The sequence below is a fragment of the Patiria miniata genome, unplaced genomic scaffold (genome assembly GCF_015706575.1).
Source record: "Patiria miniata isolate m_02_andy unplaced genomic scaffold, ASM1570657v1 HiC_scaffold_7, whole genome shotgun sequence".
NCBI lineage: Eukaryota > Metazoa > Echinodermata > Asteroidea > Valvatida > Asterinidae > Patiria > Patiria miniata.
In genome coordinates, this window is record NW_024037074.1 from 43,007,574 (window position 1) to 43,124,907 (window position 117,334).

Genomic DNA, 117,334 nt, shown 5'->3' on the forward strand with positions numbered 1-117,334 from the left:
AGATTTGGGACATTTTGTTCTCAAACTATTCATCTGGTGACTTGATGCGATTTACATACAAATAAGCTAATGTTTAGGATTCATGACCACATGCGAGTGCAGCAGACGACTGTTTCAAGTCATAATTTCATACAGGGCACTACGGATAGAGTGGACGATTTTCCGTCTAAAAGTGCGCAACAAGTCCACAGACGAGATATGATTATTTGCAAAAAGGGCCGGGGGTGTCTAAACATCATTTTGATCATACACAGATGGAAAACCGTTGGACAGTGCATGCATGGACCGTTTTGAAAGTAAAGCGAAAAATCTTTATTTAATGATTATTGATTGAGCGCCTGAACATGATGTGTTTGATTTGGCTAAGAAAATTCAGAAAATACTGGGCTGAGGTTGTGATGCCAGTACACTTGTTAGTACATAAATATATGACACCAAACATCTCAAAACACTTTGATCAAAAAGAAAAAAATGTCTATGAGGTTGATGAGAAACAGATGTAGTTCTGTACATGAGCTTTCCATGTACATCAAATATTTTCCATACGTTACATATTTTCCATACGTACGTACATGTACGTACAGTAACTTTATACAGCTAAATTGAGAAGATCCTGATCGAGGTATGAAAATTGATTGAGACATCTGCTTGTACAGTCAAGAGTGAAATGAACTACTCCAGAAATGAATACGTGAGTCCCGACAAAAACGATTCTTTGGATGGAACAGACGGCGCGTTGTCATTACTTTTAAAAAAAAGGATCTCAATGGCATGGTCCCCCCCCCCCGCCCCCCCCCCCCCCCAGCTTAAGGCTTTGATCTGGGGGCACGTTTGTAGAGTTAATATACTTGTCACACTGCCTATATTTCTTTTCTCTAAAGACCAGAATTCAGCTAAATTTTCACATTTTAATCCCAATTCATTTGTCTTCATTAAGGATTTTTGAGTATGCATTAATTTTTTTTGGACAATTTATATGGTATTTATGTCGTATGCTGTGATCAGTCGTATCTCGCATTAAAGTCTCATACGTGATGTGAACAGATTTTCTGACGAGTAACGGACGCAAAAGAAAACGTGACGCTCTCCATACGACTGTTTTCTTATGATGAAAAATTAGTAGCGAAAGAGTAAATAAAAGCACTTTTCCACTCCTTTGATGAAATTAGAGTTTCAGTATGTTAAATGGTGATATTTCCTTAGCGTGATAGCATTAAAATTAATTCTGTTGCAATTTGTTCTGGTCAGGCTCTGTTTTGTTCTAAATTGACCGGACTATTACATGTATGTACTTTTCAAGTTACTGAATTTTAAACACAAACACGGTTTTAGTCTTCTGTCCACAGATCACAAAAAAGGTATGCCTAGTGTTCTGACAGCAAAACAAAAACAATTCACATACATCCCTATGTGAATTGTTTTCGTTTTGCTGAAAGAACACTGAACTTTTCGGTGATCCGTGGACAGAAGTTTAAAACAGGTTTGTGTTGAAAATTCCGTAAGTTGAAAAGTAGGGGCCTACATGAGTGATTTGAATGATTTTCATACTAAAAGAAAGTTTATTAATTGGGCTTTCATATATTATCCTATATTTTGAAAGTGCTACAAAAGTATGCAGAACTTCATTTAATTATTGGTCCTGTCATTTGTGTTCCTTTCTTTTTTTACTCTCCCTGCACATAACAACTGATGAAAGCTGGTGTACAAATGAATAGATGAACATGTACCAGTAGATGTTTTCATTGGATGATGTACATTGTATACAATTGTATACATTTGTACAATTGTAATCCCACCCACGCATACAGGCCTGTGTATTCCACATATGCAAAGAAATAAAAACAAAAGTAAAGCTTGCCCATGGGTGAGATTTGTCAGGATTTTTAAGGATTTCAGGATTTTCTTTGAGGGTTTCCTTTATTTCATGATGTTCCCTTTTGACATCTGAAACTTCCTTTTACATGTGTGTATTACTGTTAGGTGTTTACTTTACCTAAAAAAAAGTAGAACAAATAAACAAAATGGGTATTTTTAGGGGTGCCTTGTAGTCAAATACAAACAAATATCATGGACCCTACGTTGCTGGGCCCTCGGCAACCCTCGAACCCTCTGCCGATTCAACCATTTCGTGACTTTTTCATTTTCCCCCAATCTAATCAACTGGTAGTATTGTGAAGTACATGTGTAGAGTTGAGATACAGCATCTTACATGTACGGTATAAGACCATCTGTCTGCCTAATAGACGGTAGACTTTGGAATTTAACAAGCAAGAGTGGCCTATTTCCTTTACACATGATAGTTGTCGAAAACACTTGTTTTGTGTCCTAGATCCATAGGTCAAGTACTGTTTGAGTTGTGCGATCTATCATATCGGAGCCTAATCGCTTTCACTTCTGAAATATAAGACATATAGGTGGGTAGTGCTTGCTTGAAGAACGGAAAATTCCTTCCAAAGAAAGCTTACAGGGACAAATAGATACAAGCATTTGTTCACCAGCCACCCGGGCTCCTGAAACAGACTCTGAACTAGCTCACGGGCATTAATTTTCACTAGTCTACAGGTTTTTCTTTTATGTCAAATGTGTATCCTGAGGCAATCTTGTCAGTGTTTAGTTAATAAAATTAGACACGAATGGATACAGGTTTGCTTTCTGAATGTAATGATTCATTTCTTCCTGTCCTTTCATCTTTGCCGTAGCCCAATAGTTTGACTGCTGAGCCCGCCGCTGTTTTGACTAGCATTTGGCTAGCGGGCTACCGCTAAAGTCAACCCTGATTGTGTGTCCTATCACCATTGCTGCATTTTCATGTGTTTTCAGCCATGGTTAATGAGGCAAGGCTGATTGCATTTTCAAACTGATTTCCATGGCAACTGTGCGGCATGGAAAGACATCAATGTTGCCATGGTGTCAGTCGTACATGTGTAATAATTTGTCCTATCCTGTTTCTTTCGTGAAGTTTCCCTGTAGACATTGCAGTATAGACATTGCAAAGGATGTTCTTTGTTATGGATATTTAGTAACGCTAACGGTGAATTTGTCATAGTTTGGCGATTTTTTTTTTTACAATTAGAGTTGTTAATTAACTTGCCATTTTGAAGTCCAACCTGTGTCATGCATGTATGCAAATTGCCCTTGATTTTTGCACAAGTGCTAAATAGTCACTTATGCAAGGTTCCAAAATATCATGCATCATTAACCCTGCTATGCAGACATATGGTCTGTGCAAAGTAGTTACCAATTCCCAGCCTACATAAAGCAGGATTGACTGGCTGTGACTGTTTATGTAACTCGATACAGCTTTGCTTTGGCTGTTAGATACATGTAAGTCAGCTGTGCCCACAACTTGCCTGCTTCGTCTGTTCATTGTCTGTTGGCTGAGTTTGACTAGTCACTGTATTTGCTTGACAAATGATCTGACTGCTGGTGACTAGCCTGTGTTAAAAGTATAGCAGGGGAAGTGCATGGGTATTTTGACTGTCTGTGACTGTTTAAATAGCAGGAGGGTTAACACTTAAATAAGAAGAAGTGGCTCTTCTCTTTTTCTTCATTTTGGTACGTATGTACATGTATGGTACTTTGAACGGTTAAAAACCTTGATTCATTCATTGGCAGTCTGTATACTGGTACTAGCCATTAATGGTACATGTAATTTATATATTTTTTGTCAAAATATACACTTTTTCGTTCATGTCATTAAATAAAGTAAAATTTGGATGGGTAAAATGGAAGGATATTAGCGTCGTTTTTATACAGCTCGTTTTTTGGGGCAGCTCATACTGTTTTCTGCCAATGAGAGAACAAGTCAGTGTCACACTGCAGGCACAGATTCGGCCGTGGGAGTGGGGGGGGGCATGTGCCCCCCATTAAAATGAGTCCACAAAAAATACAAAACTGGGGAAGGGGGGGAAGGGGGGAGATGAGAGAAAAGGAGGGAAGGAGGAGGGCAACCTCCTTACAAAAATACCGGCGCCGATATTAAACATCAGCCTGCAAACATTGCGTACTGGCGTATGATACAGCAAGCTCGACAAGCTTCGAAATAAACCGCAATCCCACCATATGTACCCCGTATGTACGTAACCCTGCATATACCGTTATTAAATGCGATTCATACGAACGCATAGCGGGCCCGGATCCCAAGCTGTAAGACATTCGCGCTCCGCGCTTGCATTAGTTCTCTGGGCGGCGCGGATGCCCCTACGCATCCTTGCAACAGATTACAAACTAAGTCAATACAATTCTTTTTCAAAAATAAAATGCAAGAAAATATGCAGATGAAAATACATGGTTCTCAACTGAAGTAAAGAAGAAACTTAACATTTGTAAAAGCAAGAGTATATTTTAAACCAATGAAAAAATCCTTATAATATTAAAACATTTTGCTAAAAATATCTGAGGGGGAAAGGGCCAGGAATCACCTCAGATTGCACCACAGAGCATCTAGAATCCAAAATTTCCCGGGGCCCTGAAGCAGGCCCTGGATCCCACGCCATAAGAGATTCGTGCACAGCGCTCGCATTAGTCCTCGGGGTGTTTTGCTCAAAATAATTCAGGGGGAAAGGGACCAGGAATCGCCTCAGATTGCACCACAGAGCATCTGGAATCAATCCCATGCCATAAGAGATTCATGCCCCGCGCTCATTAGTCCTCGGGGCAGATGCTGCTACGCATCCTTGCAACAGTTTACAAACTAAGTCTATACATGGAGCTAGGAACAATTCCTTTTCAAAAATAAAATGCACTAAAACAATCTATGGTTATCAACTGAAGAACAGAAGAAACTTAAAAGGCTTGCAAAAGCAAGAGTATATTTTAAACCAATGAAAATAATCCTTATAATCTTGAAACATTTTGCTCAAATAACTCAGGGCTAGGGGGAAAGGGGCCAGGAATCGCCTCAGATTGCACCACAGAGCATCTGGAATTAAAAAATCCCCGGGCCCCCCTAACAGTCCTGAATCCTCCAATTTTAATATGATTTTGCATACCCCCTAGGGAGTTAAGGTTAAGTGGGCCCCGGAGCCCACACCGTAAGAGATCCGCGCTTGCATTAGTCCTCGGAGCAAATGCCCCAACACGTCGTCCTTTTTTTTTTCAAAATAAAATGCAAGAAAATATGAAGACGAAATTACATGGTTTTGAACTTTGAAGTACACAATAACTTAAAGTTTGTAAAAGCAAGAGTATATTTTGTAAAATCCTTATAATCTTAAAAAGGTTTGCTCAAATAATTCAGGGGGAAAGAGACCAGGAATCGCCTCAGATTGCACCGCATCTAGAATTGAAAATTTCCCGGGCCCCTTCATTAAGCGGGCCCCGCGGGCCTGCACCGTAAAGGGCTTCGCGCTCGCATTAGTTCTCTCAGCAAATTACCCAGTGGTGTGCCCCCCCCCCCTATAAAAATCTTGGATCCGTGCCTGATGAAGTGTCTCCATGGACAGCTTGATGTTGCTGCAAGCAAGAGACCTCGGAGATTAACAGAGAAATCTGACACCTCTGATATTGTCTTCATGCAAGAGTTCCCTTGATTTCACTGTTTGGAGGCTGTGTCCTTATTTCCAATGGCAATTATTTGACCATGTGTGTCACACCCCCCCCCCCCCCCCCCCCAAAGAAAGGGGGCAAGGTAAACATGATGTAAAACTTCTTTTTTTTTTAAGTTTCAACCACGAATATTGCAAAAGTTCAGTGCCTCTGCTCTTTATAGAACAGAGGCACTGAAGAATTTCTACTGCTGATTGTTGTAAACACACCATGCGCATGTGGTTACAACAAAAAAACTGATAAAAAAGGCCCACAAGTGTAAAAAAGTGAGTACATGTAGGTGTTGTGTCTGATGTTTAACAAGCTGCAGACTGAGTTAGCGGACATTAATCAGCACAGAGATTGATTTGGTTTAACCTGCGTAAATACTTGTTAGACGACTTTCTTCGGACTTAAGGTCATTTTTATACAGGTCTGTGCCTCGCTGTCACACAACCAAATGTTCTCAATTATACAAATAGCCAAATTTATAATAAAAATGAAAGAGAAACAACTTCAGTTGCACATACACCCCTTTCATTGAAAAGGGTGTATGTGCAGTGTGTCTTAAAAAAAGAAAACTACATAATATGCAAGTACATGATTGATCAGTGATTTTTTACACTACAGGGTGAGTCTAAAAAAAGCAGAATGCAAACCCCACAAATTTGATTTCATATTTAAAAAAGTAGGTAGCACCAAAAATAATAATGACTGGAAAGCCAATTTCATAAGCTACTTTTAGATGAAAAAATTACTGAAATTGCTCAATCCGTTTAAAGAATATCGCCCTTTAAACACAATGACCCTAAAACCTCTTTCTTCCAAAAATGCGATTTCAAGACAATTGTCTTCAAACAGCACCAGTGATAAAACCACAGTTTAAAAGTTAAAAATATTCAACAAAATCCTTTGTAGGCCTGTCTTTTAAAAAAAGTGGATTTTATAAATCATATTGTTCGTCTAACCAGGGTTGTTAATAAAGATATTGTGTACTACGTACTACAGTTGTTGACAGTTGTTGAAACAAGTGTTCTGTGTCATTTTCTTTGTTGTTCCAAACAGTCAGAATACACAATAAATTGCTTTTGTTTTTTTGGACGGAACAGGTTTCAGGGTCATTGCGTTTAAATGGTGATATTCTTTGTACGAATTGAGCAATTATAGTAATTTTTTCATCTGAAAGAAGCTTATGAAATTGGCTTTCCAGTCATTATTATTTTTGGTGCTACTCATTTTTTGTAAAATATGAAACATTTTTGGGGGTTTGGGTTCTGCTTTTTTTGACTCACCCTGTAGATATGTTTTGATGGTTTACATCAGTGACACTATAAACACACACATGTGATGGGTAATCTAGTTTCGTTATTTTGTGTGGTTCTAATGAGAAGAACCCATGGAAAATCAATATTTTCTTCTGCCTGTCAGGAGACTGATATATTCCAACTGGATGAAGGCTGAAGATTGAAGAAGAGTTTTGGGTTTACACAGGTTTCTCTGATTTTTCACCTCAGTAGAAAAATAACCCACAATAAAATTGTTTAGAGAGTGTCTTGAGATGTGACTGATTTTCGGATTGTGATTTTCGGATTGCAGCAAATGTTAAAATTCTTTTATAAAATCCTGATCTTGATCTCTCTCTTACTGATGAATTGATGATGACAAGTGACTTAGTGGGGAGTAGTTGTACGGTGCTTTTAATGGATGTGTGAAGACAGACCAAGTCTGTTGACAAAGCCCCTGTTACAGAACTGACAGTAGACAGACAGTAGACAGACAGTAGACAGATGCCTGGCGCATAGCCAGTTCAACTGTCTCAGCTCCTCTCCTGATAAAAGCCCTCCACTCTGTGTGATTTAGTGCTGTTGCTTCCCACTTGTCCAATGGTATCTTGGCTGTCTTAAGATGACACTTAAGGACATCCTTATACCGCAGTTTTGGGCCGCCAACTCACTGCTTTGCTTATGATCAAATGAAAAGCAAAAGGATCCTGGGAGGATAAATACTGAGGGCGGGTTTGGAGCTTTGCCCCTCCCACATAGTGGCACAGAAATAAACTTTAAATTTTAACTCAAAAGTTAACTTTGTTGAGAAACTTATTGTGAAAAGCTGTCATGTGTCACTGACCCATTTGTAAACATTAAGAACCTTAGTTATGGAACTAATTGGTTTGAGAATGATCAACTTGTATCAATGTTTATCGTTTTTGTAACTTATAGGTTATGGCCACATTTCTCCAACTAGTTCGGGTGGACAGTCATTCTGCATCATCTACGCGTTGATCGGTATCCCACTCTTTGGTATTCTAATGGCCGCCATCTCAGAGAAACTCAAGAAGCAGGCGTCTCGTTTGGAGAAGAGATTGGGTGAACGCTGTCTGGAACACCCAAAGGTGAGCAATAATGGAGGAAAACAGAAAATGTTAAAAGGAAACAAAAAAGTGAATGAACCCTCCTATTCAGGTTCTATAGTTTTGAACCCTAGGCTGATACCGGTATGTCATCAAAACATTGAAAGTTTCAGCTACAATGTACCCTACATAGATTTCATTAGCTCCTTCCTATTTTCCTAACTGTTTTCCCGAGTAGGAATTTGTTTTCCCCAAAAACTGTTTGCCATTCCACAGATTTGCAAGTTTGCTAATGTTGCTAGCATCGTGACTTAGGGTGTGCTCCCTGGCTACATGGCATGGGTTTATGGCTTCTGACTAGCGCCCCTTGAACAAAGACATTGAGAAAATGGGGAACTGCCAACATACGGCCGGATAGCTCAGTTGGTAGAGCACACGAACAGCAATCCTGAGGTTGCAGGTCCAGTCAAATTTTTCGTTCCATTTTAAATTAAAAAAATAATCGAAGTTACTGGAAGAAATCAAAGGGTAAGTAGCTTCCCATGTGGAAAAATGGCTGAGCTGCGTAAGTAATAGTCAAAATGAAATGATGGATTACACGAACCAAACACAAAATATCATCTTTACCCCGAGGCAAGATGTCATCCAAAGTACAGCCACCGTTACATGTATATCCCGCACATCGGAAACGCTCCTTGCATTGAAAAATTCATTAAAGTAAAATCACATACATGTAGCGGAGAGCCAGTCCGATTTCTCATTCAAACTGATTTTCAAACCAGATCAGTTACAAAAGATGAATCATACGTGTTTCAATTTTAGAAAGGTTGAAAACATTTCATACATGTAAATTGTAATCTGAAACGGTCTTTTTTTTCAGTGATGAGTTTTGCAGGGGAACTCATTTAGCAAAGATACTTTTAGGCAAAATTGGAAATATTTCTTTCAAGGTTTTTTTCTTGTGTACATGTAGTAGCATGCTTGTCTGTAATAATTATATACATGTACATGTATTCTGTAAAATAAGTTACACAGACAAAATAAAACACAATTTTATTGACAAAAAATAAATAATACAAAAATGCACTAGAGCACAAAACAGCTCAGAAGGAAATAAATACATGTAGAATCAATAAAGGACCAAGAAACCAAAAACGGTCATACAGTATACATTTTTTTTATACAGCACAGTATAAATCTGGCATCCATTTGCATTATGAACACAAAAGAGAACAATTTGAAGCAGTTGCAGGATGCAGGTTGATCAAATTAAGTGTACATGTAAGTGACAATGAAAGACTGATTTAAGTCCCTTTCAATGTACAGAAGGGAGTTAAGCACAGCAGAATCATGGGATGGTAAAGTCCAAGCAGTCTTAAGGGTGCTCTGCATCTGCATTCATAATATGATTTGATAAAACAAGACAAACAAGCCTAGTAAAGCTGGTCAAGGGCTCAGAAAATTCCATTCAGTTGATGCAGATCCTGAGACTACACCGGCCTTTGTAAACTAATCATCAAAAAGCTGTTGGGGGCTGAGGGTGGAAGGGTGTTGAGTGGAACGTCAGTTGACAGAGGGGTGCGTTCGAGCGTGTTACTCTTGCTACTCCTGAGTGCAGGAAAATGTTGCGTGCGCATTACTCTCGGTGCAGGAGCATACTCCAGGTATGATGGAGAGCATACTCTTGCTAACCCGCGGGTCGTACTTCTGCCGTTCGGGCGCTCAGGAGTATACTCGTGTTAACACGAGTAGCATGCTCGAACGCACCCTAGGTGTCACTGTTTGTAATGCAATCTTGTATGAATATGATTGTACATATTAGGCCAGGCAAACAATTTTTTTAATTGTGACCTACATTTATAATTGGAGTATACTCGTGTTAACACGAGTAGCATGCTCGAATGCACCCTAGGTGTCACTGTTATGCAATCTTGTATGAATATGATTGTACATATTAGGCCAGGTAAACAATTTTTTTGATTGTGACCTACATTTATAATTTAGGCTGTACATGAAATGCACGCTGTAGGCTACGTCCATTATACTTGCGCTTTTATTTACTGTTAATGTAAATTTAACCTTGATTTAAAAGTTTTGCCTATAAAAATAGGTGTTTTACAGGTTTGTTTACTTGGCTAAATCCTGCATGCATCACACGAATACTGTGTTCCTCTCTGCACCAGTCTACAACCAGTAAATGTCACCTGTGAAAGTCAGGCAGTTAGTCAGTCAATCAGTGAGATAGGTACTAAACGTTCAAAGAAAACAATAGGCCTCTTGGACCATCAACAATGACATTTGAGGGTTGGCAGTGATCACACATTCAAATGATATCCAAATCTTCTGTGTCCATTTTTCTTCTCCAGATCAAGTCGGCTGTTTATGCTCTGACACTCCTGGCGATCGTCTTATTGTTCTTCATGATTATTCCCGCTGCTGTCTTTTCATCCATTGAGAAATGGACATTCTCGGAATCCTTCTACTACGCCTTTATCACCTTGTCAACCATCGGATTTGGTGACTTTGTGATAGGTAAATATAGTCTCATAAAAAATAAAATTAACAAAAGATTTGAATAAGACTATTTTAGTGCTGTTTATAAATCTCCTTTCCCCCATAAAACTATGATTTTTGGGGGGAAAATCAACAAGGTGAGATTACGACCATAATGTGCTTGTCTTTTGAAATTATGAATAAGATGGTCATCACAGAAAGCAGGAGATTGTGGGTTCGAGTCCCACCCGAGTGATTTTTTCCAACTTTCACTCGGGAGGTAACACACTGAGTATACAGTGTATATACGTTGGTGAACGGCAAAACCTAAGTTGATTTACACACATGTACATCACCCCGACGCAAAATTCCATCTTACAAATAGTTAATGCGGTACCCGCTGCTATGTACATTAGATTCGAACCAGCCAACCGATCCCGTTAGCTTGGTGGTCGAGTGGTTAGACGTCTGCACTAGAAAGCAGGAGGTCATGGGTTCGAGTCCCACCCCAGTGCTTTTTTCAGACTTTCACTCGGGAGGTTACACACTGAGTATACAGTGTATATACGTCGGTGAACGGCAAAAGCTAATTTAATTTGATTTTTTGAAATTGTTGGTTGTGAATACTCTTGTATCAAATTTTTACAAACATTTACTGGAATATTGATGCTGTCATTTCTTTTGAAATGGATTTCAGTTTTTGGCCTGATGTGATGATTTGTGAATGTAAGATTGAAAGCTGAAGAAACGAGGATTCCTTGCAAACTTTAAAGTTGTTACTTGTAATGGTTTTGTTTCGTGAAAATGTCTGACAGAAAAATAGAATCATGAATGATTATCAATGAAAAAGAAATATTCACGAACAGGAAAATAAATTTTTCTCTCACCGTCCATAGGTTCTGTCATCTGTCCTTGTACATAATTCAAATTACTCTTCAAGTTACGGAATTTTGAACACAAACAGCGTTTTCAACTTCTGTCTACGGATCACCAAAGGTGTGTGTTTTTTAGGAAAACGAAAACAATTCATATGCATCCCTATGTGAATTGTTTTCGTTTTGCTGAAAGACCAGTTACCTTTTTTATCGGTGGACAGAACTTAAAAACGGTGGTTGTGTTTAAAATCCGTAACTTGAAAAATACATGAGTGATTTTAAATATTCTTGTACTAAAAGAAAGCTTATTGATTGGGCTTTCATATCCTAGATTGTGAAAGTGCTGCATTCAGAAGTTCATTTAAAACGGTCCTGACATTTGGGTTTCCTTTGTTTTTTTACTCACCCTGTATTTGTATCAAATCTACCCATGCTCCTCATACCTTTCATCTGTCTTACTATTATTTCATCACCTTGGCCCCCCCCCCTGTCTCTTCTGTTTCAGTCTTGTCTACCCCTGAAGGCCATATGGACATTCTCCCACCCAATTGATTATCATGTTCTGTTCTGTTTTCCTGTCTTTCAAGGAACCAACCCAGATATTGATTACCACGTCCTGTACAAATGGTGCACCTACTGCTGGATCATCATCGGCCTTGCTGTCCTGGCCTTGATTATTGCTTACATCTCTGAGGCTCTCTCTGACACAGCTGACAAAATCCAGCATAGACATGACGAACAAGTCCAGAAGAGCAATGGGGAAGGGGCGGAGTCAGAGGGCGCGGAGGGCGGGAAGGAAGACGGGAAGAGCAGAGAGAAGCAGACTGGATGGGCGGAGGATGGAAATAGCGACGAGATGAAGGAGCTGCAAGGGATGAGTGGAGACAAAGTGTAAATGGTGGAGTTAGAGTTCAGTCAGGCCCTTTTAAATGCAAAGAATTAAAGGGAAGATACAACATTTGCAAACATCAAAAAACGAAATGATCACATTATCACGAAATACCTTACTGGATTGTTAGGGAATGACAGTGTAAAACATCCTGTGCAATCAAGGCTCCCAGTGTGCTGACATTTTCAACAACAAAAAAATAACATATTGCTCCGTTCCATCTTAAGTCGGGTCAGGGAACTTGACTACAAGAACATGATTGGTTTTCTTGGTTTTTCCAGGATCCACAAGCCCAAAACGTGCAAAAAGTCAGCTTAACAATATTTGCTATAACATACTAATCCTCCAAATCCATTTATTTCTGAAAATTGCAGCAAAAGCTAATGTTGTACATTCCTTTAAAAACAACACAATGTCAGATTTTCAGTGTTATAGGAAAAGGATCAAACTCACAGGTCCTCCATAGGTTCTTATGCCGAAGTAGTTTCACATAGGTCAGAATATTATCAAATGTTGTACTGCCACATTCTCAAATGCTGCCATGTTCTTGTATATAAATGTACAAGATTTTAAACACGTTAAAAACACGCATACTGGAATTTGTATCCTTGTGGAGACATTCCTTTGTTCTTGTGTACTAAAGTTTTCGAGTTTGAAAGTGTAGTTTAATGCTCTTATTTTAACCAGAATTAATTTCCTTGGCTGAAACTTGGACTTAATATCCCTTTTCTAAAACTCTTCCATTTGCGACAGATCAACATAGCTTGGAAATTCCAAATTTTTAGTAAAAACCATATACGTGAAAACCTTGTGGAGACGTATTCATCTATAAAAATTGCCCTGTGGAGACGTATACAATCTTTTGTTCCCTATTGTACACACGTCTCCAGAGGGTACCGTGTATATGATCGTCAGGGAAGGTTTTGTTGAACATTTTTGTTGAGGGAAAATGAAGCCTTATTGAAAGATAATTTGGTTCAATCATGAGTCTCCCAAAGAAATGCTTTCAAAATACTTCACATGGTGTGAATATGCTCACAAAGTCTAATAAGTCTTAGAATAGCCAAGATTAACTTGTTGTTTTCAAGAGAGTGTTTGGTACTTTTAAGGGCTTGATGCGATAATGCTGATAATTAATCGCAGTCGTCTCAGTCATGACATTAAGTGGTGCAGCGAAAGAGTTTAAGTAAAACTGAACAAATTAAGACATTCCGTCTTCATAGTCAGGTCACAGGACCAATAAGGTTATCAAAACATTTACAGGGTCAAATTCACAGGGTCATGTTTTTAAAAACCATTTAGTAGCTTTTTTCTATTTTTTTTCTAATCACACCAATTTCAACATTCCTTATACATGTAAATTGCTATTAAAGCTACATGTATACATGTAAATTGTATTTCAAGAAAACTAATTGAACAATAAATCCTTGTTTTTGCTAGATTATCTTTAGTGAATTCCATAGTAACTGTTATATTTTTCCAATCTCAGCATTACTCTTGTTGAACAAAGGGATTGAAATTAAAAACAGAACTTAGTTTCTTATTTTCTGTAAACTACAGAGCCACTGCAATTTCAATGCCTTGGCATTGGATGACAGCGATCCTGGCTTTGCTAGATACTGGTTATCAGGCAAAACAGACTGATCTTTAGGGGATTTACTACTAAGAATGTATACATTGTTAAGCAGGTTTCATGAATCTGACTTGTTAAACTGTTATGTGATATCCCCACCTACACAGCCTCCAGGGTATTGCCCCCCCCCCCATCTTGACTGTGTTGATGGTCTACCTTACTGTAGTCAGAGGCCTAGTTTACCCCCTTCCCCTTATTTATCCCCACCCTTATCCAACGCGTAATACCGGGCTTAGGGTGGGGGCATTTTAGATGAGTACAGTAATCTTGGTCTTCAGACTGCAAAATCCTGTTTTCCTGATGTATTATTCAGCAGAATTCGATAGTGTACTCCGTCGGAGTACTTGATTCCTAGCAGGGTCTAGGCCCAATTCAAGCGGGCAACTTGGCACACAAATACTCTGTCAAAATATGTCAAACACAATGTTCCCTAATATAACCTCAGACCAATCTTTCAGTGTGTAGGCCTACATTTGTAACTGTCTCAAGCTCCAACCATTCTCACTGTGAAATCCTCAGTCAGCCCCAGGCATATGCAAAGCCAGGTGTTTGGTTTTTGGCAGATTTGGGTATCAGGGCTGATGGATAGAAAAAATTGCCAAATTTTAATAAGTCTCTCCATCATAAGAGCCAGACTTCCTGGCGATTTCCAGAGACGTGTGACCATTAATCAACAATAACCATTCAAGCCTGTCTTTATGTAGTCACACCGATCTGATCAATACAACTAATATAGGTCGCAGACCGCATCATCGATTTGTACATAAGCAAGCCATGTAACTGTTAGTGCATGCCTGTTTCCTGGTTATTAAACACGCTCGATTGCAAACATTTGTTGCAAACATTTGATCAGCTTTCAAGCAAACATTAACATTTGTTATAGCTGAGCCAGCCTCCAAACTATAGTATCTTCACAGATGGTGGAACTTAGCATACTTTGAAGTATGAATGACCAAACCAGATTCAGATTCAGAATTTATCAGTTTTGTATGTTAAAAACAGACATGAATTTTCCGTCCTGGTGTAAAAGCAATAAATTTGATGGGGAATCAAAAATGTATGTTCTACTTAATGTGATTTTCCCTGAGAGGGGGTCAAATGGAATTTTAACTTAATTTTTTTTATCAGGGTATATAATGTAAACGTTAGTACTGGGTGTTGAACCAAACCAACATATTGTTATTTCACAGTGTTATGTTCCATACTTTCTGAAAGCTTGTTTAGTGTTTCACATGCCTACTTGGGTGGGACTTGAACCCACGACCTTCTAGAAACTAGTGCAGATGCCAACCTTGTGCAAATGTAGGTTTAGGTTATTGACCATTCCAAATCATGCGCACTTCATAATTGCATCACATGCTCTTGGGGGGGGGGTAGTATTATTTACTATTTTTTCCATAATCCATTTGTATTTTCAAGATGGATATATAGATATTTGAGCTTGGGAAATAATGTTTGGAGAAAATCTGTACAGCCTTTGTAAACAATGATTTTAGAGGCCTTTCAGAGTATATAACAAAACTTTAGTTTTAAAGAGTAGGTACTTCATGTATGTGATTTTTATAATCACGGCCCTAAATTTTGTAGAGTTGATATTTTTATCAGTGAGTATTTTCATAAATGAAATAAAAATGTAGTGTTTAAAATTGAGCTTTTATTCACAATTTTTAAGATGTGATTTTTGTAAATATAGTACTGTACTATTAACTCATTTGAAAATTGAGTATTTCCTGGTCATGCATGACTTCTCAATGCTGATTTGTTCAAGTGATTCCAGCAGAACATTCCTTTGTGACCTCTGGGGCCCAGAAAAGGCTCTCCAAGAAAACAATGTGACTCTCATTTTCAAAAGAAAAATCATGACCAATTACCCTTTACAGGCAGATAACGGTACGTGTCTAGGCGAAGTGCAGTTTCAATTTGTGTTTTGTTTGAACGGGGCAACATTTATTTGTAACCTACTAATAGGGTCGGTAATGTTTGTGCCATATTTAAAACGTACAATGAATGTTATTAGGGACTGGTTTGCAGTCTTTGTCCTCTTTCTTGGTCATAAAAAGGGAAAAAAACCACGAAGATAATTTATGATGTACATGTATGTTAATAATCCAATACACCAGTTTCTGTTAAAGTGATTATAAAAGTGATATGAGACGAGGGTTGTATAATGTCTGTGGTACATCTTTCGATTCTTTTGAGAGTTTTTTTTTTCTCTTTTAGAAATGGTCGATTCAGACAGTACAGCTGCAAACCTCTCCCAATCACTCATCTTGGGTTTATTCAAGACAGCTTGCCCCAAGTCTTTTAAATGACTTTTTTCCAATTGTAAAAGAGGGCATTAATTTAACTTTGGAGTAATACAGTATTAAAGGCTATGAGCAATAACAATGGTGACTTGGAAAGAGTATCCTTGGAAAGAGTATCCCGACGCCACTTTGTGGGTTGTGTACAAAGTCTTTGGAGAGTCAGGTAGATTTTCAAACTATTTTATAACAAAATGGGAAATGTTTCTCAGTCCCAGATTCATATATTTTCAACATTTTTGCAGTGACTCACCTCCATTGAGATGATATATGATGAAAAATTAGTGGCATCAGGATGCAGTATTCTTTCCGTGTCCTTGGTTACTCTTTGCATTTATAATGAACAATATATAAAAAAAAAAAAAATGGGGTTTTTTGGCGGTATACAAAAGTTAGCCTGACTGCCTCTGGACTTACACTATCACAAGCTTTGTAACTAGTACGCTTGCGATAGTGTACGGATAGAGGCAGTGGGGCTATACAAAAGGCTGATTTTCTTGAAATTCGCACAACATGGATCAAACAACTAGAAATATCATTTGAAGCAAGATACGCGCGAGAGAGAACCCACCTGTTTTGTGTTGATCATTGGGTGCCGGGAATCTCGGGAATTCTTTTTTTAGATATTTAGGGCGATGTGTAGATATAAAAGTAGTCTGGGTGTGTATAGTGTAAAGTGACACTGTGGTATCCCTCCGTCTCAAATTATGTGCAGAAAAAGTATTGTATATTAAAATATATATATAGGCCTAATTACTGGAGAATTTGAACAAAAACATTGATTATTATGCTATTTTGTTCAGGCTTTATAGTACTACAACAAATGGTACTGAACCACATGTGCCTTAATAAGCAATCATATTGAGATATATTTAATCACAATTTTTAGGGGGTTATGTACAGTTAAAGTGTAATATTATGGCGGTTACTCTCACACTTGTTTACATGGTTTGATAAAGTCTAATATTTCCGCCGGTACTTTTTAAATAATTGAAAAAATTTGTCTGTGTTTGATTTTTGGGACAAAATTGCTGTGGTTTATACCATTCATATTTTGTATGAAAATGAGAAAATAACAAAATAGTTTTTAGTGTAAGAATATTGTGGCATTTGATGGAAGTTTGAATAAATTCTACAACACGTGTGTTCGTTTGTTTTGTAATCTTGTGTTTGTTGTCTCAGTTTTTCGGAACATTTTACGTTTTTGTTTGATGAAAGTGACATAACCCGCCTTAATTTTTCGAGAAAAAAAATTGTTTTCCCTCGGAAAATTGGAATTGACTTGAACGAGGTCCTTTGTAGTACTCCGACCCACGCAGGAGTAATTACCGTCGTCTTTGCCTACTAGGAATTCACCGGGGTTGGGGATGGAATATGGCGAATGAGAAATAATTACATCCCCAGAGAGAAAAATATACATCTCCTAATGCGAGCTCTCCCCACGGACGACTGCTTTGTCGTCAAAGGATAACATCTTGGGATCTGAAGATTCATCTGATAGACATTCCAGGCCCAATTCAGCAATTACATTCAATGAGAGACCTGGAAAATGGAATAAAAAATGGATTAGACTCCCCACCCCCCCCCCCCTAAAAAAATAAAACTTCAAGGGTCGAGAAATTGTCAGTTGCATAAAGCATTGACTCTTGAATTGCTGATTCCCAGTTTTAGAAATTTCTCCATAATATCGTGAATTTCATTTCCATTGATTCCCGGTGAAAGTAATGAATTTAAATGAAGGTAATTTTCGTCCGGGATCTCTCTATGCATTATGATGGTTCAATTTTAATTGCCAGGACGCAAACCTGAGAGTCTGTGACGCCTGTCGTGCGTTTGGCAATTCCTATACGCGAAAATTTGGGCTTCGGAAATCTGCGACGATATTCTGGGGAAGTAAAAACACACGCCTTTATACATGTATAACAAAAATAGATTCTGTCAATTTGACATTTTTTTTCTCATCAACGGCGGATCGGGGGGGGGGGCAACGGTACCTATACCACCATATTTTGCTATAAGAAATTGGTTAAAGTGGTCAGAAATCACCTCAGCTCGCACGAAAAAGCATCTAGAATCCAAAAAAAAAAAAATCCGGGCCCCGTTTAAGGGCTCCGAACCCCACGCCGTAAATTTTTTAATCAACTTTTTGGGGGAACAATATATTTCTTTTTGCCCCCCACCAATAAAAATTATATTCTGGATCCTCCTTTGTTTCACTTTGACATCCTCAATGACAGTTGATAAAGAAAAAAATATTTACAAAATGTTATTCGAAGAAGGTATGTACAGGTAGTTAAATTTACAAAAGCACAAGAATTAAATGTAAGCAGTAAATAATGTTGCATAAAGAAAAAAGGTGAAGCAATGCTCTTATACCTTTCCTGGGACGGGACAAGACTTGAACAACACCACACGGACAAAGATGGGACAAGAGATTTAAGAGTGAGACTTATTGGTGCAATGTGACATGTAATTAGTATAAAAAATGAACAAATTTGAAACAGTAAGTAAATTAAATTCTTAAACATTAGTTTTGATGATCGATTTTTTTTCCTCAATTTTATTTTGGCAAATGAAACTACAATACCACTAGCTTTTAAACCATGATATAATGTTGAGCACGGGCGTTGCGAGGATTTCTTCTGGAGGGGGCCACAAAAAAGAATTTCCCCAAAGAAAATCCCTTTAGGCTTATTTTCCAGCATTTTCCCTACTTATCTTTTTTCGAGGATGGGCAGGGACATTCCTCCCCCCCCCCCTTCACCCACCCACCTCATTAAATTAACAACAATATGAAAAAAAGGAGTAAAAAAAAGGGGGGGAGGTGCGAAATCATGTTTTCACGCTTCTTTTTCTTTTCTTCTCCTTTTTTTTTTCTCGTCCGGGGAGGGGAGGGGAACGCCCTCTTATCCCCCTCCTCGCTACGCCCAAGATGTTGAGTTCATTCCAGTATATGACACCACATGACACCAGGTTGAAATGGTCTGCTTCTAAAAAGGGAAGTTCTATTTTGTCTCGCAAATAGATCACCTTCAAAAGAACTACGTGTATGAATGAACAGAGGTAAATGAGAGTATTATGCTTAATAACAAACTCCCTATAGGGGGTGTTCAAAATCGTATTCAAATTGGAGGATTCAGGACTGTATGGAGATATATTTGTGGGAGTATGTTGTGAGCATATTTGACCAACCCAGTGGTAAAGGTAGAGATCATTCAGTTTCAAAATATGAAGTATTAGATGAAAATAACAAGAAACGAACCTAAAAGAAAATTAAAAACAAATATTTCAAACTATAAGTCGTTTACAAATACCGCCAAAATGTTTCAACTATTCATATATGAGTGATTTGACGCACAAATACTAACAGATAACGAACCGGCAAAAATATCGAGGTCGTCACGACATAAAGGGATATTCTTATACATATTCTTCCGCCTGAATGACAAGTTTATTAAAATGCTGCACAATGGTACAACACGTTATGCTATAATCTTATCAAAAACAACTTCCCGACTATGCTTGGGTTAGAGAAGTTAAATAAAAATGTGAACATGAATTAAACATTTTACTAGTACTCCTTCGCCGTTTGATTTGAAGATAAAACAAATCAAGTATTTTTATATATTTAATCTTAACTTATAGAGAACACTACAAATCCTTTGATTTACATTAAGAAACAGGCTTCCTACCTGATCTTCCTGATAGTTTTCGATAAAGAGACAGTTCTCTTGAATATCTCAAAAGAAGACGTTATCAGAAGAGGAGCCAGTCTTCTTATCAAGATGTTATAAAATACTGACATATAAAGGTTAAACGAATAAAAGCGCAGGTGCAAATAACTGACTGCATGGCTAAACTACAAATGTAAATTGAAAACCTAAGATGTGAAGCGTCTGATATAATCAGATCAGTTCGCACGAACAGCGAATTAAGTGGGTTACGCAAAATGCAGCCTGATTTTTGCATGGTCTTATGACATTTGACCTATCGAGGCTACGAGCTGTCTCTTCCCATTCTTTCTATTATCTCTGGAGAAAGCAAAACAGTTGCCAAGGTAACCGAAGACTTCGTCACTAAAGACGGAGCATCAAATGCTTTGCGACTTCCATTTACAAATTTGAAGACCAGTACAAGAAGCTAATACGGACCTTTTCAGAAAGTAATCTTCAATTTGGGAAGACAAATGCAGACTTTAGTTTTTTTCCCGTCGGATTAACAACCATCTATCAAAACTATCACCCAGTATTCGGCCCCTCATAATCATCGGTGACCTAATTTGGTAGACATTAATTTCATTTTAACAAATCGTGCGTCGTATAAAAGTGTCACTGTGACAGACATGAATCCTAGGGCAGGTTACCTAGGTTATTAGGTGGCTTCGGGAAGGAGGGGGGCATTAATTTGCTAGGTTGACATGTTGGGAGTGTTTCATCTTTCTGCCATCTTTGCCCAAGCAATGCTAAACTATTTCTCGTTCTCACATGCTAAACTAAAAGCATAATGTGCGATAAAAAAAACGTGACGCGCAGTATTCAAATTCAATAAAATTGTGTAATAATTTACCAAGTAAACATGACCTGGACTTCAGTTCCGTCAATAAACAAATTGGATGAGAATCAAATGGAAAATGCTGACAAGGAGGCGGCAGTCGGCACCCTTCTCACACCGGGACTGTGTGATGAAACGACGGCCGGATGAGAATTTACTTGTCAATTTGTTAACCAATTTTCAGGTGATAATTGACCTGTCGTATGCCGCGGCACGGAATGGACGTGAAAGTGGCACCGACCATAAATCAGGGAGCAGAATGCAATGCAATCAGAGTCGTGACACTTGTCTTGATAGGAAGATGGAATATACCTCCATGGTACTATGGTTATGGTAGGAAACAGTTCAACCTGCGGTATGTTTTTCTGACGGACATGCGCCGGTGCAGATAGAGCGGTACAGAAATGAGGATAGCACTCTCTAATTAAATGTAAATTTTGATTCCTATCCCGACCATTTTTTTCCCTGTTAATTGATATCGACCGAGTCAATGTGTGGCCCATCAGACCCAACTAAGAGCACGTACTTGCCCTCATTAATAATAACTTGGTATTAGATCATTTGCGTAACTTTGTGTGCAGGAAGGCGCATAGGAGGTACCCCGTCCCCCCCCCCCACCCTCCCCCAAGGAATTTGGAAAATTGTAAAGAGTTAATTTTGTGTTGCTTGCCTGCACTAATATGCTACTTATTGGGGTGTGTGCATGGGATTTTCCTCCCACTACACTACAGGAGTGGATTTACTCTCCTCCTGCCCCCCCCCCCCCCCGGCCTCCCAGCAAAAAAATGAAATCCCCTTCGTGGGCCTCTCTGCATTCGCCCGTTCTGTGGCCCTTCCCAAAATAGCTTCAAAATCGTTCGTCTCTACTGCACTGATGTAATTCGCTCATTCGTTGCGTATACATTTCTGTATGCAAAACGATTTGTTGGCGGATCTGCGCGTCAAGGCAAATTCACGCATCATTAACTCGGTGTCTACGTCTCGCGTCACTTCCTACGGCTAAAAGACACCTTGTGCATCAAAGATTTTGTTGAAAACATAAATATACAAGGGTACAGCCGGCCGTCACGCTGTGCCGCTTTCTCGCACGGCAGTTACATCTCTATCGAAAGTCACGCCTCATGAACGCGAGTCAATTCACTACCGGGGCCTTTTCCTTGGCATTCCACCTTCCCTTCACATTGGCTTACTTGCTTTGGGAGCTAATGCATGCATCTCGTCCATCAACGTTTTGAAATTTTAATAATTTCTTGAATTCTTCTGTTGTCGAGTTACAGAACACATAGAGATAGTTGTCAGCTAATGACCCGCGGCGATAATGCGATATACATGACATAACTAAATTGTACATCGCCGATTATTTTCTACATAAAAGATATTCCATTATTAAGACCCCTAAGCACCTGTGTCCGCGGCTTTCACGGACAAAGTGGTTGCAGTTAAACCGTCCCATCGATGATTGATAGGCCAATAATATAAGACGAATGACAAGCTTTTATAGCTCCAGCTCCTGGCAAATGCAGGCGAGTTGTCCATAGGTATCATCAAATGACGCAAAACAGGTAAATTGCCGTTGCCATGGTTTTTAAGCCAGCAGCGATAAGGCAAGCATTAAACAAAATAATGATAGTCTGGAACGTGCTACATACTTTTAGCAGCAACGTTGTCATTTACTCACACACTGCCCCGTTTGCCTGAATGGGGAATAAATGTATGTTTATTAAAAATAAAAATGTCCTTAAAAAATAACTCACATAATCAGTGGAAACTTTCAACCTTCGGTCTATGTGAATGGAGCATAAGAAAATGGAACAAAGAAGACATGTTTGCCGTGTTGCTAATAATCTGTAGGCCCCCTCCATTCTGCCGGCGAAACCCCACCCACCACTGAAGCCCATTTCTATCTGTTTCGCTTTCGATCATGCCACAATTTGGCCACAGTAGTTATTTGCTCAGCGTTTTGTGCATGCACTTGGTCTTTGAGTTGTGCATGGCGCTGCCTACGAACAATTTCCTTCCCTGACAAAGTACGGCTCTCATACATTACTGTTGTAGCATCCAATCTCCCTGTCAGCTACATCATAGGCCCTATGTCATTCCTATTTTCAAGTTACAGCTTGAAAAAAATAGGGTTTTTTTTCAATTGCTATTTTCCTTCCAAAGGTTATTCAGTTTTGAATGAGACAATCGAAAGAAAAAAATCCACCGACGTTTAATTATTGAATTATTTCTTCACAAAATTCGAATTGCTAGCTGCCAGACAATAAATCGGCTCGCAGGCGGGTTCATTGTTTTGTGCGCAGAATGAAATTCCCTTTTCAGAGAGGGTTGCAGATGCCAAAATCGTTAAAACATACAAACTGAAATTTCCTGAAGAGAAACAAAATCCATTTTGTGAAGAGCACGGTGTATCAACTCGTTCTTTATCGCTATCTGGTTCGTACCTCTGCCATGCTGGTTGTGTGACAAATGGTGACTACGACATCGACACCCCATGTTCCGACAACCTGAAGATAAGATTGTGTAACTCCCGGTGAGAGTTAGGGTAAGGTTTAGGGTTAGGGTTATAGATAGGGATAAGAATATGTGCAGTCAGAACATAGGGGTGTCGGAATATAGAGGTGTAACCGTGACAAGTGATGGCACGTGTGGTGTCGGTGAAGGTTTGCAAAATGTGAACTTGACAATAAGTGTAGGCCTATACCTGGCCAATGCATACAGTGTAGTCAAAAGAGAAACAGGGCTTGGCGTTTAAAAACTAAACCCGATAGGCCTATTCGAATTATTTTGACTGAATAATTGACTCACTCACTGTTGGGACAAAAGTCGGTTGTAACATTTATTTCTTCTTTATCTACTAAGTATTGTTTCATTCGTTTCCTTATTCGGTTGGATAAAACAAATGGAGCGGGAATCGAACCCCTGGCCTTGGATTGAAATGAATAAGTTATTGTTGATTGTGTTTGGCTGGCGGATCTGCGTGGGGGGTTGGGGAGGGCTCTAAACCCCACTTAACCCCAACCCGTAGCGAGAACGTATTTCACTACAGCACCATCCCACTTTTCCTAATTTTGTCTCAACATTCATTACTTCCTGAAGGCTTGTCTGATACTTGTAGGCCAAGAATCGATTTTCCCAAAAGAACCATCTTTCCTCGACATACACAATGTTCTAATAACAATCAAAATATTACATAAAACACCATATGCCGTACTAAGTATGCAACGTCATTTAAAAATCCATGGTTACCACGGAGATGCCAAATGTGCTGCTCTCAGCTCAATCAACTTCTGAATTCGTATCTTATAACAATCTCCCCCAGCAACGTGAAGCACCAGCACTCAAAATCGATTGACTTTATGCTGGTCTTATTGTTTCCCATTGCGTTGAAGAGAGTGCATGTTTGTTCAGCGTCGACAGACAAGACAGGTATTTTATTCCTGGACACATCATTTAAGATTACAAAATATGGCGGGATGCTCATATCGTATTGTCAATAGATGACGCTGCGTGATGGGGTGTTGCTAGGCAACATGACTGCATCAAGTGTTGTCTCATCATTTAATAAGGAGTTCTTCTTATAAGACATCGACAAGAAGAAGTGAAGACCTTGACAAGTTGATGGTATTCAGGTGACAGGTGTTTTTTTAATTGATTTTTTTTTAATCAGGAAACGGCAAGTGTTTTAAGTTTTAATTTAAAAAGGGCCCTCTGTTGACGGTTTGCAGTTATACTTGACATTTGTAGCAAAATTAGCAAAAATGCATAATCTTTGACAGGAACTCCTGGTGCAAATAATCTCAATAAGCACTTCAGATGGGCTCATCTCTTTTTATACTATTACTGCACGCACAACAGTCTCTTTTCACTTAAATTATCTGGGTTCTTTTTCAGTTGAACAAACTAAAAAATCTAAATTGTTAGATAGCCAAATTTTACTACTTACTGGTGTTTTTTTTTTGAAATATTAAGCGCAAAACTTGGCTTCATTCAAAGTTTGATCAAAATAGACATTGTTTAGGTGGTCTGGGTGTCGACCCCCAAAAACATTTCACCCTCCTTACAGATTATTGCCAATTAAATTTCGAACTGTTGCAAAAGGTTCCGAATAAGAACCCTGAAATTGCAATCACGCCTTCCCTCACGTGAACATGTTCCGACATAATTTCTGTTCACCCCTAACTACCCTAAATCTGTAAAAATCCAACAAGATGTTTTTTTATTTTCATGGATTCAAGACCGTACAGCCAGGCACTTGGGGCTCGTCTCAACCATATCCAGGACGAGTTCCGGACAAGTTGCAGACATGCATCGGGTATAAGTTGCAGGATTCTGAACAACTTCCCCGCAATCTTCCTGCAATGAAGTTACCAGTATTGGTGAGTCAAGCAGTTGCTGTCTTCCGGACAGAGCAAATGATTCTACCCGCAACTTCTCCGGAACTCTTTGGGTTTGATTTTGTGGGACTTCGGAGGATTCAGGCAGTTTCCATTAAGTAAGGTTCATATATTGTTGATGTACCCTAACGTGGCGCGGCCCCCAACGTGGCGCACTTTGATTTTTCGCCGGTAGCACCTAGCTAGAGCAAAAGTTTTAACTGAAATTTCACAGAAAGTAAAATTTCATTAAGTTCTAAACACTCCCGTTCATAAATCGCGAGTTTATTTACCCCCTTACAAAGTTAGAAGAAAAATTTATTTTGGCGTGATTTTCCGATAAGTGCAAAGTGAACCCTTTGAAAATGCCCCGAAAAATAAGAAAATAATTTTCTGACAAACATCTGGCTGGGTACGTAAGTAGAGATAATAATGATTTATCCGAATTTATCAAGTTAACAGAAATTCTTAAATTCTGTTTTAGCCTCTGAAGAACTTGCTAAGTTCGCAACGTCAGGCCACATTAATTTTAAGAAATTCTTAAATGTTAATTTGGAATTTTCCGAGATTTATTTAAGTGCGCCACGCCGCCACGTTAGGGAAAACTCCGCGAATTTGTGCCCAATTTCCGGACGCCACCGTTTTTGAATTTCGGATTAAATTTTATGAAACCGAAATTGTTCACAGAGGTTTATCAAGGTTTGCTAAAGCAAGCATTGATAAGGTAAAAGTACCAGTATTTCACTGCATGAATTTGAGGTTTGTCAACAAAGAGGTTTGGCAACACAACACGAGGAAAGTCGGGTAAGCTTCGAAGTGAGCCACGTTAAAGGGAATATACATCATTTGCTTTTGCTGTAATTTTCAGAAATGGATGGGATTGGGGGGTTGGAAATATAAAGCAAATATAGTTACACTGACTTTTTGGAGGTTTGGGGTTCGAAAATGCTATAAAAACCAAGAAAAACGATCATTTTCCTGTAGTCTGGTTCCCTGACTCCATATAAGAAGAAACAGAGCAGTTTACATACATTGGGGAATTGTAAGGTCAGGGAACCAGTCTAGCTGGCTTGTACCCGTTCATAGGTTTGTAATCGATTGCAAACAAGTGCGATGGTCAATTGGGGCCAGTATTTGAAAAAAAGCCAGTTATTTCCAACGCTGATCGGCCGATCAGCGTTGGAAATTGATACAAAAATACCACTTTTCTTGAAAATGACAGTATACCAGGTGCCATAATTTTACAGGATGCTTTAGACTGTCATTTACCAACATCCTATTAAGGTATTTCGCAAAAACTTGGTAGTTTTATTTTTCGATGTTTGCAAATGTTGTATATTCCCTTTAAGGAACACGACTACCAGTATATAAAAAGCCGCAAAATATTGTTCCCACCAAGCAGGGTAGAATACAGGGAAACTTTTCCTTCTTTCACAGAGAGGATTACAACAACAAAAATTGATAGATATATCACCAAACCCTTGAACTCCGACATGAAATTAACATTAACAGTAGCACCATGACAAATTGTCCACCATGTTCTTGGCAATAGTCTTCTCTGTATTACAATGTAATCATTGATATTTATTGCACTAATCTGAGCCCTGCTCCAAAATGCTACTTATTCAAAGCTACAATCTGGTGATCATTTCTGTTTACAGAATATTACTCGGAGCAAACATACTTAAGGGCGAGTTCAGATTTTTGTCTTTTAAAACAGAAAAGCCTGCACTGCTTCATTATTTTCTTTTGACATAAATGTTACCATTTTACTATCAGAATGCAACACATAACATCACTATGTGTTACCCCTGACCACCGGGATTATAATCATTAATGGGACCATCTCAGTTGACTTAACCTTTTCATTCTCACAACTAGAATATCAGATACTGAATCCCGGATATCAGAGCTTTTGCAAACTTTTAAATTTAATAACAGAATTTTAATTTTGTGCAAAGCTTGAGCAGAATGGAAAAAGGGCCTCCAAAAATAAAATCAGAATCATACATTCGATTATACGAGTTGGCAATATTTATCTTACTTTCAAAGCTATCAATCAGATTGAATAAAAGGTGTATTTTTAAATGCGTGCACGGAAAACAAACCTGTAAAAGTAATAAACAGACAAAATAATAATCATGATAAATTTTTTAAAACAAAATGCTTTACTTTGAATACATAATCTACACGTAGCTGCTATTTCAGGGTTGGGGAAGGGGCAACTAAAATAATTACAATTTAAGGTAAATCAAAAATCTCAGTCATTTACTTGTAGCAATTTTATTTATTCACAGTTTTTTTAATAAATCCTAGTTTTGTATCTTGTTACTTGAAAAAAGGGGGTAAAATGTTTGATATGATCACTTTATAATGGGAATGGAATAAAGCTGCAAGAAGTTAGAGGGAAGTGTCGGAAGTTCTACAAATTACATTTTATCTACACCAATCGACAGCTTTAAGTAGAAACAGTGTTCGTAAAAACCCATCTTTTGACGAGAAATCCAAAAGAAGATACATCTTTCTCTTTTCTTGAGAAATGCATAAGACTTGGTCGCTACAGTTATTTACACAAGCTAATGCAAAATTGAGTTCACATTTTCTGTAGTTTTCCACGTCAGATTTTGTATTGTTATTCTTGTGTGTGTGCATAAAATCAGTTTATTGAAGTACCTAATGCTTTCATGGTCCTTGCATTGGTCTGGAGCTGGGCCTAGTCTGTGGTGTGACTGGCGTCCCCTGTTGACCAAAATAAAATTGACAACAAAAAATGGTTTGAAATGCACTGGTAATGATCACAAGCCTGTGGTGATCACATGATCGTCGCACAGTAGTCACATGATCATCACATGATAGTCACATGATAAGGATCACAAGGATGACAAAAATCACGTATGGGGATTACTTGATTATCACATGAGGATCACAATTTTATCAACACATTAATACATGATGACACACAAAAAAATCATTTCAATTGACTAATTTACATAATGGGCCGGATTTAGCCCATTCATTGGCATTATGAGGTTCTCCTATATGATAGCACTGCTCAGCTCACAAGTTACAGTCCGTTGGTAAGTCAGTCGGTGAATCAGTCAGTAAGTCAGAGTTTGAAATGAAGAATAAACAAAGAATGATAATAGTTATTGGTTACAACTGACCTCTAATGGCGTTGATGTTCTGTGTGATCCTGATGGAGTACCAAACGACGGACCACTCGGTGGGAACCCTCCTGGGGGCGGGGCTCCAGCAGGAGGGGGGAAGGGACCACGACTGCCTGGTCTTATACCTGAGTGAGAAAAGAATCACAAACTGGGAACTGAGAAAACAGGCAGCAAGCAGAAGAATTTGTTGAGTAACTACATTGTTTTTCTTCATTCGAAAATTGCTTAGAGGACTACATACTGAAATCTCAAATCTAGAGTCATTTCTTTAATACTAAACTGAACGTCTTTCTTACAAGAGAAATAGTGACCTTACTGACAATTTTATGGAAATATGGATATTTTAAGATGCTAGAAAATTTAATGGGTAACCTTTCCGAAGAGGAAGCAAAATGGTTCACATATGCTCCTTTAAAATGAGCTTATTGATCATGCAGAATTTGTTTTCTTGTATATGCTTTAGTTAATCAATTAACATCATGAATGTTTAATTCATATTTAATTAGAAAGTGTTTAATAAATAGAATCTTTTGGAAGGGAAACAACAGAATGATGTAACCAAAAACAAATTCTGAAAATACAATGACAAAAGTCCTAAATTTAAGTGCTGAACATGAAAGAAAAGAAAAGTTTACCTGGATTTCTTGGGCCTGGTGAAGGTCCATGTGGACCCATAGGTGGAGGGGGTCTATCCATGGGCGGTGGCCCCATGTCATTTGGATAGGGCCCCGGACCATGCATAGGTCCAGGTGGCGGTGGGCCACGGGGACCAAAGTCCATTCCAGGGGGTGGGGGTCCGTACCCCCTGAAATCACGGTCATCCATGGGTGGGGGGCCAAAATCACGGTCATCCATTGGAGGTCCTCGACGGTCGAAGTCATCTGGATGAGGGGGGAAGTCTCTCGGAGCAAAGGGGTGTCGTAGAGGGGGTGGGGGTCCACCAAAAGGGGGCGGGCCATGAGGATCAAAATCCATATCTGGTGGTGGTGGCCCATGGGGGTCAAATCGGAAATCTGGAGGCGGGCCAGGACTCATGTCTCTCATATCGTGAGGGTCGTAGTCCATATCTGGCATTGGGGGACCGCGGGAGTGACGACCATGTGGGGGCGCTCTACCCATCGGTGGGAAGTCCATGTCTCTACGCATGTCGGGTGGTGGCGGCGGTCTATCATCAGGGAATGGTGGGTGTGGTCCAGAATCCCTGCCAGATCTGGAGGTGCGTCGGTAGGGGTCCATGTTGCCGTCCAATGGGGGTGAGGAGGGGTGGTCAGCAGGGTAGCTGGGTCGACGTGGGGATAGGGGCCTGCCGGGGTCAAGGTGGGGTGGTGAAGGGGTGTCTGCTAGAAGACTATTCCTGCTAGGTGCACCTAAAGAATTAAAGATTAAATCAAATGTTACGATAAATGTCTGAGATAAATGATGGTTAGGGGCAAGGTTACAGCAGACATAATGTGCTTACTGTATGAATATATCATGGCCTGGATGTGCTGTTACTATCAGCATGAAGATTTCTGTTGTTTATTAATTTGAACAAATTCTGCCTCTAAATTTTATCGGGCTCTTTCGGCTGAGCTGACTGGTTACAGACTCTGTAAAACTTGCACAAGTTCAAGGAGCAGAAAACCCTGTGCTTAGCGGTACCATGAGATGGGTAATTTCTTCTAGGAGCAGAAAGATGTCTGGAATTAAGCCTGCAGAGTTGCTAGGCTTCAGAGTAAAAGTAGGTAAAGATGAAAATCTTTGTTTGCTGTGAAAGATGAACAATTCGTGTCAATATAAACAGCAACTGTCAAAGCTCAATGTTGGATGATGGAGTGGAATAAAAAGAAATCTGCACAATGAGTTAGGAGTTCAGCAATTAATGGGTTCTTAAAAAAAAAACAAATAAATAATAGGCTGCTGCATGATGCTTACTAATATGGGTACATTTTTTGACATTAGGTAAACCTTGTGGCAACAACCGTACCGAGTGTTCAGGTTGAGTCTGGGCTTAGAGAAAGAGGTAGAGTTTAACAGATTGTGAGAATATTGCTTGTTATTAGTGTGAGGATTAAATGCCTGTCACATACCGGTGCCTTGCTTTAAGGGCTGTGGGCTCCCCTCACCTGTCACATAAAGACAATTAGTGGAAAATAAACACCCATTGAAAAAAAAAAGGAAATTGTAAACAAAAGGTAACATTACAGTTGGACATTAGACATTCAACGACCATTTTCTATATTTTTGCAAACAAAAATGCATGTGCACAGTCAATTATTTTCAGCTCAAAATCGACTGGGTTTTTGGAGGTTTGGTTTATGGAGGTTTGATGGTTTGTAAGTAATTTCAACCTCTGAAAGTCATTTCAAAGAGAAAAGTCATCAATGTTTTTTTAAATGCCAAACTGAAAAAGAACATGTTATATGTCAATGTTTTACTCAAATGTGTTTTCAAATGAAGAAAAAACAATAAGCAGAAAAATGAGTAAAACCAAAATAGAACCAGCTGGCTTATAATGAAAATGTTAGCACTGCATTTGTGAATGTTGCCGTTAAAGAAGAGAATGTTTCGGAGGTCAGGTCATTGAGAGGTGGGAGATGGAGTCAGACTTACGTCCAGATGGGGATGGTTTGTATAAGGGAGCTGTTTCAGTTTTAGCTCGTCGACCCTCAAGCTCCGTCAATCTAAATCAAGAAAAATCAAGAATATCTTACTTATTTTACTTTATATCTAACAAATGTCTACTCTAAGAAAATGGGATTATTTTTTTAATTTTCCCACATCATCACATTTTTTTCGAAAGTCGCTTTTTTACACAAATTTCTAGGATGGCAAAGAGACTGAATACCTGAAACACACTTAATGAAACTGGACAGTTTTTTTTAATAACCAGTCTTTTTCTTCCTTAAACACATTTTCTACAGTTTTCGGGGGCTCAGTGCCCAGTAAAGAATGGATTAAACTGAAGAGTTTCCAAATTGTAGGGCTAGGTGTCATACTATGCAGCAGTGGTATATAGTGTTAATCATCAAAAATAAAAGTGTGTCAGAGAAAAATGGACTGTCAACATTTGGAGACAAACCTGTGTCTCAGATTGGCGGCTTCTCTCTTTGCCTCCTGAAGTTCCCTCTCCGCAGACCGGGCAGAAATCTGTCAACAATCAAACAAACAAATATTGACTTCCGAATCATGGTCAATTTGTAGGGTTAGGGTAAGGATTAGAAACCCTATTTCTCCAACTCAAAAAAACTCCCTCCAAAAGTTTGGTCCCTTCATGAGAATTTCTCAATTTTTCTGAAGCAGAAACGAAATCTCAGATACTGTGAGTTTCATTAGTACGCTTTTGAAGAAAAAGCTAAGAGAAATTGCAACATTATACTGTAAATAATTTGGCTGCTATGGTCCAATGGTTACGGTGTTTGACTCGTGTGCCGAGGTACATGGGTTCGAATCCTGACCGTGGGAACATGGTGCTTGTGCTCTAGAGCAAGGCACTTTACCATTATTGCTGTGTGTTGCGTAATGCACGTTAAAGAACCCAGTAACACTTATCGCTATTAAAGAGATGGGGTTTGCCCCGGTGTTTCTGGCAGTGGCTGCAATATGCGCCGCAGCACCTTGTAAACCCTTATAAGGTGCTACATAATGGGTCTCATATTTCTCATGTACTTCATTTACCTGTCTTTAATAACAGACATAATTTCCAGCGCCTTGAGTACCTAATTGTTGGTAGATACGTGCGCTATATAAGACTCCGGTATTAAATAAATCAAGATAATTCAAATTTCAGCATCAATGTGATCTGTGTTGTAAATGACAAGGACTTACCCAGCTGTCATGTGCTTTCTTCTCATGAGCTGCAACCTGAGGCAAAACATTAATAATGGGTCAAGTTAAAACACAGGCAAACAGAATTGCCATTTTAGGGTTTTTTTTCCCCAAGTGAACAATGAACTTCATACAAAGTTTGCATATTCACATATCTCAAGAGACCTTACTTTACTTCATTTCAACAAATATCTCTACATGGTCAGAAGTAGCCAAGAATAAAGAAACGTAGAGTTTTCCATAAATAATGCTTTCATTTTCCAGCTTACTTGATTTCTGAAATTCCTCTCAGCTTTTTCCAGTTCCTCTTTCAGATCTCTGATCTGAGTCCTGCAAGTAAAAGGAAATATACCAACAACATTTAAAACTTATCACAAAACTAAGGTAATTGACTGCCACTATTACATGAATTTAGTATGATTAGTACAAATAATCAATTTTATGAAAGATCTATGAATGAGGACGGTTTATATAAACTTGGTCCAAGGCATCATGACCATAAAGTTCATGAAAATACATTTTTGCATTTTAATTTTGGTCATGAATGGCCAACCAACATCTGGGCTGCACAAGTACATACAGCACTGACTGGTACCCACCTGTAGTTGGTAACCTCAACTTCTGCTGATGCTGCTTTACCATCGGCAGTCTCTAGCTTGGAATCACTCTGTAGCCTCAGAGCCTCTTCACGGCCAAGTTTCCTGCAAAAATTAAAATAAGTAATTCAAATTGTGACTGAATAACATATCTCCCTAGTCAAATGCATGTAACAGAAACTGCAAACTACTTTTCACCTGAAGCATCTAAATTGTTCAAATTTATGGGGCCTGAATCCTAGCAGATTCTTCCTCAATTCAAAAGCCAACGGAAGCAAGGCACCTGCACTACTAAGCACAAGGTCACACATGTAGATTCGAGTCCCACCACTGTAAACTTGTGTACTTGTGTTTTTTTTCTCCAGGCTACAGTGCTTGTAAAATTACGTCATCAAAATACACATCACAACAGCAAACTTTCATAAGAGCTTTAAAGAAATTTATTGAAAATGTCTTAAGATAAGCCTTTACTCTTGTAATAAAGTACTAACAGGCACCATTCTAATTCCGAAACTACATCTAAACAGACATCTTGACCAACAGAGAGACTCACCTCTGTAAATCCACCTCTTTATTCTTGAAGTATTCCGTCATGACGTCTAGCTTCGTCTGTGCCTCACTCAAGCTGCTCTTTGCCTGCTTGTAGTTAGACTGGGCTGTGTCTACGTCTTGTTGGAGGGAACCAATCTTGGCTGTGGACACGAGATGAAGACAAAATACATGAGATAAGACAAAACATACAAAGCATAATACTTGGCATCACCACAAAAGAACAGCCGGTCACTCTGTCCACTTCAATGTCCAACAGTGTCCAACACAGCACATTCCTCATGCAAACATGCAGTGTTCCCAAGCAGTTTTTTCCTAAAAGAATTGTGCCATTTCAAACTAAGGAAGCACATGCAGATGGGCAATTCCATTGTAATGTAATATCCAAGACGGAGCCTTTAGGAGCTCAGTGAATAAACCTGAAAATATGCTTTCAAATCTTATACATCCATCATCTAGTAATGGTCAAGGAGATTACAGACTAGGAGTTTTGGATCATTTCTCTGAATCATTAATTAGATATCACAGCTCTGTCACGGACATTACACTTCTGTTCGTAACGTTGGAATGTCCCACATGCAAACATTGGGAGCAGCATGTTTCTTCAATATGAGAAAGAAATATGCATTCCCAGTGGAACGTTCTAAGCCTTCGGAGTTTAAAGATGCTCCGTGGAAGCACTGAAACAGAATCTTGTTAAATCCAAACAGCTTTTGACATCTCCCACTCACCTTCCAGTTCTCGTCTCCCTTTGACTTCTTCCTCATACTTGGCCTCGACTTCATTCTTTTCACTTTCCACAAGAGACAACTTGGCACTCACCTACACAGAAAGAACCAGATAATGTAAATGTAGAACTTACACAAGATTAATGAGTATTCAAAAAACAAGTAATAACTGCAATTGGCCTTATTCACCAGTCGGCCATGTTGAATTGAAAGTGAGGTAAAATCTTCATTTTTGGAACTGGTGAAGAGAAATGAAAGCAAGTACATTATTAAATAATTCAAGTTGGCTTATATGAATTATTTAAATTTATAATGAAATATTCCCTGATGTTTCAAGCCTGAATTAAAAAAAATGAAAGTAAAATAGGGCTGCATAAATAATCTGGTGCCACCCCATTCAACAGTTAACAATTTATGAAATGCATTCAGGGAACAAGACAAAAATGGCTACCTCGTGAATAAGGTCCGTTATACATAAATATGTTTGTCTCCCATAAGCAGGTGACTGTCATGAAAAAAAAACCAGGATTCCCAAGCACATAGGTGTTTAGCATTCTTCCAAAGATGCAAAGAATTCTTTACCGACATATCTTTACACTATAACGTTACAAAGTCCTGAACTTGACATGCAAATTGAATGATGGACAAAAATCATTCCAAGTCATACTTGGTGAAACTTACTCTTGTTACATCCATGAGTTGCTGTACCCTGGCTTCATTATCAACTTCTGTTGAAAAAAAAAGAAGAAAACGACATTTATAATAGCTGAGAAACACATTCTTTTTAATAGATAAAAATTCTGCATTTTCGAATATTCTCTTTGCAAAATGTCATTGAAATTTGACGTCTGACCTGTGTCATCCTCCTCCGTGCTCTGTAGTCCTTTCAGCTGTAGTAGACAGTCTTTCAAGACCTGAAATGAAAACAAAACAATGAAATCTATTCATATCAGAATATCAGCATTAAGTTAAATTCAATCATTCACCAACATATAACTCTCACTCCCTAGGGGGTATGCAAAATCGTATTGAAATTGGAGGATTCAGGACTGTTAGGGATAGCTATAGAACATAAATTAATTAATACGCTTTTGGACTAATGCATGTGGTTTTGGAAGACATCCAGGAACAAATCATGACTACCAAAATCCTGTGACTTGTTTTCAATAAGTGATGAGCAAATTCCATATTGTTATAAAAACAAATCTCAACTGTTATATTCCACAGAAACTGGCCTGATATGCCATATTGGTTTGGCACATACTCCAGTTTACTTAGTCATTCATACCTCAATTTCATTGTCTTTGAATGTCACTGATTCTTCGAGGTCCTTTTTCTCATTGTGAAGAAGCTCCACTTGCTCATTCATCTCCGAAACCCTGAGAATGACAAGCAACAATCACAGCAGTTATAATCACAAGTGACAATCAATCTTACAAATTTGTGGCCTTTTTCAATATTCCAGAATCATGTCATGCCTATCATTCATCTTCTGAGTTCTATTTGGCTGGTTTGAATCCTACCGGGGGCACTATAAAATTGGGCCCTGTGGTGGCCCACTCTATAAATCCAACAATAACAATGAATGGAGTCTATACCCTAACTCCCAATGACTGCTATGAATAAGGATGTTGTCCACTGGAGGTATTGTATATTCAACCCCATCCCCCCCTCCCCCTCCCCGCGCCAAACACCATACATGCAGTGCAGAAAGATTGCAAGCCACTTTCAAATGTTCTGTAGCAAATCTACCGACTAAATTTCCCAAACTGACAATACGATATCATATAGCTCATTATTAATCATTTTTATGGAGGTATTAGTCTCGTGCCAACCTTGCCATCTTTGTGTGGACCTGAAAACAAACCAGGTCCACACGATGCAGGTTGTGTGAACCTTCTGTGGACTAAGCCAGGTCCACACAAGGTTTCCCCCTCTCAGGTTAGAGGCATTTTGGGGTTAGGATTATCCATCGCAAAGTGAGGAAGAACACTCAAGAGAATTCATGATACAACATTGGGTTGAAAGTGTGTTCACAGTGAAAGTAAAATGATTTTTTCTCCACTTTTTCTTAACTACACGAAGAAAAAGGAATGTACCACACTAGGTGTGCAAGGTAGGCCTGGTTGAGTTTGTATCTGCATTCAATAGGGGACGTTGACTAACAGAGGACAATAGGGTCCCCAATTCCAGAGAGGTCCCTAATTTGGATTCGTGTACAAAACATACGGGAGGTCTTCCTAAAAAGTTTGAGTACAAACAAAAGAGGGACAATAGGGGGTCCCCGATTGCAGGCAAATACACACTTGTGCGCGTTTGTTTATAGTGTAAATCGAAGACTAACACGTGCAACATCATCAGTGAATCGAGGACAGGAACCAAATAGAAAACATGTACAAAACCAATGAGAGCTGTTGCTAAAAAGTACAAACAAAGGAAAAGGGAAGAGGAACAAAAGAAAATCCTTGATTTACACCATAAACAAACACGCATGCGTGTGTGTGTGTCACACTGAGCCTGCATACTTTGTCACATTATTACACATCACTGGTCAATAAAGATACAGAGTAGTGGGGACAGACTACACATAACGCTAGAGATTCCATGTATGTACATGTACCTCTCATTCCAGCCCGTTACTTCTTCCGTCAGTTGTTCCTTTGCTGATGTCAACAGCTGATTCTGTTCAGACAATGACTGGACCTTGTGTTGTAACGCAGACATGTTATTGCTGCTGAAGTGCAAGCTATCCTTAAGCTGTTGGAATGAAGGAAGCATTCGTTTTTTAGGAATGTGGTACACGAAAGGTAGTCTATTTCATTTGAGCAGATTCGCTGATTAATTATGCAAGACAACCGCATCTTGACCGCTAGATTTTGACCAATTGAAACATGCTACCTCAAAGGTTTCCAAATTATTACAGCTTGTACAGGGAAAGGAAAGCCACAGAAGGGGCTTAAAACAAAGTCTCCATGTATTCCATGAATAGAGGAATAATAGCAGCCGCGCATGCGCGTGCGTCATGTCAAGCTTGCATCCAATCACGGATTTGCCCAATACAAACAGAAATTTCAAAAAATGTGTCACTTAACACATCTTTGGAAATTACCTTTTATTGTTTTCTTCAAAATGACAGTATGCCAGAAGGAGTACCGTAATTTCCTGCGGATAAGACGCGTCTTATCTGACTTTTTAGACCACAAAAACATCGCTGCGCCTTATCTACAGGTGCGCCTTATCTGGTGTCGCTTGAGTTTTTCTTTGTGTGAAGAATTCTTTCAATGCCGCAATCAATAATGCAGTCAACCAAGGCTCAACTCTCCAGACATTGTGACCGTATTTTCATTCCAACAATGCCGCGATGTGTTGATCCCCCATGATCGTGCTTTCATTCCAACAATGCCGCAATGCGTTGATCCCCCTTAGTGTTCGTGCTTTCGTTCCAACAATGCCGTCATACAAACGTTTTTCTTTGTGGCCGTTTTTTCATTCAGAAAATGCTGCAATCAGAATTACTTAAACGTTTGGAAATCGCATTCACTCAAGTTCTATTGTGTGAACGTTGAGGGTGTTTATTGTACAGGATATCTTCGAAGTCTGCTTTAGACTTTAGCCGTGTCCGCACTGGACTCTTTTTTTGGAAGGTTTTACCGAGACGATGGTAAAATGAGAAATGGTCAAATGTGACCACTGTCCGCACTTGGACTTTCGACACGGGAAAATTTACCCAGGCCGCGTGGGAGAAGTAACCGAGCTGTCACAGTGTCAGTATAATGACTCACCGTACACAGAAAACAAATTGCCGATCACATTTTCAGCCGCCGATACGCACAGTAATATTACACACGCCATTTGCATGCACAACATAATCGTTTACACGATATTATTTCATCTTGACACGCTAAATCTTGACGAAAAGGCCGATAATTCTGACGCATTTGTGATGCACGTCGTCGAAGCCATGCCGCTGTGCGATGTTCCGTGCGGCAGCAGTGCCATCAGTATTCGTTGGTTCCCATCGCATGCTTACAGAATCGAAGCTATGATGTGGGCCAGGAACCAGTGACTACGGCCTACGTACGGTACCAGACCATGATGTTCCGTGCATGTTCCGTGCAATTTGGATCGTAGAAAATAACATACATCGGTGGAGAAAGAGAATTTCCGCAAATTAATTCTCAGAACGTGATCTCTCTTCTCTGTGTATGTATTTGTCCGTTGAAATATATATTTTAACGAGATTTTACCGCTCGGACTTGATGATACACCGCAGCGTGTTTCTACAAAATGTTCGGCCACTGCACGTGCAGGTTCGCGCGGTCTCTGTATGCATAACAGGGCGCTCGGGCCGGATGTACGCTTTCCTGAGCCGCTTTTACCGACTCGCACTGTCCGCACTGGACTTATCGTCTCGGGAAAAGTGCTTCATGGCTCTACATGTGACCAGCCATTGTGGTTACGGTTTAATTCATCCTCCGAATAGTGTGATCGTTCTAAGGCAACACAATGGCCCCTTTGTGGCGATGTACCGACACCGGGTGACGCCTGGTGTTCTTCTGTGTGCGGTCAAACATGCGTCTTATGCGGCGGTGCGCCTTATCTGTTGGCGTTTGAATTTTTTGTGTGTGATTTTAGGGACCTGCGCCTTATCCGCCGCGCGCCTTATCCGCAGGAAATTACGGTAATTTCACAGGGAGTTAAGTGTCGTTACTATCGACAGACCAAGTAAGTATTCTAACAATAATTTTGTCGGTTACTGTTTAGATACCTGCTAACGATCCAATCTACATTATAACCCTCCTATGCAAACATACATTCTGTGCCAAGTAGCCCTTTCAGTCAAAATCAATCAAGTGACTGTTTTCAACAGTTGAGAATCTCCAGCCTACAAAGCATGAATGACTGGCTGGGACTGCTTAAGTAACTTGATACAGCTATACTTTGACTCCCGGTGAGTGATAAAACAGCTGTGACCACAACTTGCCTGCTTTGTCTGTTGACCCAGTTTGACTAGCCACAGTGCTTGCTTGACATATGATCTGACTGCTGGTGACTAGCCTTTGTTAAAAGTATAGCACGGGAAGTAGAAGTGAATTTTGACTGTTTGTGACTGTTAAGGAGACTACTACTTACATCTAGCACCTGTTGTTGTAAGGCAGCTATCGTCTGATTGGCTGTGCTAACCTGTTCCTCGTACAGATCCACCTGTCAATGATGCATAGGTACAAAGGAAGATAATTGTAAATTAATTAATTATTTGGAGTAATTTTTCTTAAAGAGAAATGTTGTTAAGGAGGCATTTGTGTACAGTGTACAGCTGCACTCAATGAAATATTTTAAGGGGACCATAAAATTGTCTCTCCAGAAAATCAAGGACTGACAAATATGGAGAAATAAATACTAAATAATTTTTTTTTACGAACAAAAACGGTTGTTCCATACAACAAAACACCACGGTAAAAATACAAAAAGGATTTTTTTTTCTTTGAGGGGTAGGGAATTGAATTGGTTTACCCTCTTTGGGTTTTCTCTAAGCACCCTGTTAAAGGTAATACACAACATTTGTAAACATAAAAAAACAAAAAAAACTACCAAATTATTATGAAATACACATGTACCTTACTAGACTGCAAATGAATAATAGTCTCAAGCATCCTGTGAAATCATGGCAGCTGGTGTGCTTGCATTTTCAAAAAAGTGGAATTTTGTATCAATTTCCAATGATGGTCAGCCGACCACCGTTGGAAACAACATGACTTTTTTTACAACTACTACCCCCAATTCACCAAATTTATTTAGTCCACATTTTGTTTGCAATCGGTTATGCATTTTTTTCTAGATTTTCCAAGCATCTATGAACATAAAACTTTAAAAAAGTCAGTGTAACAATTTGCTATAAAGTACGAACCCCCAAATCCATCCATTTCTGAATAAGACAGCAAAAGCAAAATGTTGTATATTACCATTAAATTGAACAGAATTCAATGACAGAAAAGTGTAAAACAAAAAGGAAAAAAAACACCGTTTTGTGTTCATGCTCCGAGTGACAGAATTTGGTAGAATGTGTTCACTGTTGAACATCGTAGGCTTTAGCATGTTAAGGCAGACAGGCCATGTCTACTTACCTGTTCTTGAGTTGATTTCAGCTTGCTTTCTTGTTGGGTGACTATTGATTGTTTGGTCTTCAACTCTTTCTGCAGTTTTCGCTCCTTGTCTTTCAAGTCAGTGCAGGATTGCTGAAATTCAATGGCAATTTTAGTCTTGATAAATTTAAACATGACTAATTGATGTTGCATTTTTTTCCCGCTGAGGACTTGGGACGATAGGTTACCTTCGATAACCATAACCCTAAGGACTTGAGCCAAGTCCTTCCTTCGTGTACAAACCTCGCTGGGACATGTCAAGATATGTTATGGTGTCTAACAAGTCGTTCATTAGAAATCTGAGCATCTCACATGTGTACCGTTATGGAGTTGGAGATTTCAATAGATACAAGTGAGAATAATAGTAGGGAAGAAAGGTAGACAATAGTGGCACCCAATAACTACCTGTACCATATATCAAGATGGGTGTGGTCAGAGTTATTCACAACTTGATCAATGAGATGTCCTGACACCACTTTATCACCTGTTGCTTGCTTGACACCTGTCAAGCAAGCAACAGGTGATAAAGTGGGAGATAGGTGGCAAAGTCACCTTGTCAAAAACCCAAACCTACCATCATGTCATTTTTTTCCTGTGAGGTCTTGTCAATGCTCTGTTTCAGCTCGTAAAACTGCCGATTCTGAGATTGGAACTACAGGAAATAGGCAAAAATGAGACAAAAAGAACAAAAATTAATTCCAAATTACTGAAACTTTCAGTCCTATTCTAAGACTTACATAGTATACATGTAACAAACATACTGGATTCACTCAACTCAAACAGTTGAGATTCAAGAACAACTCCTAAATTAAGACAAATTTTGTTATACATTGTTCTGCTTTATTTATTACAAATTTAGGGGGCAGTGCCTCCCAGGGCTTCGCCACCTAGTGCCCCCGCTCAGATTTTGGGGAAGGCAAAAATGGGCTTTCTGTCATAAAAGCCTTAGCGGCATACTAAGTACCCCCCCCCCCCCTGCAAATTTGACTGAAGTTATGTGGTCTGGAAAACATCTCTGGGCATCAGAACATTCAACTCTAAGAAATACCATTTCTATTTCTAACAAATTTTTCAAGAAATAAAAAGTACATGTTAAATACAAAAAGCAGGTCTTAGTAGCAACAGCTATATTTAGTGTATAATTATATTTACTCATATAACAATATTTAATCTCAGTTTGTACCGTGGAGGAAAATCCCTATTCTGGACAAAGATCTTTGAACAATTTAAGTCAACTGAGATGAATTTTCTTTTCAGGTGGGGCCGATAGGATGAAATTTGACATATGCTGAAAGAGATCTAAGGATTTGTAGAGTTTATTTTTGGATAGTTTCAAAAGATAGAACAGTGCAGCTACATACCTGACTCGTGGTCATATCCAACGTGTCTAAGATGTCTGCTTTCTGACCATGGAGAGCTTCTATCTCATCCAGCATGGACGCATTAAATGCTGCATTGACAAGAGGATAACAGTTATGATATACGTATACTGACAACACTCATCAATCAAGAGGAGTGGGGCAAAACAGTCAGCTTAAAACTCTGTGCCCTGGGTCAATCCAAAACGTAAGATGACATGGGTGGTCTGGGTTTCATTCTTTGCTAAATTTTCCAAGTGATTACAAGAAACATTGTAATATAAGCTTGAAATGTTCAAGTATTTAAACTTAATATATGTTATTTGGTGATTTTGTATGCTAATCTGTCTGAATTATGTACTTACTTTTGGCTAACTATTTAGCCCTAGCTATTTTGCCCTTTACAGATTCATATCAAATATTCAAGTAATTCTATTGTATGTTTATTCTTCTCAATGACTGTACAGAAATGAATCAAGTGTCAAATTTCTGGGGTTACCCCAAACCATTGATTTTAAAACTGCTTGATCTTTAAGTTTCAGCGGTAAATTAATTACCATACATGTAGTTTCATTTGACACCAGTTTTGCTTATATCAAATGGCACTATTTATTTTGTTGTTTTTTAATTTCAACTGAACTCACCTTTTGGGTTTCTGCAGCTGCATATCTGTGAATTCAATGATATCAATATAAATTTGATGAATAACTACATGCTTTAAGTAATTACATAAGACTGTACACTGTTTTCACTTGAAGCTATCAACTCCTAACCTATTTCCAAAAGTTACATAGAGCATGTTAAAAAAATGTTGATGGGACTTTATTGATAAAAATATGAATTTAGAACTCCATTGTGGCAGTCAATAGCCTCTGACAGCGGTAACAAGGAAAAAATATGTTACCAATGCAAATATAAAGCCCTATACAACTGGTAATGTACATGTAATTAAAAATTACTCAAAAACACAATTTCATTTCAGGTTTGACTGCAATACCTAAAGTCAAATGCTTAATCAGTTTATCTGATAAACTGAACACGAAAACACTGTCACTGCAATGAAATTAAGACATTTCTTATTTTTTTCACAACTTAGGGTTTGATACTTACACAAACACAGAGGAGGAATGAGAAGACAGCACAGCTGATGAGTTCAACAATGATGACAATGGGCCAAGGAATGCCCAAGAAATCAGCTCCATGGAGAGCGACTTGAACATCATCTGGTAACTGAGAGAAACAACAGAAAGAAATACTGGGATCAAGGTCCAAATTCATTGCTGGATTTCTGCACTTATGACCACCATTCTGTGCTTATAGCACTAGCACAAATATTCTGCCCTGATCTTGTAAGCATGGAATCTTTTTTTTTTGGGGGGGGGGGGGGAGGGTCGTCGCAGCAGTCTTTCCTGCAACATACCATTTGGACGAGTGGTTGGAGTGATGTGTTGACCGCTAGCAGTAGTGGTTTCATCATGTTGAATCCGGCTGTAGACCAATCATCATACGTTGCATTCATGGTATCAGAAAGCGTCTCATCGTCTTCTAGTCCCAACGGCACCTGCTGAGGTTAGAAAATGAAAACACAGTCAAAATGCAGGGTTCCTACAGAAATCTTCAAATGACATTCCATGACTTTTCAAGGATAACATTAGGGCTCTCCATGACTACACTGTTTTAGCATAAATAGGAGGTTATTTACAATACACTGGCCAGTCATCACAGTGAAAGTAAAGGCTTGACATAAGACCACTGAGCACCACAAAAGCACCACAATCACAATGGTGCATTGAACTGAAAGCTGCCACAGTGACATATAACATAAGATAAGATAAGATAAGATTGAACTTTATTATCCCTCAGGAGGGAAATTAACATAACATCTCCCATGTATGTGGGGCAAAATGTCTGAAATTGGCACAGATGTCATTCCTTTGGAAGTCTGAAATCTCACAATCTTTTGTGTGATTTTTAGACATTTCATCGAAAATGACACTTCACACATTTTTGGTTTGTAGTGAAAATACTTCACTATTTCATTTGGCAAAACAAAATTCTAATGAAAACTGCTGTTCATTGGCATTGAATCAAGACATGCTACCGGTATATATGCATGTATGTACAATTGTACACTGCACGTACGAATGAAGGGTGAACAGAAACAATATTAGACACTTGGAGTTCCACAAATAAATTGTATCATGACTATAATCACTGCAATTTCTAACTCACATTTCTTCATAACATTTACAGAAAATCCAAATTACAACGAAAACTCCATTAGAAATACCTGCAATACCTCGCCCATGTCTTTGCAACTGCTGATCAGCACTGCATACCCCGGTACATGTACATGTACATGTACAAACCATAGGAGGATGATAAAAACAGGTCAACTTGTCCAGATGCATGCCTTTGTACATGTATAATGGCAAAACAGGAAGATAGGTTTCCCCATATGGTTTGCCAACATTAACATATACGTCATATGCAGTGTGTCCATGGTCCAACTTACATTAAATTTCCATGAATGGAGGGTGCATCCATTTCTTTGAAGGGGTGTCTGTATTTTTCTCTTCAGTTAAAAACACATCCAGGAGCATACACTGATATTTTTACAAACCTTATATTATGCATTAATTCCTATAACCTTGAATTATCTATTTGAACTGAAAGAGCAACAAGGTTGTATGCAGAAAACAGGTGTGGCTACGCAACAGGTGTTACGACAAATAGCCTGACACCTCATAACAATTCCCAATTCTAACCCCAAGGTTGCACAACTTTCTCTCCAAATTATTTCTGTCAGCCTTATTTTTTTTCCCTACAGTGTATGCCTTATTTTTCTTTTATCTACAATGTAAATGTACATTGTGCCATCCACAAAAGGACCCTAGTCCTACTATTTGCTTTGGGTGTTCACATTTTTGAGCAGAGAGAGTCAATATTTTGATCCTCCCAGGAATTCTCCATGGATGCTCATTTTACACAGAGAGTTGTTTCCTCCCGATATTTATCAGTTATGAGGCGTAGTCACTCATTTCAAAGTCTTAACATGAAAGAGACATGTACATGTACAACAATATTTCGTGTGCTCCAAAAAAGACAAGACATACACATGTTTTAGCCTACAGTTTTTGTTTGTTTGATGGATACTTTCTAAAATCCCATCAGGTGAAAGGATCGAATGGATTCATGAATTTTTGGCCAAGACTACATGTACATGTATATACTTTACATGAGGCCTTATCCTCCATTAGGCCCTACACCGTAACATTTAGACCAATCACCAACTAAAAACAGCAACAAAAAAACACCTCCTCCCAAAAACGTGTTGCACAATGTGTAATTTAACGAAACACTTGAGCTTTTAAAATAAAAATAAAACAAAATAAGAATGGGGGGGGGGGGGGGATAACAGATAGTCAATCCCAAACAGGGAAAAAAGCAAATGGACTGGGATTTTTTCCAGCAGCTAAATATTTGAAAAATAAGAATGAAGATTAACACATTTTGCAGCTCTACGATGTTTAAAAACTATGCACTTGAATGACGTGGAAGAAAATAATTGAAGAAATCTGTGATAAAGGGGGAAGCAATTTTTAAAAATACTGCAAGTTAAACTTGCGTGATAACCCAGATATGCTGGCAGTATTTACCTTTGACCTCAAGCCATCTTGAGTCCCCCTATCAAAAGATTATTGCACCAAGTTTGGTTGTCTGACTTTTCATATGACAGCACATTTCAGTTGACCTGAACCAAAAACAATGATGACCTCATATGACCCCTAGATGACCTTTGACATCAAACATCTCAAGTCATCTGAAGTCCCCCTACCCAAAGATTATTGTCACCAAGTTTGGTGGAGATTGAAGTCTGACTTTTCAGATGTATGTGTGTATGACAGCACTAAATAGTTAACTTAAAGGGAATGTACATGTACATGTACATGTACATCATTGGCTATTGCGGCAATTTTCAGAAATGAACTATTTGAGGGGTTAGTATAATAGATCAAATATTGTTACACCGACATGTTTGAAGTTTTGTGTTTGAAAATGCTGGAAAAACCAAGAAAAACAAAAATGCTCAAGTAGTCTGGTTCCCTGACTTAGTAAAGATAAAATGGCTCAATTTATACCGGTAGATGCCGGAAAATTGTAAGGTAAGGGAACCAGTCTAGCTGGCCTGCACCCGTCCATGAACATGTAACCAATAGCAAACATTTTGAATGAAAAACAATTGCAAATTTGGAGCAGTAGTTGAAAAAAAGTTAGGTTTTTCCAACGGTGGTCGGCCGACCACCGTTGGAAATGTATACAGAAATACCATTTTCTTGAAAATGACTTCACACCAGGTGTCATAATTTTACAGGATGCTTTAGATTGTCATTTATCAACATCCTAGTAAGGTATTTCGTAAAAACTTGGTAGTTTTGTTTTTCGCTGTTTGCAAAGGTGGTACATTGTATATTCCCTTTAACCAAAATGGAACACACAGACACACAGAAGGAATACTCTATCGCAACATTCCCCTTTCTTGGTTTAAAAGCCTAAAAGCCAGGGGGATACAAAGAAGCCAATCATTTTCCCCTTTCATTATCCAAAGTATAAAATTACAAAGAAAGTATATCTTACCCTTCTGTTGAATCTGTTGGGAACTTCTCTGACATCCTCATCACCAGGAACTGCAACCTCAATCTCAGGATGTACATTGGAGTTACCACCTTCAAATACCATCCCTGCGCTGGATGGTTTATGGCCCTGTTGATCAACATTAATGGCGGGTTGTGAGTCCTCTTGATTGGATGCCATAGGAGGTGGTGGTGTGCTAGCTGCTGGTTGTTCTACAGGAGTTGGTGCTGTATCCTCCAAGTTGTGTATCCGTTCTAGGTTTGGGTCGATGGGTGATGGTGGCTCTAGTGCATCATGGGATACACTTGGCTCGGTGGTCGTCTCATGTGACACATGGTCAATGTCTTGAATTCCATTCTCATCACTTCCAGTACTATCCATCAGATCAAAATCATTCAGCAATTCTTTAATATCTGGGTCAAACTGAACTGTTCTGGATGACTCTTGTGGAGGAAACTCATTGTTGTTGACATCAAATTGCTCACTTTCTGGATTAGTTCCCTCAGATTTGTGGTTATCCTCTCTATTCCCAAGTCCAATTGCTTCATCTTTTGTTTCTTTTGACTCTACCCCTGATGGACCTTTGTGACTGATATCCAATACTTTCTTTTCCGGATATTTATCTTGACCAGCTTCTTCGGGCACAGCATCAAAATCTATTTCAGTTCTTGGTTCTTCTGCCACCTCAAATTCACCCTGTTCCTGATCCAGTACCCCAAGATTTGGCTTGGTATTTAGATTTGGTTCACGTGGTAATTCTTCTGAATCATGGTCCGTTCCTTCACCTTTGGAAGCTTCATCTTGACCTCTCTGTTTAAAGATTTCCTGGTATGAAAGAACTGGTTCCCAATTCAGTTCTCTGTCATCCTGAATTTCAGGTTCTTTCTCCTCACCTTCTGGCTTGGCAACTTGAGGATTATTATCCTCCTTTTCTTGTATCTCTTTCACTTTTCTCTCTTCCTCCTCCCGGATATGACGTATAGCTAATTCATCTACACTTTCATCAGTTGGACCTCCATCTTGTCGCAATAGGTTTGCCGGATCATAATGCTCTGTCACTGGAGGTTCGACCTCTACTTTGGGTTCTTCCTTGAAATTATCACCTTCTCCGTCACTTGTTGGATCTCCGTCTTGTCGTAGCAGCTTCGCTGGATCATTTGCATCTTCGACGGGCGTTTCTACTTTTAACTCCGGCTCCTCTAAATGACCATCCAAGCCTTCTACTGGTTCTCCATCTTGTTGCAAGAACTCTGCTGGATCACTGACTACTTGTCCTGGTGATTCTACTCTTATTTCTGGTTCTTCCTTGAAATCGTCTTCTGAACCAGCACCTACAGGCCCTTCCTCAGCTTGAAGCACCTTTACTGGATCTGCGTCATCCTTGTTTGGTATTTCTTTCTGATCACTCTCTCCATCTTGCAAGACGTCATCTGATGACGCTTCTTCCTTCAGCATTTCTCTTCCAGACTCAAAGTGATCTTGCTCAAGAGTGTCGGCATCTGATATTGTATCACCACTTTCTTGGTTTCCTTCTTGTGTTTCGTCGTCCGACTGCTCTTGTTTCTCAGCTTCTAGCTGCTCCCGCAATTTGAACTGGTAGTCATCCTTCATCAGACCTATCCTCCTATCTTGAGATTCCAGGTACTTATTGAGCTCTGCCAGGGCTGCGTCATGGTCATTCTTGAAATGAGGAAGCTCTATCATCCTTTCAAAGAACTCCTTGACTTTTTCGGGGTTCAAGTCAGGAGCTGAAGGGAGGACTATATCTCCTTTTGCTGCTGGATTCTCGGCTTTTGCTTGATCAACAGGTTCATTTGTTTTTTCAGCGTCTTCGTCTTCGTCTTCTTTATCAGCCGTGTTGTTATCTCCAGTTGCTTTTTGTTTCTCTTTTTCGTTGCTCATCACTCCCTTCCTCATAATACCTTTGACAACATCGGTCATTGAAGGTGCATCCTTGGTATTCTTCCTTGACTTCATATAATTTTCAGCCTCTTGGAGGAATTTTTGATGTTGATCTGCTATGTCACTGTGTTGCAAGATATTGCCCTGGCCAGGCTGAACCAATCGCCAATTCTCCCCAGCCTGCTCCTGGTTTCTGTTCGGGTCTGCTTGGCCGGTGGACCGTGTTGGGTTGAGGCTGGCGCCAGGCGTACTGCTCGTGGGGTCTGGTTCCCTGTCTTGTAACTGTGTAGGTGGAGGGGTGGGGGTGGGCATGATGGTTGGAGCCGTTTCTTGGGAAGATGGGGTAGGCTCTAGATCTGAGGCGTGGAGAGTAGTTCCATCGATGACTTGGATATCTTGATTTGCATCCTGTTCATTTTTACGCTCCTTGCTGGATTGCTGTTCTGATTCTTCATGTGTTGTTTCAGGGTTTTTGTCGATTTCATGGAGATCACCATCTGCAAGTTACAGTTTAATAACTGGTTTTACTGTATCAACAATGATGACAGTATTACACCACTTTCTTTAAAAGTCTGTTATTTTGTTATTTTTGATATTTGTTTATTGGTCATAACATTTCTTTGTTTTTTTCCCCTGTCTGCATGTGTTCATGGCCTCTCTGTAAAAGACTTTGCTTTAAAATGTCAGTGACAAAATGAAGAAAAAGCCTATCTTCAGGAATCAAAAATGTCTATTTTCAAGATTGACTTTCAATATTTGCACATCTGAATTATTAACAAATTTAATAATATAATATCGGAGTCTTATATAGCGCACGTATCTACCAACAATTAGGTACTCAAGGCGCTGGAAATTATGTCTATTATTAAAGAAAGGTAAATAAAGTTTATGAGAAATATGAGACCCATTATGTAGCACCTTATAATGGTATACAAGGTGCTGCGGCGCACATTGCAGCCACTGCCAGAAACACCGGGGCAAACCCCTTCTCTTAGCGATAAGTGTTACTGGGTTCTTTAACGTGCATTACACAACACACGGGACCTACGGCTTCACGTCCCATCCGAAGGACGAAGCAATAATGGTAAAATGCCTTGCTCTAGAGCACAAGCACCATGTTCCCACAGTCAGGATTCGAACCCATGTACCAATGCACACAAGTCGAACACCGTAACCATTGGACCACAGCACCCTACAACATGTTTGTCATTCCTACCTGACTTGGTGTGTTCACTGCTTGGTGGCTGTTGTTGCTCTGTTTGACCTGTTAAAGAATTGAAAGAGAGAAAGTTCAATATCATACTTAAAACTCCACAGGTGAAATTACATGTTGAATAAAAAACAATCATCTTTCTTTTTGTGATACTTTTGTACCTAAAATTCAGTGGGATCAACAACGGACCTTGTGATATTTTCAAATATTGGGAATTATTTGTATATCTGGAGTCAACTTTGACAAAATAAATATTGACTCATTTGTTAAATTAACTTGTTAATTAGATCAAAATCATGCAAATAAATGTCATGCAAGGCTTAAGACTGTAAGTGACAATATAAAATAGAGTACCAATGGAATATTTGTGATTCTCAGATGAGCCGATGCATATTCAAGGAATTGTCAAGTACACAAACTTCTTATGCACAGAACAAAAATTGGCTGCACCAAAACTAGTTCCTGCCCAGCAAGATCCTGAGGTAGACCTGTACACAGCTTAAAGGCCAGTTCATACTTCATGCCAATTCCATAATGAAGTGAATTTGTCAGGGAAACGACGAACATGACAATGAAACTTAAATTGTTGACGTCAAGAAATTCGCTCAGGACTCTTTTGCTTTTGTGTGAATTATGAACCCAACCTAAGGGATTTCATCTGATAACTGCTTTAGCAGTAATTTTAATAACAGGGCAAGATACACGTCTCATGTGGTAATTTGTCATGTTGAACTATACTGTGTCAATGGCTAAGTGTTGGTTCATTTTATTTCATTTTTATTTCAGATTCTCTGTTTTGTGTTTAATAACTGACGTACCAAATGCAGCTACATATAGAGTAGCTAAAGTTTCCTAATGAAGAAACCTCCCCTCCGGGAGAAAAAAAAAAATTAGTTCAAGGCAGCATGCAGATTAATACAGAAATGCAAATTCATGCACTAAGGTAAGTTCATGCAAATTTAGAGATGCATAGTTGTTAGAATATTAGCCACTGTTACACAGTACATTGCTTTATGTAGAAAAACCTGCCAGTAAAGTAACATTCAAGTTTTAAGATATCACAGACAACAAAATGCAACAAGATGTCCAAAATGGAATCCCATTTCCACAAAGCACAAGGGAGCATTATATGAATAGTTTTCAGGGGAAAAAAGGACAGAAAAAATATCACCAAGTCTTGAATCATCATGTACATCGTTAATTAACCTTAGACAGCTCTTCTGACATTCTTATGTACATCTGTTCAGCATTCAAAGTAAAATTCTACAAAAGCGAAGTGGCTATACCGAGACAGAAGGGCAGAAATATCGAAGAGAGTAGTAATGATAAGTTGTCTTTAACCTTAATAAAATGATAATAGATGATACCTAAATACATTGTTTTGAAAAATAATATTGAAAAACCTTTAAAAACATTGAAGACATTTCCACTATTTCAGCTACCGCCACCATTCCTTATTCTACATCTCACATGCCAACTAAGCAACTATAGGATTGCATACAACATCAACACATCAAACAACCTTGATTTTGTTCTGTTCCAGATGCTCTGACATCGCTTGCCAGACCCTGTGATATTGGGGTAAATACCTCACCCAGGGGTTTGTGGGAGAGACCCAGGTCAACGGGAGGGTCAACTTGAGGGCAAAGGTCATTCGGAAGTGGGAGAGAGTAGTCCAAGAAAGGGGTGGGTTTTGGATTCAGGCAAATGCGTGACGTGGAGGATACACTTGGGGAAGTCGGGATTGGTTTTGAGGTAACAGTGGCTGTTGAGGTCTCCTGAATCTTTGCCCTGGCAGCTGAGCCGAACGTTCTTGGTCTCTGATGGTTGATTCTAGCTTTACACATCTTTCCATGTCCAGGGTCACTTCTGTAAGCCTCTGGACAGTAGGCAGCTTCACATTTTTGTTGACTCTTTTGAGATCCGGAAGTCATGGGGGGCCTGGTACCATTTCGTGTTTGGTTGTGATGAAGTCTTTGCTCCAGTTTGCGATCGATGTAGATCTGATTTCTGAAGGCGCTGCCATCAAGCATCATGGCAACAGGGTGTCTAGTTACCTTCTTACTAACATGAAAACTTCCCGGAATCATGGTAGGAGCAGAAATTGGGTCCTCAAGAATCTGTGGATTCATTTGCTCTTCAGGTTGGTTTGATGATGCATTGCAGAGTGGCAACTTCTTGGGCAGGAACTGAAGAAAGGGTGATGGATTTCTTGATGAATTTCTCAGCAGCCTGGAAGTTGGATGTCCATATTCTGCACTGATCTCGCGCGGATAAGAAGTGCTTCTAAAAGTATCATTCACAATTTCTGACGTTTGAAGTTTAGCTTTACATGTCCTGTCCATACGCTTCATTGCATTCTGTTTCACCATTTGGATGAATGGGAGCATTGAAAATCTGCCCTTCACGTGTTCTGATTCGCAGGTCTTGTTTGAAGTTGACTTTGTAGAAAAAGATATTTCCTTGAACTTGGCCGGACATAATTTTAGTTTTGATAACTTCTCTGCAACCAGCAAAAATGGATACAGCCTTTGGAGCCTACCCTTTCTTCCATCATCAATGAAAAACACTTTTGTTGACACTTCAGTAGTGCTACGTTTTGGTCGACTTTTGCACGTCTTGGAAGCATTCACAAGGAACAGGAACCTTTCAGTATGATAGCATTTTTCCTTCTGTCCACCTTTTGGGCTGTCAGTCTTGGATTTTGAAGACAGAACACTGGTTGGTAACAAGGGCTTCATTACAGCATGCAAATACTTCAAGAATGGATAGACCTGCTGAAGCCAACATTTTGAAGGAATGTGCCGTCTCACACTGGATTCAGTGGACAGATTCTGAAATGTCTTGATATAACATCTTTGAATCTTTGACCCCAGGAAGGGGTATCTTTCACGCAGTTCACACTTTGAGTTTTTTACTGAGATCTTTCTGAATGGATGCGTTTCATCCAACAAAAACTGGTTGTCACTGCGAGATGTTGTATAAACCGCCCCTGCTCTAAAGATGCTCTTCTGGACTTTCATGAAAGAGTATCTGCTACTCAGTCTACATTTGGAAGTCTTTCCCTGCATTCTGTTTCCACCAGATTTTCTAGTGACTAAGGAATCCTTTGTTCCAGAACTTGTTGATGGGAGATTTCCTTTCACTCTACTCAAGCAAGTCTTTAGATTCAAGAAGGGATATCCCCTATCCAGCATGCACTTGGAGATTTTTGTAGAGGTTACCGTCTCAAGCACTGTGTCTTTGATGGCAAACTTACATATCCCAGTCCTCCGTTTGTACAAGAATGGATACCTCTTAGAGACCTTACATTTCAGTGCTCTTCTTGAAGATCTGGATGTAAGTGATGTCTCAGCCTTTTCAGTCAATTGCTCTGCCTTACAAGAGCGGTGTGTGACCAGGAAAGGATATTTTCTTGATTTGCAGAATTTATTTCTTCTGGATGGGCTCATCTCAGCTTTTGAGTTATCCATGCACTGGTGATTCCTTTTCAAGTTTCCTATGACCAATTTTAGGAACGGATACCGTCTGTCAAGTCTGCATGTTGAGGCTTTGATTGTATCCTTGCTTACTGGAGAGAAATTCAGTCCTGATTTTCCCGCAGTCCTAACAACACAAGTTGGTCGTTGACTCAGCAGAAATGGATTGACATCAGCTGGGCATTTAGACCGCAGTGAGACTTTGTCTTTAACGACTTTGGAAGCATTGCCCTCAATCCATGCTGTGGATGAAGCATCTCTTGAAATCAGAAATAGAAAAGTGTGACGTAATCTGCATTTCCTTTTCAGCTTCTTGGTCTGTTGAGTTTTGGAGGAGCTTTTACTCTTACAGGAAGGGTATTCTGCTTTCCAAAACTGGTATGCCGTTGCCCTGCACTTAGCAGCTGAAGTCTGCAGATGCTTTTTGGTACCGGTATGGAAATCTGCATAACTGATGTGTACTTCACATGTAGGCATTTCAGATGCTTGTTTCCACTGAGTTATGAAGGAGAAGTGCTGATGATGTCTGCACCGCTTTGGCCTTCTTAAGACGTTCTCAACTTCCGTTGCATTTCTGATTCGATGAGCTTGCCTAGCCACACAGGTTGCTGGTTTTAGTGACTTTATGTTGCCCAACAGCCAACTATGGTAATCTTCCATTTGACATTTCTTGTCTTTTTTCATGGTGAAGTTTGCTGAGATCCTCTCTGGCAGGCACTGAAGCATTTCTGGTTTGTTCATATTCAACAGCCACGGATAGTAATCTGGGAGTTTGCACTCACTACCTTTGATGATAACTGATGAATGGTCTGAGTACTCTCTCACAGCACAACACTGCCGAGATGTTCTAAGACTCCTGAGCCATGTGTGGTAATCATGTAGCAGACACTTGCTGCCTTTCCTCCTTGCTGGCTGTATGGCAGACATTTTGAGTAGGCACTGTTGAACTGACCATCTGCTCGTGTTTGGCAGCCATTGATGATAATCATGTAGTTGGCACTTTCTTATTCCACTTCCAGTTGGTGTCTGGTATTCTTTTTCAGAGTGACACTGCTGAAAACTCCTCAAGTTTCTGAGCCACTTGTAGTGATCCTGCAAGACACACTTTCTGACTTTGCCCTTTCTGACTTTGAGTTTTTTGAGCAAGCACTGCTGAATTCGTTGTATTTTGATGTGAGACAACCATCCATAGTGATCACGTAGTTGGCACTTTCTAACTCTGCTTGTAGTTGGTGGCAACTGAACATCTGGTGCAGCATAGCATTGTTGGTGCCTTTGCAAACTTCTCAAGTTTCTAAGCCATTTGTAGTAATCTTGCATTACACATTTCCTGCCCTTTCTCACAGTTCGCTGTTTGTAGAATTTTTCCAGCAAACACTGCCGCACTGGTTGAATGTCGACATGAGCCAACCATCCATAGTAATCACGTAGTTGACACTTTCTAACTCTTCTTGTACATGTAGTTGGTGGCAACATAACATCTTGAGCAGCATAGCATTGTTGGTGCCTTTGCAAACTCCTCAAATTTCTAAGCCACTTGTAGTAATCTTGCAATACACATTTTCTGCCTTCTTTTTTCAAAGTTTGCTGTGTAGACAATTTTTCCGGCCAGCAGTGCTGCGTGGGTTGTGTTTTTATGTGAATCAGCCATCCATAGTGATCAGATAGTTTGCACTTTCTTTCTCTGCTTGTAGTTGGTGGCAACCATACATCGGGTGCAGCATAACATTGCTGGTACCTTCGCAAACTCCTCAAGTTTCTGAGCCATTTGTAGTAATCTTGCATTACACATTTCCTACCCATTCTCACAGTTAGCTGTCTGTAGAATTTTTCCAGCGAGCACTGTCCCATCGGTTGTGTTTTGATGTGAGACAACCATCCATAGTGATCACGTAGTTGGCACCTTCTTTCTCTGCTTGTAGTTGGTGGCAACAGAACATCCTGTGCAGCATAGCATTGCTGGTACCTTCGCAAACTCCTCAAGTTTCTCAGCCATTTGTAGTAATCTTGCATTACACATTCCCCACCCTTCTTCACGGTTTGCTGGTTGTAGAATTTTTCCAGCAGGCACTGCCGCACTGGTTGTATTTTGATGTGAGACAACCATCTATAGTGATCATGTAGTTGGCACTTTCTTACTCTGCTTGTAGTTCGTGGCAACAGAACATCTGGTGCAGCATCACATCGCTGATACTTGCACAAACTCCTCAAGTTTCTAAGCCATTTGTAGTAATCATGCAATAAACACTTTCTGCCTTCTTTTTTCACAGTTTGCTGTGTGGGCAATTTTTCCGGCAAGCAGTGCTGCTTGGGTTGTGTTTTTATGTGAGCCAGCCATCCATAGTGATCACGTAGTTGGCACTTTCTTTCTCTGCTTGTAGTTGGTGGAAACAGAACACCTGATGCAGCATAGCATTGCTGGTACCTTCGCAAACTCCTCAAGTTTTTCAGCCATTTGTAGTAATCTTGCAGAACACATTTCCCGCCCTTTCTCGCAGTTTGCTGTTTGTAGAATTTTTCCAGCAGGCACTGCCGCACTAGTTGTATTTTGATGTGAGACAACCATCCATAGTGATCACGTAGTTGGCACTTTCTTTCTCTGCTTGTAGTTGGTGGAAACAGAACATCCGATGTAGCATGGCATTGCTGGTACCTTCGTAAACTCCCCAAGTTTCTCAGCCATTTGTAGTAATCTTGCATTACACATTCCCCACCCTTCTTCACGGTTTGCTGGTTGTAGAATTTTTCCAGCAGGCACTGCCGCACTGGTTGTATTTTGATGTGAGACAACCATCTATAGTGATCATGTAGTTGGCACTTTCTTACTCTGCTTGTAGTTCGTGGCAACAGAACATCTGGTGCAGCATCACATCGCTGATACTTGCACAAACTCCTCAAGTTTCTAAGCCATTTGTAGTAATCATGCAATAAACACTTTCTGCCTTCTTTTTTCACAGTTTGCATTGTGGGAAATTTTTCCGGCAAGCAGTGCTGCATGGGTTGTGTTTTTATGTGAGCCAGCCATCCATAGTGATCACGTAGTTGGCACTTTCTTTCTCTGCTTGTAGTTGGTGGAAACAGAACACCCGATGCAGCACAGCATTGCTGGTACCTTCGCAGACTCCTCAAGTTTCTCAGCCATTTGTAGTAATCTTGCAGAACACATTTCCCGCCCTTTCTCGCAGTTTGCTGTTTGTAGAATTTTTCCAGCAGGCACTGCCGCACTGGTTGTATTTTGATGTGAGACAACCATCCATAGTGATCACGTAGTTGGCACTTTCTTTCTCTGCTTGTAGTTGGTGGAAACAGAACATCCGATGCAGCACAGCATTGCTGGTACCTTCGCAAACTCCTCAAGTTTCTCAGCCATTTGTAGTAATCTTGCAGAACACATTTCCCGCCCTTTCTCGCAGTTTGCTGTTTGTAGCATTTTTCCAGCAAGCACTGCCGCACTGGTTGTATTTTGATATGAGACAACCATCCATAGTGATCACATAGTTGGCACTTTCTTACTCTGCTTGTAGTTGGTGGAAACAGAACATCCGATGCAGCACAGCATTGCTGGTACCTTCGCAAACTCCTCAAGTTTCTAAGCCACTTGTAGTAATCTTGTAATAAACACTTTCTGCTTTCTTTTTTCACAGTTTGCAGTGTGGGCAATTTTTCCGGCAAGCACCGCTGCATGGGTTGAGTTTTAATGTGAGCCAGCCATCCATAGTAATCGCGTAGTTGGCACTTTCTTTCTCTGCTTGTAGTTGGTGGTAACAGATCAGCCGATGCAGCATAGCATAGTTGGTGCCTTTGCAAACTTCTCAAGTTTCTGATCCACTTGTAGTAATCTTGCATTACACATTTCCCGCCCTTTCTCACAGTTTGCTGTTTGTAGCATTTTTCCAGCAAGAACTGCCGCACTGGTTGTATTTTGATATGAGACAACCATCCATAGTGATCACATAGTTGGCACTTTCTTACTCTGCTTGTAGTTGGCGGCAGGGAAACAAATTGTGCAGGAAAACATTGCCGATATTTCTTTAAGTTTTTGAGCCAAGAGTAGCGATGTTGCAGTTGACACTTTCTCCTGTGCGGTACAGTCAGAGTTGTGATCGATTTCTTGGCCCTGCATTTCGGCAAGGAGAGTCTAGTCAGGGGGAACAACCAGTGGTGGTAGGATTGAAGTCTGCACTTTCCAAGTCTGCCTTTCAACAGTGGATGGGGATGTTCTTTAACCAAATGCTTTTGACAGTAACCATCTGATCTCCGTAGCCATGTGTGGTAATCTTGCACCAGACACCTGCCTGTCTGCAGATTAAGTTGAGAGTTGGTTTTCTTTAGTGAACACTTTGGTAATTTTTGACTGTTAGAGGGTTGCAGCCAATAATGGTAGTCGTGTGGCAGGCACTGTCTTTTACTCCTAGATCCAGGTGGTTTGGGATTCTCTTTCACAGACCGATCTTTCAGAGGTATGAGGCAGGTTCCCCTGTTAGTAGTTGCAAACGGCCAACGATATCGCATCCTGAGGTTGCACTTTTGACTCTTGACTCTTCTAAGCTTTCTTTTTTTACTTTCTGCCAATCCCAGCTTATTCTCTTGATCTGCTGTTGGACACCAGTTTTGAGTCCGTCTCTTGGCATTAAACCTCAACCAATCGTAGTAATCACAAGGCCGACACTTCTGTCTTGTTTTTCTCGATGTAGTGGAAGTTCTTCTATTACACATGGGGTTGGAATGTTTCAGCCAGTATCCATTTAGCCATTGGTGACGTACCGGTACACGAAGGTAGCATTTCCTGTTTTTGGCTTTGGTAAGTTCCAACGGACCATCCTCTGCATGTGATACAATGTATGCATTAGTATGATTTTGACCCAAACTGAGAAAATGAAAATGTGCTTTCATTTGACACAATCTTTTCTCCTTAACATCCGATTGATATTTGTTTGAGCTGTTGACAACAGAGGATACTACAGGACATTCTTGCTGTTCCTTGCTGAAGTAGAGAAAGGAGTAGCGTTCTTCTAAGACGCAGATTGACCTCTCATTCTTGTCAGTTAGAGTGATGTTAGACAGACACACATGACTCATGCTGAACAACTTCAGGAATGGGTAATAATCACTCACAAAACACAAGCCGCTAGTACTAACACTTTTAACACCCAGTACTGGTCTCAACAAACATGCATCAAGAGCATGCAACGATCTCAGGAAATCGTAACGTTCTGTCAGTTTACATTGCTCGATGCTCTGGGTTGCGGTCAAATCTTTTGGGGTATGCTCCGTCTCAAGAAAATAATGATTTGAGTCAGAAATGGGGGCATATGTGAATGGTTTTACTGAGTAAGGTGCTCTGCCTATGTGCAATGGCACATAGTTGTTTCCAAGATCTTTATCTTCATTAGTTTTGTTATTGTTATTCAAAACTTTATCTTCATCAAAACACTTATTCATACTTTCAAACTCAAATACGTCCACGAGTACATGGGATAGAGTCAATGATTGTAAGGATCCAGTAGGACCTGATGCATCATCAGCTAACGCAACCTCTCTGTCTTTGTCTTCAACCTCCTTGTGACCTTTGACCCGTGTGTCCTCATCCTCACACTTTGCAATCTTGTCATCAACATCAGCAAACCGTTCTTCAGTGTTGGAGAGAGCATCATTTCCCATGCACTGACTTAAGCTAATTCCGATGAGAATCAAGAAATCTTGAAGAGGGTTCTGCGAAGGATGGCATCTCATCAAGGATGTTGATTCTGTCCTGCCCAGTACCTGCTCTTCGGACTCTTCTGCATCAACCTTTGAGTAACCATCAACCAAAATGTGGCAAGTTTCATTGGAGTAAAGGTCGTCTCCAAAACACTTCTCAAACTTTGGAGATGTCTGAACAACTGAGATCAGTGAACTCTGTAGCCAACTTTGAAGTGGACAAATATTGGATATTTTGTTCTCTTCATCAACTGTGGAATCATCCAATGTCGGACACTGGCCGAAATCAGAATGTCTTTCCCTTGCCAGCCAGAAAGGGTGTCTGTCACTTTGATCTCTATCGAGCCAACCAACATTGTCAACTGCGTTAAGTAGTCTGGCGCCTTGCTGATCTTGCCATGCAGTTGGCACTGTATGGGTTTGTGCTTCCATTCCACTTTGGTCAAGCAATAGTGGACCTGTTTTAGTTTGTAGTTAATAAACACAAAACAAAATTAAACATCCTTATTAGAACACATGGATTTACAAGTAAGATCAAATAATGTCCTAGTTCAAATTATGATGTCATTTACTGGTACATGTACCGCTAGATATCTTTATGTCATCTTGCCATTTTGATATTAAAAAAATCAGTGATGGGCAAATACCCCGGTACGTGTAACTTATCATTCAATACAATAAAAACAGACCAATGAATTGAACCAATACCTGTTTCAGAGGGGAAAAAAATAAACATTCAAAGCAGATGGTGAAAATGAGGAGGTACAACTATATGTCATAAATTATAATTTGACTCTCCTAGTCTTCTGCACTTCACAACCCTTCTAGTTCTGCAGAACCACTTTTGCTCACAGAGTTAGAATCCACACTTCAATTTCCTTTTGAGGTAATCTTCTGTGGAGTATGGAGAACACTTCAAATCCCTTAACAATTTCTTTGTGTGGTTAAGCTCAGATCAAGCAGGCAGATTCGGTAACACTTAACCGCTCTCAGCAGTGCTGTTTTTTTGTGCAGTGACTCTCTGTGTGACATGGTTACTTTAACAGTTCGTATCCCTTCACTTGAAATTGACCTGCTGGGTTTTGTAGGGTTTAACATACATGTATATTGCTCTGAAAATTAAATTCCCACTAAGAGGGTTAAAACGACACAGGGCTATCTTGCTTGATAGTTTAAAATTCCCCATGTAAAGTATTTTTTTAACAAAAACATTTACAGCATTCCTGGTATGTTTCTAGAATTTTGAAGGAAAACATGTGATATTTGTTTAATATAGCTAGAGTATTGCTGAACATTAGTTATGAAACATGTGGCAAATGGTGTTTAAGCTCAGCGGTAAACTTCTAGTTATTTAAGTAACACTGCATGTTACGTATGCTTTCAAATGTGAATACCTCAATATCAATAAGATGGCAGCGAAAGGATTGGAGTTTTACTGCTGTGAATGACAGAGTCAAGGGCTTGGGGTCATTACATGTACATGTGTAGGTTAATGATGCATTACTTGTAAGATGATGATGATGCCATTCCTCAGTGCATGCAAGACTCCATTGAGATGTTTACAGTACCTTGATTTCTGTCCTCAGACTCCTCATTTGAACCTTTCCTCTTGCCTATAACTGCCTTTGGCTTGGACTTTGTGACAGTCCTACCGGTTGACCCAACCAAATCCTCTGATGTTAAGTCTTCATCATCAATTCCTTTGCTAAATTGATCCCATCTTGGGGGACTTGAAGAGCCAGCATCAGCCGTCAAGACGCTTTCTCCCTCAGAATCAGTTTGTTGAAGATCACCTCTCATCTCTTTGCTAAGAATATCATCCTCTGGACTCTTCCCAGGACTCTTATAGTTGGAAAGCATCATTCTCCCGTACTCATTCTTGTCTGACTGTACCTCCTTTTCCTCTTTACTCTGATCTCCCTTTTCTTCCTCTTTCTCTTCTACACTGATTTCTCCGTAGTCACCTCGCATCTGGTCACCATGCTCTCTGACTTCCAACTCAGTCTCAATACGCCTCTCTCTCCTCTTCCTCCCCAAGACTCTCTCCTTCTCTTTATCTGGTATGGAAGCGGTGATGCGCTGCTGTTCAAATAACATCCAGTCGATCTCTATCTTCCGCGGGCTGTAGTTCAAGTCTCCGAGAGGTTGTACCTTCTCTGCTCGATCCAAGTCATTGCCCTCTTCATCCGTCTTGTCTCCTTTGCGATGCGTGGCTTCTGAGCGCTTCCTGGATTCTTCATCTGATTTGTCATCTTCTGTGGTGTCGTCTGAGCGTTTCATTTGATGTTCCCGGGCACTGAAAATACCACCCAGAAAATCTTCCTCGTCATTGACGACATCGTGAACCACACGCAGTCGTTTAGATTTCGGCTTAATCTTGTATGCCAGGAGTGCTTTCATCTCATCACTGAGTTCCTCTTCATTGTCTTGGGATTCATGTCTTGGGAAGGTTGATGATGGACTGTCAGCATGTGTTTTACTATCACTGACAGCCTTTGGTTGAGGTTTATCATGAGGGACTTGCTCGATGTGTTCCTCAGGCTTACCAGAGTCAGACACTTTGTCATCTGGTAAATTATGTCTAGGCTCGCTGCTGGTAACCGAAGATTCTGTACCACCAACCGACCGAGAAACATGTTTGTCCTGGGCTACATCACTAACAAAAGATTCTGTCTTAGGTTGGTCTGGTTTGCTTTGCCTAGAGCCTCCAACCACATTTTCAGAGTCTGAATCATCCCCTGGAATGGTATTCTGGCCTAGTGTTTCAGAAGTTATATGCTGTTCTATGTGAGGTTTCTTATTTGATGAAGACGTTTCTGGTAGGGGTGTAATTTTCAAGGTATATCTGTCCGAGGATGAATCACTGTCTGTGCGAACTTGTTCAGAGTGAGCTGGTAAAGTTGATATATCAGGTTCTGACACTTTGGAATGTTGAACTGTGTTGCTAGCTTGAGTTCCTTGTTCGATAGAATCCACTGAGAGGACTGTCTCAGGTGCTTTAGCCAGAGACTCCTCTCCAGAGGCTGGCTTGTTGACAGCTGCTCCACTGTTATATTTAATAGAACCACTTGATGGCTTCTCTTCCAAATCCTCAACACTTTTTCCAGTTTCAGATGCCGTGTTATCTGGGATACTTCTTACAGTTTGTGTTTCAGCTTTGGTATCTTCAGGCCTGTTTTGCTGTATTTTTGTTGGCTCGATGCTTGAATCAGGTGTGCCAACAGAAACTTTTTTAAAGTCATCTGGCTGGATTTGTTTTAGAGCCTCAGTGTTACTGATACGTGCTTCTTCAAAAACAGCCTCAGGATTTTGCTTCAGATGCTGACGACTGTTATCTACTGTTTCAGTCTCAGATTGTGTTTTGGGATTGGTGAAATCCTCGGACTTTGGAGTTATCTTGGGAGATTCTGTAGGAGGCTGTGCTTTGGAGGTTAGTTTTTCATTAGCTGCTTGACTTGTAATTGCATCCAAGTCAGTTGGAGGAACTTCTTTGGGATCGTCTCCAACTTTATCAGCTTCTGTCAATCTGGTGTCTTGAATTATTCTCCCAGTTTCTGGGGTGGTGACAACCTTAGTGCGATCTTTTGGGTTTGAAAAAGATGCTTCCACGGATGGTTCGACTTTGGAAGATAGTGGTATATCTGGTTTATCACTGGCTGTTACTATACCAGAGGGTGTATTTGTGTTAGAGCTGAGTGTGTTTGAATGTACAGGTACCGGTACTCCGTGGCTTTCCATATGATGTTTACTATCTGATTGTACGATCGTGTTTTCACTTGTATTAGATTTAGTAGATGATATAGATTTAGTAGATGAGTCTGAAAGAGTCTGTGGGCTGTTTAGAGAGTAGATATGAGTTTCTGACACATCACCAACATCATGGGCATCTTCTGGATCTACACTTGATTGCCTTTGGCTGTTGTCCTTCACTGCAGAGTCAAGATTTCTGTGTACATTAGTGTCGGTACTGGCTGGTTTTGTCTCGTCTACTACTTTGTGGTGTATTTCATTATGTTGCTGTGCGTTTGGCACTTGTTTTACCTGGGGGTCTTCATGTGGTGTGACCCCACTCTCAGCCTGATGGTATGCATCGGAGTGTTTGTTTTTGTGGGGGTCTGTTTCTGGTGTGACAACAGGGTCAACATGTGGTTTTGCACTAGGATCTGCTTTGGGATGTGTGTTCATGTGTCTGTCAGTGTTTGTCACTGTTGGTGACTGAGGGTCTGTATTTGGGTTACCTCTGTGTGGTGTAGGTGCATGTTTGTTAGTGTCTGTCACTATGTTTGCATGAGGGTCAGTAAGTGGTGTGGCCGCACTTTTTATTTTGTGGTCTGCGTCGGCATGTTCGCTGGTTCCTTTTACTGGTTGTGTATTTTGGATTGTATGTGGCGTTGCAGCACTGTCAACATTATGTGTCTCTTTGTGTCTGTCAGTATTTGTCATCTTTTGTGACCGAGTTTCTGTATGTGGCTTTGTTCCACTGTCCACTCTGGGCAGTGTATCTGTCTGTCTGTTGGGGACTGTTTTTGTACCAGGGTTTGTATGTGGAGTTGTCTCACTGTCTTTGTGGTGTGTGGTGTCTCCCTGCTTGTTGGCAACTGTAGTATGAGGGTCTGTTTGCGGTGTTGCACCTCCGTCTACCCTGAAGTGTGTATCTGTACGTTTGTCGGTGTCTGTTACTGTTTTAACCTTAGAGTCTACCTGGGGTTTTGCCTTTGTCTCTCCTTTGAAGTGTGGGTCAGGCTGTTTAGCAATGTCTTGCATGTGAGGATCTGTCTTGGGTTTTGACACTCTCTCTACCTTGTGGTGTGTGTCAGGCTGTTTGTCAGTGTCTGTTACTGTTTCAACCTTAGAGTCTGCCTGGGGTTTTGCCTTAGTCTCTTCTTTGAAGTGTGGGTCAGGCTGTTTAGCAATGTCTTGCATGTGAGGGTCTGTCTTAGGTTTTGGCACTCTCTCTACCTTGTGGTGTGTGTCAGGCTGTTTGTCAGTGTCTGTTACTGTTTCAACCTTAGAGTCTGCCTGGGGTGTTGCCTTAGTCTCTTCTTTGTAGTGTGGGTCAGGCTGTTTAGCAATGTCTTGCATGTGAGGGTCTGTCTTGGGTTTTGGCACTCTCTCTACCTTGTGCTGTGTGTCAGGCTGTTTGTTGGTGTCTGTTACTGTTTCTACCGTTGGGTCTTTACTCGGTTTTGACTCTCTGTTAGATTTCTGGACAGAGTCAGTATGTTTGTCAGCGTCTTTTACTGTTTGAAAATGATGGTCTCTCTGGTCTGTTGGTTCACTGTGAACTTTCTGATGTGGATCAGTATGTATGCCTCTATTTGTCTCGAAATGGTTCAGTTTTTCTGTGTGTGTATTTGATTTAGTGTTTTGTTTATGCTGTAAGTCTGTGGGCTTACTAGAATCTGTGGCAGGTTTCAAATGATGATCTGTATGAGCTTGTGAATTACTGTCTGGTATATTGTGTGTTTCTGTTAGTGTCACTGTGTCCATTCCTGATTTCAGATCAGGGTTGGTAAGCAGTTTTGTGTCATCTTTGTGCCCGGCTGGGTGGGGTATTGTTACTGTTTCAGCAACATTATCTTTAACAGGGACTGCACTTTCTATAAAAGGGTCTGTATGTGTGTTTTCAGTCCCATCGGGTAGCAATGTCTGAGACATACCTAGATTGTCTTGTTTGGGGTCGGGATTGTTGGCCGACGCGTGGCTTGCGGGTTGGGAAGGATCATTCTTCGATTCCTGCAGGGTCAAAAAAATGTAAACCAAGAAAAGCGGAATTTATTGCAAGGGAAGTCAGTCATCACCTTTACATGTATGAGATACATAAAGAACATTTAAATGTTGGCATTTTTTCTTTTTGATGGTCTCAGTATGAAACGTTAAATTAAACTTAAGAAACAATATTCATTAATAGCAAGAAATCAGATATTATAGAGATATCAGTTATGGAACAAATATCAGTTTTCTCTACTCAATGTTGAAGAAACAACTTCAGACTGGCTCCTTTGTGCCGATTTGAAATTGTGATTAATAAAGTTTTTAGGTTTAATAAATTCATATCATGATATTGACCAATTCTCAACTTTAATTGAAAAATATGGTGAATTACAATCTATCAACAATGAACAAGGGGCTGGACTGGTATGGAATGATTTACAAATGTATGAGATACACAATGACACACATTAAAGCACCACTATCACAGTGATCAAACGAAGCATTCTTAAGATGAATATTCTTCTTTGCAATACATTACCTCGATGTGGATTCCCACTTTGATTGTGGGATTGTTGTTAAAAACCTCCTCCTCCATCACAACATCTTGGTTGAGAAAACCTCGCTTTGCAGGCTCACTGGATGACTGTTTAAAAAAAAAAAACATTCTTACAACCCCGAATAAATATACAATAATTGGACAACATTTTACAAGCTGCTTTGACGCGATTTTACCGCGATTCTACCGTGATAGGTCAATTATATCATATCAACCATTTTAATCATTTTTAAACAGTAACAAGCATTACTGCATGTCAATAATCTGAATTATACTGATTAACCCTTGCCGCTCTTAATAAAACAAAATCAATGAGTGGGCCTGGATTTTGTTGATCTATTAGTTCTAATCTGTTGCATCCAGCATGATGATCATTTGGCTATAATAATTTCTTGGAATTTTTCGGTGTCGGACTTACATTTTGGACAATTCAACAGTGTGCATAATAAAGGTTAGAATCAAAAAGTGTATTTTGATTTGGATTATACGTATTTGTTACTACAATGATTTGAAAAAGAAATTATTCATCCATTTTTTTTTTGCCGTAGTAGAAATTTCCTGGAAACACAATGGTGGCGGAATGTACTCAGACATATTGATTTTTCGGTGTACTTATTCATTTTTTCAGTTAAACCTAACAGCTGTACCGTTGAACATTGTTAGATAATACAATATTTCAATAAAATACAGATAATAAGCTTGAAAATGATTTACATTTGTGGCATTTTGACTTTTATAAATATTTTAATTGAGGTTTATAATTCCATGGAGTTTACTTCAGCAACTAGTCTGGCACCTTGTTGAAATGAACAGAATACAACAGCAATGTGTGCAGTCTGCTGAATACAACACAGTACATCAGCCGTAACAAATGAACAAAAAAATACCCAGATGATAAGGCCCAGTTAAAACAATTGTTTCTCATCCAGACTTTTTGAAAAATGGGAGGAGGCCCCTCTTTTTTTCTTTTCTTTTTTCCAAGATGGCAAATTTTCCAAGGTGGATTCTTCCAGTTTCTTGACTCTTTTGCTGTTACTTTTACATGTACAACCGGTATGTCCAAATGAGCCATCATGCCTTATAAACAGATTTCTATACTTCCATACATAGCTGCAAATTTGCTGGAAGAACATAAAAATACTAAAATACATTGCAAATGATTGATTTAAAAAAGTAAAGCTAGGCGGCCGTGAATAAAGAAAGCGGGCAGGCATGAGAAAGTAGTTTTTTTTCACTTGGCCTAACAATCCAATAGAAACTGCCTACCTTTGGGTCTTATAGAGTACCGAGGTGAATACATCACGCGCACAATTATGTGTGTAAAAGACATTAGCACGGGATTCAGCTCGTGAACCAACACGCGTGCGTACTCCATTCGTTTGCACTACACTTCCCGGTTCAAAATGATGTCACACTTCGGTACTCTATTGCATTTAGAACTGGTAAGGGTTGGCTCTTCCTAGATTAAATGTTCTTTCCAAATAATGAAACACTTACCGTTCCATACCAAAGTCCTCCTGATTCTTCAGTGTCCTCTTTACCATATATGGTGATGGTGCTGTCTTTCTTAAAAGAGATGAATTTGGGGTTCTGGTGGTCAACATCTTGCACTGCTCGGACTTTTGATATTGGAGCTGTGAGTGAGAAAAAAACAAAAACAGTTAAAGAAAAATAGGGCTTTCCATTATTTTCGCAAGTTTTTCCCTTTTCTTTTAGACAGAATCATTACCTGGAATCTTGTTGCCCTGGAGCTTACATTGACCTTCAAAGTCTGTAGTTAGAGCTGTTCCAGGAATCTCAAAAACTATGTACTGATGTTTAAGTGTCCCAAACCTAATCAACCACTTAATGATGGCCAGTTGCAAAACTTGAAATTTGAGTCAATAAAATGATTATGAGACAGAGGTATAATTTTGCCAGAAAATCCCTTTCCAACAAACCCCATATGTTTTCCTCATTTGCTGTGGTTAATAAAACCCTTTTTTTCCCTATCTAGCATCTAGATTATAGACACTTTGGAAGATAGACTGCAACAGTAAAAGTTGTACTGAAGCAAAGTGCACTAAAAAGAGATTTTGTGCAGTGCAAATTGTCCAATTCAGTGCAACATAACCTGCATATTGCAAGTGACTCTGTCATTGTCTGTACACAGGGTAACAGGTGACTCTCTGTCATTTGCTTCCTCTGTCACTTGCCTCTGTCTCTTGCAGTGACTCTCTGTCACTGTAAGTGACGCTCTGTCTGTACACATAGTAGCAAGTAAATCTCTGTCACTTGCTACCTCCATCACTTGCTACCTCTGTCACTTGCAGTGAGTCTCTGTCACTTGCTACCTCCGTCACTTGCTACTTGTCACTTGCAGTGACTCTCTGCCTACAAGTGACTCTCTGTCATTGTCTGTACACATGGTAGCCCCAGAAATGTGTCTTAAATACTGGAGTTCTGCCGTATTAAGAGCCATACACAAGACAGTTCTTTCCCTTCATAGTCATTATTAAAGCACTTACTTGGCTAGTAAGTGGGGAAAATCAAAACTGTAAAGGTGCACGAGCCATGACCTTTAGAAAAGTTCTGCAGTCATTTCCAGACAAACTCTCTCAAAGTCCAAATTTCCACTGACACCTACAGGATAACTAGAAGTCTAGAGGTATGGAATTCAAGTTTTCCTGATCATTAAAACATCTACGTAGCTTTCATAGCAATTATCAAGTGAAAAAAAGCCGAGTTGGTTACGGACCGAGATGGTTACGGACCGAGTTGGTCACGGACCAAGTTGACTCGGACCGAGTTGGTCACGGACCGAGTTGACCTGAAAACGAGTAGGCCTATGCTCAGACAGGGCTCTGGAGTGCTCTGAAAGGTGCAAGGCCCACTTTACTCACAGTTTAGCCAGCAAATTTCTCAAAAAATTCCACTGGGGCAAAATGTCCTCAGTATTTCACCAACCAAGTTTGCAAACTCAAATCAATTTTTAAAGGAGACTTTTCTTCAATATTTTGCACATGAGAGGGAAGTCAAGTGATTTAAAAATGGGGCTAAATACTACATGTAGACTGGTACATGTCCAACCATGGTTCAACTATTTGAAAAGACTGACCTCTTTTCAGTGTCAATAGTCTGGTGGCTTGACTATGGAGAAATGTGTAGTAAATTGAGACTAGTTCCCGCTTCATGCCACATGTTTCTTTAATTCTTTGGCATGGTTGATTGATGCAGTACTGAAGCTGTGTTGGACTGGTTGTTTTAGGCGCCAGTCTATTTTCTTGTTTTGCATGTTTTCAATACCTTAAGTTTTGGGACTCTCATACACAGTATTGAGAGTCCCAAATTTTGGGACTAACCTATGCTAAGTTCTAAAGCAAAAATAAGGCAGTGGATATTTTGCCGGAGACGGCAAACCTTTAGTAAACGTTAGTTTGCCGGATATGCACTGAACATGCACAGTTACTGTTTTTTTGTACTTAAACATTTTCCGGTGACAAATTTTAGTCTGGCTCCATGCCAATATTATCGTTGTGACCTCGTATTCACAAGATGGGATTCAGACTATTTTATAATTTCGGACTTTATTTCCCTTTTAAAAAAAATCCTCCAGAGCCATAAATCTGAAAAAGAAAATGTAATACTCTACAATAAAATGTTTGAGACATGTTAAAATAATAAAAGAAGAATATTCTTATTTATTTGGGGATGGGGAAAAAAAACTTTAAAATGTGGCGGGGATCGGGATCGAACCCGAGTCATCCTGCTCACCAGAGCTTTTGCTTAACCACTACACCAAACGTGCTACACAACTTTTGGTGGGAATTTAATACAACTTATAATTCAGCCCTATCTTTAAGAGTACAGAGCCCTCTGTTGATATGGATTGCCGCCGTCAAACTTTTAGTAAACGTTAGTTTGCCGTCATTACCTCCGGCAAAATATCCACTATCCAAAAATAGTACTAGTAGGCCACAAACTAAGCCTAGGCCTAAATGTAAAAATCAATATTTGACAAAGTTCTACATGTTTTTGTACATGGTGGAAGTGTGGCCTTTATTTACGGAGGTAGTTCAGTAAATTGCAGGGTTCTCCCCAGGATTTTTTCAAACCTGTGGGGGAAGTTTCGTTGTGATTCACCAACCTGCGAAGCCACGGCGTGGGGTTCGGGGCCCGCTTAAGGGCCCCGAAAAATTTTGAACTTTAGAGGCTCTCTGGTGCATTTTAGAGCAAATCTGGGGAGTCTTTAAGGAAGATTTTTCCTTAAAATTTAGAGGAGATCTTGTGATATTTTTTGTAATTAGAGAAAAAAAATATCAACGTTTTTAACTTAAAAAAAAAATCAACATTTCAAAACCTGTGTTAAACCTTCTTGATCTAGAAAGTATGGATTATATTTACAAGCAAGTTTCAAATTAAGAAATTAAGGTGAAGAAAAAAATCACTTTTGCTTCCGACTACATGGCTTTCAAAATAGCGTCGGTAGGTCGGAAAAATTATTTCGCCATTTTTTGGGGCTGCTGATTGAATCATGGAGGAATAAAAACACATGATTGAATGGAGCATATTGAACAAGGAATCATGTAGTTTTGTGCCTGGATTATTTTCCTTTGCACCACGAAAATTATCAAGACTGACCATCAGAAGTGATTAAAACTTGCCTCACCTAATTAAAAATATATTTGAGGAGGTTGATTCCACTATGCTTAACGTACATCGATCACGGCCCCTGGCACTGCCAACATTCAGTCTGGCCGGCCGTACATCGCGCAGTATCAGTGTGCATTACTGCACTGTGTACGGCCCTACTGCTTCTAAGAAGCACGCTACGATGTTTCGCCACAAGTTCGAGCTTTGCAATCTCGTCATTTTAATGGAAAATACATACACAGAAAATAAAGATCACGTTCTGTGAATTAATTTGCAGAAATTCTCTTTCTCCATCGATGTTTGTTTGGTGTTTTTACGATCCAACTTCGGCCGACATCATCATCATGTATGCACGCACGAGGCAGTAGTCACTGGTTCCGGTCCTTCATCATAGCATTGATACTGTTAGCACGCGAAGGGAACCAGTGTACCGTGCTGTATGCGCTATATAGCTGGCGGTTGACGCGAAAGACCCGTCATCGTGTGCATTTTGATCACGCATGCATCAGAAATGCGGGATTTTTGTCAAGATTTTGCATGTCAAGATGAAATAATGGTGTATGAAACGATTATGTTGTGCATTTTAATGGCTTGTATAATAATTATATTGTGCGTATCGGGGGCTGAAAAATGTGATCGGCATTTTTGTCGGCGTATCGGGCCGCAATTCCAGCGTATCGGGCCGATACGCACGTTTGTACGTGGGGAGAACCCTGAATTGGCCACATTTATGGGGCTAAACCTAAGGAAGGTCAGGAAAATCGTAATTTCTACCCCGCCGTAGACTGCAGAACTAGGCTAGGGCTAGGCCTACTACAGAACTCGTAAAAAATAGACATGATAGAGGTGTCCTAAAAATAAGGATTACCGTAATCATGGTAATTTTTTCCTTTAATTAAATTACTATGAATTTTTACTGAGAAACCACTTTTCAGATTTTCAGATCAGACCCATAGGGTTTGAGCACAAAGGGTGACCAGGTGACAGTGATGGCCACGGGCAGTGGCACTGCTCATGCTGCTGAATCTTTCCCTTACCACTTTTGCACACACAATTTAATGTTATTGTTAAGAGTTGTTTACATTTACGGTAAAAGAAGAACTTACTGCTGCACTTGTCGTCTACACACAGTTTATACCGTTGACTCATTTCTAAATGCACTAAAGTCGCGCTACAAAATACTAAAAACAAGACGATGAAAGACTCCATGGCGGTCGCCATTTTGAACACGTCGGCATTACACTTTCGAGATCTCGCGAGAGCCTGCGAGATCCTGAAAAATAAATAGGTCAAGTCTGATCTAGTCACTGCCTCAACGCACATATGTGTTTGATCACGATACTCACGCGTGTACGTGTACAATGCTTTTTTTTTTCTTTACCGGTGCCAGACTATTCTCATCGATGAATGAATGAATTTCGGCGAAAACACAGTTGCGTAGTTTCGAGAAATTTGGCGAGATAAGAAATTTACACAGATCAGTTTAGTAAAGACTCGCGACAGACAGTGAATGGCGGTCAAGCCAAATGTGGGAGTGGGATTCTAGTTTCTTTTTAGAGATAGTGTCCTCTGCCATCTAAACCGTAAACGAGCTGACCGAGCTCGGTCGAGAACGATTTGGATTACCGTGCGTGTGTGTGGCCGTCCGCCGTGGGAACAAACGTCAACGAACTTGGTTGTGTTTTTGCGCGCTCTCTGTGTAGTGTGGAGCGTTCACTTTGATGTGGTCACCGTGTGAACCAAACGTGCTTGGAAAGTACAATGGAGCTTTCTGATTGATGTAAACAAAATGATAACTGTTGTTGCGGTTGAAAGAAAGAACATAACTGCGTAGAGTGCAACTTTGCAAGATTACATTGGAATAGTTGCTAACAACTTTAACATGCCTTTGTTGTAAGTACTTCCTCCTTTTTGTTCTTCCTTGACATGCTTGTTAAAAAAAATTGCATCAGACAGAATGTGCAACTATAAACTGTCAATTCATGCAAATGCTTTCTGCATTTCTGTATTGCTTGTATGTGCACTTTTATTTCATCAGAGGATCACACTGCCAGTGCCGGGTTGGGTAATCTTTATTAGGCATGTTAGGACACCTCTATTTTTACAAGTTTTATTCAAAACTGACTTTTGCAGATGACTGTCCAGCAGTATATGTACTACTTAGTACTAGTACTAGGGTGACTTTAATTTAAAGCAGTCTTTTTTATTTCAGATAAGCTCATGTTAGTTGTAATTTTGAAAGCACTTTCAAAGAAAATGTGGCTTGCCTACCTTTTTTTGGCAGTTCACCATCTTGCTTTTTAAATATATTTTCGGGTTGTCATCGTCAACGGTCGTCTTTAACCCCTCATAAATAGTCATAAATCAAAGCCCTGCCTTCTTTCTACAAAATTAAACCGACTGATATTCAAAAAGGTGTCATTGCCAACTGTTCAAATGTGTCAAGAAATATCAGAATGTCACTTTTGAGTAGTCCGCTGTGTTGGTGAGTCTTTTAACCTTATATAGGACCAGGGTCCTAAAGGTAAGGATTTATACCCCGCATTGGTTATTTAATAAATTAACTGGATACAAATTGAAACATAATGGGAAATATTTTTGAAAAATTTCTTTTGCTTACCTTGTACCTCAGAGAGTAATCTTTCATATGAGAACTGTAAGTGTAAGGAATATGTTGACAAAGTCTACTTTTTCAAGATGGCCGCCATTTTTTTTTTTAAATGGCCACCATTGCATTGGACTCAAGAAATGACATAACAGCCGTAAATGGGCTAGATCTGTAGATGCAACACTAAATATGTTTTTTTTTTATTATTTCGCCTTAAGCCGGACCTTGTGATGTTTATGCTCCGTAGACTTTGTACACAACCTCTGAAGTGGCGTCAGGTTGCAACATTCTTTCCAATTGGGGCCTAAATCATAATTGGGGCATAAATGGAATTACCGGTTACGGTATATACTTGAAATCGTCCGAACTGTTCCAGGATGTCACTGGCTCTGCCTCAACAAATTGACAGGGATTTCTAGAGGATTTTGAAGGATTGAGGTAGTGGTCACCCCTCCAAGGACCACATGCAAAAAAATGACGGATGATTTTGCAGGATTGAAGCTGTATGTTTTTTTTACATGGAGGCAGTTGGAGGATTTTGCAGGATTGAGGTTGCATCCTAGCAAAAATGCCTGGAGAGTTGGGGTTTATTTAAAGATCACTTTAATGTCAATGCAATTGCTTTTCTGAATGACAAGCATAGTCTTGTGTCCTGTGATTGTGAGGTGTGATACCAAAACTAAACGTACATGTATTCAGACGTATTGGGACTTGCAATACTGTGTAGGCCTATGGATTTATGGACAAAAATCGGTTTTTAAAAACTTTTGTTTCAGTTTACAAAATGCAAAATCTTGAACTCCAAAACAAGATGTAAATTGTGCACAGCTGCCTATACATTTATAAACTTGGCTTCATTTTTACTGGACACGTCACTGAAATTCATGGTACCGTTACGTTGCTGAAACATTCTTCATGTAGATCCCGAATGATTAATCATGAAACATTTTTGTCCACTGACGATCAAAAGTCATTAGTTGAAATTGAGCCTCAAGAAATGTCAGGCTTGGCTATGAATGTGTAAAAGGTGTCACTTCAAAGAATGACTAATCATAGAGGCTGAATTCAATCACACACGCACAATGGATGTGAATATAATGAATGTAATCACAAAGGGTTTCATGTTCTGTCAGCGTCGCTGGGACTTTAATTAACGCAGCCACTGGTGGAACGCCGATCGAGTCTTTTCTCCGTGCGCGACTCTAATGAGCGTGCTCAGAATGGGTTCTTATTAATAAACGTGACTCTGGTCATGATTGACATTGCCCGGCCAGCAAAACCCTGGCATCCTATAACCTTAGGCCTTGAACCCTGGTGATATCAGGAGTCCTTTGTCCCAGTGTAATGGAGGGAATGTATGGCCTGTGGTTTGCTTGTTGCTTCATGTTACAATGCCCGTGTCTCCTGGGGGCAAATAAAAAAAGATGAATCATTCCGTCTCACTAATTCCTATAAGGTAATAATTTTAGCTTAGTTCATGGTTTAACAGTTACTGAGTTATTCTTTAGGCATTGCTCACATATGATTGTTTTTTTTTTGCATGTGAAATAGCTAAAAGTTATGAGATGAAGTAAATTGTCAGTTCTCACCGTAGACAAAGGAATGCCCATGTGATGTACCTTCATAAGAATAATGAAACCCAAATAATCTACATCTAAAGAGGACATTTAGATTTTTTTTCAGTTTCCTTTTCACCTAAATTACATGTGTTGTTAATGCCTGCCTCATGCCAGTGCCACGGTGTGAAGTGCCAGCAGGACGCTATCTACCAGTTTGCGTTGTCAGAGATAACGAGTGAGAATAATCAATCAATTAGTAATACATCACAAATCATTTCATTATTTTTCCTGTAGATAAGGGCAAACAGGTCCTGACTTGAATTAGTGATTGAGCTTTGAACAGTGTGCATCAATCATACAGTTTGGGGGAAGAAGTTTAAAAAGTAAAAAGTGCATTTTAGTATGCAGTATCCAGGCATGTATTTGTTGAGCCAGTGATTTTTGTAAACTTTAACTTTAACTAAGCAGAGGAAACTTATAATGGAAGTCACTCTAGAATTTAACATAAGAATTTTTATTTTTTAGAAGCAAATTAAATGCATAAAACATTCACAAAGTACTTTGTGTTTTAAAAGAGTTGTAGACTTGTTTACATTGAAAAAGTCATTTTAGAAGCAGTTAATGAATGGTATGAAATTCCTTTTTTTTTTCTTCCTTTTTTGAATCATTCATAGTCCTCAATAAAAACTGTAAAAGGAGAAAATGTTCTGCCTTTTTCAGCTGCATGATATACTTTACAACAGTTCTTTGTTGTTAGAGAAGAAATGGAACTTTTCATAAACCCAAATGAAAAGTGGACCTTTTTGGAAATTTCATGTTTATGGACAAAACTGGCTTTGTGTTTGTGGACAGATTGCCCCTTTCTGAGAAGTGAAATATTTCTTGTCTTAAAATGCACACTTTAACGCTTAATAGGTGTTTACGTTTACTTGTACCATGTGCTACATGTATATTGGATGGAATGCATTATTTAAACAAAGAAGACATGAGACTTGAATTCATCTACAAGTACCGGTACATGTATGTTGAAGGGGAAAAAAGATACATGTACAGTTTAATTTAAACATTGCTCCATGTCTTCCTTGTTCTTTGTTTGGAATTCTTCAACCATGGAGTAATGCAGCAGCCATCTGAAAAGCCAAGTTTTTATGGTTGTTTATTGTTGCTCTCTTCAGCTGTACTAAACATTTACACTTGCTTTGTGCTCTGATGGTTTCCTATCTGACAAAGAAGGGCCGTTTGAGTCTGTTGTGTCCAGTTTCCTGACAGGTGTGAATTGATTCTCATACATACCTTCTTATACCGTATTGCTGCAGGGAAAAAGTTACTGGTAGACCAACAAAGGGGAAAATAGGGGTCATTTAAAGTTGCCATGGATCTGAATCTTTGCAGCTGTTCAGAGCTTGAACAAAAAAAAGAAGAGACCAGTATTATGTGTATTTTTCTGTACACATTTTTTGTTGTACATAAGTGTATGTATGTAGTTCATACAAGTACATGTACATTGTAGTTTACAAGCGGAGAAGGTTGGGATTTGTCATTTTTCCATCAGCATTTGTTCATCATACACTTCAGGGATGTTTAGGATGTCTAACATCTTTGGTTTGGATCTTGCAGATGTTTCGCTGTGGTTGTCATGCTGCAGGTTTGCATTAGATAGGAAGTACATGTATATATTTTGGTAGGTTAAGAACACAGTTAAAATTTGTATTTTCACTTTCAAAGATTTGCATCAACAACTGGTGCAGAATGTGATACGTGTACTGTATGCATGTACATACATGTACACCTATTATTTTCGTACCAAAATTATTTTTTTTCAATGATGTAAGAAATTTTTTAATCAATGGTTTAATATTGCCTGATTTCTGTATGTGCCGGTATGTATGTAAAGATGTAATTCAATAGCTCCATGGTTAGTCCGAGTACAATACTACAATGCAACCCATTTACCCGTATGTGAAATTTAATACAGGATGCACTTGAAATGTACATTTGTATTACTACATGTCTATGCATGGAGGATTCCTTCCTTCATGGTCTATGGTTGCATTTATTTTTAGATGGCTGTATAAATGTACAGTTAGCGTAAAAATTTCTAAATTGAAAGGATCCGAAAGGAAGAATGAAAACTCTGTTCAATATTCTGGACCTGAGTAAATAAAGAACAGTAGAACATGTCAATAACCACCAACGTGTTGTAACATGCACACAAATCAACGTCAATTCACGTATCAGTCCTTCCAAAGTGTCTGTTTTACATGTGTGGCTTTGTTAAGATTCAGATAAAACCTGCAACTCGGTATTCTCGGCGCATTGTGCAAATAATGGACTTGTGAATATTTCTGCACTTTCATTCTGGATCCTGGACCTTGGTCAAGTGGACAAAGGAGGTTGATGGTTCTTGTCACTTCACACTCTTCCCCCCCCCCCCTTCCCAATCCACCCTCCCCCCATCCCCCCCCCCCCCTGCACTAAGTGCTGTTCAGCATGCTGGGTATTACTTAGCTCAAGTGTGCAATTGATCTGCGTCCACCAAATGAAAGGTCAATGAATAAACCACTTGTAGTCGCGCTAGGAATAATAAAAAGGCAACGTTTGAAAATTCTTGTTTACACACCAGGTAGCAAAGTGATATTGTAACCTTGTTCTGTATAGTGTGTGTGTATTTTTCTGTAACTCTTTTACAAAATATTACAGAATTTTGACTACCGGTATGTGTAATAATTATTTTATGTACATGTACTGTACATATAATGTGACAGAATTTAAAGGCTAAATTTATTCTTTTTCTATCTTGCAGTGTAGGGGTATTCATCTTTGCGGAGTCCATTATTATTACATTACATGCATTCTAATGTACATATGTACAGTACACATGGACTGCTGGCTATGCAGGGAACCTCATCAACTGATTAATGAATTTGTCAGGTGCTGGACGCTATGGCCATAATAAAGTAAACACAGCCAACCCGAAACAAACAGACCTACATGTACAACTCTCCATTTCCTGCTGTGCATGCAAAGATTAGTCAACTGTTTCTGTAGCACTCAGAGAGTATCCAGAATACAACTCAATACATGCCAGTACATGTACCGGTACATGTGCATGAACTGTACATGTACATGTACAAGACATGTGTACATGTATAAGACAAGCTAAGCTAGTTGGTCCCAGGGTGTACACAAATTCTATTTGATTGATGTAGAATGTCAATGACCATCTGTGGAAGTCTTATCCATCTGGTCTACACATTGGGCTAGATTTAGCCCATTGTCATTTGTAGCCATTATGGGGTAATCCTATACGATAGCACTGCCTGGCTCACAAATGGCAGACCGTCAGTCAGTCACTCAGTCAGTCAGTCAAGATGCATTGTACATGTACATTGTAAGTACAGGACTGAAGGTTGGACACTACCGTAGGTCAGCCCAATGGGTTGGAACAAACGATGTACATTAATACCGTAATTCATGTGCAGGTTATATGGAAGCCAAGGCTGCGTTATTCTATTGTGTACTGTAGTCCTTTCATTATGATCCACTTGGCACTCCTAATATTTCTGATATTCTTGACTTCTCAGCAGGGTAGGCCTGATACTGCATTCCTTAGTATGACCTTAGTGTGAGGTCACAGACCCGTAGCCATACACACCACATGAAGGCTTGGCATTGTAAGCTGGCTTGACTCTCCTCTGATCACAATCAGTGCCCATAGGAAGGATGACAGGGATTGATAACACAAAACCACTGCTGGATTTGGGGCTTGGGGGTTGTTACTGTTAGTGAATTTGCTTCCCTTTCTAAAAGCTTTTGCTTTCTGTCTTGAAACCTTTCCCTTCATGTTGGCATTACCTTTAATGTACCATACAGTGTACATTTTGTACATTGTATGTTTGTTCTCATAACTCATGACCATAAAATAATTTTTCTGTTTTAATAAATCTTTCCAGTGTACTGTGAAAACAAATGTTCAGTTGTAATGAAAAATGCACAAAATCATTACGTGGGCCATACATGTATTATAAATAACCTTTTCCTAAGAACCTCCTATCGCAGAGTAAAGAACAAGCTTGATCGGATCTTGGAAGAGCCTGCAGGCCAACAAATTTGTGTTAAAGGGAAAATACAACATTTGCAAACATCAAAAAATAAAACTACCAAATCATTTTGAAATACCTTGCTGGACTGTTAGTGAATGACAGTGTAAAGCATCCTGTAAAATCATGGCACCTGGTATACTGTCATTTTCAAGAAAAGTGGTATTTTTGTATCAATTTCCAACGCTGATCGGCCGATCAACGTTGGGAAAAACTGGCTTTTTTTCAAATACTGGCCCCAATTGACCATCGCACTTGTTTGCAATCGATTACAAACCTATGGACGGGTACGAGCCAGCTAGACTGGTTCCCTGACCTTACAATTCCCCAATGTATGTAAACTGCTCTGTTTCTTCTTACATGGAAAATGATTGTTTTTCTTGGTTTTTATAGCATTTTTGAACCCAAAACCTCAAAAAAGTCAGTGTAACTATATTTGCTATATATTTCCAACCCCCCAATTCCATCCATTTCTGAAAATTACAGCAAAAGCAAATGATGTATATTCCCTTTAATGCATGAGTCACATGATTGTGCCATGTAATTTCTGGAAGGAGTAGTGTTATGAGTTTTTTAAAAAGAATCGGATTTTTGACCTCAGTGACCCCATGATGACGTTTGACTCCAGTTTGGTCATGTGACATGTTGGAGCTGGGCTACTGATACTTTTGACAAAGTGTGGTGTACATTTTGTAAATCAGTCAAAATATGTAGGAGCAATATACAATGTCAATATTTTTACTAACTATTTAATTGACTAACTAATGGACTAACGGAGCTCTAGACAGTTGTTGAGCTGCTATCCTGCGAATTCAATGCATGGTGTTCATGGAAATAATATATTACATACACAATCTATTGAATTATAAATGTGTGGCGTACGAGACCAATTTTCTGCTGAATTTCACCGAGTAATCCAGCAATTCAATACTAGCCTTTGTCAGATTATGAACTTGATGACCTTCAGAAAAACATTTCTAAAACAGCAAGGCGCGGTCGTTAAAAGCGATTCAAAACTGAATCTCGCTAGGGAGTCCCCTGTTATTGAATAGGGAATGTAAACAGAAACCATTGTGTGTTTAGCATTGGGGTTTGAAAGGATCGATCTCCCCCTAGAAACATCGCCTCCGGGCAAAAGAAAATGTGGAAACTATGAATTACAGCTCTGCACCTGCAAACAGCTATGAAATGAAACCTGAGAGGAAACTATCTCACAAAGCATACATTTTGTAGATCAAATTATTACTTTGAGTAATTGTTATCATTCACGTGAAGAAAAAAGAATTCATATATTTATAAATTTCTTTGTGTAATGAGGCACAATGCACATTGCTACTTGTCTGATTGGTTGATTAATTTAAATTACAAAGTATACGTGTACCAGCTACCAGTTTTCAGTTTAGCTGGTAGTCACGCATACCGTACATGTATACGTCTACAGGTATCAGTTTAGCTGGTAGTCACGCATACATGTATACGTCTACAGGTAACAAAGCATGAGAGCCTGAACAAAATCAAACAAAGGAGATGCATAAACTTACAGGTTAATAGTATACAAATAATGAACAGCCATTCCATGGTGACTCGCGTGACATTTGAACAAAATGTAAAGTTTTAATGCATTGCTGTTGTTAATCTGGCATTTATTCAACTCAAATTAGCATGTAATTGAGTCAGGGCACTGTGAATATTTGGTTTAGTCTTTATATGATTACTTTAAAATCGCTATTTTTTCATGTATCACAGTTTCTTTGACGTGACTCGCGTGACAGGATAGAAAAAGGGATTTTTGACATCCCTTGATTCAAATAGCTTTTCCTATGGATCTACCAGTATTCTAAAAATTATTCTTACTGAACTTAGAACTTAATACCCTCACCCAATACATGCATAAGTTGTATTGTGCCAAATATCCCTTGTTGTAAGAAATGGCCTGAAGAAAATGTGACTCGCGTGACACAAATGCGTGACTCGCGTGACACAGTAGCTTTTCACTTTCACATTATAACTGTAATTTTAGTATAACAAATCAAATCATAATATTATATTAATAAAAATGATTTACCTGTGAATACCTTATGAAAGAGTGTGAAAACGGCTATTTATCCATTTACTTTGGCAAATGTTGGGGGTGGAAATCTGGTTTAAACACAATATCCTTAACAATGACATGGAGAGAAAAAAATGTTTCAGAATTTAAGTTACGAAGTGATGTCATCAATCCACGGGTGATTATTTCAGGAAAACAGTTGTAATTCTTGGTCATGTACATGTAGAGTCACAGTTTCCTTAAAAGGTAAGAGCTGCAATTAATGAGCATATCCACAAGACCTGCCGATCAGCATCCTGGGGAATTGTCAAAATCAGCAAAATCAGGAAATATCTGACCAGTTACTCAACAGAGAGACTGGTCCATGCACTCATTACATCTCACATTGATTATTGTAACAGCCTGTTGTCTGGTTTGGCCAAGTCAAACATCGCTCCATTACAACGCATTCAAAACTCCGCTGCCAGAATGGTCACTCGGACTAAGAAACATGAACACATTACACCAGTCCTTCGGTCTCTTCATTGGCTTCCGGTTCACGAACGCATCATCTTCAAAACACTTCTCCTTGTTTTCAAAATCATCCATACAACCTTGCCCTATCATACCTCCAGAAGCTCGTATCTACCCAGTCCACAGCCATTTCATCTACATCCCGCCACCTCCGATCGTATTCTACAGCCCATCTTCAATACTGCCTGGATCTAAAACCAAAACCCGCTATGCGACCGTGCTTTCTCTGTGCTAGCCCCGAAACTCTGGAACTCTCTTCCCATCCACATCCGTGAAACTGATTCATCAGACTCGTTTAAGACAGTACTTAAGAGCTTTCTTTTTTCACAAGCCTTTGATCAGTAAAATGATAATTGTACAAGAAACAACTGTGCGCTTTGAAACATGGTGGAAAGCACATTATAAATTTTGAACAGCGCCCCTAATGAAATTGGTACCAGCCCCCCCCCCCCAAGCCCCCCGCCCCCCTCCTCCAGTTTTTTATTTTACGGAGGCCAAGTGTCCGGAGAAAAAAACATGTGTACATTTTCAGATTTTTTGGCTGATGAAACCCCCCCCCCCCCCCCCCTGCGAAAAGTCCTGGATCCGCCCATGGTGACTCGCGTGACATACATCATGTGTGACTCGCGTGACATTCTTGAGATAGTTTTTTCTATAAGGAATGTAGAGCAAATAAGAATATTCATACTTTTATTGATAGACCACCACTATTTCATTTACAAATATCAAACACTAGCTAAATCCCTCTCTAGTTCCTAAGTAATCTGAAAAAAAGTCCTATTTTGTGACTCGCGTGACATATTTTTGAGGGTGTTTTCACGATGAAATAGTGGGAAAATACTGAAGACATTTGGAAAAATTCTCAATGTTTTATCAAATAGACTAGAATAGCTACCAAATGTATGCAGATAAAGCACAATCTTATGAATGAGCTTCAATTACTTCCTCAGTTTGTGATATATACCCCTGACCCTCCGTTTTGCTCACAAAATTCATCCATGTTCAGGAGGCTGAAACTTTAAATAAAATGATTTATTTTAAAAAATCTTTTGAGATTTAGATGGTTTCAATATTCCTCTTATCAAATATAACTGACAAAAATTTATTCCTTTCACTTCAATTTTTGAGTTTGGTGATGACCCTTACATGGAATGGCTGTGAAGCAAATTAGGTTTTGCCCTTCACCGACGTTTAAACACTGTATACTCAGTGCGTTACCTCCCGAGTGAAAGTTGGAAAAAATCACTCGGGTGGGACTCGAACCCATGACCTCCTGCTTTCTAGTGCAGATGTCTTACCACTCGACCACCGAGCTAACGGGATCGGTTGGCTGGTTTGAATACAAATAATGAATGTTTATGAGTGCAATGGTAAGAATAATATCGTGAGGTGACTTATTGAATGTTCTATTCTACGAGGTGAAAAAGTGAACATCACAAACAAAAAATGCTCTAAGGACAATGAAACATTTTGAATCATCAATGCTGCATGCTGTAGTCAAACTTGTAAAGTTTACATCTATTTTCCCTGTGTAAATAATGTAAATGTCCCATAAGTTCCTTATTCACAAGCGTTTTGGTGACATCATGGCTGTTACATGTACTTTGAAAAATGCATGTGTGTTTATTTTCATTAGTATCAGTACTGTGTGTTTCCCTTTCTGGTCATTGGTTGGTGTGTTCTGTTTTCTTTCCTTAAACCACAAGAAATTACAATTCATCCCACAAATGACCCAGAGCAACTACATTACAACTAAAGCAGGATATTCATTGCAGTACTGTTTCCCATTTCAAGGGGAAATCCGTGTTTTTCCGTATGTATCCGTGTGGTACATGTCCCCATGTGGTAGATGTACAAGCTCATTATCCATAGACTCTTCCATGCAGCCACACCGCACTGCAAAAGAAAGGGATAAAAACAAAAATAAACAGTGATGATATTTTTTGTAAGTAAATTTACCGCATCACTGTACACGTATTAACTTTTTAACTTCATAAAATACATCAAGTACAACATGTACATAATGTATGTAGCGGTAATTGTTAATAGCCATAACTGAAACAAACTACTGCAGCCTGAAATATTTCAATGTCTTAAATTGATAACATGTTTTTAAATATTCACTAAAGTCCAGTGTTTTGCACAGAAAGCTTGAATTTTTTTTTTTTTTTAATGATTCAAAAGGCAGGTGTATTTTTGTGTTGGAATATTTTGTTATACCAAAAAAAATATCAAATTTAACCTCTTTACAGCAGGGCCAAACTGTTGGAAGATAGGGCCTCAGATGCATGTGAACAAAAGCTTAAGCCTTCAATAGCACTCCGCACTAATGACGTCAATTTTACTCCGCGCCGTACGCGCGCATACCCTGGATGTCAGACAAACTTTCGAACAATCACGTACCCGCACATGCATGCACATCTGGCCGCATACATTCGCATAGCAATGGTGTTGCAATCGTGCACGTACCGGTAATCTTCACACGAGAAGTTCGTACCGCATGCTCATCTGAGATCTGGGTACTCGCTTCTATTTTTAACATAATGCGGAGTGCTATTTACATGTACATGTACATACATCTGTGGTTATGTTCAGAACCACACACAGCCGCAAAAGAAATTTGTCTTCATGATGCTACCAGAAACCTTGCATCTTTATTATGATTTTTTATTATTACCAATTTGTAATTGTTCTTTTTCCAGGAACGCAGAACCCGAAGACACCTTGGAGGTCTCCCCCAACCCCAAATCCCTGGTGCAGAGGCTGGAGATCCCAGCCAACTTCCAAGAAATTGACACAGATGCTAAGAAGTCCTCACTGGGATGCTCAACGGTCAAATACGGTGAACTGGTCATTCTAGGGTAAGGCTTATCATGCCGTCCAGTCTCAAACTGCACCCTTGTGCTTCAGACAGAGTGACATGCTTTGTTCATTTCTAAGTATTATAAGAAGACTAGACAAGTCTAGTGAGGCTGATCCCCGAGTGCACAGAATTCAGAATTGCTTTTTACTGTCTTTTCTTACGTGTCTTTTCTTACGTGTTGTCTACAAATGGCCGGAGTTAACCCTTGCATATTACCGTTAGTGGGTAATTTTATAGGATTCATGAAGCACTGCCTGACTCAGGGGAGACAGTCAGTCAGGCAGTAAAGCTGGTCCGAGAGTGCACAAAATTCTATTCAGTTGATTCAGAATGGCTATTTACTGGAAGTATGTACATGTATACATTTAATTAAGTCTACTCATTCGGCCGGATTTAACCCATTCGGGCAGCTTTAACTGAGTTATCCTATATGATAACACTGCCCGGCTTAAAAGTGACAGTGGGGGGGGGGTGGGGGGAGGAGTCAGTCTGTCAGTTAGTCAGTGTACACGTATAGGCCACTGTAATGGCCCTCCCGGACCAGCAAACAGATATTGGGAAAGTTAGAGCTCAAGGCGCTATTACATGTAAGTATTAACTAGTCCCCAATAACTGACAGAACTGATATTTACAGTATGCAAAATCTACAGACATGAAATCTGAAATCTGCTGGTTGTTGTAAGTCTACCAGTATGTACATGTACTGACCACAAATCCTGCTGCCCAATAAAACCATGATTCATAAAGTGCAACAGCAAACTCACAATGGCCAAAGTGGCTTTGCATTGACCTCATATCAGGTCAGAATGATCAATGCACCATGCATTGAAGGTTTGCAGCCCTGGTCTTAATCCCAACAGACCGATCCATTGTAATCCATGCCCAATTGTGTTTTGACCTACCAGTATCACAGTTGTGATTAATGTCCAATATACAATGTACATGTACCTCCACAAAAGTCTGACGTGCATGCACGCAGGCACGACTTGCATGCACGCGGGCTCGACATGCGTAGCTGGAACATACAGTGCAGCATTGGAGAGGCGCTCATGTTGTTGACCGTACATACGGTACATGTGCACAGCAAGCAAGGCCTTATGGATCCATCTATTGGATTCATACTCCACAGTGACAGGTCACACACACTTTGTGAGCCTCCCTTCCCCAACAAGATGTACATGTATTTTGTACAAAACGTATTATACCGGTACTACGGTATCTACAGAAGAACTAAGGTGATGATGCACACTAAAAACTGATTTTGAAAAAATGATTTCGGATTTATCAGATGGAATTTTGCGTCAGGGTGATGTAAATCAAATTAGGTTTTGCACTTCACGGACGTATAAACACTGTACACTCAGTGTGTAACCTTAAATAATGGGTTGATTAACCCTTTGTTATTTAAACAGTCACAAACAGTCAAATTTCCATCCACTTCCCCCGCTATACTTAAGTTATAACACAGACTAGTCACCAGCAGTCAGGTCATACTAGTAATCACTGTGACTAGTCAAACTCAGTCGACTGACCATGAACAGACAGAACAGGCAAAGCAGGCAAGTTGTGGGCACAGCTGGCTTATCAATTACCCACAGTCAAAGCAAAGCTGTATCAAGCTATAAACAGTCACAGCCCGTCAATCCTGCTTTATGCAGGCTGGGAATTCTTAACTGTTGAAAACAGTCACTTGATTGATTTTGACTGAAAGTACTTGCCACAGAATGTATGTTTGCATAGGAGGGTTGTTAAAGGGAATATACATCATTTGCTTTTGCTGTAATTTTCAGAAATGGATGGAATTGGGGGGTTGGAAATGTAAAGCAAATATAGTTACACTGACTTTTTGGAGGTTTTGGGTTCGAAAATGCTATAAAAACCAAGAAAAACGATCATTTTCCAGGAGTCTGGTTCCCTGACTCCATATAAGAAGAAACAGAGCAGTTTACATACATTGGGGAATTGTAAGGTCAGGGAACCAGTCTAGCTGGCTCGCACCCGTTCATAGGTTTGTAATCGATTGCAAACAAGTGCAATGGTCAATTGGGGCCAGTATTTGAAAAAAAAGCCAGTTGTTTCCAACGCTGATCGGCCGATCAGCGTTGGAAATTGATACAAAAATACCACCTTTCTTGAAAATGACAGTATACCAGGTGCCATAATTTTACAGGATGCTTTAGACTGTCATTTACCAACATCCTATTAAGGTATTTCGCAAAAACTTGGTAGTTTTATTTTTCGATGTTTGCAAATGTTGTATATTCCCTTTAATAGTCCAGTGTGTCAGATCTGTGTTGACAGATTCATTATTTAATAGTCTTTAAAACTTATCTTATCTTTTATCAGAATATAAAAGGGGGGGCTGTAATTTGAAATAAAATATTCAATTACATCAAATCAAATTATGCCATAAAATGCAGTTTAAGGATGAAGATAAGGCATTAAAATGACATTTTCATGGATATACCGTACTGAACATATGTACATGTAGTTGAGGGTCATGCAGTACATACATGTACATGTATGTACCGGCACAATCATGGAGGAATTTACAATATAATGTGATACAATACAATGTGTGTCTCGTGGAAATGTTGAGTATAACATGATGTGCATTGCAGGTGTACATGTTATACATTGGTGTAGGCCTACATGACGTTCTCCATTGTAAGTGCCCTAGCAGAGGATGCCTCTAGAGCGACAGATGACAGACAAGGCAACTAGCCTGCTGAATATTGCATGCCATGACAGCCTAGGCTATTTGGTGAAGGTGTGAGGTCCGGTTAGCCAGCCGTCCTGCTAGAATCAATCCCATCGATGTAATTAGCATCCAGAACACAGCCTGGGACCCCGCGATGATGGAATAATAATAAGACAAGCGAGCACCTGTAGTGATACAATCATGCTCATTATGTAATCATTCTATTTGGTGATTAGGAGTAGACATTTTGATTAACAAATTATTCAAAGTGTTAAATTCACCAAATTGCAATTAAACACCAGTTACTGCTGTATAAATTATTTACATTCTTACATATGGCACAGTTGTCCATCATCTACATTGTATTGTATGAATGATTTCAAGAAGTTTTGGTTACATCGGGATTTTCACTGAATATACAGGGTGAGTAAAAAAAAAACGAAACCCATATGTCGGTACCATTGTTTTAGTGAAGTTCGCATGGAACACTTTCAAAATCTAGGATATGAAAACCCAATTCATAAGCTTATAAATACAAGAATCATTCAAATCACTCATGTACTTTTCAAGTTACGGAGTTTTAAACATAACCGCCGTTTTAAGGTTCTGTCCACGGATCACAAAAAGTTCAGTGTTCTTTCAGCAAAACGAAAAAAAATCACATACCGGTAGCCTACATGTAAGGATGTGTGTGAATTGTTTTCGTTTTGCTGAAAGATCCGTGGGCAGAACTTTAAAACGGTGGTTGTGTTTAAAACTCTGTAACTTGAAAAGTGCATTCAGTGATTTGAATGATTCTTGTACTAAAAGAAAGCTTATGAATTGGGTTTTCATATCCTACATTTTCAAAGTGCTACATGCAGAACTTCACTAACACAATGGTCCAACATTTGGGTTTCGTGTTTTTTCTTACTCACCCTGTATAGGCCTACACGCACATACAATTTTACAGGGATTTATATTTAAGACATTAAATTTGCAAGCATCTTTGATACCACGAACCGGTACATGAAGCATTAAAAAAAAAATATTGACAACCTGGAAAAATGATATTAAACTCATGAATGTTTTATCAAAGCATGTATTGTTAGTACAATTATGTACATTTTGTACATGAAACAAAAAGGAAAGTCCCTTAGAAAGACACTGTATGTACTTTATCCCGTGAGTAATAATATGATTATCTTGAGTGGCGGCATCATGCATGTACTTGTAGCAAGCCGATGCTGAGACTAGAGTGCAAAGCAATTTGTCGTTGCGGCTCAGCGCGGTAATCCCTCGCCAGGATCCTGTGTTTGGTTTGGGATGTGTCTGGTGATCAATGATACTTCATCATCATCTTTGGCGTCTCAAGCCCCTTCAGCTCACCGGAATGTCTCCTCCACCACCGCATCATCGCCGAGTCCGCTCTCATTTCATTCTCTCTGATGAGCCACTGACAATCGCCACTAGCAATGTCATCACGTTTGATGCTCTGCGTTGCTGCGAATGTTGCACAAGGAAAACCCTGGCTTTTTTCATGAGTGGGGTATCCTTCTGTGGTTGTCTTGGGGCTTTGCGGCGATCGAATCGATGCTTGACTGGTCTCGTTTGAGGCCTAGTTCATGCAATAAGTTCATGGTTCATTTGTAGAGTTGGGCATGGAAGATAAATACATGTATTGTACACATCAGAACAGAGGTGTTTGCAGATTTTGTGTACGGTACTGTTGTTTAAACCCTATAGAATTATGTTTACAATGTAGAAAGGATGCATTGTAGGCTAGGCGGCATGTTTGTAATTTTGCAAGACAACTTGGGCTTTCACACACAATAAAAAACTAATTTATACATGTTCCAATACATGTAATGTACACCACTGTAGTAATGAACAGTACACGATACCGGTACATGAGATTGAGGCACATTGAGTGTGTACATTATTGGAAATTTGGAACTTGTTTTGCTTTTATCGGTAGCTTAAGTGCAGGAATTCTTCATTTTCTGTACAAAACTAAGTGAATACCGGTATTTTATACTTGGACAATTCTCCAGACTGATTGTTCACACATTTCACGTTCACACATTTCTATTGGAAACATTACATGTGTACATGAATATCCAGATATATTTTAAAATATCGAGACAAGAGATTCTAAACTTTGTAGTAAAATATGGCTGCATCGCTGTGTACAGGTAAAGGTTTCATACAAACTCAATCAAGCTGAGTAATTAAATCACGGCGAAGAAAGGCCTTGCCACCGGTTCACAACCTTTCAAAGAGTGTTCACCTGTCGATGACAAAAGAAATTGTTGTCTGAGTGACGACAGTCACCATAGCACTGCAGCCTCATGTACACGTATACAAATTTACACCTGGTTGTCATTGGAAGCATTGGAAGGGTTCAATAGACCTTATACATTGCGGGTATCTCAGATGGTTTCTTTCTTATTTTAATTGAGTAACAATAAATGCACAAATGGTTTACTCATGCCTATCCGTGCAATACAAAACCATTGCCCTCTAACTCCGCCTTAACGCATAAGGTCTATTCTATAGCAACATTGTGCCAATATTTTGGGCTACATGTGTACAATGTATAATGTGCAGACATGATTGTTACAAATTGAGTTCTGCAACTCCAAAATATAATGTTCTTCTTTCTTCTTTCGTGTGAGTTAGTAGTACTGTACATCAGGCTATTTCTTGGAGCTGCGTAAGCCAGTTGATTTGTGCGTCTTTTGGGCACGACAGATCAGTCATCCCGTCAGGAGGTTGGAGGTCGGGGCAGTGGTATAATATAATGTAAGGGGGGGGGTAAATTTCTGGAAATTGTATTCCAAGTGCATCACATTCACAGTACATGTACAGGTACATGTAGTACTATTTTTCAGCTTAAAAGTTTATACTGTATATTTATTTTAATTGCTACAAACTACCGGTATACTCAAAATCTCATAAACTTAAATGAATCGATGTACAGTATTTGTACACGAACCTTGCCATTATGTCCATGTCCATGTACATGTACACGTACAAGAAAACAATCTTTCATCATAAAGATTCATGCTTTTATGTGTAAAGGTTCACGGAAGAAATTTAGCCCTTGTATTTGAGACTTACATTGTATCACTGTCAGACAGCAAGACATAGTAGGGGGTTTGTGATCCACACATTCTTACACAGTGTGACATATCAAGGTGACATTTACCCTTCACTCAATCCAGGTACTGGGGCCTCAGATGCCTTTCAGCACATGTCGTGCAGGTGAAATTGTTTTCTGTCAGTGGGATATTAATTTTATCAAGGACCTTCCACTGGACAAGGGCGTGTTTTCTTGATTCCAAGGGAATCAGAAAACCTTGTCCTCAGACAGGAAGCAAAATAGTTCAGATGATTCATATTTTGTCTATTTTTTTGGGGGGTGTAGTACGGTATACATTTTGTTGTGCTGTGCTAGATTGTTCTCAAGCATGAAGGAATTCAGGGAATGAATGGACAAATTAACCCTAACGTTCCTGGGTCTCTCAGAAATACCCAAGTAAATTTTGGAGGAATTTGTTTGCGGGATTGAGAAAGTGGTAGTGCCCGGCCAAAATATACTAAAAATAAGTATAAAAGACTGACGGACAGACGTACAGACGGTTACAAAATATAATTATTTTTCTACCTACCAACATGGATAATTTTTGGGGCATTACCATAAACACACCTTTTTTTTTGTCTTACTGACATGTAATGCCTCTTGACTTAAAAGTAAGCATTTAATTTCACCATTGGTTTCCTGCAGAGTAGTAATTTTTTTCTGAGGATTTTGGAAATTTTAATCAAAAAGAGTTAGGTTTAATGAATCCTTTTATCATCTGTTGGATAATTACCTCCACAATGATAATCTCCAGATGGATATTACATCAAGTAATAAGAAATAGACACCCTGTAGCTACCAGTACATGTACGTACAAATAAAAACCAGATGGGCTTCAGGCCTTAAGTAGTGCATTGACCTCACAGACTCACAGTGAGTTCTTGTCAATTACAAGTGTATCTCCAAATGTGCTAGGCATGGCAACAGACATGTTGTTGTCATATTCACTTTGACTGTCTTTAGTGTGTGTACTCAGATGGAAGCAATTTTAGGGAGTGATTCAAAAGTTCATTTATGAAACTACTGATCAGTGCATGGAGTTTAAAAGTAAACTGTGGGCCATGAAGCATGATAATATTAATAATATCAACTTTTTGTCCTCTTTTACCCATTTATGTACATTTCCACCCCGTTGTTGAAGATTTTGCTCACCAAGAATTTAATATTTTCCTGGCAAATTTTACAAAATACATATGTAGTGAATGAGGTTTTTAATCTTACGTGAACAATGTTTTTTAGTTTAAAGGGAAAATACAACATTTGCAAACATCAAAAAATAAAACTACCAAATCATTTTGAAATACCTTGCTGGACTGTTAGTGAATGACAGTGTAAAGCCTCCTGTAAAATCATGGCACCTGGTATACTGTCATTTTCAAGAAAAGTGCTATTTTTGTATCAATTTCCAACGCTGATCGGCCGATCAGCGTTGGAAAAAAACTGGCTTTTTTTTCAAATACTGGCCCCAATTGACCATCGCACTTGTTTGCAATCGATTACACACCTATGAATGGGTACAAGCCAGCTGGACTGGTTCCCTGACCTTACAATTCCCCAATGTATGTAAACTGCTCTGTTTCTTCTTATATGGAATCAGGGAACCAGACTACAGGAAAATGATTGTTTTCTTGGTTTTTATAGCATTTTCGAACCCAAAACCTCAACAAAGTCAGTGTAACTATATTTGCTATATATTTCCAACCCCCCAATTCCATCCATTTCTGAAAATTACAGCAAAAGCAAATGATGTATATTCCCTTTAATTTTGGTCAGCAGTTACACAGATTATTTAATAGCCCTTTTTTTAACCTGTCTGTAATGTAGTGTAAAGAAAGTTCTGTTTTTCTTAACAGGAGCTGTACATGAAATTAAGTTCTGCAAGAAAAGATCTGGGGTAATTCTATCAAAAATGAAAATTTTTGAGCTGCGTGCATTACCGGTATAAAGTCTGAACCAGTTCCGAACAATTCAATTATCGTGGGTTTAGTTCCATGTGTACATGTATGCACCATGTAAACTGATCTTAACACAATCAATTATGTGCATTTCAATGACTTAATCCTATCAGCGGCACTGGGCCCTACATTTGTGTACCGGTAGCTACTACTTTGGATAAAGGGAGAAAGTGTGTTTCTCCTTATCAACAGTAATGTAATTTTGTTGTAAACTGAATAAATGAATATTAAAGATGAGATTGAGAGTACATGTACATTTGGAATGTACAGAAGCTATTCAAGTGATGTACATGTACATGTACATGTACATGTATACAAGTGATGTGAATATCTAGTGTTAAGATGTCATCTTTGCCTGAAAACCACTAAAGAATGCCATTGTTTGCAAGTATTTATCAAGCTTGGTGGTCGAGTTGTGGAGACATGGGGTACATGTACTTGGGGTGTGTGGCTTGGCATTCTGCTATATCCCTTTTACACAAAAAAAGAAATCTGGCTTTCAAAATGATGAAATTCAAGATGCCAGCAAACACAAAAAATCTAAATATTTTCGGGGTCCTTGAACAGGCTGGGAGTAAGCCAGCAATATTTTTCATCCAATACTGATAAAACTGATAATGCAAAAGTGTTGATGGTGAACAAAACATTTGTTAAAGTTTATTGACATTTACTTGACATTTACATACATGTACACTTTACATGTACATGTACATGTAATTCAAAATTCTGTTTTCTATACACTGTACAAACACTGTATTTAATCACATTCATCTGCAAAATACAATATGCAGATCTATACATGTACATAACCTCACATTGTCTTTTTTATCTTTGATACAAAATTTCAATTGGTGCATTTCTGTATTTCACTGTGCAGGTACAATGGCTGTTTGCCTTCAGGCAACCGAGGCAGACGGAGGAGTCGCTTCGGTCTGTTCAAGAGAGAGACAGCAAATGGCGTCAAGCCAGACAAACAGTATGAAGTCAGTCCACAGAAAGGGGGACAGGTAAGTGGACAAAATTGAGTCTATGCACAAGTCCTCCCCCCCCCCCCCCCCCCCCCCCCCCCCGTGAAGTTGCTATGGGTTTGAGCTCAATCAGATACAAATTGGTCGTGCTTCTCTGTGCCATACCGATACGAGCCTGAACCAGTACACACATGCAAATGACGTAACCAATTTGTAGGGGGGAGCCATACGTGTAATAGGGGGCCTCATTTTCTGGAGAGGGACAGTTATTTTCACTCCCAAAGTCTGAAGGGGGGGGGCACAAGGGCAGGGGATCACAGGCTTTGGGGAGGAAGAGGACTATGCTTTCCCTTAAAATCTTGGGGTTGATGCAGGGTTGAAAACATGCGGCGTTTCTCAATTTTCAACCCCGCGTCAACCCTGAGATTAATTTCGGCCAGGGTTGAGTTGAAGTCAACCCAGCTCCAGACCAGGGTTGAGATTTTCAACCCGGTTGAAACTTTCGCCAGGGTTCAAAACAGTAGTACCGAGTGAAATAAGGTCCATTTGCAAGAAACAATGTGGGGTTGAACGTGGAGTTGAAAAATAATCCATCAACACGGGGTGGCACTTGGTTTGCCCAGGGTTGAGTTCAACCCGGGTTGAGAGGCTGTAGTGTGAAAAGGTCTTTAGATACGGTACTGGTACATGCGGTCGGTCCACACACCAGAGCCTTACATGTACCGGGGTACATGGCCATCTGAATGTGTTCCTTCATGTTCACTGAGGTAATTCTCTTTTTTCTAAAAATGTAAGTTCATTTAAACTGTAGGCTCCAATAAGGTGGAGTTACAGTTTTGTATAGCTTGGACAGGCATGAGTAATACTTTGGTGCATTCATTGTTACTACAGTCAACAAAGAACAGTCTCTTGACTTAAGATACATGTACATACATGTATGCATGCAATGCGTAAGGTCTACTGACTCACTCTTACTGCACTCATAATTGTGTACCTGCATTATTTGTTCTCCTGGCAGAGCCCCAAGAAAGGCAAGCACACAATAGCCTACACATTATCAAGACATCAGACAGTGGTTGTTGAATATTCATCAGACAACAACACTGACATGTTCCAGGTGAGTGATGCCAATGGTCCATCCGTGTCTGCTACTGGTAGATTATGTGATTGTCTGATGATTGAATATTCATAAGATTGTTTTGCATTTAGAATGTACGTCAGCTAGTATGTTCCAGGTGAGTGGCGGCCGTGGTCCATCTCTTACTACTAGAACATTTGACTATGACTCATGAATATTCATGAATCTGCATCAGATAATATACATATATTAGAGGCTGTCATGTGATTATCCAGTTGTTGAATATTCATCAGATTCTTGACTAATACCGTTCCATGACTTCAACATCATATGACTCATATCATTAATAAGCCACTAACTCCAGGGTTATGTGTACTTTGAAGCAACCCCAGGCTGTGTTCAGCTTGACTGCAATGTGTCTTTTTAATATCCAAGTGATTGGCCATTATCGCATCATGGTTGCCATCTGTGAATACAGCTCATTACATGCAGCATTTTAATGGTTTCCAGTGGTACATTTTGTATTACAATAGTACAATCATAAAATGCTTTTCCTTAAGCTGAAATCAGAGTTTTATTTCGTTGTGCATTTTTTAAAAAATGGGGGGGAGGGGTTTGGGGAATTCACTCCACAATATTTCTGCATGTGTACATGTAGTTAACTTAAGAAATGCTTGCCAAAAGTGGTCATAAAATGTTAAAACAAGTTGACTATGTTTTTATGTAGAGTTTACTAAATATCACTTGTAACATAATTATGATTGAGTGATATACTGAAGAATAATAAGGAGATATGTGTGTATACAGTAAAACATACATGTATTCTGATAATCTCTGATCATCGTTGAACAAATACCAAGTACATGTACTGTAAGTTTAAAAAGTTTGTTTATACCAGTATTATTTAAAGTTTATAGAAACCGGTAACAATTCTTGCACATTTAATTGACAAGGACAGGAAATACCGGAAAATTAAAAGCAAAGCAGGAAATTGTAGATCAAGGGACCCTTTTAGGAATGGCAACCCTTTTAAAACAGCTTTTAAGCTCTTCAAGAACCCTGTAAAAAAAAACTTAAAATGGCTAGAAATTTAAAGGAAGAAACACAATATTAACAGACCTTCTCAAACTGCAAAGATAGGAAATCACCAACCCTACTTTTTGTCAAGAGTGTAAAACTTGGTCCGTCTTGTAACAGTGCACCCTCTTTCCGCCTTTGACCATTTCAGATTGGTCGTTCCACCGAGCCCGTCATCGATTTCGTCGTCATGGACACGGTACCGGGCGCCAAGTCGCAGGAAGAGTGTACGGTAGCGGAGAGTACGATATCCAGGTTTGCTTGTCGTATCATCTGTGATCGGGACCCACCGCACGCGGCAAGGATCTATGCGGCTGGATTCAATTCCTCTAACAATATCTTCCTTGGGGTGAGTCCCAGTGTAGGATGGCCTCTCTATCATGCTAATGGCTCAACTTGAAAGCGTAAAATAGGAGGCACGAGGCAGGCCCGCAAAAAGCCTTTGATGTTGCCCTGTATTGGCCATTTTTGATCACCAATTAGTGTTCTTAAAATTGATGTCAGCAGCAATTTATTGGGATGCATGGAAATAATTTACGGTGCGAAACAGTGCACAGCAAAGTCAGGACTCTTTGCAAAAACTTTTCAGACAAATCGACAAAACTATTAAGGCTTAATTCTAAGATCAAAATTTGATTAAGGCACCAACGGGTCCTGAATCTAAATACGAAAAGTCTACATGTACGTGTAATGGTACCTGTATTTGGGCAATTTACAAAACGTAGAGTATGAAACACTTTCTGCAAATTAGAAACATTTAAGTTAAATAACTAATTCCATTCCAGTTTTTAGCAATAGAGGTATCTTTTCAACTTTTGGGCACCCTTCAGGCTATTGTGCGTACCTCATTTAGTTTTCCAAATATGTAAAACATCAAAATTCAGTGAATTAAAAACGTTGTTTTCAAACTCAATTTGGACATCCTATTTTCTAATGGTTGCCCGTCATTTATTCTACTCTAATTCGTTGAAGTTACAAAAACAAGTAACATGTATGTTAGTACCGGTAACTTTTATCTGACTTTTAAGACCCCATTCCCCATTTAGGCATCAAGTGAAATTGCTCAGCAGGAATACTAGTTAGATTTTTTTTAGGGTTGGAGAATCAAAAGTTTTTCTGAGGCTAGAAGTTTCACGATTCCTGACAAAAATCAGACGTTGCTTGTTTGTGTTGTTCCCCTGCCCTTGATGCGATATCTCGATTCCCTGTCCAACCGTATTTCCCGTAGACCGTGAAGGGATTAAACGTCACGCACCCTGGTAGCCTTCGCACATTCCAAGCACCAACGCATACGATAACTCGTGTCCTGAAAACAAAATGGCCCTGAGAGTTTTCTTATCTTGTTGGTCCACATCCAATTTATTCCTGAGATTCTTGGCGACATCTCTCAGATTCTCTACCTTGAGGGCTTCATGTATATTGCATTACAGGGGTGTTTGGACATGTATATCATTCAACTGTCCAAACATGATACAAACATGCATGTTGTCCACACAGGCCCGCGCATGTGTATTCCTAATGTACACAAACACCATTCGAGATCAGCGTGTTGCTTCAGACTTTACCAAATAAGATCATATTTTCAGCAGGGTCTGCGTTTACGAAGGTCTCGTTACTGTCGCCTCTAGAAACAGACTTCTAGAATACCCACCAAAGATATTCGGATTGGGTCTCTAATTCTGTGCATAAGAAAAACATAAGGTTCAGAATATTATAGATGCATGCATTATTGTTTCAAAAATTTTAACTATTTTTGCTAACTTTTCGATTAAACCTATTAGGCATAGTACTTGTCTTTTGCCTTTTTTCCCAGATGGAGTTTGCATTATTTACACGTGGCCTTGTATCCTGGAAATTTGAACATTGGATTTGCTTTGGGAGAAGGAAAACCTTTCTGTATAGATTCACATGTGCAGTACATGTACATGTATACATGTACCGGTATGTAAGACCTTTAGTGATTATTGTTCACGTACTTGTACATATTGTACAATGTATGTAAACACTCATACACACTTCAAATGTACAATGTAACAATAAACCTTTCTCCTTATTGTATACATGTCGGTACCACAGAGTTACATGTAGCATGTACTGGTACTGGTATAATGTACATTTGTACATAAGCCTTTGTTCACTGCAAGTACATGTTAATGTTTGCTGCAGACTTTAAAAAAAAAATCTTTAAAATTACTATTAGAGAAAGTACTCAACAATGGTGAAACCTCAGATCTAAACAATCGTAGAAGAGGTCGGATGAAGGTACCATGGCAACAGGAAAATTGGAATAGACTGTCTCAGTAGGCAGAGCCACTTATTCTAATTTTCTTTTTGTGAATTTGTTTACTCTACAGTGATGGATTTTGAGGTTAACCGGCAAAAATGCCGAGGATAAAGCTAAACTTGTGAATGTGCTAGTAGACTTGCATACATGCACATGTACATGTACATACTGCATAAATTATGTCCTTTATAAAATGTGGCCATCAAATCACAAAGGAAGGCCCTTTCTGATACTTCCTGGTAGCACGACATGTACATGTACAAATGTACCTCAGCGTTAACAACCAGAAGTGGACATTGCTGAGTACCGGTACCAACGTACACATACATACATGTATGTACATGTACATGTAGATGAGCACACATGCATTATTGCACATGTATGTTTTTCTAGTGGTGTTTCGTACCGGTCGGTAGGTTGAGAGTTGTGCTGTGTATGTCAAAAATCCAAAATATAAAAAAAAAGTTACAAAAAAGACTATCAAAGAAACAAAGTTCTTTTTAAAGATACATTTACTGTCCAAGCTAGTTTCCAGTTTTACCCTGATAAAAATATGTGTTTTTATTTATATTTCTAGGAGTGCAGAAAACTTGATTTAAATGCGGCCTGACAATTCAGTTCTTGCATGCTAGACTGGTTCCTGAAGCCCTATCAAAATGTTGGGACCGGGAACCAGGCTATACTTTAATGCAAAAGCAACTACATTCAAGGCCTTTTTTCTCAAATGGTTACAGATGCCCCCAAAAAGGAATACATTTTTATTTATTTTTCATTATTCAATGTAAAAATATACACTTTAACAAGCCAACAAACTGCCTCTCCATTTGAGCCAGTCCCTTGCTACTGAAACCAGCCTTGCTCTTCTTGATCTGAGAAATCTTGTCTGCCAAAATGTGCTGGACTGTCACGTAAGTACATGTAGACATCACACATGCAGCTGGTGTAGTAAAGGTCATACTTGACTCTCAGCAATAGGCCTACCAGAGGACTTATCTTGCATGGGAAATCCTGTTGCTAGTCAGCATGGTTCCTTCATAAGACCAGGGTATATGCCATGGGCTGCCATACCATGCTGATCCCCTTTAATCCTGATAATATCTAGCCGGATTAAGATGTCACTCTCCTCGGCTATTTTGCATGTATGTCCCGGTAGTTGCCGGTGTACATGTACCAAGGGGTTGCATTCACTGTACATGTATCATGTATGTAGGATTGATGAGAGGAAGTACATGTACCGGTATGTCGTAACAAAGTTATTCAACAAATGCAAATGAGTTGATTCTTACATGTATGGAGCACAAATCCTGTACATTTATTAGAAGATTTTGTTTTCACTGAAAGAGTTGATTTGTTGGCCGAAAATGGCTTTTTTTCCTTTAATTTAAAAAAAGAGAGAATTTTTAATTGAAATTTCATGGAGATTTTGGTACTTTAGTATTTCATCCCCACAATTCACTTCTTTCATGACATTATTTCTTATCATTTGAACGCCCCCCCCCCCCCCCTTGCACACATGAATATATAAACAGAGTTCGCCGGGGGAAAACAATTACATGTACTGTAGGCCTAATTATCAAAATTGGGGGGAAAATCTGTGATTATCTCCAATTTGCACAAAAAATAGCCTGCCTTCACATTGGCAGTTGTGTTTCTCTGTGTTTTTGAATGCATCATGTAGGCATTTCCATGGTAACTCGCGTTACATTTAGAAGGGGTCTTCCATCAACTCTGTGCTATTCTATAAAGTCAAAGTACCAGTCTTTGGGGTGAATTTGGCTCACAGACTCACGATAACACTTGCATTTTGTATGTAAAAACTAAGTGCTCAAATGACTACTTAAAATCAATAATTTTAGCCCCCCTAAATACATTTTTGGGACAAAAAGCACACTTACATGTAACCATAATCCCATCTCACTAACACACCACTCAAATGAAATTTCTTGTTCTCTTTCAGCTTGTGTACCACATTTGAGGTTGTGATGCTTGTACCGGTAGTTCTGAACATTTCATTAAATTTTCCACTCTTCAGCCATGTCTACTTTCTCATGGAATTGCCCACATGTACATGTAAGATGAGTCCTACCGTAACCGTAAGACATGTTAAAAGCACGCACCTACACAAGTTCATGTACACTTGTACCGGTACATTGTACATGTACATTGTACATGTACATATACATGTATACATGTACATGTACATGTACATGTACATGTACATGTAGGGTGCATGCACCTAATGAAAATGCTTTTATATGACAGTATCCACCAACAGTGACATTTGACCCTATCGGAAGCTCCCTAGTCATTTTTGCCAGGATGCAACCTCAATCCTGCAAAATCCTCCGTTATTTCTTGAATGTGTGTTCCTTTGAGGAGTGACCAGTGCCTCAATCCTGCAAAAGCCTCCAGCAATCACTGTCCCATATGTTGAGGCAGAGCCAGTGACATCCTGGAGCAGTGCGAAGGATTTCAAGTGTAATCTAGGCCTACGTTTATGCACGGCTGAGCATAAACAACACAAGGTCTGGCCCAAGACATTGACACAGTGCATGCATAGGTCCTAGCTCTATGGTGCATGCATCCATTCAGCCACACATTTTGACAATCGATGGAAATTCAGGTCGTTTCTATAATTGCCAAATTCTTGAGCAATATCCATGTATCAGGAAATGATATTGACATTTTATACAGGGCTTGGCAGTCGGCACTTGCAGCTGAGTAGTTTTTTTTTCTGGGTATTTTCTTGTCACTGGAAATGTCTTAATTCCCACACTGATGTCAGAACACACTCATCAGAAGAACACGTAGCCATGTCATTGCCCTGCAAATCAAGAAAAAGTTGCGCACATATCAATGGTTTGACAGCTGTCGCTAAAGGAACATTCACAAGTATTGAATTGAGTTGTCATGTCACGACTATTAAACCCTCATAACAACATTACATTGTAACCAGCCCATTCATGTCAACGTGCAGGGAAAGCTATTAATGCATGAAGCGGGCCAACATGTAGGCCCCAAGGGAGGGATTTCAAATTATGCGCCGGGAAGAATAGGCTTTCAAGATTCCTTTCATCGGAAAGACGAAGCGCGGAAAAGAGGAAAAACCTTCTTACATTGGATAGAAATTGCAACGAGCCCTTCAGGGAAGCAATGGATAGATGTAATATGACTCGAAGCATCGATTTTCTACCAATTTAGGGTCGGGAAGCGTCAAGATTCAGTTCTTGGATAAATCTTGGACACCGGTAATTAAAGTTTTAAAGTTGGCGGGAATCCTTTTTGAACAGGTGTAGGTCTATTGTGTTTATAGAGAACGATTAAAATTTACGCCCAGTCAAAAAAAATAATAATAAGTAGTTTCTCTGCTGTCGTTTCTGAAAAAGTGAAGTACATGTAGGTATGGTAGGCGCTTTTGTTTTTTTTTCCCTCAAGATGGCGGATTTTCCAAGATGGCGGATAGATTCTTCAACTTTCTTGACTATTTTGCTGAATACAAAATTGTCCAAAGGACCCAGGCCCATATAACCCTTTCTACATGTATGCAGCTATATTTATGTTGGAAACAAATAGAAAGACAATATATTGACAATACATGAACCGGTATGTGCAAAACATATTGGAAATATATGAATTAAAAAAATAACTAAATTATCAGAGGAGGTGGCCAGGGAAAAAGGAAGCGAGCGGGGACAAGGAACTGTTTTTTTTTTTTGTTTTTTTTACATGTCCTTATGGTGTATAGGAAAGGACGTTATGAGTACTAATTATTTTGGTTGTTTGTATGTTATTATTTCCCTTTTTTTGGATACGGGTTGGAGGTTGTGTTTTACAGTGTACAATTGTATGTATATGATATCGGTACATATACATTGTACGTACCGGTACACAGAGGGGAACATGTACATGTACTTGACATATGAGCTTCTTTTTTCTAAGAAATTTTTAAGAAACAGTTTTCTCAGATTAAAACGAGTCAACTTAATCTTTGCTGCGCCAAATGCTATAAAAGGCTTCTCAAAAATCACCAAGAATCACCCTCTCTTTTGTTGCGTGAGTAGTCAGCCTGTCCGCAGAATTGTTGGGCATTACCTCTATCCTGAGATGAGGAGACAGTAATTGCAGATAGTGCTTCACAATCACAGTGATGTCGGAATTCCTATGATGACTCTGTTGATCATCAAGTACATGTACCTACATGTATCTGTGTGCTACTGCTAGAATCTGTTGCAAGTGTACTTTGACTCTGAAATGAATGTTAATCATCGTTCTAAGATATGAAGCAATCCTCTGGTAATCATTATCTTAGAAGCAGTAAAACATGTACGTAGAGTGGGCATGTTTTCTGTGTACAACTCCCATGTGACTCTATGAATTCAATCCTAGTCATCATCCAGGCAAGTCTAAGGACCTGTCTGCTCTTTACCATGTTCTTTCTGCTCTGTACCGTAATGAGGTAAGCGACCCTGTCTTGTGTTTGGTGATCGTCTCATGCAGTCATCAGTTCAGGATGAGGATGATACATGTACGTATATAACCATCCTAAGATGTAGATCCTGCTAGCTAGACTCGCATTAACAGGGAAGGCTACGACTACCTTAAAAATGCCCCTGTTCCATTTTTGCCTGACGTAGGTATTTCATAAGCTACATGTATTTTTGTGAGGATTTGTGCAACACAAGTTTAACATGAGAATAAGGGAAAGACAACATCCGTCACATAATGCAATTGTACTCTTTCCCTTTGTAATAATTGACCTTTGTTTGATGGAATTAATGATGAAAATGCTCCAAATAAAGCTACATGTACACATGTACAGTATCATCCATCCATATTTACCAAGTACATGTACATGTACATACATGCAATTTTAGGAATTCATGTATTGGCCAGAGAATGGAAGGAGTTTTTAAAGGTTTGTGGACTATGAAGTTGTGTACACTGTTGTTTCCAAGCATATTTTTTTCTGGAATCTAAGCGTTTACATCTGTAGTAGGAATCAAGTTACATTGTAATAAGCTGCAAGGATCAGTGTAATGAGTGCTTTGGATAAGTAGGATTGTTATACTTCTGTCTTGAATACTGTATTTTGATTGGTCTAGAACAATCACGTGTTAAGTTTATAAAAAGTCATGGCACACTCCATGTGAGATATCATGTACGTGATATCCCACAGGGAGTGTGCTATGACGTTGTACGTATGTACGGTACATACGGTGTGTCGTTGGTACCCATGCTGTGTTCACCATGTTTGCACACATGAGTGGGAGCAGTGAACTAGCAGACGATCAGCTGTTTCGAGCACACGCCATGCATGTGAGTTGATGTTCAATTGTCGTGATTGTTGTGTTAACTGCTGTTTGTTTTTGTGATTTTTACATCAAAATCCAAAGAATCCAAGACAGAGGTATAACAAAACAAATGTTGACTGCTGTGATGTGGGATATGGCATTTTGAACACACTCGGGGCAAATATAGCTCCCTCGGCTTCGCCTCGGGTGCAATGCGCCCCTCGGGTGTTCAAAACGTCATATTCCACATCACAGCAGTCAACATTTGTTAAATTACTAGTGTTTCCAATGCATACATGTACCGGTATATATGCAACACAGCCATTCAAAATAATGTACCGTTTTCTCCCAAGGGACTGAGACTCAAGTCTAGTCAAATATAAAGTACAGGTACATCTACTACTCCGCCTAATCAAGCCTTAAGTGTGTTGACCACATAGGCTTATTTTTGCAGCTTAATTCCTTGAGAATGGAATTGTCTTAATCAAACAGAATTAAACCATGCACTATGACAATTGCCCTGCCATTTCCAGTGGGCGTCACTTATATTTGTAAGGTTGCTTCATCAGCTCATTGTCCGCTGGTTAATTTACCTCAATTTTAAGTGACGTGTACATGTACTTGTTTGACTCTCAAAGAGATTGACAGCAACAGTGTTTCTTGTTTTTGTCTGTCAGTGATTGTGTAGGGCCACAAAGAGAATGAAATCATGCATTGCATTTGGATCTTTCAAGCAAAACAATTTTGATAAAAAATAAAAAGGACACTGGTTGCATCTGCACACATAATGTACCTGTATGATACATTGTCTTTGGCTATTGAAGCCACAATATCACAATGGATACGGTGGGTTTTGCAATTAACATAACGCCTGGCGGTCGCAGGTGTGCATTTGCATGAGTCAGTCCAGTTTGTTGAGGAGAAGACAGATGAAGTAGGGGGGGCTATGGGGGGGGGGGCTATGGGGGGATTATTAGATCCATGACTTTCAGTTTACTGGGGGGGGGTGCTTTGCAGGTGTCACATTTCTCTGGCTTTCCAATATTACTGGAGCGTTTGTTGATTGCATTTTGTCAGGCACCCTGTTTGGCAGAATAATTAGTTGATTGTAAGGGGAGATGTGAGGCCATAGAGCAGAGAGTAGAGGGGAGGGGTTCAGTTACAGGAGAGTGGGGGGGGGGGCACAGTGGATGGGAGGGGCTTAAAGGGTATGGGAGGGGAGGAAGTTTTGAACTGTACAGTGGAATCTCAATAAGTCAAACCTCAGGGGAATTGGCTCAAATTTTGAGTTAAGCAGAGTTTTGAGTCATCCAATGGATTTTCTAATCAACAACAATTGGCGGGAATAAGTTTTTACTTTTGAGTTCGAAGGGTTTTTGAGTTAACAGGTTTTGACTTATCGAGATTTCACTGTACAATGTACATGTGTATACGGTATGCAAAGTGCATTAAGGGTGAATGGGTAAAACATGCTGTTCATGTTAAGATATACCTGTATGCTTGCAAGCATTTTACAACACAGAGGCAGCTGATGAACATATACTGTAATTATTGCTCAGACGGAACGTAAGGCAGTATTGAAATTACCTGGCCATGGCTACAATGGCACCTGCGACTATGGAAACAGTTTAAGCTACCGGAACTTCCTACACACATGTGTCTTACTGCTGGAAACAGCCAAATTATGTTGCGTAAATAGAAGCAGCACTATACAAGTCCATTAAGGTTGCACTGCACATGGAGTGAAAATACAAAATGGAATCAGTGTCCAGATTATTTAGACATACTTTGTTTTTAGCACAGAAGTGGCGGTAAATGTTTGAATGAAGACAAACGTTTAGGACAGTTCTGTTAATTAAAAAAGAATGATTTGATAATTTTGTCTTCATTTTGTGCATTTTTCAGGAGAAAGCATGTAAATGGAAGACAGAATTTGGCATGGATGGACTGACGACAAACGGTGTTCTCATCATGAGACCTAGGGGTGGGTTCCAGTCCGATGCTAGGCCCGGTGTCTGGAGGGAGGTCTCTGTAGGTGGAAATATCTACTCGTTACGAGAGACTAGATCATCACAACAAAAAGGAAAACTGGTAAGCACCCCCTCCCCCCTAATAAAAGAGAGTACACAATTCACAGCTATGCTACCAGTTACCACATTCCTGGTTATTTTGTTCGTCCTGTTGTGCATCATTTTATCCCCCGCATATTGAATGGGATAATGACATCATGCTTGTTTACATGTGCGCTTTCCTATGGGAGCTTGGTGAGTCTTGTCCCCACTTGTCTCCAATAGGAAAGCACACATGTAAACAAAGCGTGATGTTATTATGTCTCAGGGCCGTTGTGTGCAAATGTTTTGCGTTTTTTGCGTATTTGTTTTGCGTTATTCGCATATTTGCTGAGTAGAATTTAGCAGGGTACCAATTAAAGTAATATCTTACACTGACAAGTTAAGTGGTAACCTGATTTCCATTTTGTTTCCTGCTGGTCCCCGAGAGCCAGCTTAGCGTCCCCTTTATACTTCACTGACTGATTGACCGACTCTCCACCTGTCTCACTGAAATAGACTGGTTGCCAATCCCACCATTACATATCACTTACACTGGTCTGGGACCGGCATTATGAAGCTTGCCAATTCATATCATGTAGGATCCTGTAGACTAATTCTGCCAACAAGATTAGAAGCCATTTTGAGGTGGAACCACGTCCGCGCGCATTCCATACACATTGCTTAAGACGAGGTGCGTGTGCATTTTGTTAACCCTATTGGCCGAAGGAGCCCGGAGTGCGTGCGTACTACCTCAGCGCGATTCACGTGAGCCTGGTGCAACCTTAGAAAATGGGTGTTGCCAAATTAGTCTGTACCACACGTGTGTGTTAGTCTTATGCTCTGCTTGTTTCATACTTCCATTACACATGTGCAGGCAATAAATTAAGTCGCCACTCTACAAACTTTTTAGCCATTTTTAATCGATTGAATAGAATTCTGTGCACTCTGGGACCAGCTTTACTAGACTTGCCTTCTGTTGTTACTTTTGCACGCTTGAAACCTTTTAAAATTAGCAGTATGAGATGAGGTCATCATTGGCAGTGATGGATGGTGCCAAACATAGACCATCTGTCAGGGGATTGGGAGGCTTTGACCAAACTTCTGTTTTGTATTGTGAAATGATTGATGACAATGGTAATGGACAACCATTACCCCCAGCTTTCACGTCCATTTATACCTCAAATTGCTCTGTAAACTTCTCATGAAACCAGACATTAAAAGCCTCAGCTGCTTGTAAGGTACTGCTTTGGGAATTGCCAGATGTGTGTGACACAATATCCACTCCGGTACCAGTCCAAGTCCATTTCCAGTGATTCAGCGACAAGAATTGGTTGATGAACTCATCCACATCGGCCGTGGAGCATTGTCAGTTCTCCCCATTGCCCAGTACACGCCAGCTGGCTTCACATCAATACACCCAGACCTTCTGAAGTCAGTGATTTATGACTCAATGCAGCAGGAAAGACCAGAACGCTCCGTGCATTAATCATAGCCCATCATGAATCATGCTTGCTGTCCTAAACAAATGCTGCTTTCTCAGAACAAGAGACTCATCATGGGTAAAGCCTTGTGTACAAAATACACTTGTACATGATATGTACATGTACGTGTATGTAGATTTATGGTTTTCAGAAACGGTGTTTTGAAGCAGAACTTTCTTTGAAATCCCTCCGGAAGGACATTCTGGATATATTATTACAGAACGTCTTGCATTTATTTTTGAAACACAAATTCAGGTTGTTGTCTGCTTGAAGGCCCAAATTGACATCAGTTGAGGTTTTTCTGTGAAAGCATGTACATGTATATTTAGAACCACATGTCATGTGCAGTCATGATTGATTGTGACGGGGACAAAAAGTGATGTACAGAAATGTCCCGCGGCAAATTTCTCAACAATTCTGTTTTCAACATATGCACTGTGTATTCATATTATTCCAAATACCAGTACTTGAAGTTACATTTATTGTATGCGCAACGTATTCTGGAGAGTAATGTCACAGCATTTTTTCATAGAATGGATGTCGTAAACCCGCCGTTACACTGTTGAATAAATCAAACAGCACATCTGATACATGCCTTGTCAAATACTGAAGACAAAATTGTTATGGACCATAAATGTTTATGTGTGATAATACAGTGTATACATTATCTCTCACTGCTCAAAGCTAGTACCAGCATAAGTTTTGATATACAAAAAATATCTAAGTTTACAAGCCGTGAATTTTAATGATCTGTTTGGTCTTGCCGCTGTTTTGTATTGACATTATACACAGGAGCTGGAGTAGCTAAAGTCAACAGAAAAAACATAAATACATTAGCTTGTGCATTTTGGTACCATTTAATAACGTCTTTACAGAATGTATAAAATATTACATTGTGGGTTTCTGTTCCCTGTTGGCCTTGGCATTTTAAAATATTTTTATACCCTCTCAGGCAGTAAAATTTCATAGGTCTTCAGTCATTCCAATTTAGGTATTTATTTTAAAGCCAATGCTTTTGAAATCAACGCCTTTATATTTTTTATTTCACTGACAGACATTTTTGTAGAAAAACACAATTTTAGCTTGTGACTGTCTCACATGCCATTTTTCTGTCTTTTGTTGAAGATTACAGAATACAATTTGCATCAGTGCCATGATGTAGTGACATTAAGAAAAAAGTCACAATCTTTCAGAGATGTCATCAAGTCATGAGACGTCAATCACAAGTCGGTCACAAGTCCAGTGACAAACTACAGATCTTGAAATAAACTGACAAAAAAATGACTTTGTCAATGTCGATCACTCGTTAATACAAGTTGTATTATATTGGTGATCTGACTTGTGATTGACCGAAATAGCCAAACCATTGATACAAAGTTGAACAATCATTTTCTTACTAATCATCTTTTCTTTTTTTTTCTTCCGTTTTCCTGCACAGATTGATGATGAGGACAACATTCTTGAAGATGGCACACTCATTGATCTGTGCGGTGCCACGTTACTATGGCGATCAGCAACTGGTCTACTCAAAACACCAGTAAGTCCTCTGTCAGGTTCCATTTAGTACCTAAGTCTTCCTAGAGGTACTAAGGAGAGTGCCAATGATGCTTGTTAAAACAAAGATGTACTCAAAATACCAGTAAGTCCTCGCTCAGGTTCCATGTAGTACCTAAGTCTTCCTAGAGGTACTAGAGGAGAGTGCCAATGATGCTTGTTAAAGGGAAAATACAACATTTGCAAACATCAAAAAATAAAACTACCAAATCATTTTGAAATACCTTGCTGGACTGTTAGTGAATGACAGTGTAAAGCATCCTGTAAAATCATGGCACCTGGTTTACTGTCATTTTCAAGAAAAGTGGTATTTTTGTATCAATTTCCAACGCTGATCGGCCGATCAGCGTTGGAAAAAACTGGCTTTTTTTCAAATACTGGCCCCAGTTGACCATCGCACTTGTTTGCAATCGATTACACACCTATGAACGGGTACAAGCCATCTAGACTGGTTCCCTGATCTTACAATTCCCCAATATATGTAAACTGCTCTGTTTCTTCTTAAATGGAGTCAGGGAACCAGACTATAGGGAAATGATTGTTTTTCTTGGTTTTTATAGCATTTTCGAACCCAAAACCTCAAAAAAGTCAGTGTAACTATATTTGCTATATATTTCCAACCCCCCAATTCCATCCATTTCTGAAAATTACAGCAAAAGCAAATGATGTATATTCCCTTTAAAACAAAGATGTACTCAAAACACCAGTAAGTCCTCTGTCAGGTTCCATATAGTACGTAAGTCTTCTTAGAGGTACTAAGGAGAGTGCCAATGATGCTTGTTAAAACAAAGAAGTACTCAAAACACCAGTAAGTCCTCGCTCAGGTTCCATGTAATACCTAAGTCTTCCTAGAGGTACTAAGGAGAGTGCCAATGATGCTTGTTAAAACAAAGAAGTACTCAAAACACCAGTAAGTCCTCGCTCAGGTTCCATGTAGTACCTAAGTCTTCCTAGAGGTACTAAGGAGAGTGCCAATTATGCTTGTTAAAACAAAGAAGTTCTCAAAATACCAGTAAGTCCTCGCTCAGGTTCCAAGCAGTACCTAAGTCTTCCTAGAGGTACTGAGGAGGGTGCCAATGATGCTTGTTAAAACAAAGAAGTACTCAAAACACCAGTAAGTCCTCGCTCAGGTTCCATATAGTACCTAAGTCTTCCTAGAGGTACTAAGGAGTGTGCCAATGATGCTTGTTAAAACAAAGAAGTTCTCAAAATACCAGTAAGTCCTCGCTCAGGTTCCATGTAGTACCTAAGTCTTCCTAGAGGTACTGAGGAGGATGCCAATGATGCTTGTTAAAACAAAGAAGTACTCAAAATACCAGTAAGTCCTCGCTCAGGTTCCATGTAGTACCTAAGTCTTCCTAGAGGTACCGAGGAGGATGCCAATGATGCTTGTTAAAACAAAGAAGTACTCAAAATACCAGTAAGTCCTCGCTCAGGTTCCATGTAGTACCTAAGTCTTCCTAGAGGTACTAAGGAGGGTGCCAATGATGCTTGTTACATGACAAAGAAATGCCACGATACTAGCTCAATGTGCATGAGCTAGTATCTTGACTCCGTTTATGAGCTGTGTGCATATCTGTGCACTCTATGGTTCTTGAGATGAGGGCTCTTAAAAGTGCCCAATCTCTCCGATACAAAATTCCATCATACAACCGAAGGTCACGTTTTTCCTATCTGCATTGTGGACCAGACTTAAGCAGTGACTTTTCTAAAGTTAAAACAATCATACAACCAACAGTCTCTTTTGTGACTTTCTCTCCCAGACCCAGAAGCATCTTGAGCTGTTACGACAAGGCATCAATGACAGCAGGCCACAATGTCCTATTGGCTTCAACACACTCGTCCTCCCTAAACATAGACATACTTCCAAGGTTAGTAGTGCAAACACCCCCTCAACGTTGAAAATGACAAAGAGCATTGATATTGAAGAACACATAAAGGCATACATATGTAGGATCATTGGCTTTTCATGCATTTTGTTCGTTTCCAATAATAACACCACTCAAAATTCAAAGAAGAGTGTTCAAAACTCAACCTGTAGAAGTTTCAGTTCAATGGATATTTCACTTTTCCGAGGAAAACGTTGGAAAAAAAAAAACATGCACAACCTTTTGATCACAAAACACGATTTCGATAATATGTACACTTTATTTCCAACGATCAGTTAATTCAAATGTAAAGGCATCATGCCAAATGATTTTGAAATAGACTCACTTTCGAAATTTGAATGAGAATTGTTTGTTTTTCTGTTGGCACAGATTGTAGATGAGAACTCCAAGCAGCCTTATGCTTACCTCAAATGTGGTCACGTCCACGGATATCATCAGTGGGACAGTAAGAGTACACAACAGAAGATGGAGAGAACGTGTCCCATGTGTAGGGAGGTGAGAGGGTGTCTTGTCTCGTCTTGCTTTAATCATAGGGCAAGTTTGATTAGGAACTAAAGTTAACCAAATTTGGACTAACTCTGCTGGAACGCTGGTTAGTCAACAAATGGTTTGACTAGTCTAGTTGTCAATTTGTGATGTAATTTAGTTGTCAATTTGTGATGTAATTTTACGCCTGTGCTTTTATAGCAATGTGCGAATGCCTCTAGTTGTTGCCAAACGCTGGTCAAACGTTATCACAAAATTGTACATTGTGATGCGTGAAGCTGATGGTAACCACAATGCTACTGTGCCCTGTGGTCCGGTTCCAAATAGTCGACTAGAGTAGTGCAACCATACTTCGTTTGAATGAAGTTACTCAAACTGTGGTTCACTATAGTTTGCGCCCGAACTGTTAGTTGACTATTTGGAACTGGCCTAATGGAGGGTTGGTTGCGTCACTGGTTACCAATAACTGTGTGTATCATTATGCACAGCAGGGAGCCGGGATCAAGAAGTTTTGTGATGACGCTTTGAGCATCGTTTGATTAAAGATCATATCCCGTCCTCTTCAAAAATGGATTTTTTTTTCTCCTAACAATTCTCAATTTGTATGGTATGTTTTAACAAACAAAACCTACTTTATTCTGATTTTGAGCGTCTGCAGCTCTCTGAAAAAAGGGCTTTCATATTCATACAAGCGAACCAGCCCTGCGAGAGGAGAATTATTGTCTGGCAGCCAATAAAATAATGTTTGTGAAGAAATATTCAACAACTCAATGTTGGTGAGGTTTTTTTTTATTCGATAGCTCATTCAAAAGTGAATAACTTTTAAGATTTTTAGGAAAATAGCAATTGAAAAAACAAATGTACTTTTTTAGGTGAATCTCGATAAAAAGCCGAGGAGCATGTTAAAGACGTTCGCATGTTGCTGTCAGTGTGTAATCATAAGTTGCATCACGAATTATCCACTAGTCGACCAATAATCCCTGAATGAACTTGTTCCTAAATGCTCCTAGATCCTTCCAAATCACGGAAGTCTTGGATGGATTTTGCAGGAGTGAACTAGGGTACAGCCCAGCCACTATCACTTTACACGGCGATTGAACATTGAAGTATTTGTCTTGGGATCTTGTACGGTGGTAGATTTTTAGCAAGGAAGCTTCTTTGATCCACAAAAATCCAACAGTGCACTCTGTCACATTCTGTGTGCATAAAAAAATGTACATGTACATAAACAGAGTTGGACCAATAAGAATCATCAGGCCCTTTTGCTAAATAATAGTGACGGGGTTTTACTCACATTAACATACATGTATCCAAAATATTGCAAAACTGTCAGATTTTTGAAGATTTTTGGCACTTTGGTTAGTGAAACACGGATGTTATTCTCTACACTTGCAGTTTACATTTTGTATTAAAAAAATGGAATTGCGAATTTGGCAATTGGGAATTTTTCCAATTGTGATTCTAAATTTACAAGTATTTACAAGACCAGAAATGGCTTAGGTTTGCTCTGCAGTCCGCATGTTTGCTGCCCTCTATTGACGTATATCCATGCATTGAACTAAAGAGGGCAGCAAACATTTCTATCCCTTCAATAATGTTTCTCACCAGCATTTCCTATACCACATTTCTTCCTTTCTCTGACAGGCCGGTTCCTACGAACCTCTCATCATGGGCAATGAGCCTAGCTTCTATGTCGACTCAGGCAACCCAACGCATGCATATGTTCCCTGTGGTCACGTGTGTTCTGAAAAAACAGTCAAGTAAGTACAATTTCCCCTGTTTTCCTGGCATTTCATAGAGTGTAACTGTTGACATTTTTTTTCCAACATTTTTGGAGAACGATTATACCAAGTGGTGTACTCTGTGGAGTCTGTACGGCAGTCATACATTGACTTGAGAATTGATGTCACGTGAACTAATCTCAACCAAGTGACATTGAATCAATGTGTAATCATAAAATCAGTTAGAATCTTATAATGTCATTCTGGTCTTAATCTCCAAAATCCAAACAACTTATTATCTATTATAAGATGGAATTTTGCGTCGGGGTGATATAGATCAAATTAGGTTTTGCCCTTCACCGACGTTTTTAAACACTGTATACTCAGTTAGTATACAGTGTTTAAAAAACGTCAGTGAAGGGCAAAACCTAATTTGATTTAACTTATTATCTAGTTTTATTCACCTCAAAGTGCAATGCTTAATCCAGGCTTGTCTTTCCTCAGATTAATTAACCCTTTTAGATTTGTGGTCCAATTTGAATCCAGTTAGTTGTAACTTTAATCTGATCTTAATCACAATCTTAATGCCATCTTATCTCTCTCTATCTCTCCACAGATACTGGTCGCAGGTACCCCTCCCGCATGGTACCCATGCATTCCAAGCTGCCTGTCCATTCTGTGCAATGCCTCTCTGCGGGGATACCGGTTACATCAAGCTCATCTTCCAGGAAGCTATCGACTAAACTCTTACGGAAGGATGATCAAATCCAGACATGACAATCAGGGTGATTTAAAAACAAACAGAAGAAACAATCCCTCCACAATGCCAACCAAAGTTGTAATTGTTTACAAGCCGGTCTTGGGTCAGGTCTCACATAACAAACTTAAATTCAACAAGTTCGGGTGCGAACTAAAATGTACAATAGTTCTTACTTGACTCGAACGAAGTTCTTGTCAACTGTATGGAAGTTCCATTGCCGGTTACCAGTAGCTGTGCGCATCATGAAGCAACAGAAAAGTGTCGTGATGACGTTTTGGCCATCGTTTGGCTAGAGGCGTTCGCGTGTTGCTATTGGTGCGCAGGCGTACGTTACGTCACAAATCAAGCACTAGTTGACTAATGGTCCTTGCCTGAACTGGCTCCAAGTTGGTCACTGGCCGGGTTTTGTTTGTTTGGCACTGTGGTGCAACCTCACGCTGCATAGTACGCCATAGAGAAAACATGCGAATAAGTTGGCTCCAGTTACCTATTAGATGCTTTATAACCCAACAGATGATAATTACGTAGTGCTGCACTAGTGCATATCGATGGTGCCAACAGACAAAACACGACTAACAACTTGTCATCATAATGCCTTTGAGAAAGACACCTTTTCAGTTTTTTATGTTGGACAAAGAAATTGACTGGAGCGGGGTTTGAACCTGTGACCTCCGGATTGCCGTTCCGGTGCTCTACCAACTGAGCTATCCAGCCCTATGTTGGTGGTTCCCCATGTTGTCAATGTCTTTGTTCAAGGGGCGCTAGTCAGAAGCCAAAAGATGCACCTAGTCAGTTTTTGTGGTTCATTTGAAAAATTTGTCATCAAGTCTAACACATGAGGAGATGATACCGGTACTGTTTATGGTTATAGCTTGCTGCTTGACGTGAGACAGACTTTCCATCAACTGCTGGATATTTCATGAGTTTGACCACATACCATCATCCCACATTTACAGCAACTTTACGCATTGACAAGCATCTATCACTGCTATTGTGGCCCATCCTACATGTCTATACTCGGCCAGGCATCATAACTGCTGCTGTACTGATATGTCGGTGTTGCCTTAGTATGGTGTGGAACATGTGCTGTGTCCATTTACATTATGTACTTTCTCCTGTTGACCACCAGAGCATACTGAATGAAACATCAAGTTATTACATCTTTTCTACGCAGAATCATCTCTCTGTTTAAGAGATACATGTACATTGTGTATCTAAACACATCTGCCTAATTGTACTTTTATTCATGCAAAGCCTCAAACTCAGATTCATTTTTGTTCCGTTTCAAAACTGTCTGCTACCAATCACAACTTGCTCTTGTGTGAAGGTTTCAAATGATAAAGATGAATTGATAAAAGGTAGTTTTCACACAATACTGTATTTGACTTCAAAAGTCTTGGTTTTCATCAGTATGCATTGGTAATCTTTATAGTACTGGTAAAGTGGTACATTATAAAGGACAACAAGAAAACAAAGACATCTTAAACCATTTGATCTTGTTTCAAGTCTAAGGATCTGCAGCCCAGCTTTGTTGACAAACCGTGACCTTGTGAAAAAGTTTGATAACAGAAATTGTTGCAAAGCGTTACCTCAAAAATGTTTGTGAAAAAAAGTATTTATTTTTGTTATTTGGCAAAGTCAAGAAAATGAAAGTCAATTTCAAGATAAAAATTATGAAGTAAAAAATGTATCCTCTTTGTCCAAGTTTTGTTGTTGGAGTCAAGTACATTATGGCCGAGTTCAGAAACATGTTACTGATTTTTATAACCTGTGTACTATTTAAATATCAGATGAGCAGCATTGTAAGCCAGTAGTGTTCGCAGACTCACACTGTTCTAGAATTGTGACATTGGAATGAGCGAAATGCAAACTGTAACATTTGTTGTACATGTAAGTCACCACCTATAGCAGCTACTTGTACTCGCAAGGCGCTTGAAACCACAGTTTTCAGAGCGATCATCCCTGAATTCACAGGGTGTGTAGAATATGCCTGCCGTTCCAATCAGCATAGAATGATATATAACATTCACAAAACGGATCTTTGTTAAACAAATGCTTGGCCAAAGTTACATCATTCAGCTCTGAGATCATGTTGCCGTTGCACACTCAGAGCAGCTTGTAAAGTTGTCATCCAAACATGAAACCAACTTAAGAATATGCTATGTGATGCATTGTACACAGCCTCATAGTGTGATGTGGCAAAGCTTACAAAACCTGCTATAATGTAGTATGCATGTACCGATAGGCTGAGTATCTTAAAATATTTGCACCTACCATCGCAGCTATGATGCATTGTATGGTCAAAAAGTCCTTAAAGAACAAAATGACTGAGTACAAGTTTTGGGGCCGTATCATAAGTCCGACGCCTCATACAGTAGGTCCGACGCCTCATAGGTCTGACGCCTCATAAATCCGATGTCGGAAAAACGAGGCGTTTAAATTGTCAGACCTACGAGCATCGGAGCTATGAGGCGTCGGAGCTATGAGGCATTGGACCTATGAGGCGTCGGACTTATGGGCCTTTATTTGGTTAGGGGATGCGATTTTGTCGGACCTATGAGGCATTGGACTTATGAGCGGACCCCCAAGTTTTGTGAATTCTGCCGAAGCTTGTCTGACTTCAGTGTGTTATATTATATCTATCACTGCCACGTCTTGATATTGGAGTAACATGAGTTAGTCCTACATTGTATGCACCTTGTCTTGAATATGTCTCGCACATGCTGGGAAAATGCCTATGTTACTTATCGATCAGTTTATTGAGAAGATATCATGCACTTTGTGAAGTTCTGTGAGGAAGAAAAAATAAACAGTATTTGATTTTAGTTGTAAAAACTAATTCTCCATATTAAACCTGGAATTTTCTTCACGCTTTAAAAAATGTGCAATTGATCTAGAAAAGCTGAAGAGATTTCCATACAAAAGGCAATTGGATAGCAAAGTTTTATCCAAAAGTCACATTGTAGATACTTCTGTTCGATTGAATTTTTTAGGTCTGTGTTCTTATCATAAAATGACACAAATTGGCATTGTTTATGATGTTATATACACACCTTATTGTTAACCTTTTTGGTACAAAATGCCTCGTATGAATCTGCCCTGCAGTGGTTGTATTTTTTTGGCATAATGTGCATTTATTTGTATATAATTTTCTCCATTGTAAATTGATAAAAAGTGCATATGTAATTGATGAATGAATGGAATTTACCCTTAGAAAGGTTAAAGTTTGGAGAGTTCTGATGAAATATTGTGAATGGTGGGTTTGCAAATTATCTCCTTGATGGATAGTCTGGGGGAAGTTGACTGCATGTGTAATACATTTTTTTAACCAAATATTTTGTGAAAAATATTTATTAATATTTTCAATTCAAGTAAATGTACACTGGGGATTTTTTTTTTGGGGGGGGGGACCTTGTTCAACCAGTTCGCGCCGGGATTATTTTGTCAGTGAACAGACCCAGGCGCGGGATTGTTTCTCACGAACCTCGATGCCAGACGGGTTCAGGACATCATCACCCTGATATTTCCGGCCTCGCTCGCTGCGAACGGGTCGCTGACAAATATTTCCAGCCTCGCTTGTTTCGTGTTTATATCCATCATCCGTTCCGAATACTGCAAAACTTGTGCGTGTATACACGTCATCCAACGTGAACTGGTTAACAGAAGATGAAAAACGTTTCATTTGGATTTGGTTTTGTTTATATTTTCTGTTTTGAAGATCCAGGTGTACATGTATAAACATTGTATTTATTCATGATTAGAATCAATTATATTCTCATGTTTTACATGAATGCAGAGCCTGCCATCATTTTTAGTTTTTTTTTTTGTAAAAAAAAAGGAAAAAAGAAGGAAATTTCATGCTTTTTGGTGAAACCTCTGCCTTATTTTTTATTCATGTTTAGGCATAGCATCTTTTTTATAAATAAATATTATGTAGTAACTTATTTTTTAGCTGAAATGTAGATTTTATTGAAATGTTCCCAGAAGCATGCATTGCTCTTTATTTGTAATTGTTTTTACAATAATGGAGGACGTGTAATGTAACTTGACTGACACCAAGCTCACAAGTGTAATGTGTTTGTGAATCCAATTTATATAATCAATTTGAAATGGGAAAAAGACAAGTTGTTATGAAACACAGTCTTTATTTTGAGGTTTGAAAGAAACCTGTTTGCATTGTTCTTGTGATGCTACATGTAATAACAGGCTGAGTTAAGACATAATGACCATTACACCATGTGTTTAGCAAAAACAAGATGAAGCAAGCTTAGTAAAGCTGGTCCCAGAGTGTTCAAGTGGTAATCCTATATGATAGCACTGCCCGGCTCACAAATGACAGTCAGTCAGTCAGTCAGTCAGTCAAAGTGTGAATCAGTATGGGCTCCGTGCACAAGTACCCCCTCAACGGTAAGGAAGGGAGAGTTGGGGGAGACCACTGGGAGATAAATTCAAACGCATTGCTGTCAACGCCTGACGCTCACGCAAAGTCACTATGGCTTTGTGTACAATCAGAATAGAATTGGTCATGCGTGATTTGTGCCATACTCACGCCAACCAGTATGCACACACGGTATGCCCCAACAGTGGAGGTCCCTAATAGTGGTAAAAAAGCGCCCTCTCTTTCGTGCATGGAGCCCATACTGTAGCCCATAGCTAAACATCTGTAGCAATGTTGGTCAAATTCGAGTGAAACAGATTCTGTCCTTGGAGTTAGTTGACATTAAGGTCGGTGCACTTCTTAAAAAAAAAAGGTTGTATCTCCTATCTTGAAATGTTTCTGTTTCTTGTGGAAATCTTTCTCTACAGTACGGCTTGTTTCCAATAGAAATAAGCTGTGTTGCTGGAATGTATCCATTTTATTGGCTGCTCCCATTTTGCAAAGACAGGATTGGGCTAATGGTCCCAGTGAATTGAAACAATCAGGACCTGGGTATCCAGTACATCTGAGGACTTGAACAATGGGTTTCCTGCGATAACAATAACCCGAGGACCTGAGCCAAGTCCTCAGAATGTTTTCATGTACAAACCTTATGGGACATGTCAGGAAAGAAATTGTAAGGGTCCTCGGTCGTATAATTACAAAAACCTGATGTGGGTGTGTTCTCAGTTGGAACAGGCAGCATTTCCGATGGCACGTTCCTAACATTTCTGAAAGTTTGAACCCTTAAATGGACATGGAAGTTGACTTGTGAGTCTTTTTGTTGTATGCATTGAGTTTTTGTTGGCGGTTGCTGTTCACTTGTTTCAGTTTGTGGTTGTCATGTTTCATACAGGCTTTAGTCATTTGTTATGTGTGTTTTTGCATTGCAAGGAACTGATGGAATTTGTACACAACATGGAAATAAAGATGGGACTAAACTTGCATAGTAAAGCTATACGTATGAATGTGTAACGTCTGATTCTTGGCTTGTGTACTTTTTTGTTTTTTTAGAGTTATGAGCCCCTTGCACAAGTTCCCTCTCAGTACAGCAGTGAAATGTAAAGCTTACTGTCAATGTCATCTAACACTAGACAGGCTCGCGTGAGTCGCACTCAGGTAGTACACATGCAGAGCAGGCTCCTACCAATAGACCTTTATCATGCTGCCACCATTTCAGTCTTGTTCCCTGTATCCGATAACAGCGTTGAATGATGTTTCTGTGCAAAAAGGAACCAGACTATTTTTCCTTCCAGCCTCGCTTTGGTTACGTTGATTTGAATGGGAAAAAATCAAGATGGCCGCAACATGATAATGGTCTATAGGGTTACCATAATGAGCATGTCTTGTCTTTAAGAACGCGAGCAATACAGCAATGGGATCACGCACCAGCATAGATGGCTGTGGCTGACTACGGTCGGTCCTTCAGTGCAAATGGCTGGATTGGCTGCCTTGCTTGAAGTGTGCATTGTTGAAGATCTGACATCATAGTTACATGTAAAGCAAACGCATCTCACATGGCGATGTAACTTGTAATTGTACAGGCCTTATTCTTGAACTACAATGACACTATTTGGGGGCATAAATTGTGTTGATTGTATATTTGGTACAGCTCAAAAATTACAAAT

At 39.4% G+C, this 117,334-nt stretch overlaps 3 protein-coding genes across 6 annotated transcripts; 2 read left to right on the top strand and 1 right to left on the bottom strand.

Moving 5' to 3' along the window:
* Positions 1 to 7,746: 7,746 nt before the first annotated feature.
* LOC119718892 (potassium channel subfamily K member 16-like) lies at positions 7,747 to 16,421 on the top strand. The gene is made up of 3 exons (XM_038188320.1): positions 7,747 to 7,918; positions 10,243 to 10,408; positions 11,832 to 16,421. Exons 1-3 carry the CDS (start codon positions 7,835 to 7,837, stop codon positions 12,137 to 12,139), a joined length of 558 nt encoding a protein of 185 aa, XP_038044248.1. The 5' UTR covers positions 7,747 to 7,834; the 3' UTR covers positions 12,140 to 16,421.
* Positions 16,422 to 26,545: 10,124 nt separating this feature from the next.
* LOC119718893 (transport and Golgi organization protein 1 homolog) lies at positions 26,546 to 70,468 on the bottom strand. Of its 4 annotated transcripts, XM_038188324.1 has the most exons (28): positions 70,283 to 70,468; positions 66,042 to 66,178; positions 64,527 to 64,631; positions 63,934 to 64,009; positions 49,098 to 49,145; positions 45,983 to 48,378; positions 42,765 to 42,908; positions 42,455 to 42,574; positions 41,989 to 42,013; positions 41,348 to 41,436; positions 40,561 to 40,638; positions 39,969 to 40,079; positions 38,977 to 39,048; positions 36,464 to 36,600; positions 35,132 to 35,222; positions 34,697 to 34,757; positions 34,525 to 34,571; positions 33,847 to 33,937; positions 33,120 to 33,258; positions 32,570 to 32,671; positions 32,240 to 32,300; positions 31,971 to 32,006; positions 31,225 to 31,292; positions 30,756 to 30,826; positions 30,233 to 30,268; positions 28,799 to 29,530; positions 28,161 to 28,288; positions 26,546 to 27,735 (listed from the first exon to the last, which is right to left on the bottom strand). In XM_038188324.1, exons 1-28 carry the CDS (start codon positions 70,395 to 70,397, stop codon positions 27,679 to 27,681), a joined length of 5,373 nt encoding a protein of 1,790 aa, XP_038044252.1. In that variant the 5' UTR covers positions 70,398 to 70,468; the 3' UTR covers positions 26,546 to 27,678. The 4 variants fall into 4 exon arrangements, with proteins under 4 accessions (XP_038044252.1, XP_038044250.1, XP_038044249.1 ...); XM_038188322.1 differs by lacking the exons at positions 63,934 to 64,009; positions 64,527 to 64,631; positions 66,042 to 66,178; positions 70,283 to 70,468 and adding an exon at positions 59,842 to 63,927 and having other exon boundaries at positions 42,765 to 42,905; XM_038188321.1 differs by lacking the exons at positions 63,934 to 64,009; positions 64,527 to 64,631; positions 66,042 to 66,178; positions 70,283 to 70,468 and adding an exon at positions 59,842 to 63,927.
* A 100-nt stretch (positions 70,469 to 70,568) lies between these two features.
* Positions 70,569 to 111,994, top strand: LOC119718895 (E3 ubiquitin-protein ligase pellino homolog 1-like). Its single transcript, XM_038188325.1, has 11 exons — positions 70,569 to 71,069; positions 82,709 to 82,867; positions 91,527 to 91,656; positions 92,636 to 92,734; positions 93,924 to 94,121; positions 103,253 to 103,438; positions 106,318 to 106,416; positions 108,197 to 108,304; positions 108,692 to 108,817; positions 110,453 to 110,568; positions 111,146 to 111,994. Exons 1-11 carry the CDS (start codon positions 71,059 to 71,061, stop codon positions 111,270 to 111,272), a joined length of 1,359 nt encoding a protein of 452 aa, XP_038044253.1. The 5' UTR covers positions 70,569 to 71,058; the 3' UTR covers positions 111,273 to 111,994.
* Positions 111,995 to 117,334: the final 5,340 nt, after the last annotated feature.

Excerpts from the sequence above, each read along its gene's own strand:
- LOC119718892 (XM_038188320.1), top strand. The coding sequence starts at position 7,835 with ATGGCCGCCATCTCAGAGAAACTCAAGAAGCAGGCGTCTCGTTTGGAG. Across the intron at positions 7,919-10,242 it reads GCTGTCTGGAACACCCAAAG|ATCAAGTCGGCTGTTTATGC; the intron begins GTGAGCAATAAT and ends TTTCTTCTCCAG. Across the intron at positions 10,409-11,831 it reads ATTTGGTGACTTTGTGATAG|GAACCAACCCAGATATTGAT; the intron begins GTAAATATAGTC and ends CTGTCTTTCAAG.
- LOC119718893 (XM_038188321.1), bottom strand. The coding sequence starts at position 63,763 with ATGGACACAGTGACACTAACAGAAACACACAATATACCAGACAGTAAT. Across the intron at positions 42,909-45,982 it reads CCAACAGATTCAACAGAAGG|CAGGTGCCGTTGGGACTAGA; the intron begins GTAAGATATACT and ends TTCTAACCTCAG. Across the intron at positions 30,827-31,224 it reads GCCGCCAATCTGAGACACAG|ATTGACGGAGCTTGAGGGTC; the intron begins GTTTGTCTCCAA and ends TTCTTGATTTAG.
- LOC119718895 (XM_038188325.1), top strand. Across the intron at positions 108,305-108,691 it reads AACATAGACATACTTCCAAG|ATTGTAGATGAGAACTCCAA; the intron begins GTTAGTAGTGCA and ends CTGTTGGCACAG. Across the intron at positions 108,818-110,452 it reads CGTGTCCCATGTGTAGGGAG|GCCGGTTCCTACGAACCTCT; the intron begins GTGAGAGGGTGT and ends TTTCTCTGACAG.